Below are 122,909 nucleotides of genomic sequence, written 5' to 3' on the forward strand. Positions count from 1 at the left end.
CATAATTATCAAGTTAAAATCTAGATTTCTAATGACTAAATTTTTCATTTTTCTTATGGATGCTGTTGAATGGGCACAATCTAATTGAGCCAATAACCTAATTATGATTACATATTATAATTATAATTCTGTTATTAAAAGATGAACGGTTTGGACCTAACCCTGCAGTTACTAAAATCCTTCACTAAAGGAATTTTTATTCTGATGCCTAAGCTATTTATAATTTAACAACAGATAAGCCTCTCACTGAATCTTCTTACTCTTATCAAAACATTTAACACAGAAGTCTGGAGAATTCAGAAATAAAACAAAGCTTATAACTTACCTATGTTGTTATTAAATTCATACTAAAACAGGTAAGACCAAGATAGGCCAGTTAGGTCTCTATCTGGAATTTGTCTTATTTAAACAGAGATGTATATATTCAAGCCAAATACAAAACCTAACTCTATCAAAATTTTGATATGTCTAAGCCTTAGTTTTGGTGTTTTTCATGTTTGTTTGTTTGACTTTTGTAACCTTACTTGAACTTGATGTTAATACAGTTCTGTCTTGATGACATCCAAATTGGCAGTAGAGTGGTACTAGCACCATGAACCAATTTTTAGGCTTTCTACAGCTTTTATTCAAGGATTTAGGATAGAATTAGTTTTGTTTATTTACGTTTTTACCCTGTCTGGTATCCCACAAACCAAGAGAGAGAAATGTTTTTTAAAAGTAATCATTTTAGTTAATATAAGCAGTTCCTTACCTGGGTGTCTTGACATGTCTGAAAACCGGCTGTTCTCTGACAAGTTGGGTCATGTATAGCTTTTAAAAATAGAATCCACCACCAATGTTACACTTTATTATTTGTAACAATTTATAGCTATGTATGGGTGATACAGGGCTGCTATAGCTCTACACACAGTGCCACCATGTTTCTTTTTTCTATTTGTTTACCTTCTGTTGTAAAATGAATTAGCATATTGTTTTGTTGACATGTGAGAGCCTTTTTCCCTACAGAGCAGACTCTTCCTTTGATTAGATGATCTCTGAAGTTCTACTATTTAATAATTGTGGTTTTTTTCATATTGAGTCTATCCTGTCAGTTTCTCCTATTTTCATCTTTTCAGTTCAATTCCGTTCAGTTCAAGTTTTTAAAAAATTGCCAGTAATACGGAAGGCATCATGCTCGTCAATGGGATACAAAAATTAAAATGATAGTCCTTACTCTCAAATAGCTTAAGTTCTACTGGGGGAAGAGGCTTGGAGACTTACACAGATAGGTATAATAACACAAGGCTAGAGTGTGATAAAGGCAAAGGAGAGATCCAGACAGACCCTCTGAGAAAATTTAATGAGGAATAGAACAATTTCAACTAGGGAGATGAGGAAAGACTACCTACTGGAACTGGCATCTGAACTAGGTTTTGAAAGGAGTAAAGGATTCTGAAAGACAGAGATGAAGGGAAAATGCATTTGTAATGGGGAACTGGGACATACATCTCCACATAGAGGACGCTAGGGAGCTGCTTCTGGGACAATCATGATGATAGGTGAGGGGAGTGCACGTGTGCACATTCTGTAACTGGGAGGAGCCTTTTTTCATTCCAGTGTCTTCAAAAGGGCCTGATTTGGCTGTGGCTACCTCTCTCTTTTCAGCATCAGAATATGGGGAAGCAAAGTGATTCCTTTACTCACAGTGCAAGATGAGACCCTGTGATGCAGAGTGCAGAGTCTCAAATCTTTGGAATTTCAAACACCTGGAGCATGGGCCACAGAAATCTGGGAGGCCAGGAATCTAGGCCAGGTGTTGCACCCAGCCCAACCCTGATGACCTAAGGATCATGGAGTAATACTTAGGAAAGACCTTCAGCACTGAAGTCCAACAGAAGCTAGCAGCAATGCCCCTTTGGTACGTAGACCTGGAATCAGTGCTGCGTGGCAATTGAGCTAAGTTATACCCTAATTCCTCCCAAAGACATAAGGCAGTATATGGAGGAGTATATGGAGGAATTATGCCCCTGAGGTGATGGAGGGAAATGTTTGTTTGTTCTTGTTACATCTGTGAATCAAATACTTCATAGCAAAAGCTACCCATTGTTAAATGTTTAAATAGAACTGGAGTGCTAGTCACTGGGCCCCTAAAATGGGTGGAACGCAGCTGGTCAGGGCTTGAGCTCATGGTGGTAGAGAAAAGGGATACCCACAAGCCTCTCCAAGTACCAAAGAACCCTGAGGGTGCAGCCTGTCTGACCCTCAGGGCCAAAACATATATATTATAGGAGGGATGCTCTACCCAGAACTTTCAATTTTGGACACTTTCCTTTGGACACCTTCCTGGATCCTGAGAAACTGGCACAAAAAAAATATGTACAGTTGCTCTTTTTCCCCAGTCTCACATGTCAGTTCCAAGGAGGTAATTCAAAACAAAACAAAAGAAAACAAAAAAAGCTTTCCATCTGTTGATTCTATGAGTTTTTAAAAGTGATACTTGCCAAATGACTGAATTCTTTCTTTTTTTCAAATTTATTGTTTTTTTCTGTATATAATTTATTTAATATTTTACTTTTCAACATTGCTTTCCTCAAGATTTCGAGTTACAAATTTTCTCCCCATTTCTACCCTCTCCCCATTCCAAGATGGCATATATTCAGATTGCCTCATTCCACAGTTAGCCCTCCCCTCTTTCACCCTATTCCCTGCCCCATCCCCTTTCCCCTTACTTTCTTGTAGGGCAGGATAGATTTCTATGCCCCATTCCCTATATCTTGTTTCCCGGCTGCATGCAAAAAAATTTTTTTTAATTTATTTTAAGCATCTACTTTTAAAACTTTGAGTTCCAAATTCTCTCCCCTCTTTCCTTCCCACCCACCCTCCCTAGGAAGGTAAGCAATTCAACATAGATCACACATATATCATTATGCAAAACACTTCCACAATGCTCATGTTGTGAAAGGCTAACTATATTTCCTTCCATCCTATCCTGCCCCTCCTTATTCACTTTTCTCCCTTGACCCTGTCCCTTTTCAAAAGTATCTGCCCTCCCTTCTATCATCTCATATTGAATAATACAAGAAATATAGAATTTATGTGATTAGAATGCTGGTGTCAAGTAGAAAGAAATGTTCTTTTCTTTTGCATTTAAACAGATTTAGACTGTTTGCCTTATTGTGAGACCAAGATGCACTGCAAATTCACAGGGTAAGGTTTTCCTGTGTGCCTAGAAACCCCAGGTATTTGACCTTATTTTTTTATTTTTCTAACTGAGCCTGGACAGAATGGAGTGCCTTTGCAAATTCGTAGTGGAGGAAATGAAAAATCAGGTTTGGGAAATAGCTTATGGTTCAATTTGGCTGGAACTTGAAATAAGACTGGAAAAGCAGGGGTGCAGCTAGATTGTAGAGTCTCTTAAATGCCAGGCTAATTAGTTTTTAATTCATTCTCTAGCTCTAGGCAACGGGGAATTAACTAAGTTGGGTTGGTTTGGTTTGGTTTTGTTTTGTTTACAAAGTGGTGTCATAGTCAGAGTGCATTAGATTATTTTAGCAACTACATGAAGGAGGCACTGGATGAGAAGAGACTAGTGACAGGGCACCCAGTTGGAAAACTATTATTTTAATTCTTCACCCCTCTTAAGTAAGCAGTATTGCCTAGCTGCTGAGGAGCAGGCTGCCAATTTTGCCTCTTTTCTTATAATAGAGTACATTCTTATAGAATGCATTATAATAGATATTATGGAATATAGACATAGACAAATATAGATAGAACAGATATAGAATGTATTAGAATAGAATACATTCTTCTAACAGAATACATCTTAGGGGATATAGAAGAAGGTTCGAAACAGATCATAGTTATAGCAGGATGTGACTGGCTCAGGAGAGTGAGACTGTTTCAGAATGAAGTTCTTCAGGAAATTATGGGATTGATGATTTGGGTAGGAGCTGGACTAGGCAATAGGTGGCTTTTAACTCTTAAGCTTCTGTGATTATAGTATGCTACCTTAGACTTGAAAAGTGTAACTTGGTGCACCAGAATCCTTGATTCTCCTCTAGTGGTTTGTCTATAGAGTTTGTGTAGAGAATTTTATGTCAACAATGCATATAATTGACAATGTTTAGGTAACATGCCTTTGCCACACCCACAGGTGAGGCCCCGAAAACCTAGGGAGAAGGAAATGTTGGTTTGAGGCAGGGCGGACAATACCTAGAGTTCCCCATCCCACCCCACCACCTTCACCCCAAGTTTCAGTGGGTTTGATTTTGCAATTGGACTTCTATCAAAGGGAGAGATTGGGCAGGTGGAATGTGGACCCTGTAGGGTTGACACAGGGGATGCATCATTCAGAACTGATAGAATATGGGAGCATGGAGCAAAGTAATGACCATGAGCAGAGAATAAGAGTTGAGTGGGAAGAAACCCAGAAGATCTCAGAGGTAGGTGAGACAAACACACCTGGCCCCTAAGACCTTTGCTTCCCCATCTCCATCATTGGTCAGATACTCTACCCTCCATTTAATAGTCCAAACTAATTCCTATAGCTTCCCTTCCACATCCTACCCTAGACAGTGATAGGGAGAAGAGAAGAAACCTATTTTGTTCTGTAACATTTACATGCAAGATTTCACATGATCTGTTTCCTAGGTGTTCGTTTTTTAAATGCTATTCAAATGGTTATTATAAAGAACTTGATAGCCATCAGCTAATCTATTTGTGGTAGCTGTTGTGCAGGGAGATAGAGACTGGATCCAGTTCTTAAGGAGGAAGGGTACTGTTTTCCTCTCAGCACAATCTGGGAGGGGGGCAGAATGGAGGTGGAGGAACTAGAGTGTCTGATAATTCTATAACCTTGCAAGAGTGCACAAGTCTCAATTTAAACTCTAGACTTAATTCCTTTTATCCTCCCTTTTATTTATGAATCTGATCATGAGAATGCGGGTGAACCATCAAAAGAGTACCCACTGTAACCAAAGCAGACAGCCACTACTTCTGTAGATCAAGCTCACTGATAGCCCTGGGTCCTCTGCAACATTCCCATGGGGCTGTTTGAAAGAATATCCTAACTCAAGGAAGAGGGGGAGAATTTCTGTGCTGTTCATAGCTAAAGTATTTCAAGTACTGGCACATTGGTGTCAACTTTAGCAAGGGTGTCAGTGCCTGGAGCTAGCATAGTTTGGAGCTAGGGATCGCTTGGCCTTGCGCACTCCCTGTGGTGTTTAGCCATATTCTGGATTTTAAGAACCATTATGTATGAGTAAACAGTTACATATTTTTAATCAGGTACTAATGGGAAAACTAAATGACTATTAATAACAAGTTCATTTGCTTAGGCCAACATCTTGTATGTTATTCTAAAGTATATTCAAAATGGAAATGTGACCTGAATATTAAAGATAATACTATAAAAATTAGAAGAGAAGCAGATCATTTTCACAGTTCTGGGTAAAAAGAATGTATTCTAGGGGCAGCTAGGTGGTGTGGTGAGTAGAGCACTGGCCCTGGAGTCAGGAGGACCTGGGTTCAAATCCGGCCTCAGACACTTGACACGTTTACTAGCTGTGTGACCTTGGGCAAGTCACTTAACCCCAATTGCCCTGCCTTCTCCCCTCAAAAAAATAGAATGTATTCTTAAGCAAATAAGGAATAGAGACAATTACAAAAGTTAAGATGCATAATTTTGATTACATGAAATTGAAAAGTTTCTGCACAAACATAATGAATGCATCTAAGTCAAGAAGTTATCAAATGGGGAAAAATATTTGCAGTGAATTTCTAAGATAAAAATTTGTCATCTGAGTTGTAAATGCAATTAAAAACAAATTAGCAAAGATGACAAATAATGAGAATAGTCAATGTTGGAAGAATTATGGGAAGATAAGTGCACCAGTGCATTACTGAATGTGCTGTGTATGAATACAACCATTTCGGAAAACAATTTTGAATTACCCAAATACAGTGACTAAGTCGCAAATATCCATATCCATTGGTTTCATGATTCTACTACTAAGCATTTACACCAGGAGGTCATTAGTAAGAATCAAGTCACCACAAACACGAAAAAATAGCAGCACTTTTTTGTAGTAGCAAAGAATTGAAAACAAAGTAGATACCCAGTGATTGGGAGATGGGTAAACAGATTGTGGTACGTGAATGAAAAGAACATGTAACTGTGCTGTAAGAAATGATGAAGACAGAGAATTATGGAGAGATTTACATGAACTGATGCTGAGCGAAGTAAGCAGAGCCTAGAAAACAAAGTACGCAATACCCGAAACAAAGTAAACAGGACGAACAACGGCCACAAACGACTGAAGGTGAATATTGCACAAATTCAGAGAACAAGCATGCTTCCAAAGAAAAGATATGGAAAGATTCCTCCGCCACTCTTTTACAAAGGTGGAACGCCCAGAAATGTGACAGAATTGCAAATATTTCCAATCAATGTATTGAATAGTTTTTATTTTTTTCTTTTCCTCTTTTTTCTTCTTTAAAAGGATTTGTCTTCGTTATATGAGAAGAGAAAAGGAGGGATACCGAGACAGGTTTTATTGCTATTTTATGTTTCTTACATCACCATAGTATAGGAGCTCACAACCTAATAAGGGGAAACAAGACATGTAGGGAAGAGCAGCTGCAAAGCAGATGGAGAGGTCCGGTGGCAAAGCAGTAATACATCTTCTTTACTTTTAATTTCCATTAATAATCATACTCACTTCTGATGTTGAACCATCTGATACTGCCAAAGACTTTGGTAATGAGAACATTCTTTTCTGGGTTTAGAGTAGTTGTGGTTGCTGAGGAGGCAGAGACTGCAACACCTGCAGAGACAGTTGCCTGATCAGTCTGCAAAAGGATTGCTCTCATGGACAAAGAATGCAGGTGCTAGGGTGGAATTAGTGCCAGTGGCCTGGGGTGGGGAGTGCTGGGAGTTTGGAGTGCAGGGACCTAGGGAAGTGGTGGGACTCAAATAAATTAACCGGTTCTCTACCCTAATGACCATTTTTTTAAAGTTTGGTATCCAATGCTGTGTTCACCTATTTCATACCTACAAAAAGAATCTCCCACCCCTCGTCCCTTCCCGGAAAAACAGTCCCTTTTACAAACATTTAAAAATTAAAAACCAAATGAGGACAGGTTAATTCTGGTACAATTACTGAGCAACATAGTTGTCATAATTAGAGTTGTGATGTGGTACAGGTGACGTCTGCCCTAATGACCATTTTTCTGGGAAGGGACAAGGTGCAGGTGATTCTTTTTGTAAGTATGAAATAAATGAACACAGCATTGGATAGAAAACTCAAAAAAAGAGTAAGGAATGTAAATTTGTGCCCACCTTAGAGAGAACCCTGATTATAAGTGCCATTTTAACAACCGGTTTGCCAAACTCAACTTAAAATTAGGTTATCAGTTCAGCCTAACCAATGAGAATCTGCTGAATCCCATCTCTGACCTAGGTTAACTTTACTGGGGCAGGGGCTGTCTGAAGTTGAAGTGGTGGCAGTGGTTTGGCTCACCTGGAACATGCTACCTCCTGTATCTTCCTCAAGGCACCTTAGCAGGGATGGTGGGGCTCCCCGTACTCACAGAGGCTTGGTTCCTTGGGATTGCTAAATGTCTGGTTAATGGTGATGGCTTCATACTATCATTGGCCAATATCTCAAGGCAGCACACCTCCAGACCTCTGGCTCTGCTTCTAGCCCAGTACCTGTAGCCACAGTGCAGCAGTGCAACCCTCTTTGGAGACAGACCAGGCAACTACGTGTGAGGGTGTTACAGTCCCCAACTTCTCAATGGCCATAGCTACTGAATACACAAAAAAGGAAGTTCTTGCCGCCAAAGCTCTAGGCACTGTTAAATGGTTCATCATCAGAGGCAGGTATGGTTTTATCAATGGAAATGAAGACTAGAGAAGATCATTACCATCTCCTCTGCAGCTGGACTCTTCTACATGTGTTGTCTCCCTCTATTAGAAGGTGAGCTCTAGGAGAGCAGAGAGTATATTGCTTTTCTATTTGTATCTCCAGTGCTTGCCACATAGTAAGCATTTAATAAATAAATTTTTTGTTCATTCATTTATTCTTCCAGCAGGATACCTTATATATATTATGTGACATCATAACCATCTACCATATAGACCTAGTGAGGGCACTAGTGTTCATTTGTATATTACATATTAACAAATCTTTTTTCTTTTATATTTAAAATAAAGAAATATAAGATGTAATATTTTCTTCCTGAAACCTAATGGATTGTCTTGCACACTCCTCAGAGCATACACTACTGACATTTAAGACCATTACTCTAGAGGCAAGGTAATTCTTCCATTTAAACAGTTTAATTCTTTGGAAAACTGATAGCACTTCCAAGTAGATTTTGTAGGTGGTTGTAAGAGCTCACATTCATTTTTACAGTTTACAAAGTTTTTAGAGAACCCTATAAGATATAATCTCATTTAACATATTAGGATATTTTAAAATTTTATTATTTCTGAACATTCATCTTTAAAAATTTCTCCCTTTCTCTAGCCCCTCCCTCACCCATTGAGAAGGTAAGCAATATGCTATCAATTCTGCATGTGAAGCCATGTAAAGCATATTTCCATATTAGCAGTATTACCAAAAAAGAGCAAGAAAAATCAAATGAAAAAAGGATGTTTCAATCTGCACTCAGAGTTTATCAGTGCTTTCTCTCTATGTGGATAGCACTGTTTCATCATGGGTCCTTTGGAATTGTCTTGGATCATCATATCCATCAGAGTAACCAAGTTTTTCACAGTTGTTCATCATTACAACATTGTTGTTATCATGCACAATGATCTCCCGGTTTTTCTCACTTTACTTCGTTTCAGTTCATGTAAGTCTTCCCAGGTTTTTCTGAAACCATCCTGTTCATCATTTCTTATAACACAACAGTATGCCACCATAATCATAGACCACAACTTGTTCAGTCATTTCCCAGTTGATGGGCATCCCCTCATTTCCCGATTCTTTGCCACACAAAAAGAGTTGCTATAATATAGGTCCTTTTCCTTTTTCTTTGATCGCTTTGAGATACAGACCTATCAGTGATATTGCTGGGTCAGAGTATACCAAATTTTATAGACCTTTGGGCATAATTCCAAATTGTTTTCCAGAAAGACTGGACCAGTTCATAACTTTACCGACAGGGTATTAATGTCTCTGTTTTTCCACATCCCCTCCAGCATTTGCTCTTTTCTTTTTCTGTATTGTTAGCCAATCTAATAGATGTGAAGCGGTACCTCAAAGTTGTTTCATTCTGTATTTCTCTAAAGAACAGTGATTTAGAGCATTTTTTCATATGGCTACTGGGAGCTTCGATTTCTTCTTCTGAAAACCACCTGTTCGTATCCTTCAACCATTTCTCAGTTGGGGGATGTCTCTTATTTTTATGAATTTGGCTCGGTTCTCTCTCTACTATGAGAAACGCCACCTTATCAGAGAAATTTGCTGTAAAATTTCCCTTAATTGTTTGTTTTCCTTCTAATTTTAGCTGCATTGGTTTTATCTGTGTAAAAGTTTTTAAATTGAATGTAATAAAAATTATCTATTTTCCTTCCTTTTATCCTTTCTTCTTACACATAGATCTGACCGGTAAATTTTTCCATGCTCTCCTCATTTGTTTATGATAGCATCCTTAATATCTAAATCTTCTACCCATTTTTTACCTTATACCTTGACCTCGATATATCATATGGTCTATTTTTAGTTTCTGCCAAGCTGCTTTCCTATTTTCCCAGCATTTTTGTCAAAGAGTAAGTTCTTGTCCCCAAATGCTTGGATCTTTTGGTTTATCAAGTACTGGATCACTGTGGTCACTTCCTTCTGTGTATCGTGCACCTACTCTATTCCACCAGTTGACCATTCTATCTCTTAGCTAGCACCAGACTGTTTTGATGATTACCATTTTATAATATGGTTTGAAATCTGGTACTGGTAGGCTAACTTCCTATTTTTTCATTAATTCCTTTGCTATTCTTGACTTTTTGTTCTTCCAGATAAATTTTGTTATTATGTTTTGTAGCTTTCTAAAATAATTCCCAGGTAAGCTGATATGGCACTGAATAAGTAAATTAATTTAGGTAAATTGTCATTTTTATTATATTGTTACATATCAGAATATTGAGGCTCAGAGAGGTTATGACTTGCTCATAGTCACACAGCTAAACAATATCAGAAGGGGAATTAAAATCTAGGTCCTCTGAGACCAAGAACAATTGTTCTTTCTACTACAGCACACAGTTTTATGGTTTATATATACAAAATATTTATAGGATATTAACTGACAAGATTGAATTTCTTTTTTTTCCCTAAGATTGTAAAGCATATTTGAGAGAGCTTATAGTAACCCGAGACCAAATGTCTTTTCAGTTTGACTAATCAATAAAAATGTATTAAAGACCTTTTATGTTCCAGACCCTGAACTATAGGTACTGAGCTGGGGATATAGAAGCAAAAGACAGTTCCTGCCCTCGAGGAGCTTACAATCTAATGAAGGAGATACCATGCAAACAATATATACAAAGCAAACTATATACATGACAAAAAGGAAAGAATTAACAGATGGAAGGCACTAGAATTAAGAGAGGTTGGAAAAGACTTCCAGTAAAGATGGGATTTTAGTTGGAACTTAAAGGAAGGCAGAGAAGTCAGTAGGTAGAGTTGGAAAGGGAGAGTATTCCAAGCATGGAGGACAGCCAGAGAAAATTCTCAGAACTGAGAGTGTCTTTTTCATAGAAGAGCCATTGTCACTGGATCAAAGATTACAGAGGAAACCAATTATATTGAAATGTAGTTAGCAAAATAATTTTTTTAGTTCATGAACCCCAGGTTAAGAACTCCTACATTTAGGGGGCGGAGCCAAGATGGCAGCTGGAAAGCAGGGACTATCATGAGCTCCCCGCCGAGTCCCTCCAAAAACTTATAAAAAATGGCTCTGAACCAATTCTAGAACTGCAGAACCTACAAAAGAGCAGAGGGAAGCAGGGCTCCAGCCCAGGACAGCCTGGATGGTCTCTGGGTGAGGTCTATCCCACATGGAGCTGGGAGATGGGAGCTGGGAGCAGAGCAGAGCCCAGCATGAGCAGCGCGGACCAACCAGACCAGGAGCCAGGCGGGGCGGGCCCTAGCGCCCTGAATCAGTGAGCTGCGGCAGTTAACCAGACTTCTCAACCCACAAACACCAAAGACAACAGAGAAGGTTAGTGGGAAAAGCTGCGGGAGTGGAAGGAGTTCGAGGTTCGGCCACCGCCCCCGGGGCAGCGGAGGTAGGGCAGCTACAGCTGCAGTTGTTTCCGGCCCACCTGCTGGGAGGAATTAAGTGGCACATCAGAGCAGGAGTGCACAGCCTGCGGAAGATCTAAGCCCAGTCCGGGTTGGGGGTTCCTGGGGAAGGAGGAGTGCTGGTGTGGCAGAGCTGGCGCATCCCCCCCAAACGTGGAACATAGAACTCTTTAGTCTACAAGCAGTCATACCCCGCTGAAAACCTCAAGGGTCAAGTTAGTTGGTTGGGAATATGGCCAGGCAGAGAAAACACACCCAGATTCAGTCTCAGACTTTGCATTCTTTCTTTGCTGACAAAAAAGACCAAAATATATAACCTAAAGAAGTCAACAAAGTGCAAGAGCCTACACCAAAAGCCTCCAAGAAAAACATGAACTGGTCCCAGGCCATGGAAGAGCTCAAAAAGGATTTGGAAAAGCAAGTTAGAGAAGTAGAGGAAAAATTGGGAAGAGATATGAGAAGGATGAGAGAAAACTATGAAAAACAAGTCAATGACTTGCTAAAGGAGACCCAAAAAAATACTGAAAAATACATTGAAGAAAACAACACCTTAAAAAATAGACTAACTCAAATGGCAAAAGAGCTCCAAAAAGCCAATGAGGAGAAGAATGCCTTGAAAGGCAGAATTACCCAAATGCAAAAGGAGGTCCAAAAGACCACTGAAGAAAATACTACCTTAAAAATTAGATGGGAGCAAGTGGAAGCTAGTGACTTTATGAGAAATCAAGATATTATCAAACAGAACCAAAGGAATGAAAAAATGGAAGACAATGTGAAATATCTCATTGGAAAAACCACTGACCTGGAAAATAGATCCAGGAGAGAGAATTTAAAAATTATTGGACTACCTGAAAGCCATGATCAAAAAAAGAGCCTAGATATCATCTTTCAAGAAATTATCAAAGAGAACTGCCCTGATATTCTAGAGTCACAGGGCAAAATAGAAATTGAAAGAATCCACCCATAGCCTCCTCAAATAGATCCCAAAAAGAAATCTCCTAGGAATATTGTTGCCAAATTCCAGAGCTCCCAGATCAAGGAGAAAATAGTGCAAGCAGCCAGAAAGAAACAATTTGAGTATTGTGGAAACACAATCAGAATAATCCAAGATCTGGCAGCTTCTACATTAAGAGATCGAAGGGCTTGAATACGATATTCCGGAGGTCAATGGAGCTAGGATTAAAACCAAGAATCATTTACCCAGCAAAACTGAGTATCATGCTCCAAGGCAAAATATGGATTTTTCAATAAAATAGAGGACTTTCAAGCTTTCTCAGTGAAAAGACCAGAGCTGAATAGAAAATTTGACTTTCAAACACAAGAATCAAGAGAAGCATGAAAAGGTAAACAAGAAAGAGAAATCATAAGGGACTTAATAAAGTTGAACTGTTCTGTTTATGTTCCTACATGGAAAGATGACCTGTATGATTCGTGAGATCTCAGTATTAGGGTAGCTGAAGGGAACATGCATATTATATATATTTATATATATATATATATATATATATATATAAGTGAATGTGTATGTATGTATATATGTATGTGTATATATATATATATATATATATATATATATATATATAGAGAGAGAGAGAGAGAGAGAGAGAGAGAGAGAGAGGACACAGGGTGAGTTGAAGATGAAGGGGAGATATCTAAAAGAAATAAAATCAAATTAAGGGATGAGAGAGGAATGTATTGAGAGAAGGAGATAGAGAGAGAGATAGAATGGGGTGGATTACCTCGCATAAAGGTGGCAAGAGGAAGCAGTTCTGTGGGAGGAAGGGAGAGGGCAGGTGAGGGGCGAATGAGTGAATCTTGCTCTCATCAAATTTGGCCTGAGGAGGGAATACCATACATACTCAATTGGGTACCTTACCCCACAGGAAAAAAGGAGGAAGAAGATTAAAAAAGGGGGGGGATGATGGAGGGGAGGGCAGATGGGGGTGGAGGTAATCAAAAACAAACACTTTGGAAACGGGACAGGGTCAAGGGAGAAAATTCAATAAAGGGGGATGGGTTGGGAAGGAGCAAAATATAGTTAGTCTTTCACAACATGAGTATTGTGGAAGGCTTATACATAATGATACACATGTGGCCCATGTTGAATTGCTTGACTTCTTAGGGAGGGTGGGTGGGAAGGGAAGAGGGGAGAGAATTTGGAACTCAAAGTTTTAAAAACAGATGTTCAAAAACAAAAACAAAAGTTTTTGCATGCAACTAGAAAATAAGATACATAGGCAATGGGGCGTAGAAATTTATCTTGCCCTACAAGAAAGGAAGGGAAAAGGGAATGGGAGGGGAGTGGGGTGACAGAAGGGAGGGCTGACTGGGGAACACGGCAACCAGAATATATGTCATCTTGGAGTGGGGAGCAGGGTAGAAATGGGGAGAAAATTTGTAATTCAAACTCTTGTGAAAATCAATGCTGAAAACTAAATATGTTAAATAAATAAATTTTAAAAAGAAAGAACTCCTACATTTGAAAATGGTCATTCACTTGATGAAAAGATTCTTTACTTTACCAAAAAGATTCCTTAAATTGCAGTCCAAATATTCCAATATTAGGCATTTAAGAAATCCTCAGTTTGAGAGTAACTAACTATATGAGAGTAGGCTTGGATATGCCCTAAAGCTGGCTTTTCAGTAGCTGTTTAGTGACTTTCTTACCCAACTTCTAGAAAGAATTGCAAAGAAGGTGTTTTGTTCTTAGAGTCCTCTCACCTTCCTTTCTGTACCTCTTTCCTATCTGTCTCTACTTCAGTGTCTGACCCAGATGCTCAAACATTTTGATGTTGCCTTTTGACTGTCCAAAGCTCTGGTGAGTATGCTAATTCCTTATTACCAGAGGGACATCTTAGGAGCCCACCTTTGTACAAAAGACTGGCATATAGGCCTGAAGCCGAATTTACTTCCTTATAGGAGTCTGCTGTTCCCAGAAGCAATGTGTCAGCTTGATCTCTGCCAAACCAAGAGGAAAATGGACTTGTCCAATTTGCTTCCACAAACACTCTCTTCATGCAAGGTATCGTGCTAAGTACAGTGATGAAAAAGTGATAACTCCTGCACTAATAGAGCTTATAATTCACTAGGGAGAGGATGGTGGTATGATGTGTATAGAAAAGTGAACAAGGTGGATTGTGATGGGAGTAAAAGAGAGATCCAAAGTGCTCTAAGTGAGAAGGCTTTAGTCATCAGTGCTCTGGTCTTGTCCACCTCCTTGCCCCAACTTTCTCACCTTGGCGCTATGGCTCTTTCTTCTGATTGGTAGATGACCTTAACCACTATGGCATGAAGAACCCTGGCCTTGATCACTCTGCTTCTGGCTCCACCCTTCACTCTCTGGACTTCTCTACAACCTCCCCACCAGCCTTCCCCCTGCATGAATATCCCCTCCTGCCCAGACACCCCTTTCTGCTTTCCTTGATGTGTTGCTACCCTCCTTGAGGGTAAAGACTGTCTTTTTAGCTTGTGTCAATCTGGAAAACTCAGGAAAAGTTGCTAATAGGAGGCATTTGAGCTGAGCATTAAAGAAGAGAAGGATTTGGGAAACGAGAGAGGAAGAGGGAGTGTGTTCCAAGCATGGAGAAATAGCCTGTGCAAATGTATGGAGACAGGAGACCATCTGCAGAGTTAAGACAGCTCTGCTAGTAGTCCAGGTTGGCTGGCACATAGGGCACATGAAGGGTGTAATGCAAAATGAGATGGAAGACATAGGGCTAAAGTCAGATTGTGGATGACCTTAAATACCAGGCTGATGAGTGTTTATTTTCTTTTGTATATAATAAGACAACACCGAAAGCCCTTGAGTGAAAGAATAACATGGTTAGACCTGCGTCTTAGGTAGCTGCATGAAAAATTGATCAGAGAAGGGAAAGACTGGAGGCAATGAGACCAATCTGAATGAAGGCTATTAGAATTAGCTGGGCAGATAGGTGGTTCAGTGGATAGACTGCCTGGCCAGAAGGCAGGGAGACTCATCTTCCTGAGTTTGAATCTGGCCTCAGACACTTATTAGCTCTATGACTCTGGGCAAGTCACTTAACCCTGTTTGCCTCAGTTTCCTCATCTGTTAAAATGAGTTGGAGAAAGAAATGGCAAACTACTCCAGTGTCCTTGCTGAGAAAACCCCAAATGGGGACATGACTGGAATGGTTGAACAACAAAAGTTATCCGAGAAAGTGGTAAGAAGGGCCTGAACCAGGGTAGGAGCAGCACAAGAAGAGAGAATGGGACAAATGCAAAAGTTGTTACAGAGATAGAATTCATAGCACTTGGCACCTTATTAGGTATGGAGAGTGAGGGTAAGGAGCACCAAAGAGCTAGCAACTGGAATAAGAGATTTGGGAAGAGGAGCAAATTTAAAGGGAAGATGATGAGTTCATTCATTTTGCATTTTTTCCTAAGAAGATCATGGTGACACATACATGCATCTCTCAATTAGACATGATGGTGGATGAGAATAGTTGCATCAGTAATCTAAAAGAACATTTGTTTATTTGTACATACACACATACACATATATGCTATTTTTTAAAAATTTATTTTTACTTTGGCACTTTTCAATTTTTCCTCATTTGTCAAATGAGGTAGTTGGATTTGATATCTCAGCTCTGTCATTTAATATCTGTGTGACCTTGGGTCAGCCACTTCCCTAGGCCTCCATTTCCTCAACTATAAAAATGAGGAAGTTGCGCCAGGCAGTTTCCAAGGTCCCTCCCAGCTCTAAACCTATGATCCTAAAATGAAATTTTATCATAGAAATCTGATGATTTCTAAAGGCTGCTTCTAGCTCTAGCAGATGGAAAAAAATTGTTATTCAGTCTAATGAATATGAATGTTTGGATTCACAAATGGAGAGCTCTCCCACTATGACTAGTAACCCCTGCATTAATTTAAATCTGAATGTTTTCAAAATCCACCTTGTTGTTTGTCAGACTGTGGGGTGTTTCCCAGGCCTGCCCACACTTACTGTTTCATTTTAGCTCTTACCTTCCTGATGCTATTCATTTAAGGTGACGTTCAAATTAACTTATGTGTCATAAGTAGAAAATAGCCAGCTGGTAGGCCTTCATAAAGGGAAACTGACTTGGAATGAAAAACTGATATCCAGTGATTCACAAAACTGGTAGTCTCTGTAGAAAGGAATCTCAGAGTTTTAAATTGGATGCCAGAATGAGAGACTAGAAAGGGCCCAGCTCTTCAATCTCACTCCCTTACACAAAAAGATTTTTAAAAGAAAGAAAGAAAGACAATAGGAGAGAAAAGAAAGGGACCAATTGAAGGATCTGGGAATAAAATAGATTCACATAAAGAAAGGGAAATGGGCAAAGAAGAGGAGGAGGAAAAAACTTCTAGTCTGATGAGCAATTACAACAGATGAAAAGTTCCTGAAGAAAAGTCACCGGAAGAAACAGCTCACAAGTTAACTAATACAAGGCTCATCAGATTGAACAGTAAATGCTTTAATAGAAATTAAGGCAATCTGGTGTAGGCAAAGACAAGAGGATGAGAACAAAAACTAGAGAGGAGGTTAAAGGAGAAAATTCCCTGCCCAAGATGCTTATAGTCTATTTGGAGACATAAGATTTTTGCACATAACCAGGACAGAAGATCATATGTTTAGAACTTGAAAAGGACCTGAGGCCATGTGGTCCAACCTTTCAGATGAGGAAAGTAAAACTGCAAGTGGTTTTGACTTCCCATAGCAGGTTGCGGAGTAGGATTTGATAGGTTCCAAACCCAGGTTCCCTGATTCCAAGTTAAGGGCTAATCCTATTTTGCTACATTGCTTCTCAAAATGGTAAATTATGTGATTTGGCCTTCCTCTCCTAATGCTGCAAATTTTTATGTAGGTAAAATTAAAGTGGACATCAAGGACGGCCTTGAAGTGCTTTGAAAAGAAATTATAAACATGAGTAAGCTGGGGGAGGGGAGGGAATAATAGTCATCCTCAGATTTTCAAAGGGTTATTCTATATACATTCTATATAGTTTCAGAAAACAATGGATAAAAAGATTTCAGTTCAATATATGGAAGAACTTCCTCACGATTAGGTTTTGAAAATAGAACGAACCACTTCCCATAGTCATTGACGACAAACTTGCCTCCCTATGCTGGGTATGCACCCCAGGGATGACTCTGCATATGAAATTACTAGAACATTTCAAGGTAAAAGTACAATGTGTGCGATCAATAGCTTATAAATTATAGAAGAGTTCAGAGAAGCTTTCGAGAATGCCTTTAATTTCTCTCATATAGATGTCATGTGGTTTGCCAAAAATCAATAACTCTTAGAGACACCGAAAAAGAAACAAAAAAAGAGAGTGAGTTAGCAGTTACGTGGGACTCCTTCCAAGGCTAGAGATGGAATTTTCGATTGACTGCAACCTCTTTAGAATAAGAGTCTTTATGAGTAGCTACTACTTCAATAAAGAGGAAAAATAGCATGCTAGAAAACCAAATATCTCAGTGAGACAACATTGCATGGGTGTGAGTCAGATTAAAGGAGAATCTATTAAGAAACTTTTCATAGTAAACGTGTTTCTGATACTGGTTTCAGCTGCATATTCTATATTAAAAACTCTAGTGAGAAGGACAATCATCCCTTTATATAACAACTTCTCTAGTGATATTATCAGAGACAATATTAGACTGGATAGATCGTGAGTATGGACATTTTTGTATAGTAAATGTTAATGCTATATAAAACACATTGGGTTTTTTAATGAGGTGGAACAAGTTTAAGATGGTAGTTACAGAAATGTAATCCACCCTATGCTTCCTCCTATTTTATCATAGGCCTCGATCATTCTCCATTTGTAGTGCTTGTCTGAGATGTATGCATTGATGAACCAACTGAGTGTGCTGCCCAGCCAACTGCTTGTCATAGGACAGATAGTATTTCTCTAGTGATGCTCCATGGCCATGGAGTATATAACAGCATAGTCTCCTAAGAATCAAAGTTTCAGGACCCAAAAGGCAATATGGCGGGTGTAAGTAGACAGTAGCGTATTACCAACCATAACTCACCCGTAGGAGTGTCTTAAAAGATATTATCTAGGAAATGTATGAGGTAGGCCAGAGAATGAGGGGAGAAAAGGGATGGAAAGTCTGAATGCTTACAATGGAGTTCACAGATCATTGAAAGACTTGTGTAGGTAGGTCTTAACCTTTTTATGTCATGGACACTTTTGGTAGTCTGGTGAAACCTATAGACCACTCCTTAGAATAACGTTTTTAGAAGTATAAGTAAAGCACACAGGACTATAAAGGAAACCAATTATGTTGAAATAAGGTTAGCAAGATAGTCTTTAAAAACCAAATTCATAGATCCCTTGAAATCTATGAGGTCCATGGACCCCAAGTTAAGAACCTCTGACCCAGTTTCAAGGAGTTTGAGTAGATCCTCTATAAAGGATTTGTGAGAGGACATAGACAAAAAGCTGACAAAATGAGAAGACATGGATGTATAGCCATCAGTATGCATGAGATCATGAATTAATTGAAGGCTAGTTTTACTTTAAATGACAACTAGGAAAAGGAGGTGTGTTTTCTTCCCCTCCCCCCCACCCACCAGCAGAGCTTTGCCTGTCAGATAGTCACAATTCTAGCTCAGCTTAGAGTCCTGTGCTCATCATGCCCTAAACTCTTACTCATTTGTAAAATGGAAATATTATTATTAATAATAATAATAGCTAGGATTTATATAGAGCTTTAAATTTTGCTAAATACTTTAAATATGTTTTTTCACTTGATCCTCACAAACATTCTATGAGATAACCCCATTTTCCAGATGAGGAAACTAAGGCTGAGAGCAGTTAAGTGACTTGCCCAGGGACACACAGCTAGTAAGTATCTGAGGCAGGATTCAAATTCAAGTCTCCTAGACTCTCAGTCTAGTGCCACCTAAGACACAATACTTCCCTTGGAAGGTGGTTGGAAGAAAAATACTTTACAATCTGTTAAAACATGGAATTATAACTAGCAAAATTTTCATCTAGGACAAAGTTGGGGTGGAGGATCTGGGCTGCAGCTAGTGGGGAGAAGCTATATCCTGGGCTTGGTTTCTTCATTTGCGAAATGAAGAGGTTGGATTAGATGGACTCTTTGGTCTTTTGAGTCAATGATCCTACGATCTTACGACCTCAACGTTTCTGCCTTTTTGGTCCATTTGTTATTCAAAAACTACTTAATAGGGATTCTGTGAGACAGATGGAAATGGCTTTGATTAAGAAGGTTATAGCAACAGACAACCTGGACAGTATCTACAGATTTAGCTGGATTTGACAGTTTGTGCCTCTTCCAGCGGTCTTTGTTTTAAGATGACTCTTCATACACATTGGCCTCTTTTGAACCACATGCCTTTTCTTAGCACTGTTCCCCTGCCATAGAAGGTACAAGTCATAATCCTATTTACATTTTAAACTGTTTTTTCTTCTTCAATGTAATAGCAATGCTCATAAATCAGTTGGTGGAATTCCTGTCTTAATAGGTGTTTTACTGATCTTTCAACTGACATTCTGGTAGTCATCCAAACCCACAAAGGCTTTGTATGATTTGCTATCAAAGAAAAATGCTTAGACCCTCAGGGCTTCCAGACAATCTTCATAATGATAATGCTCTTTATGGTCAACTGGAAACTTAGTGTTGTCCGTAGGCCATGATGAATGTGGAGTCATTGGTGCCCTTTGCAATTCAGAACCTAGCTTCTCAGCAAACATGGCTTAGACTGGCATCCTGTATATATTTATTAGCCACCTAACAACCAATAATCATATCTACTATCTTTGTACTGTGAATCAAACTAGATGAGAGCCACCTACAACTAAAGTGTCAAACACAGGACCCATGGGCTGCATGAGACCAAAAATACTGAGTATGACCTGAACCAAATTAACATGTAATTGGGAAATAGTTGACAAAATACATTAAAAAAAAAACCAGACTATATTACATTTTAAAACAAAGTCAAATGAAGGAATCCTCATATACGGTTCAGTGGTCCCCATTTCTATCTACCACTGACCTACAACTTGGGGGGGCAGAGCCAGAGTACAGTGAAGGAGAGTTCATACAGACAGTGTGCTGTAGGTTCGGTTCCCTCTGGGCCTTGTGGAATTTCTGCTTTTCAGCTACCAGGAGCCCAGATAAGGACAAAGTGATGGTGTTTAGCCTTGTGCAGCACCGTCTTGCAGAAGCCGGCATGGAGCCAGGTATCCTGAGATCCAGGTATGTGGGCAGCTTCCTCCTGGTAACTGATTCTCTCAACCTGATCAGTTAGTCTTCTAGCTTCAGGGCCTCTTAAGCACAGGTGGAGGGCACGTACCTCTGCCTAACCTGCCTTGAGGTTCTGGACTTCTTCCTTAGTCCCTAGAACCAGTTAACTACTAACTAATCCTTAGCTTACATCCCTGGCTCTTATCTTCACAGGGAAGAAGAGAACTGAACAACAGAGAGAGGATCCTGGTGAGACTGGCAAATTTTGATCAGAAAAGAAAGTGCAAAAGGGAGCATATGACCACATATGAACAGAGCTGAGCAGGGGAGACAGGGAAAGAGAAGCATCCTGTAGAAGAGACCAGGATTCTGGCAATGGCCTCAGTGGTAGCAGCAAGGAAAATGTCAGTAAAGTACTGGGTGAGCACCTTCTAAATTAGTTGCCCTGGGGTAAAGTCTTGCCTATGACACCTGAGTTACCATAAAGTTCTATGTAATATGAGTTATCCTTTCAGCTGTTCTGGGGAACATCACAGATAGAAAAGAGATATAATATGTCATTTACCAGAAAAGGGCTGCCCAGTTTCATAATCAATCACCAAGCATCTTCCATCAGCCAGGTACTACACGCAAGTGACAATTAAGGGCCCTGTAATTTTTCAAAGAATCTTAGAGATCCGAGGCCCAGAATGATGACTTGCTTAATATTACACAGCCAATTAGATCGTCGACTCTGCCACTTTTAACAATCCTAGCCCCAAACAAACTAAGATGTTTGTGAGGTCCATATCACAGGCTGCCTTGTCTTTTGGTATTTTGTGGCTGGCCATATCCCCTACTGAATTTTAAGCAGGAGCACGGGACCTTGCATGTAGTAGACCCTCTAATAAATATTTGCCTGATGAACAAAAATAGATGAATGACTAACTATTGTATGAGCAGGTAGTTATTTCTGACCATATTTGGGGGAGAAAAAGAGGCCAAAATAAAGAATTTTATGCTACTTTTACCAGGAAAAAAATGGACATTGACAGAAAAGTATCTGGTTTTATTGCCCAGTATAGCAGACTATACGATGGAACTGATGACTCTCTACTGCCACTTTTTGTGTATGTCATCAGAAAACATTCTCCATAAGAAAGAGGTTCTTTCTCCTCCAGGTTCAAACTTGATCATTCTCCTTTGGTCTAACTCTGTGATTCCTTCTTTTTCATTATTTTAACATGCTTAAAAACTATGTCCATCATGAGGCCTTGGCATAGTGACATAGTAACAGGAAATTAGACCAGTTTCATTGAATGATAAGAAGTGATGGTGGACTTATTAAGACTGTTCACATAAGGAGTTGGAGGATATGGAGTTTTATCATTGAAGGTACTCCCTTTAACTCTGATCTCTAGCTCTCTACAAATTTCTAGATGGTCTCTGAGAGCTATTGTGGCCAATTTATTCATCACTCTGTGACAAACCTGATAGTGAGTCTCTCAGCACTTAGCTAGGCTGGTCCTAGAATGACAGATATGGAGTCTGTCACTGGGCTGCTAAGGTAAAGAACTACCTTGAAGCCTCATTGTAGTATGGGGGTGATGATGTATTCTCAAAGGTTAAGCCGGCAAAGTAAAAGCCCTGGCTGATCCTGCAAAGCTGGAAAGGCTTCCAACATGGCCCTGGCAATGCTTAAAATTCTAGAATCCTCAGGACACATAGGACTTCACATTCAGAAAGGTATCTCTCTCTTAGGTTTAAAGATCTCCAGCACAATAATTCCATCCGTACTCCACCATTTTATTGACTATGCTGTCACTTTCCACCGCCCTTACAATGATATCATGTAGTACCTTTAAAAGTAATAGGGAAGTCAGAAAGAGGGAAGGATTTGTGGAGAAAGACAGTAAGTTCTGTTTTGGACATGTTGAGTTTCAGATGCTTTTGGAACATTCGGTTTGAAATGTCACATAATTGGTGATATGGGACTACAGCTGAGGAGAGAGACAAGACTGGAAATCGAGATCTTGGATTTAGGACTCATCTGCATAGAGATGAGAGTTGATAAAGTCACCAAGAAAGAGACTGCGCAGAGAAAAGAGGGGACAAGATAGAACTAGAGGATATAACTGCAGTTAGTGGATATGACAGGAATGATAACTCATCAAAGGAGATGAGAAAGAGCCAGTGGACAGGCAGGGGAGAGAGAACCAGGAGAGAGCGGTGTCCCAAAAATCCAGAAAGGAGAAAGGATCCAGGAGGGATACAGGGTAGTCAACGATGCCAAAGGCAAAAGAGAAGCCAAGGAGAATAAAGGTCATTATATTTGGTGGTTAGAAGATCATTGGTAACTGGAGAGAGCAGTTTTAGGGAAGTGGTAAGGTCAGAAGTCAGTTTCCTCCCCTACTCAGAAAGTCATCTCCTGTAACAAAAAGTAACAAGAAAGAAAAAAGCAGAAAAACCCAATACATCAACCAACTCTTACAGCATATATAGTATTCCATACTCATACTCCCCCTACTTCTACAAAAGCAAGAGGAAGGCACATTTTCTCTTATCTTTTTTAGGGCCATGCTTTATCATCAGGGGCAGGGAGGTGGCACAGTAGATAGAGAGCTAGGCCTGGGATCAGGAAGACTTGAGTTCAAATCCAGCCTCAGACACTTACTAGCTGTGTGACCCTCAGCAAGTCACTTAACCCTGTTTGCCTTAGTTTCCTCATCTGTAAAATGAGCTGGAGAAGGAAATGGCAAACCACTCCAGTATCTTTGCCAAGGAAACCCCAGATGGGGTCACAAAGGCTCATACATGACTGAAAGGATTAAAGAACAATAACAATTTTATCACCAATTTATCATTGACATTCAGTATCTTTTTGTTGAGTTCTTCCCATTTACATCGTAGTCATTGTGCATGTTGTTTTCCTGGTTCTTCTTACTTCTTTTTGCATCAGTTCGTATAAGTCTTCTCATGCTTCTTCATAATCTCCATACTAATAATATCTTGTGTTTCAGTGATATTCCATTACATTCACGTACCACAATTCATTTAACCGTGCCCATCCGCTGAACATCTACTCTGTTTCCAGTTCTTTGCTTATATAAAAGCGATGGGCGCAGAACTTCCAGAAGTTGCTCTGTACCCTAGCACTTGGAGTGTAGGGGTATGGGGCCCACCTGGAAATGCACAATGTTCCCTGCCTAGGCTTTCCTGCTTTCTCTCTGGTCATTGGAGTGGGGTGGCATGAGGGAGCAGCAGCAGCAGCTCCAGGCTGCCCTCTCATGTTAGGGTAGTGATGTATGTGTTGAGAGACAGAGAGAGACAGAGACAGAGACACAGACTCAGAGACACACAGATAGAGACAGAGACAGAGAGATGGATGATGTGGTGGGGCCTCGCAATGTCTGGAAGGAGATGGTGAAGAGGCTTTTTATCACTGTATAAATGACTATTTGTGTGATTAAATTAACACAGAAAAATCTTTTAAAAATCATCATCATCATTAACCTACAATAACCAGTCTTCTAGCCTAGTGATGACTTCATTTCCTGAGTCTTTTATTACACTCCTGCAGAGCTCAAGCAGTGTTCATCTAGGCGTGTCCCAGTAAATGTTTAACAATGGGAAAACTGCATATATACTTTTAAATTTAATCTGCATTATTAACACTTTCTTAAACCTAGATATCAGCAAAACAATAAATCAATCCCTAATTTGTAGAGATTGTCTGATTTATGAGCTGTAAATGCTGACATTGAAAATTTAACAACGGACTCTTGAAAGCTGGTTAGAGCTGGCTCTAGCTCAACCCTGAACCAAATATACAGAAAATATATATGAAATAAAAGTAATCTGAAAGGAGGAGGAATTAGCAGCTGTGGAGACCAAGAAAAGTCTCTTACAGAAGGTAGAATTTGAGCTAAGCCTTTGAAAAAGCCAGGGAAAGTAAGAGGGAGAGGTCCTCAATAGGGCAGAACCTTCCAGGTATGTGGGACAGTCTGTGCCAAGGCAGTGAGACAAGAGATGGAGTGTCATGTTTGAGGAAAAGCAAATAGCTCAGTGTAGCCAGATCACAGAATGTGTGGAGGGGAGTAACATATAAGAAGACTGGAAAGGTCGGAAGAATATTAGTTATAAAGAGCCTCAAATGCCAAATAGATGAGTAATCAGAAGCATCTGGAATTGCAGGGTGGGAGAGGGGGAGGAGAGAAAGGGGATGGTCAGATCTTAGCTTTATAAAATTGTGGTTTGTCCTTTGTTCTCAAAGAGGACTATGACATCAGGAAGACGATGACATGACTTGCAGTTGAATTGGATTAGAGTTAGGGAGGACTGTGCAAAGTCACTAGCCTGACTTTTTCTTCCAGAGCCATTCTGGGCTAACCCTAACCCTAGCCCTAAATCAGGATGACTGGAGTTGGCCTAGGATGCAGTGAGAGACCTTGGCCTTTTTAGACTAGGGTCTTTCAGAGTTCTCACTTTGAGTGAGGCAACACCCATTCAGTGACTAGGCCTTGTTTCCACAATCCAGCTAGCAGCTTCTGTGGGGGTGTAAGATCCACCAACAGCCAGCACCCAGAAAGCTGCCAACACACTGCAAAAGCACAGGTTCTTTTGACCTGCTTAACTAAGGAAAGCTACGTGAAGGGGTTGACAAGCTTACTTTAATTCAGCATACAAATATCATTCACTTAGTTCAGGGGGAAAAAACAGCACCCCGAACTTCAGAACAAAATACAAACAAAGTACAAACATCAACAGACAGACCTTGTCTGATTCAAATCCCAATATATAGTTACCAGAGTTTAACAAAGTCCCAGCATCTGGGTTACAAGGTGGAGGGCTCCTTAGCTACAGCTGCCTGGAGTCTCTGCATCAGCACCAACCTAAACAAATTACAAACAGACAGACCCAATACAATTCATAGTTTCTAGGTTCAGCCCAGGTGCTCAGAACAAGGGCTGGCCCAGAGTCACTTGCACCACCACTGCTGTGGGAAAGAGCTCCAAAAAATAGAAAGCCAACCCCTGGTTTTATATCTTTTTCAGGGTCAGGGGTGAGTCACACATGTGACTCACCCATGTGACCTAGAATCATCACAAAGAAGCGACTTAAATCCACATGGTCTAAGAGCATCTGCTCTCCCAGACATGTAAACTAGGCCCTCCCTGGAGTTAGCCCCACCTTGGGCCCTACCTTAGTTGCCAATTCACACCCACATAGGTTTTACAGCTAATAGGGGTTTGGGCCTGGGGCTTAGCACCTAGTAAGGCTCAATGAAATACACTGAACTACTCAAAGGGAACAAAAGCCAAACTCTTCAAGGGCACTTGGTTGAACTAAGTGCTAAGGAGCCCATTTTGCTTACAACACATCCCTTTAATCAAAAAAAAAAAATCAAACTTGGAAGGGAAGACCCTCTGGGTTGCCTGTCAAAAGAGAAACAATATTTACATTCACTCTCAGCCATCAGGGCCCCCCAAAATAACCATTAAGTGGTGCTTGGGCAGGGATCTATTGTTAGCCAATCAATGAGAGCCAGAATGAACTTTTATAAAATTGTAAATTATAATATTGTTACAGCTTTCTAAAATTATTTTGATAGCAAAGCAGAGCTCTTGTCTTTTCTTAGTACTAGGTCTGATTTTGGGATAAATACATCCCAAGAGTGTATATGGAGGAAGAAAAGGGCTGACATTCTAATTGGGGGTTGGAGGATAAACCGAAGAGTAGTACTATGTATAAGATATGCAGACCCACCTGTAAGATGTTATGTCCACGAGTTTGTCTAAATACAATAAATGCAGTTCACAGATGGCGTGAATTGATATCTCTGGAATTTCACCCATCCCTTTCCAAGGGAGATTGTGATATCCACCTTGAGGGGAGCAGGCAAAAAGCTTTGTTTGAGTGCTCGTTCCTTCCCTCACTCATTTTCTTTTATTTCTAGAATTATATCTATCTGACTCTTCAGATATTCCTAGTCAAGGAGTATAATATTTAGGGGTTCAAAATTAAAGCAGTTTTCCATCTCTTGACTCCAGGTATTTTCTCTAGTTGTCCTCCATACCTGGAATGCTCTCCCTTTCCCACTCTTCCACTCTGACTACCAATCTCCCTGGTTTTCTTTAAGTCTCAACTAAAATCCCACAATTCTTCCCTAATCCCTCTTCATTCCAGTGCTTTCCTTCCATTAATTATTTCCTATTTATCCTGTATATAGCTTGCTTTGCATATATTTATTTTCATGTTGTCTCTCTGTTAGATTGTAAAGTGCTTGAGGGCAGTAATTGCCTTTTGCTTGGCACATAGAAGGCGTTTAATAACATTTATTGAATGAATGAAAGAGGTTGCTTAAATCTTTGGAAACACCAAGAGCTTTTCCTTTCAAGAGGCCTGAGCTCCAGAGTAGTTCTTGAGGACTATACAAAGCTTCTAGGAAATAAAGGCTCATCTGAAGAGGTAAGAAGTGTTTTGACTATTTATGGACTTAGAGTCAAGTCCTGTACATTTTCTACAAGGGGAAATAAAATCTAGTCTTTATATAATATTTTTTGGTTTGAGTGCTAGCACGAGAGCTAAGGACTCTTTTCCTTCCAAGCCAAATTCTGATGTTTCAAAGGTTGGAAATGTCAGTCAAAGAGTGTATGATCATCGAGAAGACTACCCTTTTCAACACTGAACCAAGTCCACATATTCTCATAGTTTTGGTATTAGGTCATAGAATAACATACAAAAAGACAACACGCTACCAATTTATTTTTGTGAAATAGTTGTGATTTCTGACATAGGCAAGGCAAAGAAAGGGAAATTTCAGGTCAATGTCATTCATGAAAGAGTAGCAGTATGGCCTAGTGGATAGAGCACCAATAGGACTTTCTTGAAGTAAGGAAGACATAGTCACGATATGACCTATGTGAAGTTCCATGTCCTCTCAGTGACCCAGGCAGCTTTCAAAGACTAAATTCCAGAGGAGTTGTCAATTTTTATCCCTGGGAGAGAGTTTCCACACTAGGAATTTCTTACATTGATGTTCTGGGTCTGGACTTTTAAAAATATAAATGAACATTAATTTTTCCTCAAATTAAAAAGTGTTAACAATTAGATACAGCAATGCCTTTTAAGCTATTCATTTCAATCAAGTAGGAGTTATACCTGGAATGCAGTGATGCATGCCTTCCAAAAAGTCCCACTCCAATGCCTCATCATGCCATGGATATGACTGTGTTCTTGAAGGCTCTGCCTGCAAAGCACAACCTTTGCTATATTCTACCATGTTAGACAGGCTTTGTGTATGATCCTGGCACCAGACTATGTTTGCTTTCTGGAGAATGAGACTAGTAAAAATGTAGAGAAGCTTACTACCAATAGATTGGCCTCTCAGTGATTAATTCTTTGGCAAAGGCAAATCCATGAAGCAAGGAAAAGTTTAAGATGACCTTCGGTTCTGTGTACCCTCCATCTGTTTCAATGGTGCTGGTAACAGGGTGGTAGAAAAGGAAGTAGAGGATACTATGAATCACTCCATTTGTAGAGGATCTATAAACATTAACTGGTGGTACCCTAAATGTAAACGCCTTGTCTAATGACCAATGAGCTGAACAAAGACTTTGAAGAAACAGAAACAAAAAATGAAACAAAGCAGAAAAGATGGAAAAAGAATGAATGAAATTTTATATTTAATGAACATATTCAATGTAGCACTTGGAGGATAATTTTGTTGCTTAAGTACATAATTTCTAATAGTCTTGCCAAACCCTCATGTGGGGTAAGCTAGAGAAAGTCCAGGTGAAACCTATCCCAGTTTATTAAAAGTGGCGCTTAGAGGGGACTTATTTCTCCATCATAAGAAGCCTTGCCTTACAGCACGCTGTGCCTTTAGAAAAATGTGCGCACCTTTACGTATGGGCATTAAGAGAGGGAAAAGCGGTCTGCTACTGAGAGAGAGAAGGGTGTCAGGAGGAATTAAGAGAAGGTGGGAGGAACAGAGGACTGGGGAGTGGAGCGATTAGGGTTTGGCCTCCAGCAGACAGGTTGTAGAACCTGAGGGATTCAAGCATATCAATGTTGACATTGTCGCCCCAAATTGACCTGGAACATATAAAGAAATTGTAGTTAAGTGGAAAAATGGCTTATAGATTCTCCCTAGAAAGACAAATAAAGAAGCTTGTTGCTGTCCTTGTTGCTGTTACTGTGTGTCCCAAAGCAACTGGAAACATCCTTTCATGGGTTAATCGTATTTTACACATTGCAGCAAAAAGGGCACTAGGAAGACAGTTACAGCTTATTTACCAACATCTATTACAGAGATTGAGAAAACAAAGAAGGTCTATAAAGTACTCAATAAGATCCCTAGAACTAAATCAACATATATTTTAATAGTAGTGACTTCAATGCGAAAGTGAGCATGTAGGAAGACAGCAAAATATGGAGGATAAACAACTTTATCAAAAGCTTAACATAAGATTGCATTGAGTTAGGTCATTCCAACAGCACGAAACTGGAAGGAGGACAACAAAGAGATGAAAAATGGAAAAGATCTGTGAATATTTCTATTATCAATTGTTTTCTCCATCAGTGAAAGTAGAGCTACCATACTTGGATTCTAACATCAAGAACAAGTAATTGAGAGATCAAAAACTGCTATTCTATGTGACTAATCTCTTGTCTTTAGAAACTCTTTTTTGAAAATTAGGTAGACACATGTATATGTAAACATATGTACATATGATATCTTCAATTAAAATATAAGAAAATAAGAGGCTACTAAGAGGATATTCTAATGCAGATCACATCTTTAAAATTACATAATTGAAAGGCAGAGAGAATATAAGAGCCTATCATTTTTTTGTTTGTTAACCATATAAAAAGCATCAATTAAAGATTTTCTTTTAGTAAAGTGTCTCATATATATGTTATGATCATAAAAGATTTCTTGAAACATAAGACAACAGAAATAACTAGCTTTCATAACAAAAGAGAGGTCTATCAGAGCCAGGGATTTTTGACCCTAGGACAAGATATGAGCCATCTGGTAGCTTCTAATCCAAATCAATCTAATCAGTAAGTATTTATTAAGTGCTTACTATGTGCAAAGCATTGTACTAGATTCTGAGGCTACCAAGACAAACCAAAAAAGTCCCTGCCCTTAAGAAGCATAGATTCTATTCAGGGGATCCAATATGCAAACAGAGAAGTAAATATAAGATAATGAGGAGTGTATGTACACTAAAACTAGTGTGCACTAGTGGAGAAATTTAATGTATCCCTTTTAGACCTAAACAAATTCAAACAAAAGATAAACAAGAAATATGTTAAGGACCCGAATAGAACTTTTAAAAAATAGAGATGATAAAAATCTAACAACTATTGAATGAAAATAGAAATGTATTTACATACTGCATGTGGCACATTTGCCAACACTGACCTTGTGCTAAGGCATTATTTACTGATCACAATACAATTAAAATTATACTGAATAAAGGGCCCTTGAAGAGAAAGTAAAAATGATTCAAGGCTAAATAACATAGTTCTAAACAACTGGTGGGTCAAAGAACAAATTATGGAAACAGTAGAAAATGTTATTAAAAAAATAACAATAATGAGACAACATATCCATACTTGTGAGATATAGCTAAAGCAGTTCTAAGGGGAAAACTTATATTTCTAAATGTTTTCACCTACAAAAAAGAGAAAAAACCAAATCAATGAATTGGGCATGCAATTTCAAAAACTTGAAGAACAACAAATCTAAAATCCACAACTAAGTAACAAGGCAAGAATTTGGAAAATTAATAAAGAGATGAATAAAACAAAAAGACTAATGAATTAATCATTGAAACTGAGCTTTAAAAAAATAAACACCTAATATAAAGAGCTACTATGATTTTAAAAATACAAATTGTATAAAAATGAAAAAGGAGAACCAACAGTTGAAGAAGAAATAAAGTCATCAGAAACTCTTTTGTCCGATTATATGTTTTGCATAACAATTTAAATTATTTCAATTTTTAAAATTTACCATTATTTTCATTAGAATGGAACCAGGTCCAGGGAACTCCTGGATAAGAAAATTTATCCTCTACAAGTACAGATTGGACTCTTTTCTATAATTTAGAGTCTTCAAGCATTTGCCGGGGGCACTGAAAGGTTAAGTGACTTTCAAAGGGTCACAAAGCTAGTATGTGTTAGAAATGGGACTTGAACCCTGGTCTTTCTGACTGCATTGCTTACTCTCTATTTACTGTGTAATGCTTTCTCTTCTCATTATCATATCTAAGAATTAAGCCAACTGAAACGCAAGAACCCTGTTGTTGTGGGGATGTGCGTTATTTTGACCTATGCTTACTGAATGGGAGACAAGAAAAGGCAGCTTGTAAACTGACAATGTAAGTAGTGAGAGAATAACATGTTATCAATTTACACAGGAACTCCCAACTGGATAGAATCCACATGAACAAGCTTCATCTTTCCAAACTTTCCACTGGTCAAAAGAATTCACATTCCTGCTAACAAGTTCACCTACATAGAGAGAAGGATTTTATTTTTAAATTTGCTATCAAGAACACTATGATTTCTCTTTAATTCATACAAATTCAATTTTATTTTAATTGAGGGAGGGGTTCTCTATTGAGTAGAATGACCCGGAATTCTATGAAGGTAAATGGACTTTTCCAAGTTCCCATAGTCAGTATGTGTCAGAGGTGGGATGTGAATCCACACCCACCCTGTGTCTACAGAGGAAGCCTAGTGACCACAGTGGATAGAGCTGGATCTGGAGTTAGGAAGACCTAAGTTGAAAGTTAGCCTTAGAGGCTTATTTAACTCTGTGACCTGAGTAAACTTTCTCAGCCTCAATTTCCTTCATCTGTGAAATGGAAATACAATAACAGCTACCTACCAGGATTGATTAGAGGATTAAACGAGAACATATTTGTAAGCCATTTTGCGAGCCGAAAGGGGCATCCAAATACTAGCCATTCTTCTCCTTCTTCACTAGGACTTGTAACAACTATTACTTTTTAACATCTTTGTACTGAAAGATACATTCAACCTTAAATGATTGTTCCACTACCACAGGAAGAAAGGTAAGTAGCGTCCACAGGGGCTATTAGATTGATCTGAAAGCCCTCAACTTGGTTTTTAGGTGATTTTTCAAATTAATCAGATTAATTGCTTTGCATTTTGAACTGACTGAGAAAGCCGAAACTCCAGCTCTGCTATGGTACGATCTTACATTTCGTATGATATTAAGCTTTGAAAGGAACAGAAGGGCTCCTTTCTTTTGCATGGTCTCTATTGATGATAGAGCTGCAGGGATTATAATTTATACACTTACTTGTTGCTTAACACATTTTAATTTTATTTCTTTTATAGGATATAGTTTGAAAATGGAGGCCATTATAAAGCAGAAATATGACTCAACTTTCAAATTTTACTTATATTTATGCGACGGGAGAAAATTAAACCAAACATTATTATGCAACTAACGGAAAATCAACCCATCAACTGATTCATCGATCAAAAAGCATTTAGATTCAAATTTAATTTAAATTTAGATTTCTATTAATTGAAAAATAAAATTCGATTATTAATCTCTTACTAAGTTCCAGGCCCTCAGAAAAAAAAAGGGTAAAAAAATAGTCCCAGTCCTCAGAATTCCACATTCTAATAGGAGACAAAGATCACTAGGTACACACAAGCTGTGTACGGAGTAGATGAGAGGTTATCTCAAAGGAAGTCACTAGCAGCTGGGGGAGAGGGAAAGGCCTACAGAAGATGAGACATGAGCTGCGTCTTGAAGGAAGTCAGAGAAACCAAGGGGTAGGGGGGAGGAAGGAGGGCATTCCAGGCATGGGGTCAGCCGGTGCCAAGGCACGAAGACTGGAGATGAGAGTGTGCTGTAGAGATGCAGTCAACAGACCGGTGTGGTATGTGGAGGGAAGCAGAGGGTGATTGAGAAGGGAAGGATTTCTCATAAAACAACGCATTTAAAAGTGTCCATTTCGAAATAGCTGACCCATGAAATGGAGGGCCGGACCATACAGGTCTGTACATCTTCCCTCCGTGAGATTTCAGGCTGTAAACAAAAGCCCTTCCCAGCATTCTTAGCCCGGGAGGACTTTTACTTTGACACACGTCTGTGACTCAGCCCGTCGGCTTTAAGCTAGGGGCGGGGAGTGTGGCCACTGCAGCATAAACAGTGGGGACTGGGCGCCGCGCCGGGGCAGCCTCTGCCTCCCTTAAAGGGCGGGTTCCCGGTGTCCGCGATGACTGAGCGGCCGCGAACACGGCAGTGACAAGTAAGTCACCGCGGCTGGCCGGGGATGGCCGGAGAGCGGGGGGGGGGGAGCTGCGGGGGGGAGCTGGGGGGGAGCCGGGAGGGAGCTGCGGGAGGGAGCCGGGGGGGGGGAGCTGTGGGGGGGAGCCGGGGGGCGCCGGGGGGAGCTGGAGGAGAGCCGGGAGGAGCCGGGGGGGGGGCGCCGGGGGGAGCGGGGGGGAGCCGGGGAGGGGAGCTGGGGGGGAGCCGGGAGGGAGCTGCGGGGGGGAGCCGGGGAGAGGGGGGGGGCGCCGGGGGGAGCGGAGGAGAGCCGGGGGGGGGGGCGCCGGGGTACGCGGGGGGGGAGCGGGGGCAGCCAGGGGGCCGGCGCGGACTCCAAGGTCCCCGCTGTGCGCTCGCTCCCATACTGGAGTCTTTCTGTGCGGTTCCGCCGACACAAACGGGACGGGGCAGAAGCGGAAGCCCGCGCTGCCCTGCCAGGCTGGGGCTCCCTCCCCGGGGGCGCGTAGTCTCCATTGTCAATCAGAAAAGATGCCGGTAAACATGTGGAAGCGTCTTCTGTAGAGCCGCAGGAACCCTGGAGCCCGAGCCGTGCGCACAGGTGTGCACGGAGAGCCTCTGAATACGAAATCTGGGGAGCACGTAGCTGCTGTCCGGGGCACCTTCATCGTAAGCCCCCGGCTTGCCTTTGGGGAGGTGACGAGGGCACGGCCTTTTAGCGTTCCGTGGGTTCATGAGAAACATCGTATGCAGGGGTGAGTCTTGGGCCGCTCCTGGAGGAACCAAACTATGTGTGGTGGCACTCCAGGCTCACCAGCCCGTTCGCTTCTCCCCCAGACCCTCCTCCAACTAGATCCTCCCTCATCTCCACCCCCCCCCCCCAATCTTACTGGCCTATGTCACTTAAGTAGGAATACGAAAGATAGGACTTTTAAACAAAGCCAACCCTTTTTTCCCATCGAAAACTTGGTATTTTCAGGTTAGCAGGCCTAACCCTGCTTCACAGCCAAAACCATACTAATAGAAGATCTCAGGTATTTTAGAATTTGCTATTCTGAAATTGCCTGGGCTCAGTTATACCTTTGCTGGATAAATAGAAAGGGATTTGACAAGTCAGCAGCATAAATAAGACTAGAGGGAGGATTGCTTGCCTGCTTATGAGAACAAACTTTTAAGTGCTTTTTTAGTGCCAACTACTATAGATGCTTTATTCACACACAGAATGAATTGTGAACTGGAATAGGGTCTGGACCCGTGATTTCCCTCCACTCATCAGCTTGTAAAAGTTAAGTGATTTCCCCAGGGTCACACAATAAGTACTGCCTGAGGCAGGACATGAAACCAGGCCTTCATGGTTTTGAGGCTGGTTTTCCATTCATCGTGCCACATTGCCTCTCTAATTGTACATAAGACAAGAAAAAACAGGATGCCAGATAAAAGTGTCCTAAAAGACCAAGTATTGCCAGAAAGCCAGTCCAGCTTTGATGCTTCTGGGAGCAAAGTTCACTTCTGGATTTTTAGGAGTGCCAAAATGCACTTGAGAATGTCTTGGAAGAATAAAGAGTTCCTGATTTGTTTCCAACCTATTTTTTCCTCTTCTCTCTGGATCTTGATTAGAAGCCTTGATCCTCAAGAAGGAAAGGAGTTGAAGAAGTAGGATGGGCAAAGGGAAGGGGGGGGATACTTAAGCAGGTATCCCCTGCTTCTCAAAGCAGTTTGTCAGCTAAGCTGACTTCTTAAAGCTCCTGCCAGGACTCTCTCTGCTTTATACAAAGGCTGATGCTTAACTGTCCACTCCCATGTCCCCTAATCATTCTCATTCTAAGATCAAAGCTTAACCTTTAGGAGTAACTGGTGACACTCTATGTTACTGATCTCTCCAGTCATCCCTGGACTTAGAGGACTTGGATTCAAATCCCACCTCTGACACCACCAGTACTCTTCCTCATCAGTACCCTTCCAGCTCTAGATCTGTGATCCTTTGGTCATTCATCACTTCCAATTCTATCTCCTTGTCTCTGTTCCGAATTCTCTCTGTAGCACTGGGCCTCATGACTATTCTACCCTGTCCTGTCGCCAGCGTGGACTTTGTTCTAGGATAACTGGAGTTAGAGAAGTTTGGGAAAATTCTTTGTTAGCATTATTAAAATATCACATGTATTTCTGGTTCTAGACCCCAAGAAAGACATATCAGAGAAGGGCAGCTAAGCTGATCAAAAACACTTTCATTTCAGGACAGGCTTAAAAAATAGGCTCCTGTAGGCTAGAAAGATCAAGTCTGAGGACAGATATGATCACATTTTATATATTCATGAAGCAGAGATTTCTCCACCAGATCCTGGGATATTCAACAGGGGTCCAGCCCCTTAAAGCTTGAAATAAACAGATTTAAGACAAAAGGAGGAAGTATTGATTTACACAGTGAGTTGGGCTGGGCTCCTAGTTGGCATGAGCTAAAAATATGAATAGGGCAGCTAGGTGGAGAAGTGGATAGAGTGCCAGGCCTGAAGTTGGGAAGACCCCTATTCCGGAGTTCAAATCTGGCTTCAGATGCTTACTAGATGTGTGACTGTGCAAGTCACTTAACCCTGCTTGCCTCAGTTCCTCATTTGTTTAAAAAAAATGAGCTAGAGAAGGAAATGGTAAACCCCTCCAGTATTTTTGCCAAGAAAACCTCAAATGGGGTCACAGAGAATCAGATACAGCTGAACAACAGCAGCAGCAAAATTTGATTAGTTTTAAGATAGGGACTGGACCTGTGATTTCATTACTTTAGGGGAACTCCTTGACCAGAGAACTCTCTCTACCAACACAGGGTGGCACCTTCTCTGTAGTTTATGGTCTCAGAGAATTGCCTAGAGCACTGAGGGGTTAAGTGATTCGTCCAAGGTTACACAGTGAGTTTATCTATGTCGGAGGTAAGAGTTGAATGCAGGTCCTTGTGGCTCTGAGTGCAATTCTCTGTCCATGACACTACCCCACCTCTTTAAAAGGGGTTTAGATAAGTCCATAGATTGTAGATTCATGTTATTAAGGAATTTTTGTGTGGCCTTCTTGACTCTTTGTGTTTGATATCACACCCACACCCACACCCCCCACACACACACATACACAGAAAATCCATGCTCTATCTCAAAAGATCACTTTGTACTTCTGGCAGAAACAGAACACTGAACTAAACTATTAGTATAGGACTATAGCTCCCTAAAAAAAACAGGTCTCCTAATTTCTCTCAGGCTCATGGGTGGTCCCACCTTGATGGGCACAGGAGCTTTGACTTGCTCCTTTTCCAACTTGTGCTGGTTCATCCTTCCTTAGTCAGTTGTCTGGTTCCCCACTGCTGGGGGCTCACTATATTAATACTGACCTTATTGTGGACACCTGATAAGCTTAGTCCACTGTAACTCACAGATCTGCCTACCTTAGCCTCATAGAAGAGATTTCGGGTGTGTACCACTATATATACCCAGCTAGCGTGACATTTCTTAAGAGATAGTGGAATGGTGGAGAGAAGCCTTATTAAAGGGAGCCACTCCATGATTTTCTTTTCTCAGGTTCCCAGAATTCATAGCTAGCCATTATGTACAAACATACCAATCCTAGAATCTTAGAGATGAAAGAGACCTCACCGTCAGTTCACAAGATCTGTATATGAACAACAGTTCCTTACACAACACACCTGACAAGTGGGTATCCAGTCGTGACTTGAACACTAACAGTGACATGGACCCCACTACCTTCCAAAGTAACTCTTCAGTCCCCTTTTGGATATCTTTCACTGTTGAAAAATCTTATCTTATATCAAGTCTAACTTCGACCCATTGTTCCCCATTCTGTCTTCTGGGACCAAGCATAACTGTTCTAGTACTTCTCATAAATGACGTTTAAATTATTTACAGTCATGAAACAAGGTATGTAGCACTTTGCACATCTTAGAGTGCTACCTAAATGCTATTAGCCATCATTGAGGACAGCTATCTTTCTGTTACTCCTCCCCCACCCCCAGTCTTCTTTTCTTCAAGCTAAACCTCCTGCCAAGTTCCTTCAGCTGCTCCTCTTAACATGGTCGTCATCCTCACTGCCCTCCACTGGACACTGGCTCATGCCTCTAGTAAGAAGCAGCTAGGTGGTACCATGGATAGAGCCTAGAACTTGGGGTCAGGAAGACCTGAGTTCAAATCTAGCATTAGACGCTTACTAGCTGTGTTAGACGCTGGGCAAATCACTTGACCTCTGTCTGCCTCAGTTTCCTCATCTGTAAATTGGGGATAACAATAGCACCTATTTCACAGGGTGCTTGTAGGGATCAAATGACAACATTTGTAAAGCACAGTATAAGTTTAGGGGGCAGCTGGGTGGCAAAATGGATAGAGCACTGGACTTGGAATCAGCAGCACTCATCTTCATAAGTTCAAATACAGCCTCAGATACTTACTAGCCATATGACCCTGAGCAAGGCTTAACCTTGTTTGCCTCAGTTTCCTCACATGTAAAATGAACTAGAGAAGGAAATGATGAACCATTCCAGTATGTTTAAAAAAGTGGGGGGGGGGGTGGCCCACAGAGAGTCGGACACAACTGAAACAACTAAATAACAACGAATAAAATTGCAAATCCAAAAGTCAAATAGAAATGCTAGCTATTATTAACTTGTTAAGACTAATTTAGATCTACTCCTGCCAGGAAACAAGTGGATGAACACAATGCAACAGAATCAAATGTAATCAGTACACATAGATTTTTCTTTTTCAAACCAACTGCACAGTATAGAAGGTAGTACTTTTCTCACAGTGTTGTTGTGGGTTTAAATGAGTTAACACATGCAGAATGCTTTGCAAATCTTAAAGCCTTATATGAACGCTGGGCATTATTATTGAGTGCCTTTTCTAAGATGTGGTGTCTAGATTGAATCAAATACTCCAGTTGTAGTCTAACCATGATGGACAACAACTGTTTGGTTATCACTAGTTCAGGACAGTACCTGGCACATAGTGGCTGCTAAATAAATGCTTGTTGGTTGGTTGATTGACATTCTGTCTCTTAATTCAGTCTAAAATTGCATCATTAGATTTTGATTGTCATAGCACATTGTTGAATTTTTGAGTTTGTATTTCCCTAACCCCTACCCCCCTAAATCTTTTGCCGATGAATTTTGTGCCTTTTTCAGCTTCTATTTGTGTAATTGATTACTTAAGTCCAAGTATAAGACTTTACATTGATCTCTATTAAATTTCATCTAACCACTTGCAGCCCAATGTTTTAACCTATTAAGAATTTTTTAAAAATCTCACCTGATATCTAGCATGTTCACTATCCCTCCAAGCTTTGTGTCATCTACAAGTTTGATGACCATCTATGCCTTTCACTGACAAAAGTGTTAAATAGCACAGATTCCTAGACCATTAGATTAGAAACCAATGCGGACATCTTCTTTTTCCTTTCTAACAATTTCATTCTTATTTGTTCATGAATTTCAGTTTGAAAGACTTCTACTTGTTCTAACAGGGATGGTGTGCTTAGTTTCTTAGTTTTTACCTGAAATGGGGATGGGGACTGGGTTTGTGATATCCTTGACCCTAGGGAGCTCCTATAGTGCCTTCACTTTACCAAGGCAGGTTGGAACCTTTTCTTTTCTTCTCTTTTTCCCTGTTTTCTCTCTTCTTTCATCTTCTTTCTTCTCCTCTTTTCCTCTCCTTTCTTCTCATCTCTCCCCTCTTCTCTTATCCTTTCTTTCTCTCTCCTCTCTATTCTTCCACTCCTCTTTTTCTCTCTTTTCTCCTTTATGCTCCTCATCTCTCCTCTCCTCTCCATTCTTCTCTTCCTCCCCTCAATTCCTCTCCTCTCTCCTCTCCTATCATTTTCTCTCCTCTCTTCTTCTCTTCTCTCCTCTTCGTTCTCCTCTGTATTCTCCTCCTCCACCCCTTAATTCTTCTCCCCTTCTGTCCCCTTTCCTCTCCTTTCCCCAACTGTTACCATTATCTAGACCTCTGAGGGTTTAAGTGATTTGCTCAGGGTCACAAAGTCGGGAGGTGTTGGAGGCAGGACTTCAGCCCAGGTCTTACTGGCTTCCAGGTCAGCCCTCTATCCACTGTACCACTTGGTATTTCTCTTCTGAATGCTCTGTACTCTCACTCTTAATTACTCAGTACTGATTTTCGCCACTACTTTAGTCTGAATTAGGGAACTCAATGATATTTTCACACATGCAGTTTGCAGTATCATAGATCTAGAGCCGAATGGGACCTCAGAGCTCATCCAGTCTACCCCCATCATTTTAGAGTAAGGAAATGGATGCAGATGAGATGTGAAAAGCACATCTGAAAAAGATCAGAGGGTTTTAGAGGACCACAAACTTAGCAAGTCCATAGTGTGATGTGACATTAAAAAAAAAAAACAAGTTGCCAGAAGTCATACAAATAGCAGGTATCAGAGGCACGATTTGAACCCAGTTCCTTTGACCATATAACCAGTGCCGTCTCTACTGTATATTGTTACCTCTCTGTATTTCTTTTCAAATAATATATACTTCAGATTTTTAGTTAATTGGGACTGGCTTTCTACATTAATGAAGTTTGATAGGTAATTGCTTTTGTAGTGTAGTTATGATGTTAGACTTAGCAGATGTGTGAGTTCAAATGGGTTGTCTCTCAGTATTAGTCTCTGTGTGTTGTCAGGCTACTTGAAGTTAAAGAATTGGGGAGGGGGAGGAATGGTCAATCAGTCAGTCAGTGGACACTTATTTTTTTTTTTTTAAATGCAATTTATTTCTTTAACATATTTGGTTTTCAGCATTGATTTTCACAACAGTTTGAATTACAAATTTTCTCCCCATTTCTGCCCTCCCCCCCCACTCCAAGATGGCGTATATTCTGGTTGCCCTGTTCCCCAGTCAGCCCTCCCCTCTATCACCCCCCTCCCCTCTCATCCCCTTTTCCCTTCCTTTCTTGTAGGGCAAGATAAATTTCTACGCCCCATTGCCTGTGTATCTTATTTTTTAGTTGCATACAAAAAGTTTTTTTGTTTTTGAACATCTGATTTTAAAACTTTGAGTTCCAAATTCCCTTCCCTCTTCCCTTCCCATCCACCCTCCCTAAGAAGTTGAGCAATTCAACCTAGGCCACACATGTATCATTATGTATAACCCTTCCACAATACTCATGTTGTGAAAGGCTAACTACATTTTGCTCCTTCCCAACCCATCCCGCTTTATTGAATTTTCTCCCTTGACCCTGTCCCCTTTCCAAAGTGTTTGTTTTGGTTACCTCCACCCCCATCTGCCCTCCACTCCATCATCCCCCCGCCTTTTATTTTTTTTTTTTATCTTCCTCCCTCTTCTTTCCTGTGGGGTAAGATACCCAACTGAGTATGTATGGTATTCCCCCTCAGGCCAAATCTGATGAGAGCAAGGTTCACTCATTCCCCCCTCACCTGCCCTCTCCCCTCCTCCCATAGAACTGCTTCCTCTTGCCACCTTTATGCGAGATAATCCACCCCATTCTATCTCTCCCTATCTCCCTCTCTCAGTATGTTACTCTCTCATCCCTTAATTTCATTTTATTTCTTTTAGATATCTTCCCTTCATCCTCAACTCACCCTGTGGCTGCTCTCTCTCTTTTACATATATATATATACACATACATACACATACATACATATACACATAGATACATACATACATACACATTCACTTATATATATACTTAAACATATATATATATATGCATATATATATATATGCATATTCCCTTCAACTACCCTAATACTGAGGTCTCATGAATCATACTCATCATCTTTCCATGTAGGAATGTAAACAAAACAGTTCAACTTTAGTAAGTCCCTTGCAATTTCCGTTTCTTGATTACCTTTTCATGCTTCTCTGATTCTTGTGTTTGAAAGTCAAATTTTCTATTCAGTTCTGGTCTTTTCACTGAGAAAGCTTGAAAGTCCTCTATTTTATTGAAAATCCATATTTTGCCTTGGAACATGATACTCAGTTTTGCTGGGTAGGTGATTCTAGGTTTTAATCCTAGCTCCATTGACCTCCGGAATATCGCATTCCAAGCCCTTCGATCTCTTAATGTAGAAGCTGCCAGATCTTGGGTTATTCTGATTGGGTTTCCACAATACTCAAATTGTTTCTTTCTGGCTGCTTGCAGTATTTTCTCCTTGATCTGGGAGCTCTGGAATTTGGCAACAATATTCCTAGGAGATTTCTTTTGGGATCTATTTGCAGAGGCGATCGATGGATTCTTTCAATTTCTATTTTGCCCTGTGGCTCTAGAATATCAGGGCAGTTCTCCTTGATAATTTCCTGTAAGATGGTATCTAGGCTCTTTTTTTGATCATGGCTTTCAGGTAGTCCAATAATTTTTAAATTATCTCTCCTGGATCTATTTTCCAGGTCAGTGGTTTTTCCAAGGAGATATTTCACATTGTCTTCCATTTTTTCATTCCTCTGGTTCTGTTTTATAATATCCTGATTTCTCATAAATTCACTAGCTTCCACTTGCTCCAATCTAATTTTTAAAGTAGTATTTTCTTCAGTGGTCTTTTGGACCTCCTTTTCCATTTGGCTAATTCTGCCTTTCAAGGAATTCTTCTCCTCATTGGCTTTTTGGAGCTCTTTTGCCATTTGAGTTAGTCTATTTTTTAAGGTGTTGTTTTCTTCAGTGTATTTTTCAGTATTTTTTTGGGTCTCCTTTAGCAAGTCATTGACTTGTTTTTCATGGTTTTCTCGCATCCTTCTTATTTCTCTTCCCAATTTTTCCTCTACTTCTCTAACTTGCTTTTCCAAATCCTTTTTGAGTTCTTCTATGGTCTGGGGCCAGTTCATGTTTTTCTTGGAGGCTTTGGTTGTAGGCTCTATGGCTTTGTTGTCTTCTTTAGGCTGTATGTTTTGGTCTTCTTTGTCACCAAAGAAAGAATCCAAGTCTGAGACTGAATCTGGGCGCGTTTTCGCGTCCTGGCCATATTCCCAACTAACTAACTTGACCCTTGAGTTTTTCAGTGGGGTATGACTGCTTGTAGATTACAGAGTTCTATGTTCTACGTTTGGGGGGGAGGTGCCAGCTCTGTCAGAGCCGCACTCCTCCTTCCCCAAGGACCCCCAGTCCAGACTGGGCTCAGATCTTCGGCAGGCTGTGCACCCCTGCTGCGATCCGCCACTTAATTCCTCCCACCAGGTGGGCCTGGAGCCGGAAGTAACAACAGCTGTAGCTGCCCCACCTCCGCTGCCCCCGGGGCTGGAAGCCGAACCGCGAACTCCTTCCACTCCCGCAGCTTTTCCCACTAACCTTCTCCGCAGTCTTTGGTGTTTGTGGGTCGAGGGGTCTGGTAACTGCCGCAGCTCACATATTCAGGGCGCTAGGGCCCCCTCCGCCCGGCTTCCGGTCTGGATCGTCCACGCCGTTCCAGCTGGGCTCTGCTCCACTCCGTTCCCAGCTCCCAGCTCCCAGCTCCCAGCTCCGTGTGGAATAGAGCTCACCCAGAGACCATCCGGGCTGTCCTGGGCTGGAGCCCTGCTTCCCTCTGCTGTTCTGTGGGTTCTGCCGTTCTAGAACTGGTTCAGAGCCATTTTTATAGGTTTTTGGAGGGACTTGGGTACGGAGCTCACTCTAGTCCGTGCTTACCAGCCGCCATCTTGGCTCGTCAGTGGACACTTATTAAATACCTACCCAACACCGGAATTGTTAAGCACTTGGGATACAAAAAAAGAATCAAAAGATAGCCCCTGCCCTCAAGGAGTTTACAGTCTAAGGGGAAGACAGCATGCAAACAGATACATACAAAGCAAGTTACATAGAGGGTAAATAGGAAATTAACAGAGGGAAGGTACTAGAATTAATAGGGCATCTAGGTGGTACAGTAGATAGAGCACCACTGGGCTCGGAATTAGGGAGACCTGACCGAGTTCAAATCCAGCCTCAGACACTTACTAGCTGTGTGACTTTGGGCGAATCACTTAACCCTGTTTGTGTCAGTTTCCTCTTCTGAAAAATAAGCTGGAGAAGGAAATGATAAACCATTCCAGTGTCTTTGCCAAGAAAACCCCAAAGGGGGTCACAAAAAGTCAGACACGACTGAGATAACTCAACAACAACAGGGAAAGCTTCCAGTAAACGATGAGATTTTGATTGGGACTTAAAGGAAGCCGGGGAGGTCAGTAGTCAGAACAGAGGAGGGAGAATGTTCCAGGAATGAGGGACAGCAAGAGGAAGTGCCTGGAGCTGAAGGCCGGATGATTTAGCAAAATTATGTATTTCTGGTTGCAAGGAGAAAAACCTTTTTATTATAGGAAATCTCAAATAGCATCTTAATCAGAGTCATCTATAGCAATACATTAAAACCACACCTATTCAATAGAAACTTCTAAAATTACCTCTTCTTCTTGTGTCCCAAATAGCCTTTTTTTTAAAAGCATGGAACTGCACGTCAGGTACCACTAGAAAACATACACAAATACCCTTGGCACCTTTACAGGGGATATGTTTCCTGGAAGCATAGATCACTCACTCCTCCTAGCACCAACACCACACCCCCCCCCCACCCCTTTCCCCCACAGCTCCAGCCTCAGTGGCCTGGCTGACTGACAGTACTCCTGTTCACATTCCAGCCTGCATTCCCACCCCTGACCTCACCAGCAGGTTGGAACCATCGCCTCCCCAGCTGAAACAAGCAACTACTCTCTCCCCACCAGGTCTTCTTCCAAACAAGAAGGGACTAGGTTATCTATCTGAGCTGCTTTCCAAATAAAGAACAGCTCTCAAGTTGCTTTAAAAGAATAAATAAGGCAGGCACAGTGAAAGGACATTGGCAGCTGCCTTGCACAGGCCACTATCTGTCTATTAAGGCAGGGTGAGTCATTTAAGTTAGAGGCAAGTCAGGTAAACCATTCAGAAGACTGAAAAATATAAGAGCTTCTCAAAGCTATTTCAGGAAACAAACAGCAAAGTTTGGCACACCAGCATGAAGCACAAGCATCTTCGGTGTATTTCAGGCCACGGGGGCTGATCAGGTGGCTTCCTGTGGACATGGTCCAGGGGTTATAGGCTCGTCCCTCAAATCACAGAAAAAGAATTTACGGGGTCTGTGAAGGAACTTGAGAAGCAAAACATGTTTTCATTTCAGACATTGGTTTAAAGCCTTCCAGAGAGGATCATTTTCCATATTGGGAAATTCATTTCTCTAGAAATTCCTCATGTTGCTTTATTGCCTATATTCTGGCTTTAACCTGTAAGGAAAAAAGAGACCATCATAATGTTGTGTTTCTTAAATCTCCCTCTAACTGTGTCTAAGGTGAAGAATTCAGGTGCTTCTGATCTCCTGTTATTGCTTCTCTTTAATCTCTTAAATACCATTTTGGATTCTTTGCATCATCTAATAACAGCTAGCATTTATGTAGCACTTTAAGGTTTTGAAGTGCTTTACAAATACTATCTCATTTGACCCTCACAACATGCCTGGGAGGTGGATGCTATTGTTAAATCCATTTTACAGATGGGGAAGCTGAGGCAGGAAGCATTTAAGTGACTCGACCAAGGTCACTCAGCTAGTAAGTATTTGAAGTGGGATTGACACTTGTCTTCCCGACCTCAGGCCCAGTGCTCTGTTCGTTGTGCCATCCAGCTGCCTCCCAAATTCTTAGGCTCATTTTTCTTGTGGTGCTTAGCGCAGTGATTGGCATATAGTTAGTACTAGTTGACTAGTGCCTAGTACTGTCCTAGTACTTTTAATCTGATTAGGGCTGAGTAACAAGGAGATCATTTAGCAGTTTCTGCAGTCCATGCCCCTCTTAATGCTTCCCAAATAATATTTGCTTCACTAATTATAGTGCCACTTTGTTGATTGGGGTGGCGAGGTTTTAGGTCCTTAGGTTTTTTCTTTCATACCAAATGAGATAATATTTATAAAATGCTTAGCTATATAGTAGGTGCTAAATAAATGCTTATTCCCTTTCCCTGCCCCTTCACGTGCAAACAGTTGCTCTGCGTTTTTTTTACAGTATTCGTTGTTGTTCAGTTGTTTCAATTGTGTCCGACTCTTCATGACCCCTTTTGGGGGTTTTCTTCACAAAGATACTAGAGCGGTTTGCCATCTCCTTCTCCACCTCATTTTACAGATGAGGAAACTGAGACAAACAAGGTTAAATGACTTGCCCAGGGTCACACAGTTAGGAAGTGTCTGAGGCCAGTTTTGAACTCAGGAAGATGAGTTTTCCTGACTCCAGGCACTGTAGCACCTAGTGGCTCCAGAAGGGACCTTAGCATTGCTCTAGTCCAACACCCTAATTTTAAAGGAGAGGTAACCAAGATCGAGGAGAACAAGTTGCTTATTTGCTTAAGATTGTCATGTAATTTAGTAGCAGAGGCAGGATTGTGGTAAAGGGGAACCTTTGGATTTGGAGTCAGAAAACCTGGGTTCAAAATCCATACTCTGTCACTTACTACCTGGGCAAGTCACTTAACTTCTCTTGGCCGTAATTTCCTCAGCTGTAAAATAGGAAGGGGGGGGGGAGGCGGGGGATAGATGGCTCCTGAGGTCCCTTGCAGCTCTCAATCAGTGATGGTATGATTCTAACCCAGGCCTTCTGCCTCCAGATTCAGTGTTCCTCACTGTGGATCCCTGCACTTCAGGGACCATGATGGGAAACATTGGGGTGACAGGCAGAAAGAGAGAGGAAGAGGAAGAGGAAGGGGAAGGGAATAAGCACTTAACATAGTGCCCGCTGGGTTCCAGGTACTGTGCTAAGAATTTTACAAATGTCATCTGATTTGATCCTCTCAACAACTTTGTGATGTGGGTGCTGTAATTATCCCTATTTTACAGTCGGAGAAACTGAGGCAGATAGAAGTTAAATGAGTCGCCTGGGGGTCACAGAGCTAGTCTGTGTCTGAGGCTGAATTGGAATTTTTGCCATCGAAGGTGAGGGAAAAGACCAAAGGCTATCCAGTCGCAAATCGGGTTGCAGAGAAAGAAGAGAGGGTGTTAACTTCCAATACCAGCAGTTCAGACACTTTTACTTTGCCTCACTTACAGTCCTTTTCTTAATCTTTCCTGTTGTTGTTTAATCAGTGTGTCATGTCTGACTCTTTGTGACTCCGTTTGGGGTTTTCTTGACAGAGATCCTGGAGTGGTTCATCATTTCTTTCTCTAGCTCATGTTACAGACAAGGAAACTGAGGCAAACAGGGTTGAGTGACTTGCCCAGGATCATGCAGCTAGTAAGTGTCTCGGGCTGGATTTGATCTTCTGTCTTCCTGACTCCAGGATTGGCACTCTACCCATTCAGCCACCTAGCTGGCCCATCTGGCCGTAGTGTTGTTTAAAGAAGGAGGTGGGAAGTAAGAATGGTAGTGCCAGCTTTCCACTGCCCTTGTCTGCTGCTCTTAACTTTATCCTGCTATCAGAGCCATTGTTTTCATCACACGTGAAAATAAGTAGCAAGAAATGCAACAGGCGACCTGGAAGTAAAGATATCCACACTAGGCCTCCAAGATGCCCAGCCTATCTAGTAGTAAGGCTAGCATTCGCTGCTTTGGGTTTACCGATTCAGAGTCAGGAAATTCTTGATTATCTAACCTAACCCTGCACCCTCCCACCGACCCCCACTTTAAAAAATAGAGTTTTATTGATATCTTTGATTTTTACATCTCTTACATTTTCCTGTGTATTCCTCTCCCATATCCTCCCAGGGAGCAATCCTATATAACGAAGAATTAAAGGGACTAAAAAGAAAAGAAGAAATAGAGGGAAAATAAACAAAACTGATGGATGCATTGAAAAAAATCTGAAGTTAGATGCAGTGTTCCATGGAGCCCTCCCCCCAGCTCTGCAAAGGAAGGGCAGCTCTTCTGTGGGACCACATGGAGCCCTCCCCCCAGCTCTGCAAAGGAAGGGCAGCTCTTCTGTGGGACCACATGGAGCCCTCCCCCCAGCTCTGCAAAGGAAGGGCAGCTCTTCTGTGGGACCACATTTGTTCATTAGAATTTCTCAGTAGTCATCTTCCATTGTTTTGGGGACGTTCGTTCCATTTACACTGATGCAGTCCCTTGGTATGTTGTTTCTTGACTTTGCTTATTTTGCTTTGTAAATCTCTTGAGTTCAAATTCAGCGTCAGACACTTACTAGCTCTGTGACCCTGGGCAAATCACTGTTAACCTCTGCTTGCCTAAGAGGCACCTAGATATGTCGCTCAGTGGATAGAGAGTGCTGGGTCTGGAGTCAGAAGACCTGATTTCAAATCAGGCTTCAGACATTAGCTGTGTGACCCTAGGCAAGTCACTTAACCCATTTCCCTTAATCCACTGAAGAAGGAAAGGGCAAATCACTCTAGTATCTATGCCAAGAAAACTCCATGGACCATATTGATGTGCTGTGGTCCATTAAGAGTCTGACATGAATAAACAATTCCCTACAGTGTGTCCATTACCATAGTAACCTGTTGATTCTTCTCTTCCCACATTCCTAGCACAGTACCTGACACGTAGTGGACACTTAATAAGTCATTTTTTTCCTTCCTTCCTTTTTCCCTTCCTTTCTCCCTTTCCTTCCTTCCTTCCTTCCTTCCTTCCTTCCTTCCTTCCTTCCTTCCTTCCTTCCTTTCTTCCTTCTTCCCTTCCTTCCTCCCTTTCCTGCCTTCCTTCTTCTCTCAGAGTCTGTGTGTATTTGTGGGGACCTTAGATTTATGGCAGGAATAGTTCATGGTCACTGTTATTAATATATCTGGGAAGTGACTATATTTCTTACAAAAGATCTGCTTAAGGAGGGAAAGAGTGGGTTCCAGCTCACTTGAGTCCTGCATTTCCATTTTTAGAGAGTTTTTGGCCAGGCATAGGTTGGACTTTTGGTCAAGAATGAAGAAGCAGTGTGGTGTATGGGATAGAGAGCTGATCCCTAAGTCAGGAAGCGCTGGGTTCAAGTTCCACCTTTAACCTGTATTGGCTGTGTGGCTCTAGAAAAGTTACTTACTATCTCAAGACTTTCAGTCAATCAGTGAGCATTTATTAAGTACCTACTGTATGCCAGGCACTGTGCTAAGCATTGAAAATCCAAAGAAAGGCAAAGACAGTCTGCTGTGAAAGAGCTCACAGACTAACAAGGGAGACAACATGGAAATGACTGTGTATAAACAAACCGTATATCAGGTAAATTTGAAATAATCAGCAGAGGGAAGGCACTAGAATTAAGGGGAATCAAGAAAGGCTTCTTGTAGAAGGCCAGATTTTAGCTGGGACTTGAAGGAAGCTGGGGAAACCAGGAAGTGGAAATGAGGAGGGAGAGACTTGTAGGCATGGAGGACAGTTGGTGAAAATGTGTGGAGCTGGGAGATGGAGTGTCCTGTATGAGGAACAGCAGGAGGCTGTGTGTCGTGAGGTTGGGGTTCAAGGTGTAAGAAGGCTGGAGAAGGTGGAGTGGGGCAGGTTGGGAAGGGCTTGGATTTTGTATTTGATCCTAGAGGAGATAAGAGCCAGTGGAGTCTACTGGATGGGGCATGGGGGATGGGGGACGGGGGACGTGGTCAGATCTGTACTTCAGGAAGACAAAGAGGTTATGAGGGTCTGCACCAGACTGGCAGCAGTGTCAGAGGAGAGAAATTGCAGATCTGCGTTGACAAGAGGGACTTTCCTCACTGGGATTACCTTTTATCGAGGAAAGTAAAAAAAAAAAAAATAAGTTGGACTAGACTATGAGTTCCCTTATGATTCTCTCTTTTTATGAAATTTACACTGCAGTGAATCTGTGATCTTATCTATTTAAGTAAGCCCTCTAACACCACAAATCCCAGCCCATCTGTGTCTTCTCATCCTTGGCAATTCTTCTTCATGCCCTTGCATAGATCCTCCACGGAAGGAATTGCCCACTTCACAGGCCTTTTAATATTCCATGGGTATCTGTGTGTCACTTTGGCTGTCCGACTAGAGGCAGCTTTGTGGCACAGTGGATAGAATGCTACACCTAGAGTGGGAAGACCTTAGCCCACATCCTGTCTCTGATACTACATGTATGACTTTGGACAAATTCATTTAACTGCTGTCTGCCTCAGTTTCTCATCTGTAAAAGGGGGTAGTAATATCACCTAGCTCCCAGGTCCATTGTGGGGATCAAATGAGATGAGATTGATAAAGCACTTTAAACCTTAGAGGGCTCTATAAATGCTACCTATTTTATTATCTGTCCCACCTCCTGATCTTATACATTTAATGTTTGCAAATCCTTTTCTTCACAGCTGTCCTGTTTTCAAGGAAGTAAGAGTATCATTATCTGCATTTAACAGATGGCATAATTGAGAAGTCAAGTGGCTTGTGGGTGGTCACACAGCTAGTAAGTTTCTGAGGCAGGATTTAGGCCCATGCCTTTCCACAGACTGCTACTCCGTGTTGCCTCTTAAGGAAAAGCAAATGTGTACTTTTGAAAATTATGCCCTTGCGTTGAGGAAGAAAAGACATGCTATTTTAGAAACCTATTGTGTGACTAAAATGGCAACCTCATTCTTTTCTCTTAGAGGGACTTTCTGGCCAATCATCCACAAGAACCACAAGCCAGGCTATAAGAACTAACAGACTGGTTAACAGCAAACTGATGATGCCACAAACTGTTGAGCCTCTCATTATGGAAACCCAAGTCAGGTCCAATAATCAGCTTTTCTTGTCTGGCAAACAATACCACAGCGGTCCAGTTAAATGCTGCATTGACATGGAACCTAAACTTTCCCCTGCTATCCAGCTACCTAACCAAGTACTCTTTCCTGAAAAAGCTAAAGCTGGTTCTAACAAGTAGTGTCCTTAGCATGCTAAGAAATCTTTTCTCTTTTGTCTGGCTGTCCTCTTTTTACCTCTCCCTTCCTTGCTTCTCTCATCTCTTCCATAGAGCAGTCTCTGTGAAGACAGAGATTCTGATTCAGCCTGAAGGGCAGATGAAGCATGGGCAGCCAACAAAGTATTCACACTCCTTGGTCACCCCTTACCCAGATAATTAAGATCTTCTCCCAACCTTTCTGCTGGCTTGTTTTTGGCCTCTGTCATATTTGCGTTGGATATAGCTGTAAGGACCTAAGTCAGCAATGGCCAAATGAAGGTTCCTTTGATAAATACAAATTAATTCACCCTGGAGGTTGCCTAGAAGATTCCCATCCTAAACAGAGGATTTGGTTCCTTTGGGTGGACCAAATGACATGAAAACACAGAAAAACATCACCTCTAGCCTTAAAGATTCCCTTGAAAAAGTCTAAGATCAAATTAAAGAGCTCAAAATTAAGGCAGGAGAAGAAGCAGATCCAGATTGAACCCCGTCCCCAGTCAGAGACTCAGATTACAAAATGTGCCCTGGACAGCTGCTGATAATGTTAATTACAGAAGTCTTCTCCCACCCGTGTCTGAGGATCTTGTAAATTTTAGGAGAAAGCTCAGGGATCTTATGGCACTCCACTGTCCTACTCATTGGGATCTAATATGATTCTTCTGATATAGCCACCCTTCCTGTGCAGTTTATTAGCACCCTAAGGAGGCTACTCACTGGAAGCAGCTTTAGCTTACAGCAAATAGGACTTGGTTATGTAGTTGTAGTAGGGCAAGGTTTAGGTTAGGCAGCAGATAGGCAGCATTCTGTGGCACTCTCAGCCCTCACTCGCTCAAATCGAAGTCAACTGCAAAGTCGTGTCATCATTGCCCTGATGCCATGGTTGTCCTACTCCAGAAGAGGTACCTGTAGTTCACAGCATGAACACCAGGACAGCAGACGACCTGACCCATTGCTGGGGCCACCTGCCACAGATGCTGCCTGCTAACGGTATCTTTGGGTCCTCCCAGCTTCTAATGCCATCCCCTCTCAGATTGCCTTCTGTCTATTCTTTATGGATCCTGTATGATGTTGTGGAATTGTTTCAGTTCGGTCTGACTCCTCATGACTTCATTTGGGGTTTTCTTGGCAAAGATCCCGAAGTGGTTTGCCATTTCCTTCTCTAGCTCATCTTACTGATGAGGAAACTGAGGCAAACAGGGTAAAGTGATTTGCCCAGGGTCACACAAGTCGTAAGTGTCTGAGAGCAGATTTGAACTCAGGTCTTCCTAACTCCAGGCCCAATGCTCTATCCACTGTGCTGCCCCCAGACGATATCTAAATACAAGTAAAAATTCACTATAAAACTAACGAAACTTTCCCCTTCTATTTCCCAGTACTCAAATCTCAAAGGACGTGGCAGAAGCAGGCAACTGCACCTGTAATTGAGTCATTACTTTGGGAGTCTTGTCATTTTGTGGGGGAGATATGGAAGAACAAGTTTTTCCTGAACCTCACCTCCTCAGGAACCTCCATTTCCCATAGATTCCTCGTAGCTGCTCTTCTCAAGGCCATCCGCCTCCCCTCCCAAATTTTTGTCATCTACTGCCCTGTACACACTGAACTTCTGATCCTGTTTCTCTTGGCAACACCTGTGCTAATTGTGTGGCTCAAGGTGCTGCAGAATTAGGTGAGCTCACCTCACCTCATTCTTACCTTTCCCAGCAGTCTTTTCATTTCCTCTTAAATGAAATGAACTCATTTCCTCTCTAAACACAAAATCAAGATGGACGTCTCTAAGCTACTACACTAATTTTCAGGGTTTGAGATTGGACCAAACAGAAACTGTTGCCCTCACATCCCTGATCTTTTGACTTGTTCTTGTGACCCATTAGACAGGCCACATGTGCAAAGCAGGGATGGCATCATGACTAATAAAAGGGAATCTGTCAGATGGCTGCTTTCATCATCCAGAGTTGCATTACTTGCAAAAAATATCATGTGGTAAAAGGCAAAAAGCCTACAGTAGCACTCTGAGGAGACCTAATCTCCCATTCCATGCATTCAAAAATAGATTTCATAGAACTCTCACCCTCTCTGGGATTTAAACATTGCCTGGTGACGGGCTTTAGGCTTAGTAGATGGGTAAATAGCTATTCTACTTGGGAACAGACTATAACAGAAGCCAAAAGAAAAAATAAAGACAGAAAATATTCCCGGATCTGGCCTTCTAATATGGCTGAGTCATATCAGGGGAGCTACTTCCCTTCTGAGCTCAACCATAAGCTAGCAGAAACACTTCGAGTCTTTCAAAATTTTATAACCCCCGAACATCCCTAATCCTCAGGGCAAGTAAAAAGAATCTAGACATAAAATGAGACATAGGGAAGTTAGATTGTCTGCCCCAGTAATGATGCAACTTATATATGTCACCAGTAGGAAACTCAGTCTGTCCCCTTATGAGAAAAATCTGGGGCATCCTATGACAACGGGAACTCAGGCATCAGTAATAGGGGAGTCCTACAACAAGGGATTCGCTTGTGTAATATGTCACATCATTAGCCAAATGAAAGTGTAGCACTCTGTAGGCTCCATAAGGAAACTGAAGATGCATGGACTGATCCACATGACCTTCCCTGTCCCATTATCCAGCCAGGGCATATAGTATATACATACGTTGGGTTCACTGACAAAAGTATGCCACGTCTTCCTGGTGGAAAGGTCCTTAATCGTAACACAAACAACCCTGAAAGTTGAGGAGACTACCTTGGATCCATGCTAGTCACACCCATAAAGCCGTATCTGGCATCCATGACCTAGCAGACAAAGGAGTCTCATTCCCTGAGTTCTACACTATAAAGGATTCCAAGAAACTGAAGCTCATCTTTCATTAAAATAAATCTTGCTGCTTCCTGAATTCAAGAGGGAATCTGTGCACCCAGCCACTCCTCTGCTCTCATGCTTTGTCTGAATTCTTCTAAACACAGTATCTTGCATCTACTAAGTTACTCTTGGCCCTTTCCACCTTCCTTACCTTTTTGGTTTTGAAGCAAACCTCACTGTACTAAAACAATGTGACTTTAGTATTCTCTCCTGCTTGTCCCGGTGACTACTTCCTGCCCAGGAAGGGACCAAAGACCAGCTCCTTCTGGCTCAGACAATACCAGAGAATGCCTTCACTTCACTCTGTGAACAGCCATTCCTAGGCTAGCACCTTTGGCTTAGGAGCAAAAGCAGTAGAAAGGCGGGAGCCAAAACCTTCCAGGAAGAACAACAAAACCACTTTCTAACACCCCACCGCCTGTTAGTAATGAATTACTCTGTCCTGTGGCTAGGTAACCACCACCCCCCAAAATGCCAGGGCTCCCCACAACTCTGGGGTACTCTTCTTCCAAATACTTCCTCCCAGGACCTGGGCCAGGATAGAGGTTCCCAGACTTCCTATTCTCCTTGTCTAAACTATGTCTTCAGAGTTATCTTCAGAGTATCTCTTCAGCTGTTAACTACAACAGTTGAGGCACCAAATATTGCAGATGGGAACTTCCAACCCCTGATCAAATTCTTAACCTGACACTCAGCTATCTCAAAGGAGGTTTGTCCAAACTCAAGGAGGCTACTTGAGTTTGGAGATCTATGGATCCAGCCTCAGAAAGTCACTGGCACTCTTTACCAGAAATACAACAACCTATCAGAGATCGACTGCTTCTTTACCATGTTTAATGTAACACTGGCTTCCCAGGGCTGTCCTCTCCAGGGGAACAAGTCAGAATGCAGGGAAGTTTCTTTCAGTTGCACAATTAGAGGAGCTCTCTAGGGACCCCTGAACTCCTGTAATTGTAAACCACACCACTTGCCCTTGCCTGCCCCTAGAAGTAAATTGTATTCTGGAGATGTTAGCGTGTGTCTTCTCCATCCACAAAGGAATGCTCCACTTTTATAAATCATATCACCAGGTTTCTGACACCAGAAACAAGTAGACTGTGAGACCTCTCTGAGGGTATATGTGACACAAAATTTTACTGATCCATCCAAAATTCCTACAATGGATGGTTGTTCTTGAACCATCTGTGATCTCTCCCTGACACTCATAAAAATAGCAAATGATATGGCCAGTGACATTGAAGACCAAGGGACAGAGTTTGGACTCATGGGCTAGCATGCCTCTGGCTCACTGTACTGAACAAGATTATATCCTGGCTAACCAAGGGGGTATCTGTGCAATAACTAACTTTCTGTTGCTTCTGTGGTCAGCACCTTGGGATAGGTGGAGCAATTGATTTTCAGGATCTGAGAATAAAGAACCTAGCTCTCCAAAGTCAAACAGCATAAACCATGTGATTTATTCTCAAGGCGAGACCTTTCATGGGAAGGATCTTCATTCTGCAGCATTTCCCCAAGTACTTTTGGTAATCCTAGTAGCAGGAATTTTTTTGCCCGTGATAATTCAAGGTCTAAATGTAAATATCTGTAAATATCAAGCTGCTGGGGCACATGTGCTTCCCATTGACCTTATGTGGTTGTCTACTCTGTCCCCATCTCCAAACAAGGATATCTCTGAATCATACTGTTTTCAGACAGTCTCTCTCCATTCAAGACCAGATCTCAACAAGCCACTAGAAGACCTTTCTCTTCGAAACTCCCAGCATATTATCATTCAGGGAAGTATCAAAAAGAGGAACTATGGAGGAAAAGACACAACATTTTAGATACATAGTTAATGACTAAAATGGCAACCTCATTCTTTTCCTTTGGAGGGACTTTCTTAGCTAACCAAGCCATAAGAACCAACAGCCTGATTGAGTATGCTGGAGACACAAGAAACTGTTGAGCCTCTCATTATAGGAACTCAAGTCAAGTCTAGTAATTAACTTTTTTGTATGGCAGAACAATGCCCCACAGTCCAGTTAAATGCTATAGAATGCTGCTTATTGGCTGTGTAACCTTGGCCTGCTATAAAGCTACCTAACCAAACGCTATTTCCTGAGCAAGCTAGAGATGCTTTCTTCTAGTAGTCTCCTTAGCATGCTGATAAATCTTTTCTCTTTAGTCTGGCTCTTCAACTTATTTGATCTCAGCTTGTGGACCCACTGCAGAATGAGATTCTCCCAAGGGACCTCCCTAGTCGAGAAATTCCCTAATCACGGTGCCTAGTGATGAGAACTCAAAAGTTGGTCCTGAAAATAGCTAATGGGTTCACATTTCCACTATTGGCAAGTTGCTAGATACTGTGATAAACTGTAGGATTTTTGAGCAAGTAAAACTTGGTGACGGAAAGGCAACATGGTTACTATAAGGGGGAGATCACTATGGGGGAGAAAGGCAACATGGTTTCTATAAGGGGGAGATCACTATGGGGGAGAAAGGCAACATGGTTTCTATAAGGGGGAGATCACTATGGGGAAGAAAGGCAACATGGTTTCTGTTTCAGTAAGAGGAAGCTTGTGTCCCTCTATTCTCAAAGGGAGCCAATAGGCAATATTTAGACTTCAAGAAAGCCTTTGATAAATTCGTACAGGGAAAGCTATTTTTAAAAATGTTTTATTAGAAGCTGGGGAAAAGGTTTCATTGGGGTAAAATGGTTTAGATATAAGAAAGAATGGCTAGAGGAAAAAGATGGCTTTCTGGGGATGTCGGGGCTGGACTAACTTAAGATTTTCCCAGAATGATTTGAAGGATTGCATAGAAAAACTTGTGGGTCTACACATGTTGTTGTTCACTAATTTCAGTCATGTCTGACTCTTCATGACTCCATTTGGCGTTTTCTTGGCAAAGAAACTGGGGTGGTTTGCCATTTCCTTCTCCAGATGAGGAAACTGAGGCAAACAGGGTTAAGTGACTTGCCCGGGGTCATACAGCTAGTGAGTACCTGAAGTCACATTTGAACTCAGATCTGAACTCAGATTTTCCTGACTCCAGGCCTAGCACTTTATGCACTGTACTACTTAACTGTCCCAAACTGCTAAAGAAAGTTTTCATAAAACTGTCATAAATATAAAGAAAATCAACCCATATCATGTTTCTTTTTTTCTTTAAAGATTTCTTTAAGTTGTTTTTATTAATCTATCCTTCTTGCTATCGATTTCTCTGTTAAAGGATTAACAAAACTCACCTCAATGCAAATCTATATATTCTGATAAAAAACAAATTCCCACTTTGGTGTCTCCAACTCCTTCGTCTCCAGTTTTTGGCTACCGTGAGAAGAAAATATTTTTGTACATACAGAAGATCCTTTCCCTCTTTCTCTGATTTCTTTAGTACCCTAGTAATGGTATAGCTAGGGTATGCACAAACTGATTCATGCCCTTTCTGGGCATGGTTCCAAATTGCTTACCAAAATGTCTATACCTATTCACAGCTTCACCAACAGGACACTAGTGTGCCTGTTTCCCCACAGCCCTGCCAACATTTGTTATTTCTCTTGCCATCTTTGCCTAACTGATGGGTGTGAGGTAGGACCTCAAAGTTGCTTCAATCTGCATTATTAGTACTAGTAGTAATGTAGAGCATTTCTTCCTTATGTTTGTTGATAGTCATGCCATGTTTCTAATATGATGGGCTCAGCCGCCAAGTTATGGCCCACATCTGGAATCCCAGGGTCATTCTAGATTTGTCCTGGAAAACAGTGTATGTTCCAAATGGTTGAAAAAATTCCGTTTGTCATTGAGAATCACATCTGAAACAAAACAGAAAGTGTTATCAGTCCTGATTACAGAATCTAGAGTACTGCTTATAATTCTAGTTGCCACACATTGAAAAAGAAAAAGCTAAGTCTAGAAAAGAGAACTAAAAGCTAAAATGTTTTCCATATGTAGGCAGATTGAAAGAATAAGGACTTCAATGAGAAACGATAAAAGCTGACAGAAGAAGATATGATTAAAGTATGTAAAATCCAAATTTGCATGAATGGGGGTAAACAAATTTCTCACAAAATTGCAAAAAACTTTTGGGAAGGTTGTTCAGGGACAGATTTTACACAGAGCAGGAAACTTCTAAAACTGTTAAAGGAACAAGGTTTTACAGGGCAGCTGTGGGTAGGGAGTGCCAGGCCTGGAGTCAGGAGGACTCATCTTCCTGAGTTCAAACTAACCTTAGACACTTACTAGCTGTGTGGCCCCAAGCAAGTTATTTAACCCTGCTTGCCTTAGCTTCCTCATCTGTCAAATGAGCTGGAGAAGGAAATGGCAAACCACTCCAGTATCTTTGCCAAGAAAACCCCAAATGTGGTCACAGAGAGTCAGACATGACTAATATGACTAAACAGTAACAAAAAACGGGACTTTACAGGTTGATAATCTTAAAAATTAAAATTTAGGCAAATTTCTAAATCAGCAAATATGTATTATATTCCTCTGTATGGAGGCATTGTGTGGCATAGTCATTAGAAAGCCAGTCTTGAAGTCACCAAGGGTTAGATTACAGTCCAGTTATAATACATCCTGGCTCTAGGGCTCTGGGTGCCCAAGGCAATTCACTAATACTGTCAGTTGCAGAAAAGGTGCTGCCTGCCATAGGAGAAAGAGTTTCTTCATTGGGAGAGTTCCTTATACCAGTGAAATCACAGATCCAATTCCTTTCCCTGGTTGCTGTGTGCTTAGGGTTGTGGGGGTTACAAACAGGGTAAGTCCTCTATAAACTGGCTAATCTACTGTAGATACAAGAACTAAAGTGATGAAAAGATTTAAGTAACAGTTTAGGATACTAATAGACTTTATATGCACAAGGTAGTTAGTGTATGCTTAAGTGCCAAAAATATACATAAAACAAGTACTAATAAGCCTTCCAAGGAGGGAGGGATTGCTTCAGGCTAAAGTAGCCAGAGAAAATATTATGGAGAAGATTGAGTCTGGAGACCTTCTTAATTTCCTTAAGTGCATTCCTAACCTTTTGAAGCTGCTCTAATGGAGTATAAATACTGTGTTGCTCCACACCCTCTCCTTGGTGATAAAATCAGAGCCTGAATTCTACACTACGTGTGTGTATGTGTGTGTGTGTGTGTGTGTGTGTGTGTGTGTGTATTTTTTTCCCCACCTGCTTTCCCAGTCAAGGAGCATTCATCAGAAACGTGCTACGTGCCAGGCACTGCGTTCAGGCTGGGTAAATGAAAAGAGGCCCCTGCCCTCAAGGAGCTAATGGAAGAGGCAACACATAGACAACTGTGTGTGTACAAGATGTGTGCAGTGTTGGACTTGGAAACATGAAGGTCCAAGTTCAAATTTGGCCTCAGATAATTACTAGCTCTGGCATCCTGGGCAAGGAAGTCAGTTAGCTTCCTTCAGTCAATTTCTTCTCAGTAAAATGGAGATGATGGCATCTACTTCCCTGCATGGTTCTGTGGATTGGTGAGATAACATGTACAGCACTTTGCAAATCTTAAAGTCTTATATAAATGCTGGCTGTCATTATTTATATAGAGTAGGTGGAAGGTTATCTCAGAGAAGACTAACTGCTGGGGAGACCGAGAAAGGCCTCCTGCAGAAGGTGAGATTTCAACTGATAGGGAAGCCGGAGTGTGGAAGTGAGGAAGGAGACCGTAAAATCTCAAGAGTTGGGAGGCACCTCAGAGGCCATCTGAATCAACTCATATCTGTTACATTGGAGCTTCCAGTCTCTTTGTGAACTTAACTTGCTCTTTGGTTTTTAAAAGTTATTATTTTGATTTATCTCAATTATATGTAGAAACAATTTTTCACATTCATTTCTAAAATAATTTTGAGTTTCAGATTGTCTCCCTCCCTTCTTCCCCTCCCACTCCTTGAGAAAGGAAGCAGTTTAGCTATATAGAAATATGGTGGACTTCCGGGGGCAGAGCCAAGATGGCGGCTGAAAAGCAGGGACTTGTGCGAGCTCCCCACTAGGTCCCTCCAAAAAACTATAAAAAATGGCTCTGAAAAAATTCTAGAACTGCAGAACCCACAAAATAGCAGAGGGAAGTGGGGATCTAGCCCAGGACAGCCTGGATGGTCGCTGGATGAGGTCTATGCACGGAGCAGAGGGGAGTGGAGCTCAGCGTGGACAGCGGCAGGACCAACCAGACCAGCAGCAGGCTGGAACAGGCCCTAGCGCCCTGAATCATTGAGCTGTGGCAGTTACTAGACTTCTTAACCCACAAACACCAAAGACAGCAGAGAAGGTTAGTGGGAAAAACTGCGGGGGACAGAGTTTGAGGTTCGGCCACTGCCCCAGGGGCAGTGGGGGAGGTGCAGCTACAGAACTACAGCTGCAGTTACTTCCGGCCCCAGGCCCACGTGGTGGGAGGAATTAAGTGGTGGATCAGAGCAGGAGTGCAGAGCCTGCTGAAGATTTGCATCAGGTCCGGGTTGGTGGTTCTTGAGGAAGGAGAAGTGCTGGGGTGGCAGAGCTGGCTGTGTAGAAATAGCTCTGAAATCAACAGTGCATCCCCTCAAGCTTGGAACAAAGTACTCTTTGCTCTACAAGGAGTCATACCCCGACGAAAAACTCAAGGGTCAAGTAAGTTGGCTGGGAACATGGCCAGGCAGCAAAACCGTGCTCAGATTCAGTCTCAAACTTTGGAATCTTTCTTTGGTGACAAAGAAGACCAAAACATACAGCCTAAAGAAGTCAACAAAGTCCAAGAGCCTACACCAAAAGCCTCCAAGAAAAACATGAACTGGTCTCAGGACATGGAAGAGCTCAAAAAGGAGTTGGAAGAGCAAGTTAGAGAAGTAGAGGAAAAATTGGGAAGAGAAATGAGAAGGATGAGAGAAAACCATGAAAAACAAGTCAATGACTTGCTAAAGGAGACCCAAAAAAATACTGAAAAAAATACTGAAGAAAACAACACTTTAAAAAATAGACTAACTCAAATGGCAAAAGAGCTCCAAAAAGCCAATGAGTAGAAGAATGCCTTGAAAGGCAGAATTAGCCAAATGGAAAAGGAGGTCCAAAAGACCACTGAAGAAAATACTACCTTAAAAATGAGATTGGAACAAGTGGAAGCTAGTGACTTTATGAGAAATCAGGATATTATAAAACAGAACCAAAGGAATGAAAAAGTGGAAGACAGTGTGAAATATCTCATTGGAAAAACCACTGACCTGGAAAATAGATCCAGGAGAGATAATTTAAAAATTATTGGACTACCAGAAAGCCATGATCAAAAAAAGAGCCTAGATATCATCTTTCAAGAAATTATCAAGGAGAATTGCCCTGATATTCTAGAGCCAGAGGATAAAATAGAAATTGAAAGAATCCACCGATCACTTCCTCGAATAGATCCCAAAAAGAAAACTCCTAGGAACATTGTCGCCAAATTCCAGAGCTCCCAGATCAAGGAGAAAATAGTGCAAGCAGCCAGAAAGAAACAATTTGAGTGTTGTGGAAAAACAATCAGGATAACACAGGATCTGGCAGCTTCCACTTTAAGGGACCGAAGGGCTTGGAATACGATATTCCAGAGGTCAATGGAGCTAGGATTAAAACCAAGAATCACCTACCCAGCAAAACTGAGTATCATGTTCCAAGGCAAAATATGGATTTTCAGTAAAATAGAGGACTTTTCAAGCTTTCTCAGTGAAAAGACCAGAGCTGAATAGAAAATTTGACTTTCAAGCACAAGAATCAAGAGAAGCATGAAAAGGTAAACAAGAAAGAGAAATCATAAGGGACTTACTAAAGTTGAACTGTTTTGTTTACACTCCTACATGGAAAGATGATGTGTATGATTCATGAGACCTCAATATCATAGTAGCTGAAAGGGATATGCATATATATGTGTGTGTGTGTGTGTGTGTGTGTGTGTGTGTGTGTGTATATACATATATATATATATATATATACATGTGTGTGTCTATGTATGTATATATGTAGGTGTAGGTGTATGTGTATATATATGTGTGTGTGTGTGTATGTGTGTATGTACGTATATATACACGCACACACACACAGAGGGTACAGGTGAGTTGAATATGAAGGGATGATATCTAAAAAAATAAAATCAAATTAAGGGATAAGAGCGGAATATATTGAGAGAGGGAGAAAGGGAGATAGAATGGGGTAAATTATCTTGCATAAAAGTGGCAAGAAAAAGCAGTTCTCTAGGAAGGGAAGAGGGGGCAGGTGAGGAGGAATGAGTAAATCTTGCTCTCATCGGATTTGACCTGAGGAGGGAATACCATACACACTCAATTGGGTATCTTACCCCACAGGAAAGAAGGAGGAAGAAGATAAAAAGGGGAGGATGATAGAAGGGAGGGCAGATGGGGTGGGGAGGTAATCAAAAAGAAACACTTTCAAAAAGGGACAGGATCAAGGGAGAAAATTCAGTAAAGGGGGATAGGTTAGGAAGGAGCAAAACATAGTTAATCTTTCACAACATGAGTATAGTGGAAGGGTTTTACATAATGATACGCATGTGGCCTATGTTGAATTGCTTGCCTTCTTAGAGAGGGTGGGCAGGGAGGGAAGAGGGGAGAGAATTTGGAACTCAAAGTTTTTAAAAACAGACATTCAAAAACAACAACAAAGAAAAAAGTTTTTGCATGCAACTAGGAAATAAGACACACAGGCAATGGGGCATAGAAATTTATCTTGCCCTACAAGAGAAGAAGGGAAAGGGGGATGGAAGGGCTGACTCGGAAATGGCACAACCAGAATATACGCCATCTTGGAGTGGGCGGGAGGGTAGAAATGGGGAGAAAATTTGTAATTCAAACTCTTGTGAAAATCAATGCTGAAAACTAAATATATTAAATTAAATTTAAAAAAAGAAAAAAAAGAAATATGGTAAAAAAAAAAAGAGAAAGGAAGCAGTTTGCTATAGATTATGTATATGCGGGCATGCAAAGCATATTTCCATATTAGCCATGTTGCAAAAGAAACCAGACCAAAAAAAGAAAAAGAAAGTTTAAAAAAGTATACTTTGATCTGCATTTTCACTCCATCAATTCTTTCTCTGGAGGTGGCTAGCATTTTTCATCACAGATTCTTTGGATGTATTACAATATTGCCGCTGCTGTGTACACTGTGTTCTTGGTTCTGCTCACTTCACTTGCATCATTTCATTTAAGTCTTCTCAGGTTTTTCTGAAAGCATCCTACTCGTCATTTCTTACAGCATAATAGTATTCCATAAGATTGTTCTTTGCATCATGCCTTTATGCCATTACCACTATATGAAGAATCTAGTAAGTTTGCTGAGTGAGTAAATATAAATGGTCATTGGTCAGATGCAGTTAAGGTTCTGTTCTGCCTATGCATCTAGAATATTTGGATAGGTAAGAGAAAGGATGTTCAACTCAATTTTTCTGAGTTTGGCCAGGGTAAAAATAGCCTGTTTCCTTCAAGTCTTGGCCATTTGAGGGAAATTAAATGCAAGAAGGAGAGAAGGATTTTTGATGCCTACAAGTTATTTGTATTTCATGCTAGAGATAATTGTACTCAGGGAGAATTATTTAATAATTTTTGGGCATGCAGTGAAGATATACACACAGGTATAGGAGGTGAGTACATATATGTCTGTGTATGAATATATGTGTGCGTCTGTTATATTATGTGTGTGTGAACAGTAAGAATTAAAGATTTGCTGCATGCAATTTACCTTGGTGCACTCTACACTCTACTCAGACTGGCATTATATCTCTCCTGCCCTCTTTCAGCTCTGTGTTCTCTCTCTCTCTCTCTCTCTCTCTCTCACACACATACACACACACACACACACACACACACACACACACACACCCCTCCCTCTGTTTGGATTCTCTCATACTTCTCCTTTCTTCTCGCCCAAACCCCTATCTCTGCCTTTTTTATGTTTAAATAAATTTATATTGATAGCTTTTGTTTTTGTGGCCCAGATTTCCTCCCTGTATCCTTCTTTTCCTACAGAACTATCCCATAAACAAATAAGTTTTTAAAAAGAGTAAGAGAGTCAGCAAAATCAATCCATATTAACCTCCCCTCCCAATCTGAAAACATACGCAGTGTTCCACACCCATGGGCCTCCCATATCTGTACAGCAGTGAGCAGAAGTGCCTTCTCATGTGTTTTCTTCAGGGCCGTGGTTGTTGTTTGTAATTCACTTTTGATCGTTTTGTGGTTGTTTCCATTTCCACTGTACTCATCGTGGATCTTGCTCTCTTGGCTCTGCTTACTTCACCTCATAAATTCATTGAAGTCTTTCCCTCCTTTTCAGTGTTCATCATGTTTGTCATTTCTTACAGCAGAGTTTGTGTACCACAATATGTTTATTCATTCCCCGATAATGGGCATCTAGTTTGTTTCCAGTTCTTTGCTACCACAAAAAATATAACTATACATATTTTGGTTTGTATGGGGTCTTTCTTTTTATCAATTACCTTCTTGGAGGATAGGCCTAGTAGTGGAATCTCTGGGTCAAGCGGATTAGACATTTGCATAATTCCAGTTTGTTTTCCAAAATGGTTATACTGATTCACACCTGCATCAACATGAATCCCTGTTTTCCCTTGCCCCTCCAACACTACTTATGTATTTTATCATCTTTGCCAATTTGCTGGATGTGAAATAAACTCTTGGGGCTATCTTGATTTACATTTCTCATTTATTAGTGATTTGGGTCATCCTTTGATCTGATTGTTAATAGTTTGCAATTGTTCTTTTGAGATCTGTTCATATCCTTTGATCACTTATCTAATGGGGAGTGACTTTTAGTTTTATATGTATCTGTTAGTTCTCTATGTGATTGAAAGTCAAACCCTTATCTGAGATATTTGATTGAAAATGTTCCCATTCGACTGAAGAATTCTCTTCTCTTACTAGATGCGTTCATTTTTGTTTCTACAGAAGCTTTTCAATTTTATGTGATCAAAATTATCTCCTTAATCTTTTGTAATTTCCTCTAATCTTTGTTTTAGTTAAGAATGTGTTTCTTAACCATAGCTCTGGAAGGTATATAATCTTCCCTTCTAATTTTTTTATGGTTTGATCTTTAATATTCAGGCTACTTTTCCACTTTCTGTCTCTCTCTCTTAAAACTGAGCCACAGCCTAGGTGCCTTCTACCTGTGAAATCTCTCGTGTTTTCCTTCTCTTCTCCAGTGAGCCCCTCTCTTTTCCTTTCCCAGCCTCCCCAAGTCAGAAATGATTTCCCCCTCTTGAATCTCATGCCACTCTCATACCAGCTCTCCTCTGCATTTTGGGAATTCTAACTCAGTATAGTTATTTGTTTACATGCCGTATACTTCACTATTAGACTATAAGCTCCGTAAAGGCAGAGATTGAGTCTTTTTTCATATTTTTATCTCCAGCATTTAATCTAGTGTATTGAACATAGTAGGTGCATTTATCAATGTTTATTGAATTTGAGAGTCCTGCAGCCTCCTGTGGCGACACAAGAGAAAGAGATTTTATTCCTGCCTTTAAGGAATTGAAAATCTAGTTCAGACTGTAGAACCACCTTACATGAATCACAAGAGGCCGGCTGAGACAGCTCTAATACGGTAGTAACAGTGGAAAGCTTAGAACTGGAAAGAGATTGGGGAGAGAGTAGGAGTCTGTGGTGTGTGTCGAATAAGCGGAGGATGGGGATGGCGGAAATAACGTCTTGGAGGACGGTTACCATGGAGTACAATGGAGACAGCTGGAGCTGGAGAGCCAAAAGAAGGAACTGGAAGGTGGAGCTGCTTGCAAGTGCTTGGGCATAAAAACATCCACAAATTGAGACAACACTGGTCTAGCTTGGCCTTCTGTAACTTGCCTGATGAGGACGATAAACCTTGGATCTTGCTTTGTTGCTCTTCAGTCATGTCTGACTTCATGACCTCGTTTGGGGTTTTCTTGGCAAAGATACTGGAGTTGGTTTGGGATTTTCTTCTCCATCTCATTTTACAGATGAGGAAACTGAGGCAAACAAGGTTAAATGATTTCCCAGGGTCACATAGTAAGTATCTGAGGCCAGATTTGAACTCAGGAAGATGAGTTTTCCTGACTCCAGGCCCAGCACTGTATCCATTCTGCCACCTAGCTGCCCTTGGAGCTAGCCATCCTGTGGACCTAGCAATAACTTTTCTGCTTCAGAACCTCCTTCCAACTATTCCCCCTTCAGCTACAGGACCCATCAACTAATTGGCTCTTCTTACTGGTTTTGTTCATAATTCTGACCCCTACCTACTTGTAGATCAAACATGGTACCTCCCCCTTCAGCTTGCTGCCAAAACTGCAGAGGGTTGGTCAGGACCATGAATCTGTGATAAGGAGTACAGAATGGGGGCAGGGGGGAGACAAAGTCAGGAATCATAAAAATAGCAGTCTGAGGGAGACATAAATAGAGAGGGCATGTGAATGGAGATCCCATTAGATCCTGTGTGTGCTACCATCTTTTCTGTGGAGTCAAGATTAATCATTGGAGTTACTCTAGGTTCAGTTGCTTTTTAGTAATTTTTAAAATCTCCATTTATTTTTCTCTTGGTTCCATTTTACTTGTTCTGCATCACTTCATACAAGTCTTCCCATGTTTCTCTGGATTCCACATTTGTCATTTTTTTCTTATGGTGTAATAATTTTCTGTTACATTCATATGCGACAGTTTGTTCTGCCATTGCCCGATCAATAAGCATACCCATCATTTCTCTCTCCTCTCTCTCTCTCTCTCTCTCTCTCTCTCTCTCTCTCTCTCTTTTTCTCTCTCTCCTCTCATGCCACAGAAGATCAAAGATAGCGGGCTAAAGGGGACTTCAAAGGTCATCTAGTCCAGTAGCTTCATTTTGCAGTTAAGGAAACTAGGATCTAAGGGATGTGACTTGTCCAAGGTCATATAGATATAAAATATCAGAGGTAGGGTTTGAACTCAGGTTCTCTGGCCTTAGAGCCAATGTTCTTTCCACTGTGCCACATTTCTGCTACTAATGTTTCATCGTATATGGGGCCTCTCTTTCTGTTACGTATAAAGGTTACCTGGTAAACAGTATAGCGACTTTTCTGGTATAATTCCAAATTGTTTTCTAGAATGGGTGGGACAAATTCATGGTTCCGTCAATTGCGTGTTAATGTGCCTGCTTTCCCATAGCCATTTACCATTTTTGCCAGTTTGATGGATGTTAGATGAAGCCTCAGGGTTGTTTTAATTTCCTCCCAGAGATGCCTCCCTCCTTCCTCAACCGTTTTACCATTTATAATCAAGACATAATCCATGCAGGTTTCAGTAATGCCTTACTAGCTATGTGACCCTGGGCAAGTTATGTAAGCTCTGTCTGCCTCAGTTTTCTTACCTGTAAAATAGGGAAAGTAATAGGGTTGTTGTGAAGATAAAACGAAACGATGTGTCCAAAGAACTTTGCAAAACCTTAAAGCACTATATGAATGCTAGCTATTAATATTATTAGCAATAATAATAATCACTCTCCTTGGTTTTTCAGCTCTGTGGTCAAGGCTGATGTGAGACATAATGCAGTGGTCTGATGGGTATAGATTTAACCTATTGTTACGCCAAAAAACTAAAAAAAACCCAGATCTCGCTTGTTTCTTCTTCAAGTGTTAGAGGCAAAGTAAAATGTAATTTCATACACATCTCATCATTTAAGTTCCAGAACGTACTTTCAAGACTCCTACATTAGTATAGCCTAGTATACTGACCAAGAACTTGGTAATTTTCACGTTGTATCAAGGACCTTCTTCCATAAGTCATAGATATATCATATGAAAAGTTTCTAATAATTATTTAGCAATCATATATTGTGTTGATCCTAATATAGCACTTCCATGATTGGGGATTTATGATAATTCAGGGATGTTAGGAGTGGGCCTAATGCTGCTACCCTCTTAGTTAAGATTTGATATTGGAACAAAATGAAGTATTCCTACATCACTAAATAGTTAACAAAAGGAGGTTGACTTTGGCCTAACATAGGAAGGATAAGCAACAAGGATACTATGGCACCTAGCATCTTATAGGCTTAGGCCAATTCTCTCTGTTTGGAAATGTATCTGGTCAGCAGGGCAGAATATGGTGACTGGAGTGGTCTCCAGAGGAAGCTGGAGAGGCCCCAACTCCATGTGGGTGGAATGTTTTATGCCTTTAGCTGACCAAGAAGAACTTCAGAATAGCCAGAGGCTTCCAGGAATCTGCCTCAAGGGAAGCAGGGGTCAATCAGGTCCCAAGGGATGAGTTTTTTGCCTTTTAGGGAAAACTACTCCATGGGAGGAAAAAGGAGGCAGCAAGAGGTATATGGCATGGGCCTAACCCAGGTGGAGTGCCAAGACTGGTCTTCATACTCTGCCCTGATCATAAATGCAAGATAGCCACAAAGTCGCTCTTGGTGAGGAGGTCCCTGGGAGCTGATACAGGAGAGAAACTGATGGGAACCTGCAAGGGATAGAGGGAATTTCTGAAGTGGGGTTCTCGCTCTTCAGCCCCAGTAGGAGTCAGAATTGAAAGAGGTCAGGGTGTGAGAAAGTTCGAACTCCTGGATGAAGGGGCAACCCGGTCACGTAATGGGAACAATTCATGTTTCCCAGAACCAGACAAAAGCATTTCCTACTTCTGTTGGAGATGAAGGATTTGAATAGTTCACTTGAGTGGGGCACTTGGCTCTTTTAATGTGTCATCTGGCTCCTTCTCTTCTTACACAAGTGTGTGATTGCATTACTCTGCAAGCCACTACAATCTCTGAGTTGATCAGTGGACAAACATTTATTCTTTGTTTTTAAAAGAAATTATTTATTTTTAGTTAGCAACATTCAGTTCCACAAGCTTTTGAGTTCCAAATTTTCTTCCCCTCCTTCCACTCCCTCCTCCCTAATATGGCATGAAATATGATATAGGCTCTACATATACATTCACATTAAACATATTTTCACATTAGTCATGTTGCAAAGAAGAATCATAACCAATGGAATGAACCACGAGAAAGAAGAAACAAAACAAAACAGAACAAAAAAGAGAGAGAGCAAATAGTTTACTTCAGTATGCATTCAGACTCTGTATGGACAAACATTTATTAAGCACCTATTATGTGTTAGGGATGAGCAGTTAGGTGCTGCAGGAGATAGAGTGCCAGCCCTGAAGTCAGGAAGACTCATCTTGCTGAGTTCAAATCCAGCTTCATACACTTCCAAGCTGTGTGACCCTGGACAAGTCACTTCACCCTGTTTGCCTCTGTTTCCTTGTCTGTCAGATGAGCTGGAGAAGGAAATGGGAAACCACTCCAGTGTTTTTGCCAAGAGAAGCTCACAACTGAAACAGCTGAACAACAACAAAATGTGCCAGCCACTGTGGGAAAGAAGCATTTGTTAAGTGTATCTGCTGTATGCCACGTACTGTGCTAAGTGTTTTACAAATACCTCAGTTGATCCTCTCTGCACTATAAAGAAAAGGGTTTGCTAACAGAGTTAGCACTGTGAACACATTTTCATATTCAAGAGAATATTTAAAATTACTTTTGGGAAATGTTTTCAAGTGCCCTTAAGTATAGTTCTTGTACCATTTTTAGCTCAAGGAATTTTTAACTTGTAAACATTAGTAATTCACGTCACAAATGGTTTAGGAAAAACATCTTTATTTTTTTCGTCTGTTTCCTGTAGCTGTAATCTTCTGTTTTCAAACCAGAATTAAACCTGTTTTGAGAGATTTATAGCTACTATGTTAGAAATAACAAATGCATTAAAATATACTCGAAGCATGCAAGCTCTGAGGAACCGGGGGATTCGAACTTGAAGTTCTGATCTTGGAGTGCTGTGACCTGAATTCAAATTTTTGCTATGCCACTTTCAACCAATATGCCATCAGGCATCCCTTAATCTCTCTGGGTCTCAGCTCCCTCACCTTTAAGGTGACATTGGCTTGGCCTATCCATGAGCAATGGATACTTTTCCTCTTGTTTAGATCTGACTTTATTTGTGTGAAAAATATTTTGTGATTTTGTTCATATAATTCCTGGGTTCATCTTGGTGGGTAGATTTCTAAGTATTTTCTCCCCTTTAAGACAAAGGCTGCTGGATAAAATCACTTTTTAGGCCCCTTCCAGCCTTAAATCTATGATCCTGTGATTTTTCCTGCTCTTTCTCTCTCTACTCTTCCCAGACAACACATCCCTACTGACTAATGATGTCAGGAATTGAAAACTAGGACAGGACATTTGTGCTTTCTAGAAGAGTTCTTATATTAAAATTGTAGGGCAGTGAGTAGAGCACTGGCCCTGGAGTCGGGAGGACCTGAGTTCAAATGCAGCCTCAGACACTTGACGCACTTACTAGCTGTGTGACCTTGGGTAAGACACTTAACTCCAATTGCCCTACCTTCCCCCCTCAAAAAAAAAAAAAGAAAAAAAATTGCGCTATCTATTGGGAGAAACGGAGAAGAAAAAGGGTGGAGACAAGCCTTCACACTAACACATTCAACCTAACAACATACATTCCTAACTTCCATGGGGAGTAGAATTTTTCAGCGTTAAAGATATGTGCATTTATAAATTTTAATGTTAAAAAGTTTCCTTCATTGTGTACTATGTTTTTTATATCTTAAATATTAAATGGCTTCCTTCCTTGCTTGCCCTTAGCCTGAAATATCACAAGAACCCATGTATACCTTCATTTCATTTTAGGATGTTAGACCTTAAGAGCAGAGACCTTAATCTCTACTTCCAGTACAGTCATTTGCACCTAATACATGCTCAATAAATGTTTGTCGAAGATAGGAAGGAAGTACTTTTGGGAGCGTGATACAGTAAGCCCTACAGTAAGCATGACACACACATTTGCAGTGCATTCCTTAATTTTACCCAACTATCCAAAATAGGACTCATCATTCCCCACCTCCCTGCCAAAAGCTCTGTCTCTATCAAACGTAAACTTCACTATTTCTTCATAAGACACCACTGTCTTCCCAGTCATTTATGTTTGTGATAAGCCTTTCATCTATCCCCTTCTTTCCAGTCACAGCCCTCATCATCATTTGCCTAGACTAATGGAGTTTCCTTCTTCTAGATTCTTATCTCCAGTCCATCCTGCCCACTGTGGTCAAAATAATTTTCCTAAGGCACTTACCCTGCTCAAAAATGTTTCATGGCTCCCTATTCCCCTTGGGACAAAACACAAATTCCTCCATTTCTCCTCTTCTCTACTTCTCAGAACCCTTCGCTTCCTTCAAGGTTCAGCTCAGAGGCTATCTCTTGCGTGAAGCTTTCCTGATTCCTCTGTTTTTAGTGTTCTCTCTTTTCTGATAATCCTTTGCATCTAGTTATTTGTGTAGGAGTTACATTTCATTAGTATTATGGAAGCTTTCTGAGAGCAGGGGTGCTGACCTGAAATTATGTCTGGAGGGGGGAAAATGCTGTATTGAACAAAATAGTTGCCCTAGCATTTTCAACTGGCATAAACATGCTGTCAGGATGCAACCATTTGAATTGTGTAAAAATTGTTTGTAAAGGTGCTAAAAATAGTAATAGCAGTGACCTTTTAAGGTTTATAGAGTACTTTATAAATACTGTCTTATTTCATCCTCACAACTACCCTAGGAGGGTTAGTGCTGTTGTGGGTGTGACAGAGGAGGACACACAGCAAGTATCTGAGACAGGATTTCAAATCAGTGGATTTACTGGTTGTATTTGTACAGACACAGGGCTTTTACCCCTTTACTCATGTGTAAATTAGTATACATTCCTGACCACTTACTGCTGGGTGGTGTGAAGTCTGTGCACACCAACAATTTTGCTCTAATAAATAATCACTGAAATGTCAAGTCGATGGGAGATACGAGTTTTTAGCTATGTGAGGTCAAACTTCACGCACCATGAGAAATTATGAAACATGAAGTTCTAAATCATTCAATCTCATCTTCTAGGATTTTTTTCCTGGCCAAGTGGAAAACTCAAGTTAAATAATCCAAGGATGAATATTCATCGGGCCAGTGAAGGCGACAGGTCAATACGCCAGGAATCTAGCTACTTAGTGGAAAATATCCCAGGTTCATCCCAAGAAAAAGAAGAAAACTGTCTGACATCATCCTCCTTGCAAAATCCTAACCTTCCCGTGTGTCCCAGGAATGATGGTATGGTAGCCAAGTCTTAATTATCTTGATTTTGGGGTCTCTCTGACACTAGATGGGGTGTCAGGAAGGAAATTTTAACCCATGGTCATGCTAGCTGGTAAGAGTACAGAATTAGTGAATTCTCTAAAAAGTTTTGTCCCAACAAATACCTTTTCACTGAAATGTACCATTATCTGAGGCACAAGTGATTTCCGCCCCCTTACTTGTTTTATGCATTCGTTTGCCACAGTTCTCTGCTTCATTATTTTTATGTAAACTTGGACCCAGACACAAGAAACAAAAACAAAAAGAAACTCTATAATCTATTTCCTCAAATTAGCGTACCTGGGTGTGGAGATTATACTGGGGCTCCTCAGAAGGAAAGACTTGGTCTGTGGGCCTATGCAGGCCTGTTTACCTAGTCAGTATCACCTATCCTGCCTGATCTGAAAACCAGAAGAAATCAAAATAATTATTATATTAGGCTTTTGTTCTCGAGCTTGGAGCCATTTTAGATTGATTTTATTAGTGGGGGGCAAGGGAAAGGGAAAGAGTGTAGACTCAAGTGTTAGAAGTCTGAGGTAAGTGTCTATGCCACTATTTCAGGTGTGAAAATAGGTCTTTTGGAATGATTCACTAGGTGGGGGTTTTTTGTTTTGTGACATTTGGCTCTGTTTGTACAATTCACCCAGGTATTTTTGGGTGCAAATGAATGGTCTCGTTTAGCCCAGAATTCATAGGAGAGGGATTTCTAGGTCTATCTTTAGTCTAGACACAGCTTCCTTTCTTTCACTCATTTAATGTTCAGTAAACATGTATTGAATACTCTCCCTGTGTAAAGTGTTTTGCTAGGCACTCAGGATACAAATTTAAAAAAAAAAAATGAAATGGACCCTGCCCTCAAGGATCTTACATTCTTTTGGGGGATTGCTCTATCAAATATTTATTAAGGATCTGTTATGTGTAAGCCTCTCTGTTAGGTGCTAGAGATACAGAGACAAAATGAAAAGCAGTTCGTCCCTTCAAGGAGCTTACAGTGGTGTGTGAATTACCTCAAAATAATTTTGATACAGTTTCATTTTGTGACAGCACTAGTTAAGCATGTCAGTGTTTCTACTGACAGTGGGTTCAAACATCAGGCCCTGACCACATGAAACCAGATTAAGTTGTTTTCCCAAACTTTAGTTGCTTCTCTGCCAGTTGAGTTCTTGATTTAATGCCATGGACACATTTCATGACTCTTTAATTCTGTAGTTTTTAAGAATGGATATTATTCTAAGGACACTTGCAAAAGTTGTAACTCTTAAAGACGCTTCAATGACCGTTATGGAGATGTCAGATATTTTAAGGATCATTCAAGTCCACAGTGTAAGAAATTCAGTAGCGCTCGAGCACAAAAGAAAGGACAGTTCAAAATTAAAAACAATGCCAAGAATTGGCAAACCATTACTGTGAAACAACCTAATTAATGCTCAGTAAACAAGCAACGACCTTTAAAGAGACTTGGCTGCTGGGGTGCTTATTATTGATTCTTCTGCGTAATATAAGCTTCCTGAAGTTTGGAGAATGATGAAAAGCCTAGTTTAAAAAAACAAAACCAGTTACCAACCATTGTTATACAGAAAAAAAATGCTTCTCATGGTCACGACATTACAAAGACTGGAGTAATGAAGACTGGGAAAAGGTAATTTTACTGACGAAACAGTATTTTAATTCATGGGAATACCCAAACTGCTGTCAGAACAAGTCCAGTTGAATCTTTTCACCAGGTTAGAATATAAAACATCTACTCCAAAAATGTTTTAGGGATTTTTTTTTAACCTTCAAAGGACCTGGAAGTCTAGTCCCCATTGAGAGAATAATGCACTCTTGATAAATACATTAATATACTGAGAAGAGTTGTTCCAGAGTTACAGAAATTATCAAATGAAGGTGGAGTACTACAACATGAACTTGCACCATTCCACATAGGTTAAGAAATTTTTCCAGGAGATGAAGAAAAACATGCTTCAAGTTGCCTGGGAATTCATCCAGTTTAAACTCCATGGAAAACCTGTGGGCCATACGCTAGGCTAGACTTGGAAAAATGAACTGTTTGCCAAAGGTGTGCTCAACAGTCAATATGATGAATGATTTCATAATGAAAAATTAAGGAATTTGTGCCAAAATCTTGTGAATTTGAGGCTAAATCACATAAAACAAGTGATTACAGCAAAAAGACACATTGCATATTAAGAGGTTTTTTAAAGATATAAAAAGCTGTAAAGTTTATTGTATAAAGCTTAAATTGTATGAAATCAGTGATTTTACTTTTGTCCCACGTAGTTTGCACATGAACTGATCCTACTGGGACAATACAGTATATAAACAGATAAACAAATGTCTGATAATTTAAGCACAGAGAAAGCACTGAGAGCTGAGGAAGAGGGTCATCAAGAAAGGTTTTTTATTGGAGGTTACCTATGAGCTGAATGTCTGGATCCAATCCAATCCAAATGCCTAGATTTTAAGAGGCGGAGATGAAGAGGGAATACGTCCCAGGCACCTTCTCTGCAGAGGTGTAGAGGTGGGAAATGGAACATTCATTTTAGGAGATAGCAGTTGGGCCTTATTTCGCTAGAATGTTGAGGGCCTGAAGGGAAGTAATAGGAGATAGTACTTGAAAGATAGTTCTAAGATAGTTATGAAGGGCTTTCAGCGACAACTTGAAGAATGTATATTCCGTCCTAGAGGAAATTCTGAAGGTTCTTAAAGCAGAACGGTGACATGGTCACACTTGTGTTTTTGGAAGATTGTTTTGGCAGCTCTGTGGAAGATGAGTTAGAGAGAAGAGAGCCTGGAAGCCAAGCATCCAATCAGAAATATTGCATATCAAAAACCATATGAAAAAAGTTCTCCAAGTCACTAATAATTAGAGAAATGCAGATTAAAACAATTTGAGATTCCACCTCCCACCCATTAGTTTGGCAAAGATGTCAAAAGAGGAAAATGACCAATGTTGGAAGGAGCTAGTTTGGGACCGTGTTCAGAAAGTTACCGAACTATGTATATCCTTTGACTCAGCTATACCAATGTTCCTCAAAGAATAAAACATTTAAAAAGATAACAATAAAGGAAAAGGACCTAAAAATGCAAAACACATTTATAGCAGCTCTTTTCATGATAGATGAAAATATGAAACTGAAAGTCTGTCCTGTTCAGAGGTGACTAAATAAATTGTGGCTTATAAATGAAATGGAATTAATCATGACATAAGAAATGACCAAATGGCCGGTTTCAGAGGAAACGGGGAAGAGCTAATGCAGAGAGTAGTGAGTGGAATCAGGAGAACATTTTATATAGTAAGTACATAAAAAGTACATTATTGAGAAAAACAACTTTGAAAGACTAGGACTCTGAACCACACTGATAAAACCACAAGTCTAAAAGAATGAAGATGAAGCATACCATTCCCTTCCTGCCAGAGAAGTGATAAAATAGAGAACAAGACATACCTTTTTTAATTAAGATTTTTTATTTTTAGTTTACAACACTCAGTTCCACATGATTTTCAGTTCCAGATTTTCTTCCCCACCTCCTCCCCAAGACGGCATAGAATCTGATATATCTTCTACATACAACTTCGCATTAAACTTATTTACACAATAGTCAAGTTGTAAAGAAGAATTATGACCAATGGAATGAATCATGAGAAAGAAGAAACAAAACCAAAAAAGAAAAAAGAGAGAGAGAAAAAAAGGAGAGCAAATATCTTGCCTCAATCTGCATTCAGACTAAGACATGCATTTTCGGACATGGCCAGTCTGGAAGGTTTTTTTGCTTTATTTAGAGCTTTATTATTCAGGTTAAATTTTTTTTTTTGACGAGGTGATGGGAGCCAGGAGATGACAGAGAGAGAAAGAGATTTATTTTTTTTAATTAAGTGAAGGAGCCAAAAAAGGGAAATTTAATTCAGTTTGATTGTCACCAACAAGTGAAGACCAGCTGCTGTGGGAACAGGAATGACTTCAAAAGGCTGAGAATGATACATCCGGTGGTATTTGCTGTTCATCACTCCATCTCCTGTCTCTGTTTTCCTTATGGCTGGTCCACTTGCCTGGGAAGCTCTCTCCCCTCACCTCTTACACTCCCTGGATTCCTTCAAGACTCAGCTCAAACTTGGCATTACACAGGAGGTCTTTCCTGGATCCCCTCCCTGCTATTTCTTCCCCTCTAAGGTTATCTTGTATCCTGTAAGTATTTTGAATGTGCCCATTTATGTACACACTGTCTACCCCATCTGCTCCTTGAGGGCAGAGATGATTTCATTTTTATTCTATATTCCCAGCACTTGGCATAGTGTCTGGCATGTAGTAAGTGCTTAATAAATACTTGCTGATCAATTAATCATATGAGTAGAAAGAAAGTGACAAGTGTAAGGCATGTTATGGAGGAAGAGTTGAAAGGATTTAGCAACTGATGAAATGGGGGTGGTGAGGGAGAAGGAATCATTGAGGCTGGCTAGTAGTATCAGGTTAGGGAAATTTGGAAGAGGGATGAGCTTAGATGAAAAGATAATGAGTTCTATTTTGGATGTGTGAAGTTTAAGATCCCTGTGGGACATGAGTTCCAGATCTCCAGTTGGCGATGTGGGACTGGAGATCAGGAGAGAGACTAGGGCTGAATATTAAGATTTCAGAGTCTTCTGGATATAGGTGAAAATTGAACCATGGGAGCTGATGAGGTAATCAATTGAGAAAAGAGAAGAGATCTCAGGACATACAGGCTTTGGAATTAGGGGACAGGATGTGGATGATGATTCAGTAAAAGAGATCGAGTAGGAGTGGACAGACAGGTAGGACATGCAGTCAGATAAGTAAATGCAGTCAGATAATTTGGAGAGAGAGAAAGGGCATTAATTACAGAAGAAATGAGGAATTGTTTCATAGAGATGACATACCTGACCTTAAAGGAAATGGAAAGTTCTGTAGGGGCTAGAGTGGTGTCTGTGTGAGTGGAGAGGAGATGAATGCGAGAGATAAGAATGGAATTATGTACATTCCAAATACAGAGAACGGTTTGTGAAATGCAAGGAAGAGGGAAATGGAATACTGAGTTGGGAGGCCAGTTTGACTGGAGTGCTGAGGATATAAAAGGAAGTAACGTGAGATACATCTGGAAAGTTCGGTTGGAGTCAGATTGGGAGGGGCTCAAAGTACCAGGCTGAGGAGTTTAGATTTTGTCATAGAGGCAGTAGGGAGAAAGTGAAGGCTTCTGAGCAAGGAAGTGATGTGATCAGTCCTGTACCTTAGGAAGATTGTTTTGCCAGCTATATGGAGGAAGGATTTGAGAGGGGAGAAACTAGAAGCAAGGAGATAATTAGGAAGCTAGAAACAATAGTTTGGCTGATGGTAATTAGGGCCTGAACAAAAATGGAGGCTGTATGAGTGGAGAGAAGGGGAAGACTGAACAAAGAGGGAAGAGTCAAGTGTGACTCTGATGCACCTGGGTTGGTGGGAGGACGGCAGTGTTCTCAACTAGAAATGTATGAAGGAAGGAGGGACAGGTTTAGGGAGAAAGAAGATGAGTTCCATTTGGGGCATGTTCAATTTGAACTGCTGCTAAGCTATTCGAAGGAGATGGTCCCAGGCAGTTGACAATATAAGACCAAATTTCGAGGGAGATATTAGGGTTGCATATGTAGATTTGGAAGTTATCTGTGTGGAAATGATACCTGAACCCAAGGAAGTAGATGAGGTCACCCAGGGAGAGTGTGTAAAGTGAGAAGTGGGTTCAGGACACAGCCTTAAGGGACAAGAAATGACAAGTCAATAAAATAGACTGAAAGGAAGTCTTCAGCTAGGAGAAGGTCCAAGAGATCAAGCTCCAGGAGAGAGGAGAGTATCTCTAGAAGGTGGGGATGATTAACAGTGTCAAAAGCTGCTCAGAGTTCAAGGAGGGTAAGGGCTGAAAAAAAAACCCACTGAGGATCCAGAGCCATGGTAGCAGCCATGGAAAATGAAAATTCTTTTTCCTTTATAGATTTCAGACCTTGAGGAAAATCAAAATGGTGATTTCCCTACCTCTCCTGCTTTTAGAAATGTGATAGCTTGTAATATATTAGGGATTGTTCAGAGAATGAATGGACTACCCCCTGAGTTAGTGAGGTCCCCATCATCACTTGAGGTATTCAAGCAGAGGCTAGAAGACTCCTTGTCTGGGGAAATAGCCAAGGACCACTAGAATCATAGATGCAGAACTAGAAGAGGCCTCAGAGGCCATTTGGTTGGACTCTTTCATTGTATTAATGAGGAACGTGAGGCCCATGGAAATTAAGGGACTTGGCCAAGGTCAAACAGGTAGGAAACTATTGAGGGGATTCCAGCTCAGATATGACTTAAACTAGATTATCCCCGAGGTTCCTTCCAACCCTGAGATTCTGTGGTCCCATGATTTGGCAGTTAAGATATCATTGAGAGCCTTGTGGAGGGACAAATGACAAAACTGAAAGAGTTCTTATTCTTAAGAAGTTTACTATCTAATCTGTCCTCTACCCTAATTTTAGCAGCTACATTAACTGCAGAGGCACTGGTACTCTTTGTGAAAAAGAAGAGTAGTGTTGTCTGCTGTCACTGTAACTACCAATTCCTTTAGCTGTTCAGTGTCGATGACACTGAGGGGGTTGGGTGGCCCAGTGGATAAAGCACTGAGCCTGGAGTCAGGAAGACCTGAATTCAAATCTGGCCTCAGATACTTACTAGCTGTGTGACACTGGGTAAGTCATTTAACCCTGTTTGCCTCAGTTTCCATATCTGTAAAATGAGCTGGAGAAGGAAATGGCAAACCGCCCCAGTATCTTTCCCAAAAGAACCCCAAAACCCTGGAGCCAAGAAAAATCAGACTGGATTGAACAACAACATTATTATTATGTGATGTAAAAGGTCACTTTTTTGTCATGGAAACATGATGACATCCAAGGACCCCCAACAGCCATTGGTGGTCCAGCTTGACCAATGAAATCTTAAAACACTTGATGTGGGTTCCTCCCCCCTTTTTAGTAATAGATTTGATTTTCAGATCCACTTTCCCCTGGGGGTAATGGAACTAGTGGGCTGGCATCTTTAAAAGAGGTTTTATCGTCTTCTTCTAAGAATCTTGACATTTCACCATCTGACTTGGAGCTGAAATTTTCATGTGCATTGTCTCCCCATTAGAACTGGAGCTCCTTGAGAACAGGGACTGCCTTGCGTTTCTGTTTGTAACCCCTGCTTTTAGCACTGCCGCCAGCGGCTGTCGTGCCGAAATGGCCGGAGATGGCCTAATGCCTCGGAGAGTGAAAAGAAAATCACAAAACATGGGCCAGGCGGAAGAGTAAAGAACAGTGTCATTTATTAAACTGAGGGACAGGGCTTATATACCCTTTTAGGCAAGTAGACTCAACAAATCCGTGTGAGGCATTTGCATAGTGCATGATTTTCTCTTGTTTTTGTTCCCCTTTTGCCATAAACAATATTGTTTTAATAGCCCACAGGTGGTATTTAGCATGCGTGTGCTGTGGGGGTTTTGGAGAGAGCATGTGTGTACCGAGGAGGCTTGAAGAGCCTTCATCCTGAGCAGCACATGTATGCCGAGGTGGGGGATGGAGAGCCCACATGCCGAGTTATTAGCCTAAGGGCAAGAACAGGCCTCTGGCCCGTTTATTGCAAAATGGACTTTCTCAGAGCTGGCCCTCTACATAGCATACAATAAGAGCTAAATTAATGCTTTATTGATTGATTCACTCATTCTTGTCATGTAAAACCCAAGTTCGGTAGTCCCGAGGCAGGGATCCATTTGCCTCATTTCCAGGGTAGATTTCTTTTTATGGACCATGTCTTAAACCCAAATCTCTTTGGCTGTCTTTGACCGGCCAACAATAGGTCCCAGCCCAAGTCTCACTGGGTCATCATTTGGCTTCTGATGGCCCAGGGTGAGTGTAAATAGCATTCTGTTTTCACAGAAACCCTGAAGGTCTTCCCCTCCCTGATTGATTTTCTTTTCACTGGATCAAAGAGGCCATTCTTTGCCTCATTTTTACTTAGTCTTAATCACTGAATAGGCTGAGACCTGGGAGAGACCTTAGCTTAAAAAGGCCAAGGCCTTCCATTGCATACTGGGCCATCTCCAGTGATCCTGAACTATATCTGGCCACTGGACCCAGATGATTCCAGAGGAGAGAGTGAGGCTGGTGACTTTGCACAGCCCTCCCTCACTTAAATCCAGTTCACTTGCAAGTCATGACATCATCTTCTTGATGTCCTGGTCTTCTTTGAGGACAAAGAACGAACAAGACAATTCTATCATGTTAAAAACTTTGCAGCTGCCCTATCAGAGATAATAGTATTAGGATGTCCTAACCCAAATCCCGTTTCTGTCCTTTGGGAAGACCCAGTTCCTTCCCTGGAAGGGAATCCATTGCCGACAGGGCATACACAACCCCCTAGAGTGGTGCTAAGTACTGAAACTATCCCAATGGGCATGTGACAAGTGTTCCAGTGTGTGACAAAAAAAGACCCTTCTTTATCTGGTCTCCTGAGTTTATGGCAGCCCCAGATCCAGCATGGCATACTTTCTTCTTCATCATTGCCTATAGTACAAAGGCAAATGACTCCATCTGAAAGTCTGAAGAAGTGCAACAGCCTTTGCCTCCCCTGCTACATCTCTGGATGTCTATAGATCATCTTGTCTTCGTTAGAGACTTGGAGCTTCTCCCAGGGTCAAGATGCCTTCATTTTGATGGTAGACTAAATTTGACTAAAATGACCGTTGTCTTCCCCTGGGTAAATCAATCCGGCACAACTGTTCCTCTGGGAAATATTCTGGCTTTAGTGTATTCCCCCTTCTTACACCTGACGGAGAAACTCATTTCATCTTCTATTTTGGTCAGCCCTTGTCTCTGCACGGTGTTTTTAGGCCACTGTTGTCGACCTGAAAGTTTGGTTAAAGGAGGCAAACAGGCTAGGTGATATGTAAATTCATATTGTTTATTCCCTTAAAGCTAGCAGCATACGTATATGTATGGAGCCAGATAAAGTCTGGCTGTCTGGACCACAGAATGAGAAGGCTTAAATACATTTTTAGGACAGTAACAACTCAGCATGTCTGTGTTATTCAGTTTTATGATCTCCATGTATGTTTAACCATGATACAAGAAAAGGACTTTTCTTAATTGAATAGGTTGTAAATACAATAAGATAAGAGAGTTGACAAAGAGTCGATGGAAATTACAACCCAGGATTTCTGTGTTTAATTTACCATTAACATGCCATAACATAGTATGTGCCCATGAAATATTAAGATAAGAAAAAGTCACGTTATCCAAGATAGTGTCTCAGGTTAAGAGTCTCATCCCTAATGACCATAGACAGAGGAAAGAATTCTCTTAAGTCAGCCCGATCTGGCCTTGTTGACATAGGAAGAGGTATTCTCTGAGTAAACTCAGAGAACAAAGAGGCTGTTGGGTTCAGGCTCTTCTTCTGGTTGATTATTAGTTCAGGCCCTTATTGAAGTTACTAAATTGATATTAAATGATTATCACTGTCTACCACATTCTACACCCAGATGGCTAGACAGAACCACCCAGATGTTAGGGCACTACCTTTATAACTTCAGAAATTCATACTAGTCAGTCAGTTAGCATTTATTAAGCACCTACTATGTGCCAGGTATTGTGCTAAGTACTGGGGATACAAAGGAAGGCAAAAAACAGTCCCTGTTCTCAAGGAACTCACAGTCTAATGGAGGGATCAGGACAACTGGTCTACCTTACTCAGTTCTCCTGAATTTTATTTTAAGAATTCCATTCATACTCAAAATCAAATTATACTCCCCCCGCCAAAAAAAAGCCCTACAGATTCTGCTCTCATTTCTTCTCATCCTTCACAACTTACATCACTCTCCTGGCAATCTACCACTACCTGGAAGGATTGGAAGCTGTTCCAAACAGACTTGCTTCACACTCTGGAGTCCATCAAGGCCACATATATTTATTTGTACTACTGACCGAAACCAGACCCCACCGATCCTTGCAGGTTGAAGGTCTGGTTTGGTTGTCTACCTAAACCAGTAAATCCTCCCAGAGGCTTGGGAAGCAGACTGCCCGGTCCTTCCAGTAGTGTAAATAGTGAGTCTGGCGGCCTTCTAAAGCACCCTAGTACTATCTAGATTCCTCCCAGTGATCATTATGTGAGAAAGCCATCCAGGGACCCTCTTCTTCACACAAGCATCCCAGAACTCCACCACTTCCTTCACCGGTGATTGATGGCCAAGAGGAATTTATGGTCAAGGAAAGACTTGGCTCAAAGTTGGTAGGTATAATGCCAATACCTTGTGGGTTGAGAAAGCTTTGGGGAACTTTTTGAGAACCTTTGCCTTCCTGACCCCATACCTCATGGAGGCCCCTTAGAAAGAGGGCGTCATGTCCTGGCCCTTCTACTAGCAAAACTTTAAGGGCTTAGCAGGAGTGCTGGCAAGTGGGGCAGTGCTTACACATCAAAACTGCCAGCATGCCTGGGCATGCAGAAACACCACTGGCGATCTTGATAAACAGTGGCTTGATTCCCAGTGTCACTGACTCCAGATCACTGTCATTCCTTGGCTCCAAGTGTCCTGGTCTTGCTCTCTGAACTTCCCTTGGTGGCAACCATGTTCTTGGCTCTCTGCTCCTCCACTGATGAATCCCCTTGCTCTGATGTAGCCTGAATTACACTCTCTCCTGATGGACGTCCTCTCTGAAAGTGCTCCCACAGCCCCACCCTTGTTTCTTTGTGATAACCCCTGATTTTTTCCCCTGTGTTTGTAATCAGCTTTTCATAGGTTAGGCTGGTCATTAGTAGGCCTATCTTCCACTCGTATAGCATTGATAGTTTTTCAAAGCATTTGGGCATGTTTGATCCTTACAACAACCCCATGAGGTGGGTAAGTATAAGAGGCATTATTATTGTCTTTTGCAGATGAGGAAATGGAGGTACAGAGAAGTTACATAATAGAACTACGTAGTGATGGACCTGAGACTAGAATCAAGCTCTCTTATTCCCAGTCAGGTGTTCTTTCCACTAGATCATGCTCCTTAAAATGGAGTCCATCCACTAGATAGCATGGTTCCAAGAAAATAACACTGGATTTGGAGTCAGAGGACCTAGGTTCAAATCTTACCTTACTTACCTTACCCTTACTACCTGTGTGACCCTGGGCAAGTCCTTAACTTCTCTGGTCTCAGTTTTCTTAACTGTAAAATTCAGGATTAGACTGGGGCAGCTCAGTGGCACAGTGAGTAGAGCACTGGTCCTGGAGTCAGGAGAACCTGAGTTCAAGTCCGCCCTCCAACGCTTGGCACATGTACTAGCTGTGTGACCTTGAGCAAGTCACTTAACCCCAATTGCCCTGCCCCCCCCCCCAATTCAGGATTAGACTAAATGACTGCAGCTCTAAACCTGTGAGCCTGAGGTGGTATTCAGGATCCCAGTTGTTTCTTGCTTGCAATATTTATATTCTATTATGTTGTGTTATGTTATGTTGTGTATTATTTTGTCATATAATGTCAAGTTGGATTATATCATGCTCTGTATCCTGTCCTGTCATTTATGTCATGTAACATCATGGTTTAGCATACATTGTCATATCCTGTTATGACATTTCATGTATCATGTCATTTCTAAAAATATATTATGTTATATTGTATTACACCTTGTCTACTTAGGTCATTATATTCAAAATTGTATTATGTTTCTATTATATCCTCTCTTACATGTCTAGATTATTGTATTAACTCATAGCATATTATATTGTCCCATTTTACACACCTAGAATATTTTATTAACTCAAACATATGCCTCTGTCCTCACACCAACTCTCCAAAGTAAGGAGTATGACCATAATCTCCATTTTACAGACATAAAAATTCATATTTTATATTATCATATTTCATACACCTAGAATATTTTATTAACTCAAATATATGCCGCTGTCCTCACACCAACTCTCCAAAGTAAGTAGTGTAATGATAATCTCCATTTTACAGACATAAAAATTCATATTTTATATTATCATATTTCATACACCTAGAATATTTTATTAACTCAAACATATGCCGCTGGCCTCACACCAACTCTCCAAAGTAAGGAGTATGACCATAATCTCCATTTTACAGATATAAAAATTCAGGATTGGTAGAAAAGTTAAGCTCAGACTCAGGAGAAAAATACTGATGTGTGGTTGGTGATGACACAGACTTTTATTTCTAGCATTTTTCCCTGAGCATTTCTTTTTTTAAAAAATGGAAGGAAAATATATCAAATTGCTCACTGTCTCAGGGAGGAAGGAGGTGAGGAAGGGAGAGAGAAAATTTGGGAATCAAAAGTTTTTAAAAACGAATCTTGAAAATTGTACGTGTAACTGGAAAAGAATAAAATATTCTTTTTCTTAAATGGAAGGGAAAGTGATTTGAGGGTAACTGGGGTCATTATCCTGCTTAGAGAATAGTGCACAGTGGGTATGACTTCTTACTACCCTACAGAAGTTTTGCTCCTATGTAGACAGTCGTGGTGATAGCAGCTGCACTGCCCTACCTTCTGCCCAAACCTGAAAAGCATTCTCATCATTAGGTCTGTGTTCTGGGGATCACAGAAACCCATAGGTTGGATTTTCTTCTATTTTTTAAATTGCTGTGTACCAAGAACATTTCCTTTGTAGAGCACCTGAAACCTTTCCTGGTTTTTGTTGTTACTGTCTTATTTGTTTTTTTGAGACCAGGTCTGCCTTCCTCACCCAGGTTGGATGAACAGCAGCCACTCATGGGCCCTACCTACCACTGCTAGATGTGGGAAGTTTCCAACCTGGGCTGCCAGTTTATCCCTCCTTAGGCACTCTGGTGGTTCCTCTCTCCCCCCTCCCTGATCCTGAGAGGACTCCACATATTAGTGCCAGACTGAATGTGGACAAACGATGAACTTTGGCCCTCTTGCAGTTCAGAACTCCTGAACTCAAGTGATCCACCAGCCTCTGCCACTCTTAGAGCTGAGATTTCAGGCATGCACCACCATGCCCAGCCAAACCTTTCTGTCCAATTCCTAGAACATGATTCTTCTTCTTAGACTTTTGTTCTTAAAGCTTATTTTTGGTTTGTTTGTAGATCTGTTACTCGATTACACCTCTCAGCCAGCCAATCATCAGTTCTCCAATGTCCCATCCCTTCCTGAAGACATCAAAGGCACTTGCTTTCAGGCTGGTAATAAGAGGAACCACGAACCCTTTACTGCTCCAGAACGATTTGGAAATAGCAGTTTGGGCTTCAGCTGTAATTCACATCCCCATGCTCCAGAGAAGGTGACTCTCCTTGTAGACGGCACTCGTTTTGTGGTCAATCCACAGATATTCACTGCTCATCCGGACACCATGTTGGGAAGGTAACAGGTTCTCCACAAGTTCACTCTGTTCTTTAGAGTGGGAAGAATGGTTGTGCCCAGACTTATGCTGAAGCCAGCTCAAACCAGAACCAGTTGTTAAATTCATTGAGCGTTTGCACCTCACAAATCCACAAGTAATACAAATCAGGGCTTAATTTATTGTATGATTGTCTAGACTTAAGAAAGTAAGGGAGAAAATGTTAATGATGCAGATTAAACTTAAAGGTATGTTGGTGTACCTGGTTGTTAAACATTTACTAGCACCCCCCTGGTCATACCTATTATTTAATCTGCCCAGAGAAATAGCTGCACACTTAGCTGTCTGAAGAGACTAGAAAAAAATGACAGTCTTTTGAGAAATTATTTATCCCTCCATAACAGAGGACAGACAGCGCTGTATGTATATAGGCATGGGATTTTTTGTGTCATTACGCAAAACCTGTGTCACTGAATAAATTCCATTAAAGGAAAATAAAATACAGTTATAGTGGTAGAACATAATCCGAGACCACTAAGGCTTATTCTCTAACCCTCTCCAGTCTCTTCTTCAATGAGAGATCTGGTCATCATGAGATCATAGATTTAGTGCTGAAAGGGACTTTAGCAGGCATCTGATCTAACCCCTTTGCTTTGCAGATGAAGAAACTGGAGCCTAGAGAGGTTAAGGTATTTAAGGTTAAGTTAAATGATTTATCCAAGATCACATAGGTAGTTAGGGGCAGTGCCAAGATTCAAACCCAGATTCTCTATAACTCCAGCACTTCTCCCACTACCCCTTACTGCTTCCTATGTTTAGTTGCCTCTGGCCTCAGTCTGAACCACCTGTAAATCAAATGTGGCAAGCTTGTCTGTGATCCAGTGCTACCTGTAAAAGGATGTGCAAGGGAGAGATCATCCGTGAACTCTGCGGAAAAAGTGCTGGAATAACCAACGTGGTGTGTGGCTTCATGCTGTTTAACAAAAGAAGGGAGAGTGAAACAAATGTCCTGTCTCTGAGAAGTCAAATTAACAGTGATTTACTAGGCTCTTACTATGTGCCAGCTGCTTGCCAAGCATTGGTGATACTAAAAAAGGCAAAAACAGTCCCTGCCTTCAAGCAGCTCACAGTCCAAGGTGGAAAGACTATATGCAAACAACTGTGTACAAGATTTATACAGGATGAATTGGAGATATTCTCAAGGGATGGGGGGAGGGGCATTGGTATGAAAGAAGACTGGGAAAGGCTTCTAGCAGAAGATGGGATTTTAGCTAAAAACTAAAGGATGCCAGGGAAGATACAAGACTGAGACAAGGAGGGTGAGCCTTCCAGATATGGAGAAAAGACAGTGAAAATGTCCAGAGTGGGGAGTTGGAGGGTCTTGTTCGAGGAAAAGGCAGGAGGCCAATGTTGCTGGATCTCAGAAGACATAGAACAGACTGAGGCACAAGAAGACCGGAAAGATAGGAAGTGCTTTAAAAGCCAACCAAAGGATTTTATATGTGATCCTAGGAAACCACTGGAGTTTATTAAGTAGGGTTGTGTTTGTCCTTTGTTCTCAAAGAGGACCATGACATCAGGGAAATGATGACATAGCTTGCAGTTGACTTTGATTTGGGTGAGGGAGGGCTATGCAAGGTCACCAGCCTCACTTTCTCCTTCAGAGCCATCTGGGTCCAGTGGCGTGATATTCCCCAGGATGACTGGAGATGACCCAGGATGCAATGGGAGACCCTGGCCCTTTCAGGCTAAGGTCTTCTCAGGTTCTCACCTTGAGTGAGGTAATGCCTATTCAGTGAATAGGCCTCTTTAAGAAGTTAATCAAGGGATAAGGGCCCCTTGGTTGAGTAGGGTAGTGATGTGGTCATTAGGAAGCTCACTTTGACAGTTGAGTGGAGGATGGACTGGAGTAGGGCAGGCAGGCCAACCAGCAGGCTGTGGCAGTTGTCCAGGCAGGAAGTAATGAGGGTGCCTGGGTAATGGCAGTGTCGGAGGACAGAAGGGGGAGTGTGCGAGAGGTGTTTCTTAGGTAGCATTGACAGAACTTGGCAATAGGTTGGATTTGGGGGTGAGAGACAGTGAGGAGTTGTGAGCTGAGAAGATGGTGATGTCCTTAGCAACAAAGACATTAGGAAAAGGAAAGGGTTGGTTGGGAGAGGAAGGCGGGGAGGGGGAAAGATGATTTCAGTTTGGGACATTGAGCACAAGGTTTTTGTGCAACATCCAGTTGGAGATGTCCAGTAGGCAGTTGGATATATGATACTAGAAGTCTGCAGAGAGGTTAAGGCTGCAAGGAGATTGGAAAATCATCAGCAGAGATGCTGATGTCACTGAATTCTTGGGAACTGAAGAAATCACCAAGTAAGATAAGTAATCAAATGAAGAGAGATTGAGAGGTTAAGGGATTTGCCTGAGATCACACAAGCAGTCAGTTAGTGGCAATGTCAAGATTCAAACCCAGATCCTTTGACTGCAACTCCAGAATTTCTCCCATTATCCCTCACTGCCTCCCAAGATTTGTTGCTTCTGACTTTAGTCTGAATTACCCATCAGATGGAGGTGGCAAACTTGTCTAGTCCAGCAAGGAGGATGTGCAAGAAAAGATATTCATGAACTCTGCATGGGAAAGGTGCTGTAATAACCAATGTGGGATGTAGCTTTGTACTGTCTTGGTTCGACTTGACAGAGACAGAGACAGAAAGAGACAGAGAGAAAAAGGGAGATTGAAAGAGACAGAGACAGAGAAAGGCGGGGCGGGGGCGGGGAGGGCAGGGGGAGGGAGAGAAAGAAATGCCCTGCATACAGCACAACCCCAGGAACGCTTCCTGTGGAATTCCTAGAAGGTCATTTGACATGCAACAACCTGAATGAAATGACAAAGATGAGATTTCACTTTCTGAGAGAGCCCTGTGATTTCCAAATAAATGATCACATTCTAATCTTGAGAAAAGATCCGCTTTTTAGGAAGGTAGTTTGCCAGCAAGGCCACTGCTTCTCAGTATCAGTCGGTCTCCCCTTCTAAACTCATCTTTACTGCCAGCTTCTATGAAATTGACTGTCTACCACCTGCTGTTTCTTGGCTTCTTTTAGAGTTCCCTTATTATCTGTCATCCGTAATCCACGTGCTATTTTTCCCTTTAAAGAACATTTCTCATAGACTTGTCCCCTTCCCTGTTTGCTCCCTTACATTACATCTTTTTTTATTTTAAAAAATTTTACATTCTTACACCACATTCTTTTCCAAATGTACTTTCCCACCTTGCCGCTTGAAGAAGTAATTTTCTCTCTTTTCACTTACAGCTTCCTCTCTGTTAATTCTTTGGCTAACTGAAAAAAAAGGTTAGAAAACGTTTCCCCACTCCTGCCTTATCTGTCTCTCCCTCAGACCTGTTTTCTGTCACACTCATAATTTGGGGTCTGGTTAACTTTGATGGCTAGAGCACTGTGCTTTAGTCTAGGGCAGGCGTCTTGATCCATGGTCTGTGAACTTTTCTTAGTATCTCGATTAACTATATTTAATATAGTTTTCTTTGTAATCCTATGTATTTTATTTTATGCATTTAAAAACAATATACTCAGAAGGGGTTCATAGGCTCTCCCAACTGCAAAAGGGGTTTAAGACAAAAAAGCTAAGAGCTATAATAAAGCATTAGAAGATTTCATACTGGGGCAGCTAGGTGGCACAGTGAGTAGAGCAATGGCCTTGGAGTCGGGAGGACCTAAGTTCAAATCCGGCCTAAGTCACTTAACCCCAATGGCCCTGCCTTCCCCCCTCCAAAAAAAAAAGAAGATTTAGTGCTAATCACCTGAGTTATTTAGAGGCAACAGGTTTATTATTTGGGTTCATGATGTTAAACTCAAGAAGGGCTTTTGAGAATTTTGGTCCAAGTTAGACCATTTCATTTTCAAAATCATTTGAGACTTCAGTACTTTTTTCCATGTGTTTCATTATTAAATGTAATTCTTAGATTTTGAAAAAAAAGGTTTAGTGCTAGAAGAAAATTTATAGATTGTCCAATTTAGTGCTTTAATTTTACAAATGAATAAACAGTTCCAGAGGGAAGAAGTAATTTGCCAGAAGCCACACAGTTAATCCGTATCAGAGCCAGGATTAGAACAGAGGTCTTCACGTTCTGTGTACTTTTCATTATAACATGTTGCAACCACAGCTGATAATCCTAGTCCTGGCCAGTGGTCACAGGAATTGAGTAATGACGTGGCTAGCACAGCTTTGGTTCATTTCCATGACTAGAAAAACAACTCCAAGTATGTCTCCCCAATGGGGGAGAATGGGTTTTATTTTTGTGTACAGTTACATTTATATTACACTAATGTTACTCTGCATAGTGTCCCAAAAGTCTGTATTACATTTAACTCTATAGGTTGTCTCTTTAATGTTATTATATAGGATGTCTCACAAATCTCAGTGCAGTTATGCCATGAAGGCCTAACTTTAACAGCTAAACTATTACTGTATCTCTGTGTTTCATCTAAGCTTTGTGTCTCCTCTCCTCTATCAGATAACATAGTAGGTGACTGACAAATTTTTTTTGTAAGCCAAACCTCCATATTTAATGTTTTTGGTTTTAATAAATGAACCAATTTGAACATGGAGCAAATTTAAATGTTTCCTCAAACTTTTGAACCAGAACAAGCCTAGAATATAAAAATATTTCTTTAGATTCAAGTTGCTGCTACCCCCCTTCAGTCTTGGCTAAAATGTGTTCTTCATTGGCACAGAGCATACCACAATGCATTCCAACTGTTTTTAAGCGTATGAGCCAATGAAAGTACTGCCAAGACAGAAAATCTAGGCAAACTGTTAATGGTAAGGTCCTAGTGCGAATGTGACATCCTCGAGTAGCACCATCAGTCTAGGACTGGATTAGATCTAGATGAAGAGGAAAATGAAGTCTGTTGCTAAAATGGCTGGTTAGCTTGATGGGTTAGAATCTGTTTGTTGGGCACATGATGGTCCTGGGTTTTCTCCCCCATTAGATTATGAACTCTTTGAAGGCAGAGACTGATTTTTTTGTATCCCCAGTGCTTAGCATAGTGCCTGGCACATAGTAGGCCCTTAAGAAATATTGATTGATTGATTCTTCTGTGGGCCAGTTAGTTTCTTCACTGATCTGTGGCCTCAGATTTTACCCATGACTATGGCCAACTGACTTACCAGTAGGTGCCAAAGACTAGGTAGGATTATATAGTGGGGAGAACGTTGGCTCAGGATTAGAGCAACCTGGCTTCTTATCTGGCTCTACCACCTACTAGCAGTGTGACCTTGGAAGAAGTCGTATCTCTCTTGTCTTAACCCAAGTTTCCTCATCCTGTGAGCTCTTCTGGCTTAAAAATTCTATAATTCTGTGATTTTACGAGTAGGAATGGGTTCATGAAAACTTATTATTTCAAAAAAAAAGACCCAGAGCTCATGTCCTACATGATCAAGGGAATCATCTTCCAGTAGGCAGCTAACATCTCTCTGGAATGTGGTATTTTTAACTGAACCATTCTGTGTACAGAGCGCAGTGCTGTGCTGTTCTCAGGGTGATAGGATGATCAGATCACATGTTGTTGCAGTTTTCTGGGAAGACATAGTCTAACGGAGTGCTATGAGAAGTCTGAGGATGAAGGTCTTTACCCACCAGCCAATCAGAAAGAGCTTTGTTGGTGGAGGTGGCATTTGAATTGGGCTTTAAAAGATGGGGAAGAATTCACTAGGCAAGAATGAATTCATGGAAAAAAAAAAAACATCTTATGCTTGCTATGTGTCAAGCCCTGTGCTGAATGCTAGGATGGAGGAAGGGCAAAATACAAAATTGAGATAACCCCTGCCCTCGTGGAGCTTATATTCTAATGTAGCATTTGCTCTGAAGCTACTCTCTCTATGCTTCCCTCCCACTGGCAGGCTGGGTTCTGAGGACAGGACTGCCTCTTCTCCCTTCAGGGTCTTATGGGACCTTCAGGTTTGGGGAAGGTGACTCTCACCAGTGTGCTTCCTTCATTGTTTGCTCATTCATATGAATTAGTCAGCCAGACTTAATTCATTTTTAGAAAGGGCATTAACCAAGTAAGAACAGTTGGTATGAAACATTCCCCTCTGAAATCTATGACGTTCTCCCAGAAGTACATACAGGGACCAGGGGAAAGTGAGTTCAAGTTTGGACCACATGTGGCAAAGTGAATAATTCACAGCTTCTGGTCCCTTTGCTGGAGTCCTCAAGGTTTTCCCCTAAGTTACAGCATAATTGTTTGCTGGGTTCCTTGTAAAGTTCTGAAGCTGCCTTCCTTGACTGTCTAGTTTGTCCCTGGTTCCCAGTGCAATGCTGACACTGCCATCTGTCACTGGTTTCTAAGGATGCTTCTTAGGACACTGATGAGTCTAAATCCTTTGACCTTTAGAAAGTTGTGAAGTCATCCTTGAGTTGGGGGAAGGAGAGAAGTGGGGAAGACGTAGACCTTAATCATTACCCCTCAGGGCAATTCCTTCTCAGTGTCTTGGCTAGAGCCACCCTCTTCTATGAGCTGCTAAAAACTAGAATATCCAGGGTCCAAACGCTGTCTTCTTGTTTTAGAGATGACACACAGGGCATGGCTGAATCCTTTTGGGGAGCATTACTCTCATTTCATCTAATGGCTTTGTAGCCAGAATGGACTTTGTTTTCTTTGAATGACTCAGCTCGCCTCGTTGAGCTTCCCTGGACGCTGGGGCTTGCTCTTCCGGGGCAGGACCAGAGCTTCCTGTGTGATGAGTCGTGGCTCTGGCTGAGGGGAGGTGTGTTAACGTGGTCTACGCTGGAGGAGGGGCCAAGTCAAGAACCAATCGGCCCTGATCGTTCAGGCGGCGCTTGATGATGTCAAAAACTCTATAAGAGGGGAGAGGACAGCTTGAAGATCCTCCTTTCCTTTTCTGGTTGGAGCCAGAGACACCTACAGCGGAAGCTGAGCTGCCGGTAGCAGAGCTGACTAGAGGCTAGTGGGTAATCTTCTTACCGTAGAGGGGAAGCATGTATACAATTTTGCCTTATACCATCTCGCTTCTCTGTGGCCTCCTGGTTACCCTTGTAAGGCGGACTTATTGGGCCTGGAAGCTTTTGATGACAATATCAAAATGGGGACGCTGGTTTGTGGGCTTGTTATTGTGGAGTGTAAATACATGCTTTAGTTCTCCTGCCTTCTGCCTAGAGAATTCCTTATATCCTGCGGTTCCGGACCTTTTAGGCACATATGAGATTCTCTTTGAAATCATAAATTCTGCCTTCCTAATATAGGCTTCCAGGGACTTCTTTCTGGAAGAGTGTAGACAACTCAGCTTGTCTATACCCTTGATTGATTCAGTAGAGGTGTTCTCATCTGGTTAGGCTAGCTACTTTAGGTGAGGGGGGTGGCAGGATGATTGAGTGAGTGATTCGGTCAAGCATCGTCCTGACACTGGTAAAGGGAGATAACATGCAGAGGGGAATGGTGTTTTAGTTTGGGAAGTTATGGGAATGTCGAGGAGAACCACAGAGGAGTTGATTGACACTATATTTCCAGTAGCAAAGGCAGTATTGATTTGAGGAACAGGTAGAAAGGCTAATAAAGCAGATGATGGGGAGATGACAGGGGTAGAATGAGAAGAATGCCTGGGGCTGTCAAGATACAGTGAGCCATGTGGGTTCGCACTTACATGTTTGTCAGTTAGGAGGGTATGGGCTTAGGGTAGGAATTCCAGAGCTCTCTGAGCGATAGAGGGAAGTTATTCTAGATACAGAAAACAGCCTACGTAAAGCCATAAGCACACAGTGCATCCTTGGGGGTGGGGGAGAGGGGAATTGTCCAATGCAGTGTAGAGTGCATGAGAAGAATGATAAGAGATAAGGCTGAAAAGGTGGGGGTAGGCTGTCAGATTGTTGCAGGACTTGAATTCTAGGTAGAGAAGTCTGAACTTTACTTGGTAAATTATATGGAGCCATCGAAGAGTTTTTTGAGCAGAGGGGTAACATGTACATAAGCCCTAAACATGAGGATTTGAGGTGGCTAGGGGGCGCCATAGTGCACAGAACACCAGGCCTGGAGTCAGGAAGGATCATCTTCCTGAGTTCAAATCTAGCCTCAGACACTTACTAGCAGTGTGACCCTGGGCAAGTCACTTGACCCTGTTTGCCTCAGTTTCTTCATCTGTCAAATGAGATGGAGAAGGAAATAGCAAACCACTCTAGTATTTTTGCCAAGAAAATCCCAAATGGGGTCACAACGAGTCAGACATGAATGAATGGCTGAACAGCAAATTTCATCAGCAGCTAGGTGGCACGGTGAATAGCACGCTAGACCGGGAGTTGAGAAGATCTGAGTTTGAGTTCAGCCTTAGACACACATACACACATATGTGTATGTATATTTGCATGTATACATGTGTACATACTTACACACCTATATACACGCATATACATGCACATACACATATATGCATTTGTGTGTATATATGTGGAGATAGAACTATTCCCGTGTGGGGCCAGGAGGTCAGAAGCATTACATGACCACTTTGTCAGAGGAGCCATCAGCTGGAATATTGGAGTCCCTGAGGATTGTAGCTGTGGATGAGCAGAGAAGGGAGACCACAAACCAGCTACCAAATTCCTTGAAAAAAGCTGTGAAAGTGCCACAGGGACGATGTCTAGTGTTGTTGGCCGTTCTACTGAGTACCTCGGCTGGAGCCCATCCCGAGCTTTTCAGGAGAGCACTACCAGCGTTCTTAGAAAACTGGTACGCAGGGCAGTGATCTGGAAAGCGTGTGATTCAGGGATCGTGTGTCTTCTGACCTTTGAAATGCAGCCTGCCCAGGTATGAATGCTAACAACTTGTAAAAACTAGATCATGCCACTCCCTTCAGTGTCATTGGTGGGAGATGGCTGTCAGGCCTCTCTCTGGTCCTCCCAGCTCTCCCAGCCTCTACCTGGAAGCACCATGGAAATAACAGAAATGAAACACCCGGGTATACTTGAGGCACCTAGGAGGAAGGGACCGGGGCAGGAGGAGAGATGTGAATGAGTCTCCAGGCTTCCCTGCTGGTCCTGGATCTCTCTGAGATCATACGGAGAGCGAGGCTGGTCCAAGTTCAGCCGTGCAGGCTTTGCTGTTGCTGGTCCTTCCTGCCAAGTGTGTCTCCTGCTGACCCACCCTGGCACTACCTGACCTGAAATTCTCCCAGTTAGAGTCGCTCTTCGGGGTTCCCAAACCCCAGATTGGTGGCAGAGTTTCCAGAAGATCACTGCTGAAATGTCCATGACAGGAGAGAAGGGGTCCTGGCCCTTGCTTTTAACACAACAGCAACATAATGAAAAGAGCAAATGACTTTGAGTTAGTGGTGGTTGTGATTCAGTCAGTCCTATCTGACTCTTCCTGACCCCATTTGGGGTTCTCTTGGCAAAGATACGGGAGTGGGTTGCCATTTCCTTCTCCAGCTCATTTTCCAGGTGAGGAAACTGAGACGAACAAGGTGAAGTGACTTGCCCAGGGTCACACAGCTAGTCAGTGTCTGAGGCTGGATTGGAACACAGGAAGATGAGTCTTCCTGACCCCAGCCCTGGTTCTGTGCACTGTGGCGCCCCCTAGCGGCCTTGGAGTTACCGTCCCTGGATCCACATCACAGCTCTACTACTTACCATCTCTATGACCATGAATAAGCTTCCTCCTCCATAAAAGGAAAGGATTGGACTTGAAGTTGGGCGGACCCAGGTTCACCTCCTGCCTCAGACGTTTGCTAGCTGCATGACCCTGATCAAGTCACTTAACCTGCCTGCCTCAGTTTCCTTATCTGTAAATGTGGATAATAGTGGCATCCATCTCCCAGGGTTGCTGTGCAGATGGGATGAGCTAAGTAATGCCTTGTACAAACTATAAAGCGCCCTGTAAATGCTGTCTGTTATTCACCAGGGCACTCTCTCTGGCTCTAAACCCCATGATCCTTTGAACCCATTAGCCATTGGCCTCGTTGGAAAAGACAAAAGACATGGGATGGGTAAATTTCAATGGATGTGGAAGGAAAGGCTGGGACCAGAAAACAGTGCCCCTGCAGGGTCTGCTGCAGGTTTGTACAGCGAAGCTGCTGTACACGGGTGCTATTAGCCATTGGCCCTGGTGCATCGCTACCCACAGTGGCCAGTGCCCTCCTGGGCCTGCTCAGTTTCTTTTTGTTCTCTGAAAAACTGGCCCAGGAACCGTCTGGTGTCAGGCTGGGAGAACGGAGTAAGGAAAGAAGAGGCCGCCATTGTGATGCTGGGGAAGTTAACAGTTAACACTGCTGTCTTTTAGGATGTTTGGTCCAGGAAGAGAGTATAACTTTACCCGGCCCAATGAGAAAGGAGAGTTTGAGATTGCCGAAGGGATCAGTGCCACTGTGTTTCGAACCGTGCTGGTAAGGAGTGTACCCTGTTCTTCCTTCTCAGAAGCTGTTTAGTCAGCCACTATGAGATGCCGCTTCAGTGCATTCTATAACCCTGCTTCAGCTTTTTCATCCTCCCTTTCTGCCCCCATGGCCTTTGTGTCCCCTCTCCCCAGATTCTGGGACCTGATTTAACAACCAGGCCAGCGGGGAGACCTTTAGCAATTTTCCACCTTACAAATCCATTTGGGCATTACCTAATCCAAATGTCCTTTTCACATAACCAGAGGTGAACTGGAAAAGGGGTGATTTCTTATTTTCTGTGACCACATTTTTTTCTCCAGGATTATTACAAAACTGGAATCATTAACTGTCCTGATGGAATTTCCATCCCTGACCTTAGAGACACCTGTGATTATCTCTGCATTAATTTTGACTTCAACACCATCAAGTGTCAAGATCTGAGTAAGTACCAAAGAAATTAATAGCTTACTAGGATTTGTACAGGGCAGCTAGATGGCACAGTGATTACAGCGCTGAGCCTGAAGTCAGGAGGATTCATCTTCCCAAGTTCAGATCCAGCCTCAGATGCTTACTATCTCTGTGACCCTGGGCAAGTCACTTAACCTCTACCTGCCCCTCTGGAAAATGAGCTGGAGGAGGAAACGGCAAACCAGTCCATTGTCTTTGCCAAGAAAATCCCAAATGGGGTCATGGAGAGTTGGGCACGATTGAAAAGACCAAACTACAGCAACAATGGAAGGTGGATGCTGTTGTAATCCACATTTTATATTTAAGGAAACTTTGCAGACGGAGGTTAAGTGACTTGTCCAGGACCATACAGCTGTGAGCGTCTGAGGCTGCATTTGAGTAGTTGGATAAGTGGTTCCCAGATGTTGGTATGTAAGGGTGTGCCAAGTGATTCTTGGCCTAGACTAAGGATGACCTTGGGTCTTTCTAACTCTGGGCCCAGTCCTCTATCCATCGCATTGTCTAGCCGCCCATAGAGATCATAAGTAATTGAGTTATGATTTGAATCCAGGTCTTCTAGATCCAACTCTGATAGTCTATCCACTTTACCACCTTCCTACCTGCCAATTACCAACTGGAGTTACCTTGTATTTGCTTGGGTCTTCCGTATCAAACTCTGAGCTAGAGCCTGGATTGAAAACTGTCTGTGATGGCAGATTCCCACAATAGTTTGTTTCCTCACTCGATTCAAGTTATTGTGGGTTATTTTAGAATAAACAGGGGCCAGGAAGTTTGACAACAGTGAATCACCATGTGACCTGACTTCTCTGGACTATCTAGCTGTAAAGAAGAGGCAATTCATGCCTTCTGCAAGGCGCTGTCAGGGTTTGCTAATAAATTTTTAATTAATTACATTAGAAATGAAAATTCCTTTGAGTGGTGGGGAAGAAGGGACTTAAAAGTTGAAATGGTTTGGGACGGAGCAGGGAGGGGGTCAGCTAGTTAAGTGTGTTATTAACATGATGAGAGAAGCATACACTTCATATAGGGAGAAAGGCCCCTGGAGTTCTGATTTTTCTGTTGGGTTTGGCACTGATCTAGGGAAGTCCCTTCATTTCTCCAGACCTCATTTGATTCTTCCCCCAGGTCCTCTAACCCAGGGGAAAATAAGATGTAAAATAAAATGTAAAACGAGATAAGATTTGTAAAGCACTTTAACTGAAACCAGGGTTGGTAGCATCCTCCAAAGGAGGCCACTAATGGAGAGGATGGGGGAAGAGTGTACCAGCTTATCCTTAGGCCGGACTTGTATATCGATAATATTGTATACATGATTCCCACTGTCTGCTTCCTCCAGTCAAACTCACATCCTGCTGAAAAGTGGTGGAGGAAGTCATGCAGCCATCTTGGTGGGATCTTCTTTCATTTGTTAGCTCATCTCAGTTGGTCCCTTGATGCAGCAAGGCAGCCCCTTATTCTTCCCCGACTGCTCTTCTGCCTCGTTCCCTGCAGCTATTCCGAATCTCTCCTTCAGCACCCCCAGCACTTTCTCTCTTAGCAGCAAGGTGGCATGGTGGAAAGCTTGCTGGATTTGGGATGTGGAAGACTCCTGTTCCAGACCAGTTTCAGACATCTAGCTGTGTGATCTTAGGCAAGTCACTTAACCTCTGTCTGCCTCAGTTTTCCTAACAGCAAAGCAGGGAAAATAATACCACTTTCCTTCCAAGGTTGTTGTCGGAATCAAAAGAAATGAACCCCAAAGGACTGTATAAATGCTTCTTCTTATTACTATTATCTGTTATCCCTCATTCAGACCGTCTGCTCCTAATCCCATACAAAGTCTGTCACCTAGGAGGGCAGCTAGGTGGCACGGTGGCTAGCGCACTGGATCTGCGATCAGGAAGATCAGATGTCGCCTCAGACACTCACTAGCCGTGTAATCCTGGGCGAGCCATTGAATTTCTCTTGGTCATAGCAATTACCTCCCAGGGTTTTGGGGGGAGAAAGTGAGATAATGTTTGTAAAGCAGTCTGTACACTTTAAAGTACTGCACAAATGCTGCTGTTATTAGCAGAAGCCCTACTGAGAAAATAAAGGCTTTCGACCACGCGTTCGCTCTTGCTGTCTCTGTTAGCTCAGAGTCCCTTAACAGCACCCTCCCCCCATTCTCTCCTCCTCTACTCCAGTCTCTGACAAAGAAGTGACCCTTATCCTGGCTGAGGGCAGCCCCCATGCCCCTTCTTTGTGACGCTCCTCTGGCTGATCGCCAGGGCTATTATCTCCCTTCTCTCTCTCCAATCTCTTCCTTGTTGGCTGACTTATTCCATATTGCCTACAGACGTACTCATTCTCCCTCATCACAGCCGAACTCCTAGAAAAAGTTATCTGTGCTCCTCGCCTCCTTTTTTCTCACTCACTTCTCAGCCCTTTCCTATATGGGAGAAGGAGGAGGGGGAGAGGGACCGCTACATTTACGTAGCCCTTTGAAAAGATTGGCAAAATGACTGCATGTGGATAATGGGTGTCATATTCCCGATGGGGAGGGGAGGGGAGGGGAGGGGCTGGACTTGGAAAAGAAAATTTTGAAAAATTAACAAATAAAAGGTTTGCAAAGTGTGTCATATACGTTGATTACCTCATATGTGAGAAAATAGCCTCACTCCCTGAGGCAGGTTCTCCTGTCACTCCAAAAAATGAAGATAGTTCGTGTTCCATGGCCTGTTTCCCTCTAGAAATATGGTAGGCAGTCAGTCGATAAGCATTTAGTGCCTGTTGTGCTCGGTTCTGGATTGCAAGGGAGGATTTGAACGTGCCTTTTCTCCCCTCAGGTGCTTTGCTGCATGAGCTCTCCAATGATGGAGCTCACAAGCAGTTTGATCACTACCTCGAGGAGCTGATCTTGCCCATCATGGTGGGCAGTGCCAAGAAAGGGGAACGGGAGTGCCACATCGTTGTGTTGACTGACGAGGACTCTGTAGACTGGGATGAGGACCATCCTCCACCCATGGGAGAGGAATATTCTCAAAGTAGGAGCTCTGCATATATATATATACACACACATATTTTCTATTTTAAATAATATTTTATTTTTTCCTCCAATTACATGTGTAAACAATTTTTAATATTTATTGTGGGTTTTTTTGTAAGGATGAGTTCCAAATTCTAGCCCTCCCTTCCTCTACTCCTCCCTCTCTGAGATGGTAAGCAATCTAATGCAGGTTATACGTGTGTAATCATGTAAAACATTTCCATATTAGTCATTTTGTGGAAGAAAAGAAAGAATGGAAGGAAGAAAGAAAGAGAAAAATAGTATTCTTCAGTCTGTACTCAGATGCCATCAGTTCTTTCTCTGGAAGCAGATAGCATTTTATGTCATGAATCCTTTGGGATTGTCTCGGATCACTGTATTGCAGAGACCAGCTAAGTCATTTACAGTTGTTCCTCATATAGTATTGCTGTTATTCTGAACAACATTCTCCTGGTTCTGTTCACTTAACTTTGCATCAGTTAACCTAAGTCCAGGTTTTTCTGAAATCGTCCGGCTTGTCATTTCTTATAGCCCATTACAATCATCTTGTTCAGCCATTCCCCAGTTAATGGCCATCCCCTCAATTTCTAATGCGTAGCTACCACAAAAAGAGCTGCTATATTCTTGTGCAACTAGGTTCTTTTTCCCTTTCTTAAAAATCTCTTTGGGATACAGTCCTAGTAGTGGTATTGCTGGGTCAAAGGGTACACACAGTTTGATAGCCCTTTTGGAATAGTTCCAAATGGCTTTCCAGAATGGTTGGATCAGTTCACAACTCTACCAACAATGCATTAGTGTCCCAGTTTTTCCACATTTATAATTTTCCCTCCACCATTTTCATTTTCCTTTTTTTTTTCATATTAGCCAATCTGATACGTATGAGGTGGTGCCTCAGAGTTGTTTTAATTTACATTTCTCTAATTAGTAGTGATTTAGAACACTTTTTTCATGTGATTATAGCTTTAATTTCTTTGTCTGAAAACTGACTGTTCATTTCCTTTGACCATTTATCAGTTGGAGAATGACTAGTGTTCTTATAAATTTGACTCAGTTCTTTATACTTTTGAAAAATGAGGCCTTTATCAGAGATACTTGCTGTGAAATTTTTCCCCCATTTTCTGCTTTCCTTCTCATTTTGGGTGCATTGGTTTTGTTGGTGCAAAAACTTTTTATTTTTATATAATCAAAATTATCCATCTTACATTTAGTAACGCTCTCTATATCTCATTTGGTCCTATATTCTTCCCTTATCCATAGATCTGTCAGGTAAACTAGTCCACGCTCTCCTTGTCGTCATTGTTGTTGTGGTTTGTCCTTCGTTCTCCAAGAGGGCCATGACAACAGGAAGATGATGCCATGACTTGCAAAAGAATTGGATTTGAGTGAGGGAGGGCTGTGCAAGGTCACCAGCCCCACTTTCTCCTCTGGAGCCATCTGGGTCCAGCGGCCTGCAGTTCACCAGGATGACTGGAGATGACCCCATGTGGTCTCCTAACTTGCTAATGGTATCACCCTTTACGTCTAAAGCACATACCCATTTTGACCTGTCTTGGTATATGGTGTGAAATGTTGGTCAATACCTAGTTTCCACCATCCTGTTTTCTAGTTTTCCCAGCAGTTTTTGTCAAATCATAAGTTTTTGTTCCAAAAGCTTGGATCTTTGGGTTTATCAGACACTAAATTACTATGGTCATTTGCTACAATGATTTATTCCGCTGATCCCCCACCCTTTTTTATAGCCAGTATCAGACTGTTTTAATAACTACCACTTTATAATACAGTTTGAGATCTGGTAGAGCTCAGCCACTTTTTTCACATTTTTTCCGTTGATTCCCTTAATATTCATGACCTTTTATTCTTTCAGATGAATTTTGTTATTTTTTCTACCTCTAGAAAATAGCTTTTGGTAGTTTAACGGATATGGCACCGAGTAAGGAGCTCTGCATATATTACGAGAATGCCTGCGGGTCAGGAGGATGGGCAGACATTGAAACACTGATGGTAGAAATTTGAACCCAGCCAATTCTGTGAACCAGAAATTAGACCCAAACTCAGCAGTTTGTTAAATTTGTCCAGTTGACTATAGAATGAACTCCCAATTTACGCCAGTCTCATAGGCTGGAGGATCCCTGCTTCTACTCTGGTACTTAGCATACTACGAAGTAGATGTTAGGTCCATCACGTGGTGCTAATATTGATGATATGTCATCTTCTTCCTGAATTATTTCATGATCCCATAATTCCCTTGGAATTTGATAGTTAGAGATCTTAGAGGCCTGCTGGTTCAAGTACCCAAGCCATGAAGTAAACCACATAAGAATAAGAATATTCTAAGAATAAAAATAATTTTGTTGTTGTTCAGTCATGTCCGACTCTTTGTGACCCCATTTGGGGTTTTCTTGGCAGAGATAGTGGAGTAGTTTACCATTTCTCTCTCCAGCTTATTTTACAGATGAGGAAACTGAGGCAAATAGGGTAAAGTGACTTGCCCAGGGTCATACAGCTAGTAAGTATCTGAGGCCAGATTTGAGCTCATGAAGATGAGTCTTCTTGACTCCAGGCCTTGTACTCTATCTGTACCAGCTAGCATTTATGTAGTGCTTTTAAAAGGCTTGCAGAATGACTTCACATGTATAATGGGCATCATATGCCATGGGTTGGGGATGGGCTGGAGGGAGAGTTATTTTAAATCAATAAATAAAAGGTTTACAAAGTACATTGTATACATTATTTATGCCTTGCTCTGCAAGGCAGCTTCTCTTATCTTCTTTTCCTGAAGCTGAGAGGTTAATTTGTCCAGTCTCATAGTTAGTAAGATTCAAGTGCACATCTTTCTGACTGAATCTGATGCTGTAGCTACTGTGCCATCTAGGTGCCTTGTCACTTCTCATTGGTTATCCAGCCTCTACTTAAATATTTCCAATGACAACGTGTTTACCATTTTCAGAAGCAGCCCTAAAATTCCTCACATTCAATTCAGTTCGATTATCAAGTACTTACTGAATACAGAACGTTATGTTAGGCTCTGAGGGAGATGCAGAATTTAGATAAGTCAATCCCTGCCTTTATGGAGCTCATATCTCATTGGGTGCCACTTACAGGAATAACTATAATACAAAGGAATATGTGAAAATAACATTCTGAAATGTAAGGAAAGTGTTATTTGAAGGTCAGAGCCTGGGGTCAAGGCTGATTTTTCAAGGGGTTGGAAGTTCAGGGAGGGCTTCCTAGAAAAGGTAGCACGTGAGTTATGATGATCTGAAATCTGCCTTCTCTATCTGCCACCCATTGGCCCTAGTTCTGCTCTTTCGATCAGATCCACAGGGAATCAACCTAATGTTTCCCTGTAAGAAGACAACTGTGATGTTTTCCCTAACAGCTCTCTAGGCTAAAGATTCCCATTACTTTCAGCCATCCCTCAGATGGCATGGTTTTGAGATCTTTAAACCTGTCTTGGTCACCCTTTCCTGGATGTCTTCTAGTCTGTCAGCATTTCTGTGGTGCATAATGATCCAGGTGGAATCTCCACCTAGACTGTTACTTCCTTTGATCTGAGTTTTATACTTGTACTTCTCTATATCGCATATCTATATTATATATTATAGACACCACATCTATATTATGGACATCATATCTATGTTATATATTATAGATGTTATGTGTCTGTGTTGTATGGTGTAGATATGTAATGTGTTATCTCTGTTATATTTTCTTTTATCTCTTATTTATTTACGAAGTTGCATTTATTTTTAATAGGATCTTAGTTTTAGAATTCCAAGGTACATCTTTTAGTTCCACCCTCTAAGGCCAGTCACACCAAGTAGTAAAGAGAAGAGCCAGGATTCAAATCCACATTCTGAGTCCAAATCCAGCGGCCTCCCCAGTCCACCATCCTCCCTCTCCTCATCAGTACACACTGTTGCCTTATACTAAAAGTCCTGGGCAGTTTTTGAGTTGCTCTTGAACCAGGTTTCTCCCACCCCAACTGTAGCATTTTGCATTTCTCCCTCAGAGTCAGGACAAAGCCTTTGTGTACACTAGACAGAGTTTGGAAAATTGGCCTCCTTTGTGTTCCTTCCCATCAGAAATGTTTAGCCTTCACTGTAATGTGTGCAGCCTATTACAAAATAAATAGCAACATCTTGCAGTGAACAGAATTTTCTGGTCTTAAAATATGTACATTTGCTAAAAGCTTTCTATTGATCTAAATGATATGGGTCACCTTAGTATAAGTCTGCACTCCTGAAAGGTTATCTCTTAAAGAGTAAACAAAAAACCTAGGCATACTTAGATAGTTCAGTGGATCTGTGATTTCACTGGTGTTTTTACACGCACTGGTAGTGCAAACTCCCACCAGAGTGGGAGCCCACTACACTACCCTAGAGTGTAGCCCATCCATGTCTTCTCATTCTGGACAGTTCTCATCTAATCTCTTCCATTAATCCAACATGTTGGACCAGGCTTTGCTTTAGGCCTTTTAATATTCTATGGAACATCCCCCCAGAGATATGAAAATCTTTCTCCCTTACTCTTCTGCAGAGGTGAGGGGCGCACAGGGGTGCACACTGTTCTTACTTTTTCCATGCACTGATGGGCCTTGCTCAGTTTTTTCTCCTCATTTTCTTTAAGAAACATTATTTGTAGCAAAGATTGGAAATTGGAAAGAAGTGATGCCCGTCAGTTGGGGAACGGCTGAACAAGTTGTGGTATGCGCATGTAATGGAATACTACTGTGCTTTAAGGAATGACAAGCAGGCAGATTTCAGAAGAATCTGGAAAGACTCGCATGAATTGATTCAAGGTGAAGCGAGCAGAACCAGAAGAACATTGTGCGATGATCAGCTATGATTGACTTAGCTCTTCTCAGCAATACAGTGATCCCAGACGATTCCAAAAGACCTATGATAGAAAACACTGTCCACATCCAGAGAAAGGGCTGGAGTCTGAATGCAGGCTGAAGCAGACTATTTTCTCTTGCTTTTCTTCATAGTTTTTTTCCCTTTTGTTCTGTTTCTTCTTATACAACATGACTAATATGGAAATATGTTTTACACGATTGCACATGTATAACTTACATCAAATTACTGTTTCAGAGAGGAGGGAGGGAGAAAATTTGGAACTCAAAATTTTATTTAGAAATGAATGTTGAAAATTGTCTTTGCGTTTCATTGGAAAAAATAAAATACTATTTAAAAGAAAAATATTATTTTCTAAATAGGATGGCTCTCTGGGAAGGGGGAAGAAGGGAGCCAATACTGGTAGAAATTATTTTCAAAAAATCAATAAAAATAAAAAAAACAGATTCTGTAGGAAGCACAGAGACTGTCTTTGTTATCCCTTGCTATATGACAAGCTTACCTCCTTTCCAGAGACGTATATCCTTTCTGTCTTCCATGTCACTTGTTGTTTAGTTGTGTCCAAGGAATTATGTGCAAGTTGTACTGGTGATGTAATGGGATCTACTCATCTCTACCACTCGTCTTTTTCATTGACTTTTGAGTCACATGCCATTTCTCTAATTTGGGGATATGGTGTTTCATGATTCACAGCCATATAAAATACAGAGATCAGAGAGGCTACAAAGAGAGACCCAATTCTCTGGAAGTTTGCCACTTCACAGGAGGAGGGCAGGAGGGATGTCCTTGAAAGCCTCATTTTCCCGATGATCAACCCCTGGTTTTCTCTTTCTAGTTCTTTATAGCTCCAAGCTCTACAGATTCTTCAAATACATTGAGAATCGGGATGTTGCAAAAACCGTATTGAAGGAACGGGGACTAAAAAATATCCGAATTGGTATCGAGGGTAAGAAAAATGAAAGCTCTCTTGTCGTGAGTCTGACTTAAGGCTTTTCAGCTTCAGAAACACTCCCATGGACCTCGAAGAAGTCACCCACAAAGGCATTTTCATAAATAATATTTTAGCAGTTGTTTCCTCTTGCTGAAATTTGTTTTCCTTTTTCCCCAGGGTTTTTGTGCTTTAAAACAGCTTTGAAAATAGATAACTTTACTGCCTTCTCAGAGTAATAATAGCTAATAGCATTAATGTAGCACCTGAAGGTTTGCAAAGCACTTTACATAATATTAAGAAAGAGACAAGTGAATTTCCTCCATCTGGGCTAGAAGGTGAGGACTGCATCTTAGTGCCTTTGACCACAGGGGACACACACACACACACACACACACACACACACACACACACACACAGAAGGAGGGAGGGAGGGAGAGGGGGAGAGAGAGAGTACACCCTTCCTTCCTTCCTTCCTTCCTTCCTTCCTCCTTTCCTTCCTTTCTTCCTCCCTCCCTCCTTCCTCTCTCCCTCCTTCACTCCTTCTGTCTTCCTTTCTTCCTCCTTCCTTCCTCTCTTCCTCCTTCACTCCTTCTGTCTTCCTTCCTTCCTCCCATCCTTCCCTCCCTCCTTCCTTCTTTCTTTCCCTCTTTCCTTCCTTCCTTCCCTCCTTCCTTCTTTCCCTCCTTCCCTCCTTCCCTCCTTCCTTCCTCCCATCCTTCCTTCCTTCCCTCCTTGCTTCTTCCCTCCTTCCTTCCTTCCTTCCTTCCCTCCTTCCTTCCTTCCCTCCTTCCTTCTTTCCCTCCTTCCCTCCCTCCCTCCTTCCCTCTTTCCCTCCTTCCTTCCTTCCCTCCCTCCTTCCTTCTTTCCCTCCTTCCTTCCTTCCTCTCCTCCTTCCCTCCCTCCTTTCCTCCCTCCCTCCTTCCCTCTTTCCTTCCTTCCCTCCCTCCTTCCTTCCTTCTTTCCTTTCTTCCTTCCTTCTTTCCTTCCTTCCTTCTTTCCTCTCTTCCTCCCATCCTTCCTTCCCTCCCTTCTTCCTTTCTTTCCTCCTTCCTTCCTTCTTTCCTTCCTCCCTCCCATCCTTCCCTCCTTCCTTCCTCCCATCCTTCCATTCCTCCTCCCTTCCTTCTTTCCTTCCTTCCTTCCTCTCTTCCTCCCATCCTTCCTTCCCTCCCTCCTTCCTTTCCTCCTTTCTTCTTTCCTTCCTTCCTTCCCTCCCTCCCTCCTTCCCTCTTTCCCTCCTTCCTTCCTTCCTTCCTTCCCTCCTTCCTTCCTTCCTTCCTTCCCTCCCTCCCTCCTTCCCTTGTGGTTTTAGGGTTTTGTTTTGATTTTTCACTCTGTTAGGTGGTGTGATGAGTAGAGCACTGGACCTAGAGTCAGGAAGCTCTGGGTTCAAATCCTGCCTGTGACACTTGCTGGCTATGCGACCCAAGGCACTATGAGATGGGGAATGAGAATAGCACCTGCCTTCCAGAGTTATTGTGAGGACTAAACCTTTAAGCCATTAATGCTGGTGTCATTATCATTATTAATTATCTGACGGTGATGGCGACGGCCACAGCCAATGAGAGCATTCTCTTCCGGTCCCACTGCACTGTGCCTTTTCTTAGGGTGATATGATGAAAAGGGCACCGGGTTTAAAGGCAGGATCGTTGCGCTTGAATCTCAGCTCTGCAGGCTCTTAACCTTTGCAGCCTCATTTTCTTTCTCTGAAAAACAGAGATGACAACAAATGCACTACTAACCCCCAGATTGTTTTTGGAGGGGGGTGGGGGCAGGGCAATTGGGGTTATGTGACTTGCCCAAGGTCACACAGCTAGCAAGTGTGTCAAGCGTCTGAGGCCAGATTTGAACTCAGGTCCTCCTGACTCCAGAGCCGGTGCTCTACTTGCTGCACCACCTAGCTGTCCCCCCAGATATTTTTTTGCAAGCTTTAGTGCTGAAAAGAACCTTAGAGATTAGCGTCTAGTCCAACCTCTTCATTTTGCAAATGAGGAAACTGAGGCCCAGAGAGATAAAGTGATTTCACCCAGGGTCAGAGGGGTAGTAAGTGGCAGAGCCATGATTCAAACTCAGCTCCTTTGATTCAGGATCCAGTACTCCTTCCACCTCCTTCCCTCCTTCCTTCCTTCCCTCCTTCCTTCCCTCCCTCCTTCCTTCCTTCCTTCCTTCCCTCCTTCTTTCCTTCCTTCCTTCCTTCCCTCCTTCTTTCCTTCCTTCCTTCCTTCCCTCCTTCCTTCCTTCCTTCCCTCCTTCCTTCCTTCCCTCCCTCCTTCCTTCCTTCCCTCCTTCCTTCCTTCCTTTCCTCCTTCCTTCCCTCCTTCTTTCCTTCCTTCCTTCCCTCCTTCCTTCCTTCCTTTCCTCCTTCCTTCCCTCCTTCTTTCCTTCCTTCCCTCCTTCCCTCCTTCCTTCCTTCCTTCCTTCCTTCCTCCTTCCTTCCTTCCTTCCTTCCTTCTTTTCCTCCTTCCTTCTTTCCTTCCTTCCTTCCCTTCCTTCCTTCCTTGTTTCCTTCCCTATTTCCTTCCTTCCTTCCTTGTTTCCTTCTTTCCTTCCTTCCACCACACTGTCTTCATACTGAAAAAAAAATTGCCATGCGACCTTTGAAAGCATCTGTTTAAAATATGAACTAGGAACGAGGCTTCCAGGGTGTCTAGGTGTTTTCACTGATAGAACATTCATTTGAGCACCTATGCCCAGCCTTCATTTCAAACCAATTGACCTGAATCAGGAAGGGTAAGAAAAAGTGTGCGGTGGGAAAGGGATTCCAGAGAGAGTGGCACAGCCAGTCCAAGAACCATGCTTCCCTGTGTGTCAGGATGTTCACCAGGCAGTCTGAGGCAGAGTATAAGGAGAGAGTATAGATAGATGCCAAGGAGAGCAATGGCTAAGCTTATGAGGAATCCTGCCTCTGTCTTTCAGGCTATCCCACTTGTAAGGAAAAAATTAAGAGGAGACCAGGTGGCCGGTCAGAAGTCATATACAACTACGTACAACGTCCATTTATCCAGATGTCTTGGGAAAAGGAGGAGGGAAAGAGCCGCCATGTTGATTTTCAGTGTGTCCGCAGCAAATCCCTCACCAACCTAGTGGCAGCTGAGGAAGATGTCTCTGAAGACCAGGAGACCCTGATGCACCACCCTCCACAAGTGGACGAACTTGATCGGCTGAATGCTCCACTCTCCCAGATGGCCCCTAATGACTTCCCAGATTAGGGCCAGCCATTAATCCGAGCACATCTCTAAGGTCCTTTTCTTCCCTGGGATGCACTCAAGGTTTGTCTCACCCTGAACATGAGACATATTCTCTCCTTAACCCTTCCCCACATCACCAGTAATATTAAGGTGTATTCTTTGAAGCAAGCTGATGCCCCTAAGAGGAAATGAATAATCAGTACTGGCCACTGAATCACCAGACATTCTTTACTGACCCTGGGCACGTGGGAAGCTCCTCAGGATTGGTGCTGTCCTGGAATAACTTGAGAAAGCTGAAAAGGAAGTTTAAAAAATCTCATTTCCTCATATAGCAAAACACTTCCTGCCCTTCTTCCCATTCTTTTCACCCCCTTTTCCTTGCCAGGTACACACCTGATTGTTTTTTGGCAGCTTCCTCAGTTGCAAGGGGGCCAGACCACCATCCCATTCTGCTGCGTAGCTATCCGTGGAAGACTGTTAGAAGAATTCTAAAGAATGCACCCAGGATTCAGCTCATCTAGGAGGAATGAGGCCTTGTTTACAAAACAATCGAGCTTTTCTGAAGAGAATCCTTCAAGAGCTTAAATTAAATTGTCTTTTTTTAAAAAATTAAACGAAAAACCCCCATAGCACTAGTTTATCTTTTGGTAGAGAGGGGTAAATGGCGAACAATAGGATTTATGCTCTTTTAACTTCTGGATATGGGGCCTGAATTTGATTGCGCTTATGGAATGCAGATCAAGGCAATGAAACCATCCTGATAGTTCGCTCATTCCCCAGCCAGGCTAGAAATCCAGGAATACCCAGTAAAGCCATTGTCTTTGCCCCCAGTTCAGGGCTATGCTGGGATGTGTCTGGAATGAATAGGGCCTTGGCTAGAGGCTCTCAAAACATGGTCAGGAGTTTCTTCTGAGGCCTCAATTATTCAAATGAAAGAATTTTAAGAGGCCTTTGAAGTTTAGTACCAGGGATTGAGAAGGCCAGGATCTCAGGAATCCATAGATATAGCCCTGTCCTGGTGCTAGGTAAGGGAAGACAATCAGGGACTTGGACTCTGGCTTGAATTCTGCAACCCCATTCATGCTTTTTAGACGGCTCTCACTCCCGTACCATCCAAAGGACCATTCCAGCCTTCCCTTCTTAGAGATGTGACTGAAATGGTCTTATTATGCAGATTCAATCCCTTGGAACTTGGTGTGGGTGGGGGAATCATAGCAAATTCAACCTGGGAAGCAGCCTCTCACCTGTTTACTCAGGGTAATAGAAGATGCCAGGTGAGAAGAAAGTATTACTGTTTGTTGTGGGGATTTTTCCTATACAAGTGTCACCTTCAGTGGCTCAGGATGGAGAAAATTAGGTTGATTTTTTTTTATGTCAACTAGACTGACCTCATGCTGACCCAGAGCCTAAACTATTCCCCTAACTGCCACGCTTCTAGATCAAAGTCCTCTGATGTGCAACGATGGATCTTGGACTATGGCTTTGACCCAGGAGATAGAGTAGGACGCAATGCCGTGAGTAGAGCTAGGTCCAGATTAGTGCAAATAATGAATCACCTGAAGTGAGTGTAGCATTCAAATTCACACTGCCTATTTCCATTGGGCTGGAACCAATGACACCCTTTTACCTAATTATAACTTCTAGTAGTGTAAATTTAATCAGATGTGGCCATTCCAGGGGATTTTTTATTCACATTCATTGGAACCTGTTTGTGTCTCTTTGAATGACTTTGTCACTGGGAACCAAATTGGATTCCAGAGCCAAATACAAATGGTTAGGAGTTATCTTCAGTTGGGTATTAGCTGTCCTACTCTTCTGGTGTTAATTGCCTCAGTTCCCTTGATGTAGTATCAGCCACTAGTTGACTATAGTTTTAGCCCTCCATAGGCTCTTTCTAAATTGTGTGTTACTTTGACATTCTTACACCCGTCAGACTCCTTTAAGACACTACGGGACAAGGGACTTTCCTCTAATTTGCAATGGCAACTTAATTACTTTGTAATCCAAGCCAAGAAAATAGTGGAAGACACATTTTTAGCAGCTCTTGTCTCAGAGAAAAAGAATAACTTCTGGATCCAGTGAGTTCTTGAGTTAGAAGTATGCTTACTACTTTTTGTGACGCGTTGTTGCTGGTGTCAAAATCCAAAATATGTCATCTTCTCGGGAGTTAAAATGATACTAATTGACCCACCATTGGAAGCATAGACACTGAATTGCTTTTCCCGTGGGGGTGATTGATTCTGAGCCATTCACGCTCCCTTCTCTATCTCCTTTTTTTTTAAAACTGATGACACATTTGTGAGTCAGGTGGCCATTGTTGGGAGTACAGACTGTGTGAGGAACCATGTTTCCTCTGTATGGAGCTAATTGGCACATCCTCGAATTAAATCTACAACCTTGACCTCATTGGCACTAAATTCACATGATGACATCCTCTGAAATGGTGCTTCCTTTGTGTTTCTGAATGGACAAACCCATCATTGCAAAGACCGTTCAGATTCTACAACCTTTATTTGTGTATTAATTAATGAGGATTTATTTTCTTGTCGAAGTACATGTTTATTCCCCCCCTCCGCCCTAGTGTTTAGCTTATATGTTATTACTATTAAACGTAAACACTCCAAAAAGGAACTGCTCCTTTGGTGTTTTGTTTGGAGTACAGCTGTATTGCATATGTAGGAAGATATCAGTACTGTTGGAAGGATAGCTTTCTTGGGCCATCGTCATCATTTTTATAACTGGTATTAGTGTGCCTATGGAGCAACCCATGAGCTAAAACAAGGTGGCAGAAACCAGTGAGGGAAAACTGGCATTGCAGTGGCGTTTCTTGTTATTGTCTGTAATTTATTCAGTGTTACCCCGGGGGGGAGGGCACAGTGGGGTTGACAGTTATGAAGCTCGGAGGTCATTGGGTGAGGGAGGTGGTATTCTTTTGCCACTAGACTGAATGCTAATGGATGTCTATATGGTGACTCCACACCCACCAATTCCTGGCTTACTAAGTAAATTTCAATATCTTCTGAGGGTCGGAGTAACGATCCCCTGCACAGAAAGTCATATCCCTTTAAATCTTTCCAAGCCATATAAAGACATGTCAAAGATGAGAGATGGGTAGGTACTGGTTCCAGGGCATCTCTTTAAGCCGCAGTATTGGCAGAACTCTGGGAGCAGAGTAGACGTGTTTTGTTCCCTGATATAAATGGGGAGAATCCAATTCAGTTTCTTTTCCAAGTGCCTAAATTCTTTTATACCTGAAGACAGATTGTTTCCAAAGATATTTTATTTGCACTCAGACTGTCTTTCTTCCTTGGTGGTCAAGGTGAGAATTTTTAGGAAAAATGATAATTCTCTTCTGTTTGTTACTGCATCATCTCAAGCTTGGCCATATTTCCAGCATAGAGATGGAGGAATAAGGAAGAGAGAATAGGGTAGAAATGTTGTAATGTTAGCAAACGCTTCCATTTGCGGTTCATCGTGGCATCACAGACCTAAGGCTGGAAGGAATCTTAGAGGCCATTTATACAGGCTCATGCTAGTGCCCTTGAATGTCTGAAAAGTATTCATCCTGGGGCAGCTAGGTGGTGCAGTGGATAGAGCACTGGCCCTGGAGTCAGGACCTGAGTTCAAATCTAGCCTCAGACACTTACTGTGTGACCCTGGGCAAGTCACTTAAAAAAAGGAAAAGTACTCATCCTGCCAGGGTGTGTTTTGACGAGAAGAGGGGATGAGGGTAGTTTCCTTACATCTGATTGAATTTCTGGTTTCTGCAGAGGGAGGAAAGAAAGTTGGGGAGAAAGTGATACCAAGGGGGAAATGGAAAAAAAAACCCTACAGAATAGTCAGGAATAGTGAATTTCACACTTTAATATGCAGCAGCAAGAATTATTTTAAGCCTCACCTAAGAGAAAAATGTAGACTGATGTGGATGTATACAAATAATGATGGAGAGAAACCTAAATGAATGGGCACAGTTTACAAATAGCGTTCGCAGAATATTGATCTAGGGTCCTCCTTTAGGAATAAGCAAACAAATCTGAGTCAAAGTATAAGCCTTAAATCAAACCATGCCTGAAAAGTGTGATGTGGAGGCCTTTATTTTTAAAAAAATCAAGTCACAGAAACTTAAGAATTGGGCAGGGGAGGGAAGAAGGTAATGAGTGGCACGTGCCTATAATTCTTGCTACTGAGGGAGGCTGAGGCTGGTTGAGCATTCGAGCTCAGGAGTTCTGAGCTGCAGCGGGCTCAGCCAATCAGAGGGACATGCTGTCAGGCACCATGGTAACAGAGGGCGCGGGGGATGAAGCCGCCTAAGGAGGGACAAATTGTCCCAGGTCAGAAATTAGAGTGGGCCAAAGCTCTGGGAAGGTCAGAATAGGGCCTGGCAGTTACGGCAGACACCTCTCCCCCACCACCCGGTACTAAGGGCCAACCCCCTTTTCATGTTAAAAAAATAAAAATGACTGATTTAATTTTGCTGATCCAGATTCCCTGATTAGGATGGGCCCCAAGAAAGTGTTGTCTTTAAGTGCTACCTTCTATTGACAGGTGGGATGCTGGTTTGGTTTCCTGTTTTATTTTGTATTTAGTTTTAACGTACTTGTTTATGAGATCCTATAATCAGGATGCCTTTTTTTCTACAATAAAGTTATTTCTATGCACCCCAGTGGTGTTGTTTTGTCGTTACTGTTTTTATAAGGAGAAAATGAATCTGTGCACCTACTGGTCGTTTATTTGGTCCGCTTTGAAGTGTCTACATACACGTCAGAACCTCCTTTCTCGGGTGGGGTAAAATGAAATCATTGTGTAAATCATTTTGTAAATGTTAGCTTATTATTAATCAGCACAGTGTGCCTTGAGCCTTGGCCTACTCTATCATGGCCAGTCTTCTTTCCAGACCTAGCAGGTCCAGGGACCCTCACTGACCTCTGCTCTCCTATCTGCCTTCATTCTCAAGACCCTCCCAAATAACTAACTCCTTTGCTAGAGACAAGAGGCTCTCAGGCCCACGTGGAAGTTTAAAAGGGGAAATGAAGCGTGATCATCTAAGGTTTTCTTCTGTTCTAAAGCAAAGGTGGGGAGGGGTGTGTGGAAAGCAGGGATTTAAAAAAAAAAAGCTGAAAATGAGAACCAGAAGTCTTGGGACCTCTAAGTAGTAGGAGCAGAACAGGAAAGCACCACCCTGGTGGCCCTCTTCCCTGTCCCTTGTTATTCTAGTTTAATCCCATGAAAGATTTATGGGCAGTTAGGCAGTGCAGTGCATAAAGTGCCCAGGCTGGCGTCACGAGGACCTGAGTTCAAATTCAGCCTCAGACAGTTACTAGCTGTGTGACCCTGGGCAAGTCACTTAATTTTGTTTGCCTCATCTGTCCATTCCTCATCTGTAAAATGAACTAGAGAAGGAAACAGCAAACCACTCTAGTGTCTTTGCCAAGAAAACCCCAAATGGGGTCATGAGGAGGTGAGCACATCTGAAACCACTGAATAAGGATGACAGCTCCAGTGGGAAGAGATTCATAGACAAAGAGCACTGGATTAAATTCCAGATGTCTGTGACTTAGAGGCTTGGCTTGGGATCAGGAAACCCGGGTGCCAATCTCTCTATGACCCAAGGCAAGCCACTTACCCTCTGGGCCTCGGTTTCCGCATCTGTAAAATGCAGATGATATCAACACCTACTGCAAAGGGTTGTGAGGACCCAGTGAAGTTATACTGCATACATATAATGCTCTGCAAACCTTAAAGCGCTGTTCGTGAGATATCGTTATATTGGACAAGTCACATTTGTCTCTGAGCCTTATCTCAGAGGAATTTGTAAAATGAGGGAGTGGAACTAAAGACTCTGACATCCCTGTCATCTCTAAATTCTCTGACTACTGTAGTATCACCCCAGCCTCACTCCACTAGCCCACCCGTCCTGGTGCTGGAAAGCTGAGTCCCCAGAAGCATGTCTGCTGCTTTACTTGATCCTTAGCCCCCACCAGTGTGCCTTCCCTTTAGCAACCAGGCAGTAGATTAAATTCTTTAACAAAGGTATTTACTCAAATGCCACAGCAAGAACAGTAGTGACAAACTATTTCTCCCCAAATCAGTGGCTCACTTCCATCGATAGACACAAAATCGAAGGCAACGGCGGGGCACTTGACTGGGAGAGTGAGCACATACTTAAAATACTGTAGTAGTGCAGCATACTTGCTCCTTACACCTAAGACACACGCAGGGACAAGGTAACACAATTACAGAAATGCTGGGCATCAAAGCATGTTTTTTCTACATAGTCCTTCCAAAGTTTTCTGTGACATTGGTGATATATGGGCCAATCCACTGCTGAGCTGAGCTGGCTTCTTGAAGGGTACAGCACATCTATACTGGCTTTGCCGTTCAACTAAGTTTGCTCCTTAGGTGCGGTGTTTCAACTGAACAGGTCAATCTGCTAGTGGGCTGGGTCAGGTGGTTCACTTAGCTAGAGATGGCTCATCACCGGGAGTGGCTGTAGCTGGGATGGACAGGGCAGGTTGTTCAGCCACTAACTGTGGCACCTTCTGCTAGGTCACTAGCCTGCTGACAGACTGGGACAGGCAGGTCCATTGGCCCCTGGGTGGCTGCCAGACTAACCCGGGCAGATCACTTGGCCACTGGGCTTTTCTCAGGTTCTGGCATCTCTGCTGGAAGGTCGATTTTCTGGGATCATTGTTCAGTGGGCAGCAGCAATCTTTCACCACCTTCGGCCAACAGCTCGACTGGGTGGTGCTGTGTTCTCTTCACCTATGTTTTCTACAATAATGGCCTCTCAGCTAGGGTAATGACACTTAGCCTAGGATTGGCAGCAGCATCTCCTCTTTGACTGACTCCGAGCTTCAGTTCTGAGGCTTGTCACCTCCAGACAGGGGGAGGGGAGGTCTAGCCTCATGCATGACTCTCCATTTCCCATCTCCAGGTCTTTGCATTAGCTGGCCTCCATACCTGAAATGCCATCCATCCTCACCTCTACCTTTTAGTTCCCCTGACTTCCTTCAAGACAGCTCAAATCTCCTACCTTCTACAGGAGTCTTTTCCTAGTGCCAGCAACGGCTAAGGCCTTCTTCTCTGAAACCATCTTATCTTCCACCTACTCCATATGTACTTATATGTGCCTCCGCTGTTAAAATGTGGACTCCTGGAGGGCAAGGATCATTCTGCCTCGCCTTTTCTCCGTATCCCCAGAACTTAGCGCAGTACCTGGAGCATAGTAAGTGCTTAATAAATGCTTGTTGACTGATGATCCTTCTTAATTCAAAGCTGGTTCTTTCTGCAAGTTATTCTATCTTGGCCTTCCCAGAATCTTTTTGTGGTTTTACATAGATGAGAGGCTAGGGACAAAGGCAGGAATGCAGCCTGTTGGATAGAGGTAAATTCATTGTCTTTGCTGGGCCCATCAGGCTCAATTGAGCTATTCACGGCTCAAATCCTTCCTTAAAATGTGAAATATTTTAAATTTCATCTCAAGATGTTTCTCCTTTACTTTCAATGGCTCTGTCTTTTTGCCTCTTAAAACCTTCAGCTTTCGCCAAGGTCTCCCTCAGGCACCCTATTATACTGCCCTGCCCCTTTAAGCTGTAGTTTCTTGAAACTCAGAAGAGATTCACTCGTTTTTTGGCCTAGTAGCTTGTTAATCCACAGTGGGTAATGTATATGGAACAATTTACAGTTAGACACCTCACCTATTCTCCAGTACCCTTATTGGGATGCCTGATAGACATCTAAAATTTAGTGTCAAAAACTGAGGTCCATTCCCTACCCCAGTTACCCTTAATATTAATATTAATCCTTTCCCAATTCCCAGCTCAGAACCTCATTTTCAGTTATTTTCTCCTTTGCTTCAGACATCTTATCTATCACCAAGTCCCACCACTTACTCATCCATAACATTTCTTAGCCTCCACAAAAGTCGGGTGACACTGAGTTCTTGAAGTTTATGACAGCAGATAATAAGTTCTGTCAAGCTGGAAAAGCTTCTCAGACAGGCCCTCCTATACCAGCCACAGTCTACTATCTAAGGACCATCTAGCAGAAAGGCTCATTAACAAGTGATCAGTCATGAGGTAATGATTTTTTGGACATGGCAATCCCCAACATGTACAAAATATTAAAAATGTCCTTCAGTACAATGCAATTCCTTCCACATCTGCAGAGATGATGGCCAAGTGTCTGAAAGGGGGTCTTATGAAGCTGAGAATTACAGTCTTTAAATGATGTGATCTTTAACCACTAGTCATCTTAATGTATAGCCTTTGTCCAGTGAGCAACAAATCAGGACACTCCTGAAGGAAATGAGCCACATCTAGCACTTAGCATAGTGCCTGGCATATAGCAGGCCTCTTGACTAACTGTTGACAGATATCAAGGAAGTTTTCCTTGATAATTTATTGAAAGATGATGTCTAGGCTGTTTTTTCTGATAATGGCTTCCAGGTAGTCCAATAATTCTTAAATGATCTCTCCTTGATCTATTTTCTGGATCACTGGTTTTTCCAATGAGATATTTCACATTTTCTTCTATTTTTTCCATTCTTTTGATTTTGTTTTATTGTTTCTTGTTGTCTCATGGAGTCTTTAGCTTCCACTTGTCCAATTCTAATTTTTAAGGAATTACTTTCTTCAGTAAGCTTTTGTGTCTTTTTTTCCATTTATACTTTCTAATTCCACTTTTTAAGGCATTCTTTTCTTCAGTGGATTTTTGTGTGTCTTTTACCATTTGGCCTATTCTATTTTTTTTTTAGTATTTTTTTTTGTGCCTCCTTAAGCTGTTGAGTCTCTTTTTATGATTTTCTTGCATTACTCTCATTTCTTTTCCCAATTTTTCCTCTACCTCTCTTATTTGATTTCAAAAATCCTTTTTGAGGTCTTCCAGGAATTCTTTTTTGGGGCCTGAGACCAATTCACATTTTTCTTTGAGGCTTTGAATGCACTGTTTTGACTTTGTTGTCCTCTGAGTTTGTGTCTTGAACTTCCTTGTTACCATAGTAACTTTCAATGGTCAGGTTCTTTTGCTGTTGCTGTTGTTTGCTCATTTTTGCAGCCTATTTCTTGACTTTAAACTTTACATTAAAGTTGGGCTCTGCTCCCAGGGTGCAGGGAGCACTGTTCCAAATTTCAGGGTTGGTTTTTGGTTGTGGGGGGGAGGGGTGGTTCGCTGCTCTTGCTGCTGTTTTCAAGGGCTAGTTTAGGGGATCTGTAAGTTTTCAGTTCTTCCAAGGTGGTAATGCTCTAAGGAGAAGTATGGTCACTGCTCTCCTGGCCTGTGAGTGACCACAAGCACTCTTGTTCCACCCTGGAACTGTGTTGTGGCCTCATGGTCTAGCGTGCTGATGCTCTTCCTCTCCCTGGGACTGTGATCCAGAACTGTGGATGAGCAGTGAAACAGAGTCCTACATACAATGCTAGCAAAGGATCCCCTATCATCCCCTTGTAACTAGTTGTCCAACTCCCTCACCATCTTACCATCTCATCTAGAGCTGAGAGCTGTAGAAGCCAGGGCTGCTGCTGCACATGCCCCAAAGGCCTGATGCCCTAGGCTGCACTCTACTCTGGCCCCAGTGACAGACCTTTCCTGCCAACCTTCACAGTTGTCTTGGGCTGGGAAACTGTTTCAGCCTATCCTTTTGTTGGTTCTGCCACTCCAGAACTCACTTTGAGGCATTATTTTTAAGTTGTTTGAAGGGGAATTTAGGAGAGCTCAGGCAAATTCCTGCTTTTATTCCACCATCCTGACTCCTCCCCCACATCTGAGTTGTGAAATCAGCAGTTTACTACAGGATGGAATGCTATACCCATCGAACTTACTTAAATCTTGTTTTGAGGGAGAAATATATTTTTTAATATTAAAATATATTAAAGATCTATTTAGTACTCATCCCTTACTATTATGTGTGTTTCAGAAACTTCAATGTAATTCAGCATTCATCAGGCACCTATATAACGGTGGGGGGGAGACTGGGGAGAGAAAAGGGCTAGTTCTGGATTAGGAAGGCCTGGGTTCAAGTCCTGCAAAGGATATTTACTAGCTATGTGACCATGACACCTCAGTGCTGTAGGCCAAAGTTCCCTGTCTGCAGTAGAGGAGGCTGTTCCCCACATTAATGAAATCTAGAGTCGAAACAAAAAGATAAACATCTATCTAGCTATATCTATCTACATATGTGTATGTATATATATCTTTATATAGATATAAAGATACATAATATGTGTGTACGTGTGTGTGTGTGTATGTGTGTGTGTGTGTGTATATATATATATATACAGAGAGAGAGAGAGAGAGCGAGAGAGAGAGAGAGAGCGAGAGAGAGGGAGAGAGAATGAGAACTGGATTGGGCACTGGAGGAGATACAAAGATTTTTTTAATAATCTATAGTTACACCCTTCTAGGGACTTATGCTATAATCAGGACTTAAGAAACTGGAAAGGCAGGCTGATAAACACCAAGGATTCCCTATTCAACAAAGCTTTCCGGGAAAACTGGAAAGCACTCTGGCAGGTTTAGACCAGCAACTTCCACCATATACCACAATTAGCTTCAAACAGATACATGGCTTAAATATAAATTAGGGGGAAAAAGGAAAGACCTTTCACAAATGTGGCTGGGGGCAGAATTCTTAATTAAGATTTCGAGATGATTACAGAAGATAGTATCAATGACAAAACTGAAACGTTTTTGCAAAGCAATATTAGTGCCATTAGAACTAAAAGGAAAACAGTTTACTGGGGAAAATATTTGTAGGCAATGAATAAATGTCTAATATGTAAGATATATAGGGAGCTGATACAACTAGCAGAAGGGGAAGAAACAAGCACTTTTATGCCAACTACTACATGCCAGGCACTGTGCTAAGCGCTTTATATTATCTCACTTGACTCAAATATACAAGAATAAGAGCCATCCCCCAATAGCTAAATAACCAACATACATGGGTAGGCAGTTTTCACATAAAGAAATAAAACTTATTAATAATCCTGTGAGATGCTTCAATAGAGAAATGCAAATTAAAACTAATTAATTAAATTAAAACAACTAATATCCTACCTCATACTCACCAGATTGCTGAAGATAACAAAAATAAAATATCTTTGGATTTGTATACCAGCACCTAACACAGTGCCTAGCACACAGAAGGCACTTAATAAATGCCTGTTGATTGAGGACCACAGGAGGACAAGTACACTAATGCACTCTTGGTGGAACTATATCCAAAAAATTCCTAAACTGTACACATCCAGTGATAAACACCACAAGGTAGCTGCTCCGAAGAGGTCAAAGACAAAGAGAAGGGATCAATATGCATCTTTTTAAAATTAGAGCAGCACTTTTTGTTGTAGAAAAGAACTGGCAACAAAGTAGGCGCCCACCAATTGGGAGATGGCAGAACAAATTATGGCACGTGGCAGTAAAAGGGTATCATTGTACTATAACAAATGACGGATATGAGGAATTCAGAGCAACCTTCACAGACTTTCATGTACTAATACAGAGTGGACTGAAAAGAACCAGGAGAAAAAGTGACACAGCGATCCCATAGAACAGATAAGGTCAAAGTGGATACGTGACCTAGACATAAAGAGAGATATCACTAGAAAATCAGAAGAACACGGAACGCATTACTTGTCAGACTGATGGATAGGAGCGCAATTTATAAACAAGAGACAGAGCGCAAAGTTAGGTGTGAAGTGGATAATTTCAATTCAATCAGAAAGAAAGGAGAAAATTGGGCGGGGGGGGGGGTTTATAGACAGTTTGTCGGATAAAGGTCTCATATGAAAAACATATAAAGAACTTTGTCAAATCTATAAGAATGCAAATCATTCCCCAATTGATAAATGGTCAAAGGATAGGAACAGGCACTTTTCAATGAAGAAATTGAAACTATTTATAGCCGTATGAAAAAATGCCCTAAATCATTATTGATTAAAGAAATGCACATTAAAACAACTTTGAGATATCATTTTACACCTACCAGATTGCCTAAAATGATTGAAGGGGAAAGCAACACAAGTTGGAAGGTATGTGGAAAAATTGGGACACTAATTCATTGTTGGTGGAATTGTGAACTGATCCAACCATTCTGGAGAGCAATCTAGAATTATGCCCAAAGTCATTAACTACCTATAGACCCAGCAATACCACTACTAGATCTATTTCCAATGATGATTAGGGGAAAAGGAAAAGAACCTACATATTCTAAAATGCTTATAGAAGCTCTCTTTGTGATAGCAAAGAACTGGAAACTGCGAGGACGCCCATCAACGGGGAGATGGCTGAACAAGTTGTGGTCTATGACTGTGATGGAATACTACTGTGCTATGAGAAAGGATGAGCTCAATGATCTTAGAAAAACATGGAAAAGACTTGCATAAAATAACAAAGAGCGAAATGAGCAGAACCAAGAGAACAATGTTTTAGGAACAACTTTGAGTGAATAAATTATTTTGACTATTCTAAATAACCAAATTAACTATAAAGGATATATGAGGAAAGATGCTATCTGCATCCAGAGAAAGAACTGCTGAATAGATGTATAGAATAATTTTATACATATATGTACATATATACATGTATATTGTGTCATATGTGTACATGTGTGTGAATATTATATATACATATACGTGTGTACACCTATCGATGTCTAATGGTAGCCATCTCTAGGCCAGGGGGAATAGGGAAGAAAAAAAAAGGAAAAAAATAAATCTACATGATAATTTTGTTGTGTATTTGAAAGGAATAGCAAGTTGTGCATAGTAGATTTGCAGTTTCATGTGTAATCATCTCTTTTATTGTACTATATTATAAGAAATATATTTCTTATATAAGAAATGCTTGTTTTATTCCCTAAATTAAAAATAAAACACTTAAAAAAAATAAAAGATAGGCAGTTGTTGGGCCAGCCAGCTGAGGAAGTGGATAGAGCTCTGGGCCTGGAGTCAGGAATACCTGAGTTCAAATCCACCCTCAGACACTGACTAGCTGTGTGATCCTGGGTAAGTCACTTAACCTTATTTGCCTCCGTTTTCTCATTTGGAAAATGAGCTGGAGAAATGGCAAAAAAATTTCAGTATCTTTGCCAAGAAAACCCCAAATGAGGTTATTAAAGGTTGGCCATGACTGAAACAACTGAACTTCAACAAAGCTGGTGCCAGATTGTGAAGGGCCTTGAATGCAGGCTAAGCATTCTGAGAAACATAGGAAGCAACTAAAAGTTTCTGAGCCTCAGAGTAATGTGCTTTTATTTCAACTTTTAGTTCATATTCTGGAATTTTATTAGTGTAGGCAACTCCCAGTGAGCAAACTCCTTCTGTAAATGAAGAGTGGTAAAGTGTTCTTCAAAAAATAGTAGTCAGAGTTGGCTGGGGACCCGAGATTTTAAAATTAATCAGCAAACATTTATTTTATGCTTACACTGTGCCCAAGAATAGAAAGAAAGCCAAAAAACAGCCCCTGTTCTCAAGGAGCTTACATTGTAATGGGGAGAGGCATGTGGGTACATAGGTACATAGAACATATAGAGAGTAGAAAGATGGTAATCATAGAATGAAGGGTGCTGAGGGAGAAGAGGCACAGAGTATAGGAAAGGCCTCTTTCAGGATTTGGTGTTTGATCTGAGTCTTGCAGGAATCCAGGGACTCTTAAGAGGTGGTGGTGATGAGGGAAAGCATTCCAGTTATGAGAAGCCAGTTGATGCAGAGGCCTGGAGATGGGAGACAGAGGATTGTGTGACAAACAGCAAGGAAGCCTGCATGGCCAGATCATACAATCCCTCTCTGTAGGAGGGAAGTAAAGGATACAAAGACCAGAAAAAGAGGAAGGGGGCTTTAAATGCCAAAGGAGTTTATATTTGATCCTGGAGGCAGTAATGACTTAAGGTCACACTCAGACTTTCTTGCTATCTGCTATCCCATGCTGCCTCTTTCATTAGGAATATTACTTGGGTAGGGTTATGAAGGATGATTTGGAGAGAGAAGGAAACGGAGGTGAAGAGACAAGTAAGGAGGTTACTTATTACAAGAATCCAGGAAAAAGGTAATGATGACCTATAGGTTAGGGTTAGAATATGGTGACTACAAAGAGAATGGGAAAATATGAGAAACTGCAGAGGGAGGATCCATAGGGCTTAGCAACTGATCAGATATACAGAAGGAGGAATTAAAGATGACTATAAAATTTTAAGCTTGGGTGAGTAGGAGAAAGGTGATGCCATCAACAGAAATAGGGGAGTTGGGAGGAAGGGAAGACTTTCTCAGGCAAAGATGAGTTCAGTTTTGGACACACTGAGTTTGAAGTACTGGTGCGAGTGGCACCGAGATGTCCAACAGGCACTTAGAAATGTGGGACTGGAGTTCCAGGCCTAAAGACATAGATTTGGAAGTCATTTCTGTAGAGGTGATCATTGAAATCCTTCACTTATAGGAATGAATCAGATAGTCAAAGGAGAGAGGACAAAAAGCCTCCTCTTTCTCTTTCTCTCTCTGGAAATAAGCAGAAATTATAAATTTATAGAATTTTTTAGAAATTATAATTTTAAATTAATTATAAATTTACAGAATTTATAAAGATTATAAAGCACAGCTAATTCAGACAGGTGAGAGAATCAAAGTCCAAACTTGCTTTCCCTCCTCATACCAAAACAGCAACATTTCTGAAGGCCCTTAGAAATCACCTGGTATTATGTAGATAATGTAGATAAGACAGATCTAGAGAGGTGAAGTTGTTGTTGTTAAGTCGTCATGTCTGACTCTTCATGACACTATTTGGGGTTTTCTTGGCAGAGATACTGGTATGGTTTGTCATTTCCTTCTCCAGATCATTTTACAGATGAGGAAACTGAGGCAAACAGGATTAAGTTACTTGCCCAGGGTCACACAGCTAGTAAGCATCTGAGGCTGGATTTGAATTCAGGTCTTCCTGATTTCAAGCTTAGTATCCTATCCAATACACTACCTAGCTGGCCCCTGACAGGGCTAACCACACTTGTATGATGTTCTTCCTTTCACTATTTCTATCAACGGCATCAATGGGATTTAAAGGAAGGCAGGGGAGCCAGGAGGTGAGGGGGAGGGAGAGCATTCCAGGTATGGGAGATGGGCAATGAAAATGAGAGTCAGGAAATGGCAGTGTCTTATTTAAGGAATATGGAGGAATGTAAAGGTATGGAGGGGAGGGCAGCATGGAGGACTTTGAATGCCTGAGGAGCTTAGAGTTCATCCTTGAGGTGAGGGAGCCACTGGAGTTCACTGGGTGTGTGTTGGGGGGGGGGGGGCGGGGAGGGGTCGGACTTGCACTTTAGGAAGATCACATTGACAGATGAGTGCAGGATGGGCTGGAAGGAGGGTGGGATCTGGTGGCAGGCAGAACAAACAGCAGGCTGTTCTAACAGTCCAGCATGAGGTGATGAAGGCCTGCCCTAGGGTTGTGGCAGTGTCAGAAGAAAGGAAGAATATGTGAGACATGTCGCAAAGGTAGAATGGCAAGTACTTGGCAACAGATTAAGAATAGGGGCTGGGGGGGAGGTGAGAATAAGGAGTCGAGTATGACACCAAGGCGGCCAGTGTAGATGACTCAGAGGAGACACAAGGACTCCTCCACCCTTAATACTGGTACCTTCCCTCCGTGGAAGGAACTTATCCTATTTGTATATAGTGTTTGCATGTTGTCTTCCCCGTTAGACTGTGTGCTCCCTGAGGGCAGGGAATGACTCGTCCTTCTTTGTATCCCCAGCACTTAGCACAGTGGCTGGCAAATAGCAAGGGCTAGATAAATGTAGAATGACACAAAGAGAAGTCAAGGTGAGGGTGAGGTGAAGCGTGACTGAGGTCCTTCCCAAAATGGTGGTCCTAGGGAGGGAGTCACCGAGGAGGAGAACCCCAGAAAACAGACTAAGTTCTACAAGGGCATGCCATTTTACATCCATCATCTTTGGCACCTAGCACACAGTAGGCACTGTTAGTTTATGTTTAAATAAACCTGTATTTTTAAAAGACTTTGACAGTTCATCAAGAGCAGAGATTCATAAAACTTGGGATCCACGTACTCCCTCTCCCAAAAGGCCCAAAGATAGATTTCAAGGTGAAAGGGAAAAGGTCTGCAAACCTGAATGGGAAATAAATTACATCTTTATTTTCACTGATCTTTAGCTGAAATTTATATTTCCTTCAGATATGA

At 41.7% G+C, this 122,909-nt stretch overlaps 1 protein-coding gene across 3 annotated transcripts; it reads left to right on the plus strand.

Annotated features, from left to right (window-relative positions):
• Window positions 1-32,654: 32,654 nt before the first annotated feature.
• Window positions 32,655-111,390, plus strand: KCTD20 (potassium channel tetramerization domain containing 20). Of its 3 annotated transcripts, none has more exons than XM_036766934.1 (8): window positions 32,655-32,788; window positions 70,307-70,513; window positions 83,640-83,913; window positions 94,184-94,286; window positions 94,598-94,718; window positions 97,553-97,750; window positions 103,444-103,554; window positions 106,456-111,390. In XM_036766934.1, exons 2-8 carry the CDS (start codon window positions 70,354-70,356, stop codon window positions 106,746-106,748), a joined length of 1,260 nt encoding a protein of 419 aa, XP_036622829.1. In that variant the 5' UTR covers window positions 32,655-32,788; window positions 70,307-70,353; the 3' UTR covers window positions 106,749-111,390. The 3 variants fall into 3 exon arrangements, with proteins under 3 accessions (XP_036622829.1, XP_036622830.1, XP_036622831.1); XM_036766935.1 differs by lacking the exon at window positions 32,655-32,788 and adding an exon at window positions 33,293-33,367; XM_036766936.1 differs by lacking the exon at window positions 32,655-32,788 and adding an exon at window positions 33,504-33,521.
• The last annotated feature ends 11,519 nt before the right edge of the window (window positions 111,391-122,909 follow it).

Source organism: Trichosurus vulpecula, chromosome 7, assembly GCF_011100635.1.
Source record: "Trichosurus vulpecula isolate mTriVul1 chromosome 7, mTriVul1.pri, whole genome shotgun sequence".
NCBI classification, from domain to species: domain Eukaryota; kingdom Metazoa; phylum Chordata; class Mammalia; order Diprotodontia; family Phalangeridae; genus Trichosurus; species Trichosurus vulpecula.

What these genes read in the sequence shown, in the direction of transcription:
- KCTD20 (XM_036766934.1), top strand. Translation starts at nt 70,354, where the DNA reads ATGAATATTCATCGGGCCAGTGAAGGCGACAGGTCAATACGCCAGGAA. An exon ending in CTGTGTTTCGAACCGTGCTG is followed by an intron (nt 94,287 to 94,597) that starts GTAAGGAGTGTA and finishes TTTTTTCTCCAG; the next exon opens with GATTATTACAAAACTGGAAT. An exon ending in CATCAAGTGTCAAGATCTGA is followed by an intron (nt 94,719 to 97,552) that starts GTAAGTACCAAA and finishes TTCTCCCCTCAG; the next exon opens with GTGCTTTGCTGCATGAGCTC.